Source organism: Monodelphis domestica, chromosome 6 (genome assembly GCF_027887165.1).
Source record: "Monodelphis domestica isolate mMonDom1 chromosome 6, mMonDom1.pri, whole genome shotgun sequence".
Lineage (NCBI taxonomy): Eukaryota > Metazoa > Chordata > Mammalia > Didelphimorphia > Didelphidae > Monodelphis > Monodelphis domestica.
Window position 1 is genome coordinate 278,674,394 of NC_077232.1, and position 144,179 is coordinate 278,818,572.

At 38.0% G+C, this 144,179-nt stretch overlaps 2 protein-coding genes and 2 long non-coding RNA genes across 23 annotated transcripts in view; 1 reads left to right on the forward strand and 3 right to left on the reverse strand.

The window, feature by feature from the left end:
* Window positions 1-2,127: 2,127 nt before the first annotated feature.
* LOC130455119 (uncharacterized) lies at window positions 2,128-6,449 on the reverse strand. The gene is made up of 2 exons (XR_008913028.1): window positions 6,192-6,449; window positions 2,128-2,295 (listed from the first exon to the last, which is right to left on the reverse strand). It is a non-coding gene; the product is annotated as an uncharacterized LOC130455119 (long non-coding RNA).
* A 32-nt stretch (window positions 6,450-6,481) lies between these two features.
* CCDC158 (coiled-coil domain containing 158) lies at window positions 6,482-121,292 on the forward strand. Of its 19 annotated transcripts, none has more exons than XM_016422980.2 (27): window positions 6,482-6,620; window positions 14,357-14,396; window positions 21,578-21,704; window positions 25,510-25,599; window positions 29,604-29,824; window positions 30,780-30,910; window positions 40,543-40,870; window positions 41,251-41,327; window positions 42,609-42,719; window positions 43,151-43,265; window positions 54,996-55,115; window positions 56,875-57,072; window positions 59,106-59,588; window positions 60,950-61,139; window positions 61,410-61,472; window positions 62,242-62,394; window positions 65,102-65,214; window positions 79,916-80,074; window positions 85,631-85,723; window positions 89,087-89,215; window positions 90,814-90,977; window positions 93,239-93,298; window positions 103,036-103,092; window positions 109,413-109,480; window positions 113,272-113,460; window positions 119,420-119,527; window positions 121,091-121,292. In XM_016422980.2, the coding sequence occupies exons 3-27, from the start codon at window positions 21,638-21,640 to the stop codon at window positions 121,165-121,167; spliced, it is 3,564 nt and encodes a 1,187-aa protein (XP_016278466.1). In that variant the 5' UTR covers window positions 6,482-6,620; window positions 14,357-14,396; window positions 21,578-21,637; the 3' UTR covers window positions 121,168-121,292. The 19 variants fall into 19 exon arrangements, with proteins under 19 accessions (XP_016278466.1, XP_016278471.1, XP_016278472.1 ...); XM_016422985.2 differs by having other exon boundaries at window positions 113,272-113,454; XM_016422986.2 differs by having other exon boundaries at window positions 30,801-30,910.
* On the reverse strand, window positions 51,996-55,125 carry LOC103104696 (uncharacterized). The gene is made up of 2 exons (XR_468407.3): window positions 54,989-55,125; window positions 51,996-52,294 (listed from the first exon to the last, which is right to left on the reverse strand). It is a non-coding gene; the product is annotated as an uncharacterized LOC103104696 (long non-coding RNA).
* A 16,827-nt stretch (window positions 121,293-138,119) lies between the features above and the next one.
* Window positions 138,120-144,179, reverse strand: part of STBD1 (starch binding domain 1) — an 8,346-nt gene continuing 2,286 nt past the window's right edge. Inside the window, exon 2 of one of the 2 annotated variants that reach the window (XM_007495749.3) lies at window positions 138,120-139,913. In XM_007495749.3, the coding sequence (XP_007495811.1) occupies window positions 139,108-139,913 (806 nt within the window). In that variant the 3' untranslated portion in view covers window positions 138,120-139,107. Of the gene's footprint in view, window positions 139,938-144,179 lie in introns of both variants that reach the window. The other variant, XM_007495748.3, reaches the window with a different exon arrangement.

Sequence of the window (144,179 nt, forward strand, 5' to 3'; positions counted from 1 at the left end):
ACATCACTCTTAGAGCTCAAGACAACTTGGTGGAGAAGTGGATAGAGGGCCAGGCATGGAATCAAGAAGTCTTCCAGAGGTCAAATCTGACCTCAAACCCTTCTAAGCTATGTGACTTTGAACAAATATAAATGGCAAACATTACAGTATCTGGCAAGAAAGTCCCAAATGGGATCAGGAATAGTTGGATACAACTAAGCAACTTCTAGCTCAAGCTTTAATTTGCTGAGGGTTTCTCAGTAGGAAGGGAAAAGAGTTGGGAGGTTCGAGAGAATCTGGAACTGAAAATAAGATGAACAGAAAGGGAAAAAGTAAACTGGAAAAAAATTTGCTGAGGGCTGCAAATATTTACTACAGGGAGGATGTAAGGAATTCCCTGTTCCAAATAGGAACAGATTAGTTACTCAGAACCTCATTTGTGTAAAGATCTGGCAAAAATCAACACAGGAAGACAGTCTCTCAGATAAAATATTGAGAAGAGATACAGACCAGCTATAAAACTTCCTCTTAGATGAATATACTGATGGAACCTATTTGATGGCAGGGAAATGCCATTAGGGTCCAGCAACTCACTTGTGTCAACATGGAAATAGAGCAGTCCCCAGTATATTTAGTTTGAGGGTAGAAACCCCAGGTTTTGATCTTGTCACAGGAGAGGTTTCCCCCTGAGGGAAGGTCCCACTTCACCAGACAATAGACATCCACTTCAGGTGGGGAGGTAAATCCCATCCGAAGTCAAGTAGCTCTTTTGTCTCCAGAAGCCTTTCCCAGTATATCACACCCTGGAACTGGGGACCTTCAGCTTGCTAGACTGACAGGCTTACCTACCCTGCCAAAGCTAAAGTGGATGTCCATTGTCTGGTGAAGTGGGGCCTTCCCTCAGGGGGAAACCTCTCCAGTGACAAGGTCAAAACCTGGGGTTTCTACCCTCAAACTAAACAAACTGGGTGTTTCTATATTTCCATGTTGACACTTGCATGGGACCATTTATTGAGTTTTACATAACACAATTAAAAATTGAATGCCTGAAGTCTCAGGGAAGATTATAAAAGGACAGTTGGGTGTATATCTTACAGAAAGTCAATCAGTCAGCAAGCATTTATTGAGCACTATGCCAAGTTCTGGGGATACAGAACATGATTTTTCCCAGAAGGAACTCACATTCTAAAGGAGTCAATATGCAAAGTGACTCGCCAAGGTCATAGAGCTGTTAAAGGGGGGAAAGAAACAAATTTTTGTGTTCAGCACTTTATAATTACCTCATTTGATCCTACTCCTGCCCTAGGAAGCAGGTGCTGTTATCATCCCCATTTTACAGTTGAGGAAACAAACAAAAAGAGATTAAGTGGCTTACCTTGGGTCACACAGCTAGTAAGTATCTGAGGCTCAATTTGAACTCAGATCTTCTGACTCTAGGCTCAGCATTCTATCCATTGCATCATCTTTATAACATAAAATGAACTTAGTCAAAGTAATAAAAACTTACTCCTGAACCATGGTTTCTTCTATTAACTGGGCCTCCTCCTCCCTCTTGCTTGCTTCTATAAGTAAGGGGTAGTGGGTCACCATCTTCTTTTCTTCCCACTGGAATCTTGACCAGGAACTTTCTTCTATCTCCTGTCCTCCAAGTCCTTTTCCAGGATAAGCAAGGCACTCTAGCATCCTGATTAGGCTCTCAAACTTCCATGTCCTATTACTGTGAGATGGACCACCGTGGATCTCAAAGGACACAAAATTCTATCTGCTAGGAGGCTGAACATTAAGGGATGTCTAATTTTTTTAACCCATATCTTCTGTCTTAGAATCAATATCAAGTATTGCTTCCAAGGCAGAGGAGCAGTAAGGACTAGGCAATGAGGGTTAAAGGACTTGCCCAGGGTCACACAGCTAGGAAGTGTTTGAGACTGGATTTTAAGGGAAGGCTTTGATCAGTTTAATCCTTTCCCTCCCTTATAGGATTTCTAACTACTGAAACTCTGCCTGGACCATGTGCTCAATGATTAGCACATTTTAGTCCCTTTATACCCCATTCCCATCCTTGACTTGATGGTTTTTCACCTCAGCCCTATCCCTAATGTCCCAATCCAGATAGTCAATTTATGATATAATTTTGAAGACAAATCTGTCTTGAAATCAGAAGGATTTATTGAGAGAAATAGTTAAGCATGAATGCAGGGCCAAGTCTCTCCCTAGTGCAGAAAACACCCTCCAGAGGAGACTGTGGGCAGGGCTTTCAAAGGTTAAAACTCCAAGCAAGAAAGGGATGATGGATTTGTGTTCAACCAGTAAAGAGTTCTGTTGGCCAAGTAGAGAAGAGATTAGGGACTCCTTTGCACATCAACTCCAAATACTATTTGCATATCAGCTGTTGGAGGGAAGGTTAAGGGTTTCTTCATTAGGATATCTGTTTGGGCTTTGTCTGTTCTACTAATCTACTAATGGGGCAGCCAGGGAATTCTGGGATGGAAGCCAGGGTGGGTTTCTGAGGTTGGATTTAGCAGATATTTCTGATAGATATCAGTACAGTAGTACCCCAGCTTGACTCTTGCCCTGACAACCCATCTTCAAGAAACTCCAAACTGACCTTTGTCTCAGACTAAACAAGCTGAGCTGGCTAAGAAAGGTTTCATCTAGTTCCTGGAATTTGGACTTCTGCCCTGAAGTACTTAATTTGCAAAAAGGTACTTAACCTTCAAGTATTTCTGATCACCCAAGACTGGATTAGCTGACTGAGTCAAACCTTAAGTATCCTTCTTGTCTACTTAGTTTCTCTCCTTGTATCTAGGCCACTCCCTGGGATACCGAAGCCTCCTACTACATTCTGTCTCCCAAGCCTTTATGGTAACTAGTGGCTTGTCCTTCCTTTCCTATACTAGTAAAGTATGTACTGGACCCCAAATTCTTCAGTAAGGTGGAAATTCCCAGTAATTAGATTACTGTGGGTCTTTCCTGAGACAGTGGTCATCCCAGTGCAGTTGGCTCTGTATGGCGGCGCCGACCTGTGTCTCCCTCATCCTAAAGACTTGATTTTAAAACTGTTCGTTTGATTATTTTTCAGTTTGACACTATTCAATTTTATCACCTTTTTTAGATCCTGATGGCTGTTACTCTCTCCCCAAGCCATTTTTACTTCTTCAGGGAGTTTCTGCTTGACGCATATATCTTCTCTCCACTTCCTACCCTTCTATGTAAGGGGACTTTAATATACATTCCAATATTCACTCTAAAACTCCAATTTCAAGTTCTTTAATCTATTCAGTGTCGATGTGGAATCCAGAAACCACCAAATTTATAGCTGAGTAAGATCTGATGAACCCCAAGTTTTAGGGTTAGTTTGTATACTGGAGACCCCAAGTTTGCCCCTAGGAGTTTCAGACTTATCTAGTCTCATACTGAATAATAGATCTTAAAGTAAATGACAATATTAGTTTAGGTAGAGCTGTCAGGCCCAAGTATATATTAAAATATTCTTTTATATTAGAAGTTTTCCCCTTTGTATCAGGTCCAGAGACCAACACCTGGTTCAGGACTATCCTTTTAGTGTCTATTGTAATTAGGTCACACCCTGATACCCCAGCCTCTGGCTATGATTCCTTTCCCAAGCTTGATTGTATACTCCCATTTCCTAGAAGCTATGTTAATGTTAATCCTTCATTCCTGGTCCCAGGATCCCAGACGGTATATAGGATCCCCAAATTCTTTCCTTTCTTGGAATTGTCAATCTATCCTGCTTGGCTTTCCCAGGGGTCAGTGATCAGAGCAACGCAGCTCTGTGTGGAGGCCTTGAAAGCAATGATCTCCTTTCTTTAATTAAAGTGTAGTTTTTCTGACTATTTAATAGTTCCTGGTTTTTTTCCCCCCAGTTATCAATGAAGCAGATACATGGGACAGTAAATAAAGCATAGGGTTTTGGAGTCAAGAAGACCTGAGTTCAAATTCACATTACCACCGGCTGTGACACTGGGCAAGTAAGTCACTTAAGCTGTTGGCAAACCACTCCAGTATCTTTGCCAAGGAAGCTCCATGGACAGGAACACAGAGTTGGACAAGACAGAAAACAAATAGAATAGATATTACATTCCCAAGACTTACTCTTCCACTTCATCTCAGCTATACACAAAGACTGTCATATTTCACTTCTACCTACGTATTACTAAATTCCTTTATCTGAAGATTTTTTATTGCTCCATCTTTCCCTCTACATTTTATCCCCTAATATTTTTCATCATCCTCATCTTGACCTCCAATCCCTCCCTCCCTAAATTCTTTCCTATATCAACATCCCTGAAAAGTCTTTTCTCTCCTCTCTTCCTTACCCCTCCCTATCTTGACTTCTTGATGAGATAATTTAATTCTATATTATTGTCCTACACCCTAGTTCCTCTTGCCCTATCAGCTTTTTAAGCCTTGCCAAGTATCCAATCCTTGATTACTCCCACTATCTGTCTCCTTTACCTCCATTTTCCTTGTAGCTGAATAAGGTTGGATAAAATAATAAAATCTTATGACTGAGCCTATTACAAATTTCCTTTCTCTGCTCCTCACAAAGGGTACACTATCATCATTTCAATGCTTCAATGCAATCTTTGCTTAAGTGTACTTCATTTTACCTTATTTATTAAAAAATGAAAGCAAAAACCCTCACCTTCTTAGAATCAATACTAAGTATCAGAAGAGTGAAAAGGGCTTGACAATTGAGATTAAGTGACTTACTCAGGGTCACACAGCTACTGTCAGGTTAAATTTGACCTCAGAACTTCCCATCTTCAGGCCACCTAGATGCTCCCTTACCTTGTCTTTATGAAAAATTTCCAGATCTCCTAACTGTGCTTTCCTATCCTATATTACATTATATTTTAATAATAATAATAATAGTAATAATAATCACAGTGTTGTTCAGTTGTGTCTGACTCTTCATGATCCCATGAGGGGTTTTCTTGGCAATGATACTGGAGTGTTTTGCCATTTTCTTCTCCAGCTCATTTGAGAGATGAGAAAAACTGAGGCAAATGGTATTAAGCATCTGATGCTAGATTTGAACTCAGGTCTCCCCTAGGCCAAGCCTGGCACTCTATCCACTGGGTCACTTAGCTACCAATAATCACAGTAGTATTTACATTGAGACTACTATGTTCTAGACCCTTTATCTAGCTAACCCTGAGAGGCAGGTGCTATTATTATCCTCATTTTATAGTTGAGGAAACTGGGGCAAAAGGAGGTTAAGTGATTTAGCCAAAGTCACATAGCTAGTAAAAAGTCTGGGGCTGAATTTGAATTTAGGTCTTCCTAATTCTAGGTTCACTTCTACTCAGCTCAGGTCAGTTCCCAGTGGGTAGCCATCCAAACACCAAAATCTGATAGCTTAATATTTATGGATGGATTGTGGTTGGATATGCCTGGATTCAAAGCCTGTCACAGTGCTTCTTTAAGTGGCCATGAGTAGGACCATAGAGGAAGTTGAACTAAATGGCTTCCAAGGTCCATTCCAGCCCTTGCAACAACACAGACCCCCAAACTCCTGCCCATCCAGCTCCTATTCTGCTCTCCTCTCCAGTTAATCTGCCATTATCAATCACTGTAGAAACTGATTCTACCCAGGCTTAAGTTCCATTTTTCTTTCTTCCATGAAATGCCAAAGCCAGAGGATTCACTTTCCAGGAGAGAGGATCCTTTCTGTACTTATAGTGCCTTCTCTCTTCCTTAAATGGAGACTGTTTTTTCTTTCTAAACAGAACACTAAAGTAGTCAGAGCTGGAATCAGCTCCCTCAAGGGACCACAGGGTCCTAGATTGAAAGCTTAGACTAACATGGTAAATAGGGATTAAAATCCACATTAAATAAAAAGGAGCTCTTTGGGGTAAAGAGTGTGAAGGGGTCCAAAGAACAAAAAAGTTGCCAGCCCTGCCTCATTTCAGAGAAGGAAACTGAGGCTCAAAGTAAGATACTTCATGGAGGCTGCACGGGTAAAGGGCTGAGGAGGGATTCGAATCCAGGTCCTCTCATGGTGCCAGAGTGCCCCGGCCGGCCCTGGCAGCTCGTGGGGCTGGAGCGGTTAGTTGGGGGTCTCTTGGGCACACGAGATGAGTATGGGGAGGAATAGGGGCCTGTACAGTGAACCTTTAAGTCTTCTCCTCCTCAGGTCTAGGGGTTGGGCAATTTCTAAAGCACCGCCTTCTCGGAGCGATCCGCACCTCTTATTGGCTCCTGCTCTCCAGTTCTTACTTCCGCACCTCATTCGCCCCGCCTCGTTGCCCTGGGTTACGGCGGCGTCGGGAGGCGGGACTGAGTAGGATAGGCAGGCGGTTGAGCGCCCCGCCCCCGTCTCCCGCCTGCAAACGGTCGCTGAGGCGGGCTCGAGGGCGAGGCCAGGGTCCCGCGCGGGGGCTCGAGTGCGCGGGTCGGGGTGCGGCAGGGTCAAGGGGTGGGGGGCGGGGGGGGAGGAAAGCCAGAGCCACCTGTCCTCATTACCAACGAGGAGCCTCCATCGCCGGGGTCGGGGGAAAGAGAACGGGGACCATCCCCACCCCCCGCCGCACAATCGCTCCAGGTGCGGCTGCCGAGCCCTCCTGAGCTACCCCGGTGATGCTGCAGGTCTCCTGGGATGGGTTGGATTTTTTCAGGTAAAAAGGAGGAGGCGCGGGACGGGGCGGAGCGAGAGCAGTCATTAAGGCGCTTGGGGGAGGGGCCGTTGTTAGCCGGATAGGGGGAGCCCCCTGGCGGCCGCCTCGGCTGGCGGGCCGAGGGCACGGGGAGCGGGGCGGCAGCCGTCTCCGCTGCTTCGGGACTTCAGGGGGCGCTCTGCTGCACCTGGCGCAAACAGCGATTGAAGGGGAGATGGGGCTGCGCTCCAGCTCTCCCCCTCCCCCAATGGAATCCAGAGCCTCTCCTGCGCGTGCGCCGCAGTGGGCGGTGACTCGACGGGGATCCAGGGCTTGGAGACCCCCGCTTCCAATGGGGCGGAAGCGGGATAAGGGTAAAATCTCCGCTATGCTTTTCAGGTGGGATCTCAGGGGAACGAAGCCAAGCTTGGGCAAAAGGGATTTCTCCCCGCGACACCCTCCCCCCAGATACAGAGGGTTTTATTGCCGAAGTCACTACCCTGTGCTGTTTTTTGTAAATGTCTGTACATTGAATTCCTTTCAGCATTTTCCAGTTCCCCTTACCCAGTTTGCCTTCTCTCCTCAAAAAAAGAAAATGTCTGTAGCAGAAACCCATTTTCCATCTCATCCCCACCGTATGGAAGGGGAAAAATCTTTGTAACAAACATGTAGGGTCAAACAAGATGACTCTGCAATATCGCATCTCTAGATGACTACAGACATCTCAGTTAAACAGCTTAGATCTGGGAAGGGTCTTAAGAGGTCATCTGCTCTATAGATGTCGAAGTTCTGGCCAAAGAGATTGGGCTGTTGTATATATGGTCTCCATACCTCCTGATCTGACGATTTTGAGGTCTGGGACAGTGCCTATACATTTGCTGTCTCCCATCACAGCACTGACCACAATGCTTTTTGCACTGTGAGGATCTGTTAGTAGGCACAGACCTCTAACCTCTGAGTAAGGACGATCTGAATTTTATCCTAGTCTCCACCATGTATGGGATAAGCCACTGTTAATCTCTCATCATCCTGATATATTTTTTTTTATCAGATCGTAAATGACACCCGACTTGTCAGTCAGTGGAAACACCAAATTTCCTCATCTGGAGTTTGTTTCCTTAGTGAAATCACAGGTTCTGAACTTTCTCACTTCTTTTAGCTATACAACATAACTCATTTCAAAATTCTGTTTTGAGGCTTGAATGGATCTCCTGATTTGGGTACTCCTTCCACCATGCTGAATTTATACTTGCCTTATTCTGGGTAACTTTTGCCCCTAAAGCTACCCTTCTTTCTTTGTGGCATTATTCCAGATTTCTTGACATTAAGAAGCTATTACTGTAAATAGAGGAAGCAATTAAAATCTGTTGAATACCTTTTATGTGCAAGGCCAGGAACTAGGTCTCTGAAGGTAGAAAGAAGCCCACACAAGAGTTTACATACCCAGGAGGGAGAATACACAATATACAGGGTATCTCAGAAGTCTTTTGAGACATGATGTCAATTTGAGAGAACTGAAAAAATTAACTAGTATATTGCAAGGAAAATTGCGGACAGAAAAGGCACAATAGAGGGAAAAGTTCAGGGAAGACTTATAGAGGTGTCATCCTACCTCAACCCTGAAAGAAGAAATGGTTTCTGAGAAGTGGCAGTGAGGAGGATATGCATTTCAGATATAGGAGATGACTTGTGTAAATATACAGATATGGGAGATAGAGGATCATGTGGGGAATGGTTTCTCTTGAATTCGAAATGGGAAGCAGATTGTTTAGGATCTTAACAAGATACAATTTGTATCTTACAGGAAGTGGTAAGGCACAGGATTTTTTTTTCCACAGAAGTTTTTTGACCTGAGTTCCAGAAGACACGTCTGGCAAGTTTTGACAAATCTGACTTTAGGAAGAGCAAGTACAGTGGCCCTTGGTTATTTTTGCTACTTGACTGACCCACTTCCTTCTCTAGTTATTTGCTATTCAGATCCCAAATTTTAAGCCCACTTAGAAGTTCTACCACTTTTTAGATAGAACCTGGCTGAAACTACTTGTGCCAAGTCTTAGTGGCTTCAGATTTGATCACCCTCGGGAACTTAAGTTTAGATACCATTCCTTTTGAGAGATGACTTTCTGTAGGCTTCCTTTTTGAAATGACTTTTGTTCTAGGGATTGTGGAAGTCCTGACAGAATAGTTTGGTTAGGTTAGTTGGTAAATGAAGAAAGATCAGTTACATAGGAGAGAATTATTTTTGCACATGAAGACCTTTGTTCCACATCCAAATCCTTTGTATTTACATCAGGACCTCAGACATTTATTAATTAATATTTAGTAGAACTGGTATATACCAGGTACTGCAGAAAATGACCTAGTCCTGTTGAACATGGACACATTGCAAAATCATTTATGGATCTCTTGCTAACATTTGTGTATTTTCAGATTTCTGGAGGTCAGGTCTAGAGCTCTGAAAAGGCCACAATCCTTGAGGTTGAAAGGACCTCTTAGACCATTTACTCTTGATGGGTAACAATTCCCTTTGTAAAAGGTTGATTCACATTTTTGAAGACCTCTAGTGAAAGAGGACCTTTGAGGCAGCCTGTTTCACTTTTGGACAGTGTTTCCAGGTATCAAAGCTAAATCTGCCTCTGTAACTTCTACCTATGAACCCCCAACTTTTGCTTGTTGGTAAAAACAGAAAAAAAATCAACTCCCTATTCCATCTGATAACCCTTCAAAGACTATTTGGTCAGGTAGAGGGCTCTGTTCAAATGTAGTCTCTAGATACCCTGGACAAGTCATTTGACCCCCATTGCCTAGCCCTTACCACTCTTCTGCCTTGGAGCCAATACACTGTATTGACTCCAAGATGGAAGGTAAGGGTTTAAAAATAAATAAATAAAAATAGATAATGACTATATCCCACCTGGGGTTTCTCTTTGTTAAATATTTTTCATTCACATCCTCAAACGGCATGATCTTGGGACTCTTGCTGTCTTCTGGACAGTTTCTAAGTCATCAATATCCAGATGGGACCCCACCCTGGACAGAATATTCTAGAGGCAGTGTGATGGGGGGGGGGGCGGAAAAATAGAGCAAAGTGATAATCACCTCTATCTTGAATCCTGTTCTTGCCTTAATGTAAGATTCCAATTAAGATGGAATCTGGTTTGGGGCTGCTATATCACATTGTTGACTCATTAAATTTGTATGGCCTGAAATATCTGCATCTTTGTTCAAGATAAACTACCTGGCCACATTGAGTTTTGGAACATTTGGAACATTTATCCTCACTATCAAAATTGATATTTGAATAGTGCTTAAAAGATTACCAAATGCTTTACGTATATTTCATTTGATCCTTATAACAAACCTATAGAGTAAAAGCTGTGGCTATTTTAATCCCATTTTACAAATGAAGAAATGGGAAGAGAGGGGCTCAGTGCCTTGTTTGCCCAAGGTCATAGAGCTGGTGTCTGAGATATGATTTAAAGCTATTCTTCCTACCTTGGAGTTCTGTATTCTACTCACTGAGTCACCCAGTGTTGCCCAGTGAAGCCCAGTATTGGGTCTGGTAAGATTTTTTAAATGTTGCCTCAGTAGTCCAATATTTAATTTATCCTCCTAATTTGGTGTTATTTGCACATTTGTTTGTTTTATTAATTTAAAAATTGTCCCCATGGTAACATGATTCTTTTTGTCTCCTCGTCTTCCCTCCTCTATTCTGGAGCTGACAAACAATTTCACTGGGATATATACCTATATTATCACTCAAAACCTATTTCCATATTATTCATTTTTGTAATAGGATAATCTTTTAAAACCAAAACCCCAACTCACATACCCATATAAACAAGTGATATTATTTGCACAATTGATAAGGATGCCATTTGTTCTTTTATTTAAGATCCCATTAGAAATAGGAGGCAGCTAGGTAGCTCAGTGGATAGAGTGCTGGGTGTGGAGTCAGGAAAACCCGAGTTCACATCTAACATCAAACACTAGTAACTAGCAGTATGACTCAGAGCAAGTCACTTAACCACTGTTTGCTTTCAATCCACTGGAGAAGGGAATGGCAAACCACTCCATAATCTTTACCAAGAAAACCTCATGGTCAAGTATGGTCCAGGGGTTTAAGAAGAGTCAGACACAATTGAATAGCAGCAGTATTATTAGAAATGTTTATTAGCATAGGTCCAAGTCCAAATTCCTGGAACACTCCTTTTACCTTGTCATTGAACCTTTATATCTGGCCATTAAGCTGTTCTGCATTTACCTCACTGGATTATCAACTATCCCAGTGGTCACAAAATACTTTTTGAGCATGTACTCGTCATTAAGAACATTTTGAGCAGCAAACCCCATTATAGCTATATCAATCTATTTACAAATTATGCTATTCCAATATATTCACAATTAAAAGGATATGACAAAGGATAAGTTTAATTAAAATTTTTTTATTTTACATCCCTTTTTTGCTCTCATTACAATATAATACTTTTTTTTTGTTGGAGTGAAGTGATTGAATATACGGAATTATTTTTTGAAAGTCTTTTATTCACCACTCTATTACAGCAATTTAAATGCCCAGTTCTGGTTTCATTTATTTCAATTCTTGGTTTTAGCGACTGTCATTGTAGAAAATAACCTGAGATGTAGCTCTCTTTGGAAGAAGTGTATCATTGGAAGTACTTACTAAATCATGATATCAATTTTTCAGACCCATCTACTACTATGTAAATGTTTTTGATCAGATTTGGTTAGTATATTTTCATCTTTTCTGATATCAGTAAGTTGTTTTTGCGGGTCTCTCAGAATCTGTTATATTTTTATATTTTTAACAAATGGATTCTTAATCCACTGAAGCTCATTTTGAAGATTTTAAAATAGCAAATTCTGTTTTCAGGCTGCTTCCCTGTCATTTTCATTGAATTCATTCTCTTGAATTCCAGAACTACCTCCAACTGGCATTCTGGGCTCTTGGACTTCTGATTGGTGATCAATCATCATAATTAGTGGGTTATTAGGTGACATGGTTGACAAAGTGCTGGCTTTGGATTTAGGAGGATCTGAGTTCAAATCCTATTTCAGCTATTTACTAGCTTTGTGACCCCAGACAGGTCACTTAATGCTGTTTACCTCAGTTCCATCATCTATAAAATGATCTGGAAAATGAAATGTCAAACCATTCCAAAATCTTTGCCATTAGAAAACTCTAAATGAGAGCACAGCGTCAGACACAACTAAACTGACTAAATAAGCAACATCATAATTAATCTTTCCCCAATTTACCACATTAACCATCCTCATGGTCTTATTTTAGCCTCTCCCTCCAATCAGGCACTCCTGTTGTGTGCCTTCAGCTTCTGATTTACTGATCATGATGTCAATTATATTCTTTGAAAGCAAAGAACAAACAAGAAGTTGTCATGCATCACATCTAGACCAGCATAGACTCCCTACACTGCTGCTGCCCTCTGACCATCTTTATGGCTCTCAGCTGTGCTCCAGCCTCAACTAAGGTCTCATAACTTAAGGCTCTCCTGGGTAGTTCTCCAGCCACCTTTCTCACCCCCTTCTACTCCTGGGTCATTCCCAGAACCACACTGTCAGGCCTGGAAATTACAGTTCAATCAGTTATGGTCCCTGGGGCATTCCTGACCATAATACTCATTAGTAACTCACCACTCACCTGTTTGTATTGTCTTCCTGCTTTACATTGTAAGCTCCTTGAGGGTAAGGGCTTGTTTTTCTGGTTTTGCATGTCTAGTGCTTAGCACAGTGCATAATACTAAATAAATACTTTTAATTCATATTAAATGTTCAGATATTGTTTTTAAAGGGGCACACATTTTTGGCAACAAAAAAAAAATACCTACTTTAAAAAATCTCATCATGATGGCTTTGTTGTAACCAACTAATATCACAGGATATGCCTGAGTGAATTCATTGATAAAGTCAATGGTCATACATTCATATTTAAAAATTCCCTTGCTCATTTTGAATTTTGTTTGATCTACTCAGATCTGATTAGGTTGTCATTGTTTTTACTTTGTAATTTGGCTAATGAGCCCATATCAGGAGTAGACTCCTTGACTCTCCCAATTTTTGTTGTTTACTTGTGAAACCATTATTGTAATATCAAGGCTTTTTGGCAGAAATCCTTTAAATATGGTTGTCCATTTAAAGACTCTTAGTTTAGTTAAAAGTAGGTAATCTGTAAATCTATTTAATTGGGCAAACTTAAATTGTGATAAGTGGAAATACAATGAAAACAAATGAACAAGAAGGGTCTATCCCTCCTCACTGTGGAATTCCAATTTCAGGATATTTTGAATACTATATGTGATAATGCCCTTCTGAGATATGGATTGAAAGCATCACTGTCAGTTGATCTACTAAATATTAATAAAGTTTAAATGTAAAAAATTCTTTCAGATAAAAAATAAATGTAAAAGTTTTAATTTTTTATCCTAAAGTATCCTCTTGCTAATACTTTGGAGACTACAGGCCTATCTAATGATTTCTGTCTCTCTTTTCCACTAGAATGGCATATGAGACTTTGCCAAATACCTTGTTAAAATCTAGGTGAATTGTACCTACAGAATTGCCTTGATTTAATAGTCTTCTAACCTTGAGAAACAAGAAATAATTTACTTGGACGTGTGATCACTTCTTTTTCTAGATACTAATTTACTATCCATCCTTTAAAATACATTCTAGAGGGGCAGGTAGGTGGCTCAGTGGATAGAGAGCCAGGAATAGAGACTGGAGGTCCTGGGTTCAAAAGTGATTTTAGATACTCCCTAGCTTTGTGACTCTGGGCAAGTCACTTGATCCCCATTGCCTAGCCATTACCATATGGTATTACCATTACCATACCATAATGGGTTTAAATAATAATAATATATTCTAGAGTCTTTAGTCAATAACTTGTAGACTGTGCTTTTCTCTTCTTCTTCTTTTTTTTTTAATTGAGGTGCCATTTGTCCTCCAATTACATGACACCTCTTCTGTTTTCCAATATCTTTCTAATCACTGATAGTGACTCAGTTATCATATCTGTCTCTTCCTTCCCTACCCTGGGATATAGTTTGTCTGGGTCTGGTGACTTGGATTTAGCTGGGCAGAAGGAGCTCCCTTGTTAACCTTTTATTTATACTAGCCTTCAATTCCCCCTTGGCCATCTTTCTTTTCTAGCCTAAAGATCCTTCTCTTAAGCAAAGAAAACAAGAAGAGGTAAAAGTGAAACAAATGAATTAGTGAAGATGAATCTGAGGAACCAGAAAATCCTTGGTTCATTCATGCAAATGAGTACTGGAACACCAGTTGCTACTTTGCATATGAAGAAAGGGATGTGGATGCACAGAAAGCCCACAAACCTACTTAGATAAGACAAGAACAGGTAATAAAGTTATAAAAAAGGTAGCACAAAGATTCCTGTTGGCCCCTTCAGTACTGTGTGAAGGGCTCCGGACTTGGGTCTGTATCTCACTCTGTAACCTTCAACAAGCCCCTTAAGCACACATTGTCTTCTGTCTTTTTATTTTTGCCACGGGGATGATAATACTTGGCCAGGCTTGTTGTGGAGTTGTAATGAGAAAATATATTTTGAAGATTTGAAAATCTTGAAGCAAATAAATGTAAGTAGTTTTTGTTATGAATGGAATTGTCTTCAGTATTGATTGACTCATTTCCAAAATAATGCTTATGACAGAATGAAGAAATCTTGATAAAAATGTTTTTAAAAATTTATTTTATTTTCACAGGTGTTACTAGAATAAATGAAAATAATCTCCAAGAATTAAGGTATTCTTATTGTACTAAGTCTCTCTCATAAATATATTTGTCTTACAGAATTTTGAAGTTACATAATTATAAAAATTATTTTTACCAAATGTGAAGTCATGTTGTAGAATTTGTCATTTTAAGGCTAAAGTACTTTTTATTCTCTAGCCTTATCTGTTTCTGAAACATTCTAGCTCCAGTTCTACTTGACTCTCATACTCCCCTGAATCTGGGACTCACTCTAGTGACCCAGACCACACAGTCCATCCTTGTCTGTCCATCCTGTGTGAATATCATTCATAACCTTTTGAAGATTGACCACATGGGGCCCACTCAGTACCCTAATAGGTCTAATTTGCATTCTTCTGGCATTTTATAGATACCAGCAGCATACACAGGTTGTCTGTCAATCACTAAAACCTACTTAAGAATCTCTGTGTGCCAAGTATCATGGTAGGTGCTAGGGCGATGAAGACTGAAACAATGCTGGTCCTCAAAGAGCTTATGTTCTATGGAAGAGACAGTACATTCCCATAAAAGTATACAGATGTGTAGAGGGCAGTTTGGAGGAAGGTGCTTCCAGCTGAGAGGATTGGACAATGTCTTAAATCAGAAATGGCACGTGAGTTGAATTCTGAAGGAAATTTTTAAGGGATTTTAAGAGAGAGAAGAAGAGGTAGAGCACTTTAGCCATGGTGGACAGTCTTGGAAGTCATGTGAGGAATAGCAAGAAGACAAATTTGGTCCAAAGAAAAATGTGAAGAGGAGACATGTATGAAAGGCTAGAAAAGTAGTTTGGAACATGATGGTAAGAGGCTTTAGAGGTGAAACAGAGGAGTTTTTGCTCTTTTCAGAGAGCCACTGGATCCTGTAGGGAGTCACTGGAGTTTTTGGAGCAAAGAACAATCACTGATTTGTGTTTTGGTAACTCCTGAGGATGTATTGGCTAGGAAAGAGACTGGAGGCAGGAAGGCCAATTAGTCCAGGTAAAAGGTATTGAGAGGACTGACTTTTCACCACATGACTATCCCATCTTATTTTCCAGATATACATTTATTTGATGACATCTAATTACTTCTGTGTAATTATTTTTCACATATGGCAGCCTGCTTTGGGGTTCTTCAATGTCAGTTCAATGGAGAAAGCTAGATTCTATGATTTTCAACCATAGACAATCTCTGGAAGAATATGTAATTAAAAGGTCTGTCATTTCATGGAGATGCTTGTTTGGGGTTATTAAAAATGCTAGATATTTTCCCAAATGCAGTCTAGCTTTTATCCCATTTGTTTATGAATTTAGCTTTAGCATTGTGTTTATATAAACAGAAGTATTTAGAGGATGAGAATCTCTCTTAGATTTGGGCTTTGCTCTGGAATTCTTTCACAGCAACTCTTAGCACAATCTGTGTGTGTATGTTTGTTGAACTCATCTTTGTGAGTTCAAATCTGCCTTCAGATACATACTAGCTGTGTGTGACCCTGGGCAAGTCCCTTGACCCTGCTTGCCTCCATTTTCTCATCTGTAAAATGGAAATGGCAGACAACTCCAGTGTTGTTGCCAAGAAGATCCTAAATGGGATTATGAAGGGCATTATGGAAAACTACTGAACAACAGCTTCAAATAACATATATCCCTTGATCTCTCAAAATATATGATTTTGACATACACCTTGCAGGAGAATCAAGTAACATTATCAAGTAAAATTCTTTTTTATAGTTATCAAATAATAAGCATAGAGGGATCTGGATATTTTCTGCATTTGTTAATCAATTTTGTGCCTGGCTTTAGGAAAATAACTTTTAATAGCTGAATGGAGAGTGAGATGAGACCATGAAGCAGACTGTTACACAATAGTGTAACCCTGAGGTGATGAAAGCAGGGTGGTAGCAATATCAGAGAAAGAAGGGGACATGGAGGAGAAAAGTTATGAAAGTAAACTTTGGAAATATGGAGATGGAGAAAGTAAGGACTGGGAGCATGGTGTTGCCTTCGACAGTAATGAAAAAAAGGAGGGTTTGGGTAATTGTAATAATCATCATTTAGATAATAATTATCTTTGGATGATAAGTTCTATTTTGGACTTGTTGAGTTTAAGATGACTATAGGACATCCAGTTTGAGATGTTTAATAGGCAGTCAGAAATGTAAGACTGGAGGTCATCAGAGTTGGGGGCTAAAGAAATATTTGAGAATCTTCATCATGGGAATAAAAATTTGAGCTGATGAGATCACTAAGTGAAATTATATAGAGGGAGAAGAAGGTCCAGGAAAGAGCCCAGTGGGATGCCCCCAACACTTAGTGGGTATGATGTAGGTGAAGATCCAACAAAGGAGACTAAGGAGTGGCCCAAGTGGTAAAAGGACAGAGGATAAAGTAATGTCATGAAAACCTAAAGAGAGAAGAAAATATCAAGGAGAAGAAGGTGATTGTCAAGAACCGGGGTCTCTTTAGGGATGGGGGCAGGATTAGGCGAAGGGCAAAAAGGCAGACATGCTGGTAGGTTTAGCACTTCATGATTTATTCCACACTTCTCTACCCAGCAGCTTTAGCAGCAGATGTATATACTCCAGGCTAGTAGCTAGTGTGAGAATCAAGCGATAAACAAAGATGGAGTTTGTAACATTCTGGAAACTTTTTTTCCTTTAAGATAGTAGGAACTGTTTCTCTTCTGGCTGAGACATCTGGAGCAAGGGAGTTAGTTACCTACTATAGTGTCTGTATCTCAAGCCTGCTTTTCTCTGTGGTTGTACCCCCTACAGGCCCTCCTAACATATCGGGGGAAGTAACTCCTGAGTTCCCTAGGGGGGTTGACAATATCAGAAGCTGCAGAGAGTTTAAGAAGGATGAAGATAGAGAAAGTTCCATTAGATTTCAGCAATTAGGAGATATTTAGTAACTTGTAAATGAAAAAAATTGTTACGCATTTACTGTGTGTTTGTGGTACAATGCAAAAGAGATAGTTCCTGTTCTCAGGGTACTAATATTTTACTGGGAAGGGAGAGAAATATACCATGTATACCACATATACATACTATATATATTTATGTATATACATATGTAGAGGGAGTAGATAAGGAAAAGCCTTATTTAAAAGGGGCTACCTCAGTTGAACTTTGGGAAGCTTAGAAAGATTCTGAAAAGTGAAGTTTAAGTGGGAGAGCACTTCAGACATGGAGGTCATAAATGCTGACTTAATTCTAAGTCATACTAAGTTTTGCATAACATTTCTTTAACTCATCCTATCTCATGGATGTTGACATATAAGCTTCAATTTATTTTCATATTGATAATTTTGAAAATGCTTTTCATGAGCCATTTTAGTACAAGATGATTATCTCGTGAAATAAAGTTTCTTGTTGCCTTTGGATTCATGATAAAACCAATTCCATCAACTCCTTTATTTGCCCTCTAAGGAGAACCTGGGTGTCCTCTTTCATTTTTGCTGTGACTTTTGCCTTTGGATTTCATAAAAAGAATGTTAATATTGCTACAATTCAGTTCCTCTAGAAGTATATTCTCCAGTAGTATTGATCACTAAACAAGAATCTCACATTTAGAGTGCCAATAACTCATTTAACATTTATAGGTAGTCTAAAAGCTGTATGATTCTTAACAGCCTCCCCCCCCCCCGCCCCCTTCCCCTTCCCCTTGCCCCTCACCCTGCCTCCCCTGCCCAATCCTCCTTGCTATGCTACTATTGCAGAATGAAATCATACAGGACCCTTTGAAGATGATTTTTTTTAAACCCTTACCTTCCATCTTAGAATAAATACTATGTATTGGTTCCAAAGTAGAAGAGGGGTAAGGGCTAGGCAATGGGGGTCAAGTGACTTGCCCAGGGTCACACAGCTAGGAAGTGTCTGAGGCCAGATTTGAACCTAGGACCTCCCGTCTAATCCTGGTTCTCAATCCAGTGAGCCACCCAGCTGTCCCCTGAAGGTGATTTGATATTTTTCTTTCATAGATTGCCTTGACCAAAGAATTCATTACCTAGTGGCCAGGCTAGTGATGAAGAACCTATCAGTGCTTTACTATTCTGGTTTCAGAGAGCAGATAGTCTCTTGCGAAAACCAGTTTGATAATACCTGCCAAAACCTTACTCTAGGCCCATGATGGTGAACTGATCCTAAGTCAAAGATGGCATGCCAAGACCTCTCTGTGGGCACATGCTATTCTGGCAGTTAGTTACTAGAAAGGTGGAGAGACTGGTGGAACTGCTCCTCTTCCTCTCTCTACTTTGCTTACTCCCTCCCCTGAGCAGAGCTCTTGGGCCACTCACTCCCCTCCCTTTCTCTTTCCCCTGTCTGGGATGGAGGGGACAGAGCAAATGGTCTCTAAAAGGTTCACCATTACTGCTTTAGATTTTTGAGCACTAGGCTTTACCTCCATTATAAGGCATCAGAAAAAGGCTTTGTGTTACTAGAACAAGGAATTTAATAAACTTTTTGGAATAAAATATCTATAAGCCCATCATTGCCTAGCAACTTATTTAAATTCTGCATTTCATTATAGTCTACGAATTAGAATTAAACTGAAGACATCATCTACATGGCACATTTTCTAGGTTCACATCAATTACTGTATGGAACCTCCCTTCACACTTGCCCAGAGGGACAACTGTTAACAGGTTTCTAGTCTTTGTCTTGTGGTACCTCCTTTTTAAAACCATCACTTGTGAGCTTCCACTGATGTGCTTTCCATTAACAATCATCATGTGATCAAAGAAAAGGTATTTACTCAGATTTACTCAGCTAGAATAGCGTTAAAAAACATCCCATAAATCTGGGGCACCTTCTCATACTGTTTGCATGGAAATGATACCTTCTATATGTTGTTGCCCTCTTTCCAAATGATTACCTCTTCCCCCTATATGGTACTGTAATGAAGAGACAGCAAAGCCATATTGGACTTACATCCTGAATTCTAGTTAGGCCCTGATCTGACATGTGTGTGTTAATCATATAACTTAGTGCTTGTGATAATTTCAGAACTTGAGTTTTTAATCTATAAAATCATAAACTACCTCTCATGGTGGTTGTTATAATTTTTTTTATAAATACAAAATAATGTTGCCAATTTCCATTCAGTAGAACTGAATAAGGGACATTTTGCTGAATTCCTAGTTTCATAGCAAATCAAATATGCCTTGGACTGAGGTTGTTCTCAGTCTTCTCATTTTTCCTACCTTCTTCCAGAATCAGGTCCAGTTCTGTTTACATTGCTGTCAAGCTTCTGTTTCTGTTAACTTGTTCATTTCACAGACCAATTTAAGAGAAGGGAACCTAGAGAGGGCTAATATTTGTTTTACTCACCAGTTTTTGACTATGTCTTTTGCAATGGACCAAATCTTTATGGTTATGGTGGTAAATAGGTACCACAATAATTCTTAGGTTTAATAGGTTTTGGAACCTGAAGAAGAAGGTTTAATAGATTTTGGAACCTGAAGGTCATACATATAATGGACAAGAGCCTGATCAGAGGTTCAACCTCCTGATTTTACAAATAAGAAAACCCAGGTCTAGAGAGATTAAGTAATTTGATGGAGTTCACAGGTAGTAAAGGGGGCAAATCTGGGTTTTGATTCCAAATCCATTGTTTTTAACTTGTACCATAAAGATCACAAAGCACCTAATTTGATAAAGAATTCAAGCCAGTTTTGTATACCATGATATAGTATGTTACTGTTTAATTGAAAAGTTTTTCATGATAGTCTCTTCCATTAGAACACTGAAGTTGCCTAGCAATGCCAGCAAACATACCACTTCTTAGAATTCTTAATGAAATGTCCTTGCTTGCTGTTTATTTCCCAAAATGAAAACTCCAACCTTATTAAGGTAGAATTTGTTGAATTTAAGTTTTGATAGACTACACTTCAGTGGACAAAAGTGAAAATTGGTGAGTGAAATAAAGACAAATTTTTCTCAGTAACAATAGTTATAGTTGATAGGCTAGCTAGTTAAATCACTTTTAGTATTTTGAGTATTGGAGGCCCCACTAACAATTAACTTAATTTAAAATTTAACCTCAGCTCCTATGTAAAGCATTTTGAGTGCTTGAAGTCTCAGCTGGCCTTCAGCTGAAAATTTGATAATTATTACTGGGTGTTTAAGATAAGCTCCTTTAGGTTAAACTGTTTGGATGGAATAATCTTTAGCATGTCCTTTGTATTTTAATTTTGTCAAAGCCCAAGCTTATCTGACATATGACCCCAAACTAACTGTCTATTGCAGATATGTATCAGTTTTTCTTCATTAAGTAAAGCTTTAAATTGTTTATGCAGTGTGATTGGTTATGCAATGATAGTAAAACTTCTTGATCAGGCCTGAACTCATTGAGTTAGGGGATATTTTAGGCAAAGGCAGATTTTTTTGTTCATAAGTTTGTTTTCATTTTTATTTTGCCTAAATTAGTCATGTAATTTTCAGAGTTCTTCCTTTTTTTAGAGTAGATACAAGTGATTGTTTTCACAGGCCCTTATTATTGTTTAAGTCCTGAATGTTGCACCTAGATTGAATCTTGGCCTCTCTGTTCTTTAGATACCCTGGCATGTGTTATCTATAACTTATGAGTTAGTTATTTAGTTATTCTTTTATTAATTCCTAGTTTACTGATCATTTTTTAAAACCCTTACCTTCTGTCTTAGAATCAATACTGTGTATTGGTTCCTAGGCAGAAGCCTGATAAGGGCTAGGCGGGGGTTAAGTGACTTGCCCAGGGTCACACAGCTAGGAAGTTTCTGAGGTCAGATTTGAACCCAGGACTTCCCATCTCTGGGCCTGGCTCTCAATCCACTGAGCCACCTAAATCTTGACTTTTTAAGGAGTTTTTCTTTTCACTGTTTGAAAAATGTGACCTTATAATAGATAAAGATTCAAAAATGAAGCCAGTCACTTATTACTACTAGTCCTCAGAGTACTTAGTGCTCCCTCTTGTGGATTGCATTGGGAAAAATGACTGGGTAAAATTTATCTTTATTTTTTGTTGTTGACCCCTGGGTAAAATTTATTTTTATTAGGGTTGCTAAGAATATATATCCTGAACAAAAAATTTCATTTTCTTAATCCTAAAATCCTAAATAATAATAATAGTACAGAAATAACCTAAATAAAGACTGAATTTAGCATAATAAAGTAATTTTAAGTCTGAACAAAGGCAGTCACCTTCACAAATAAAGCTTATATATAACCCTTGCCTTTCCTAGGTTAGAGCTAATAAGGCAAACTCATAAGACACTCCAACTCCAGGAAGAGCTTTTGTCAGCATGGAAGCTAAAGGGCATGATGCAAATCAGGAAGATGTATCACTGAGTGCTGTCAGATCCAGTGGAAGTAAGTAACCTTTAAAGATAATATTCAAAATCATTGTCAGAATCCAACTGCTGTTAGATTAAATAACATGGTTATAATGCTGGGTTAAGCTATAGACATATGTGCTGACCATTTTGCCTAGTTATTTTCTTTTTTAAACTCTTACCTTCTGTCTTAGAAAAGACACTAAGTATTGGTTCCAAGGCAAAAGAGGGGTAAGGCCTAGACAATTGGGGTTAAGTGACTTGCCCAGGGTCACACAGAGAGGAAGTGTCTGAGGTGAGATTCAAACCTAGGACTGCTCATCTCCAGGCCTTATGATTATGTTTTCAAAAGAAAAACATTTCTTTTTGCATTCCAAACCCCATGCCAGTTCTTGTAGTACTTTTCTCACTTTTTTTAGGTTTTAAATTTAAAACCCAAGCAGCAAATATTTAATAAGTGCCTACTATGTGCTAGGAACTATGATACACAATGGAATTATAAAGAAATGGAAAAACACAGGCCCTGCCCTTGAGGAGCTAATGCACTTAATGGGGGAGACAATAAGCAAAAGCCTAACTACATATGGGACAAATTGTAAATAATTATCAGTGAGAAGACATTAGAATTCAAGGGATTGGGAAGGACTTCCTGGAATTTAGTTGGGGAATCCATGAGGTGGAGATGAAGAGGGAAAGAATTCCAGGCCTGAGGGACAGCCAGAGAAAGTGCCTGGAGTCAGGAGATAGAGAGTGGCTTGTGAGAGAAAGGCATCAGATGAATGGCAAGGTAGAAGGGAGCCAGGTATTTTATGCCAAAGGATTTCATATTTAATCCTGGAGGTGAGAGGAGGCTACTGAAACTTTTTGAGTGGGGGTAAGGAGGGTGTTGACTTCTTCTGACTTGCATTTTGGGAATATCACTATAACACCATAGAGGGGAGAGACAAATTGAGACCAGACAGTACTATTATAATCAGGGTGGTGGCAAAGTCACAGGAGACAAGGGAGCATATTTGAGACATGTTACAAAGGTAAATTCAATAAGCCCTGGCAACAGATTGGATAATGGGGATAATAAGAGAGAATGAGGAGTTAAGGATGACAGCTTGTGAGCCTGGGGCACATGGGAAGATGATGGTACCCTTAACAGTAATAGGGAAGTTAGGAATAAGAGGGAAGATTTAAAGAGAAAGATAATGAATTAGAGAGAAAAATAATGAATTAGTTTTGGGTCTTATTGACTTTAAGATGCCTATAGGACTATTCAGTTCAAATTGTACAAAAGGCAAGGGTTGAACAAGTAGATTTGAGAATCCCCTACATAAAAATGATAATTGAATCCATGGGAGCTGATGAGATCACTAAATGAAATAGTATAGAGGGAGAAGAAAAGAGGACCCAGGACAGAACCTTGTGGGATCCCTCACAGTTTGTGGGTGGAGATTTAGCAAAGGAAGCTTGAGGAGTGGGCATATACTAAGGAGAACCAGGAGAGAGCAGTGTCCTGCAAACCTGGATATAGGAGAAGATGGAAATTTTTTTTCAGATAAAAATCTTCAATAATTATTTTATTTAATAATTTTAATATTTCAGATATGATTTATTAACTTTATCCAATGTTTATTAAGCACGGATTATGTGCCATGCACAGTGCTAAGCACTGAATTCTACTGCAGATACTCATAAGAATAAGAAAGACATTTCCTGCCCTCAAGATTACAATTTAAAAGGGAAAGGCAACCCTCAAAAGGAAGCTTGAAAATTGGAGTGTAGAAGGCCTAGGTTCATTTTCAGATATTTCCTAGCTGTGTGACCTTGGGCAGATCACTTAACCTCCATTGCCTAGTCCTTAAAACTCTTCTGCCTTAGAATCAATGCCAAGACAGAAAGTAAGGGGCTTTTTTGTTTTTGTTTTTAAGAAAGTGGAGGTGTATAGATCTGAAAGTATCTTGTTCTATAGCATCAAACCCAAATAAAGCTGCAGATGGAGGGGGGAGAATGCACTGGAAAGTTATGAATCCAGTCCTCTATAAAGGGAAGCTATAAGAATTTAGTGCTCCATTCTCTAGGTTTCTAATCAGAGCAGAGGGGAATGGGTAGGTGTTGAGTATCTAAGGCTGGGTCAGCAGTATGGTGATAAGGCTTCAAGTATTTAGCTTCTGCAGCTGAAAACATGCAAAACTGCAGATGTAAAGTAGACAAATTTTCCAGGGTTTTCCTCCTCTTCAACCTCATATAGGGAAGTTTGTACCTAGTCTTTGGCAAAGAGTCTGATTTTGAGTGACATTTTTTTCCAAGAGTAAATTAAATTTTATTTCATTTACAGAGATTTGGGGATGGGGGTGGGGGAGGACAAGTCCATGTACAAATGAGATCCATGAGATACAGTGAAGCTTGACATAAACCTATGTGTGCCCTGTGATGGGGAAGTGGTTAAGCAAGGCCTCCTCCATCAGAGAAAGGCATCGCTGGTCTCCGGTCAGGTCTGCTTCCCACTGGGTCACAGCCCTGATGTAGTAGCATAGTGGCAGCTCTTCCCTCTTTGGCAAAGACAAGAAAGCGCCAGGGTGGTCATGGAACCCTGCCTTGGAAGGGTGATGGCTTCTCAGGTGCTCCGGCAGGAAAGTGATTCTTCTGCACCTCATCTCAGGGGATGGACAGCTGGTTCATAAACTGCTCCTCCCCTTACTGCATGAGGAAGGGTAACTTAAAACACTTAAAATTCTATCTTATTCTTTGTTCTTTGTGTTTAGGGCTGTTGGTTTTTTAAAAATTTATTTAATTAATTTAAAATATTTTTCTTTTTTTAATTGAAAAATTTTATTTAATTAATTGACAGAATATTTTTCCATGGTTACATGATTCATGTTCTTTCCCTTCCCTCCTCCAGAAGATGGAAGTTTTAAAAAGTTTTTAAAGAGTCTTTCTAAACTGAAGATGAGTAAGAAAACTGTGATGGTAATAGTGACAGTGCTTTAGGAGTTAAAGATATGAAGAAATTTAAAACAATATTTGCTCTAGAAGGGCAAAAGTTTTTAGATGATAGAAGGTTGACCAAGAAAGAAATGAAATGTGAAAACTTTGAAAAAGATTTTTCTTCAAAGTAAAGGGGAAAATATACCCCACCCTATCACTACTTTACTACCCTTATACTGAAAAGTACCAATTTCTTAATGATTCTTAAGGATTCTTTTGTTTTCATTGGTATTTACGGTTGTAGTTGTTTGTTTTGCATTCTGCTCCATTTATTTCTCTTGTAAGATTTGTCCAATTAGTTTTGCTTGCACACATTTCATAGTTGCCTTTTATGTAGCACCTTCCCCTCCCATTTCCCAAGTTATTAAAATTTAAGTGGTAGTTTTTTGGTGTTATAGATTTAGAACTAAAAGGAACTTTAGAGGCCATTGAGTTGACCCCTTCATTTTACAGATGAGGAGTTACTTGTTATTTTCCTCACTCCTTTTACCTCTCCCTACCCAGATAAGAATGAAACAACCCTTACCCCTCAGCCCATGCCTTTGTTTTTATTTTCTTAACGTGAGTAATATCCATTTGTAGTAACTTTTTTCAACAAATTTATTTACTTTGGCCTCTTTTCTTATTTCATCTGTTCTGAATTTGATTTTCCTATTTATGGGCTCTAGATTTACATGTTCATTCCTTATTCTCTCTGTCCCTCATGAAAGTTAGGGTTTCTGAAGGGCAAAAATTGATCTCTTTGTTTTATCCCATTCCAAGTTAGTACATTTATAGATATTAACTTTATCCTCCTTTTCCCTTGTTTTTCTTTGTTTTTTGTTTTTGTGTGGCTTTCTGTTGTGTCTTACTCCTGGAAATTCCAGTACATGAAGGAGAAAGTATGGCGTGGTGGGAGTCTCTCTGTATCCTGAGTCATGAGGCCCAGCCCTACCCCCAGTCTTTACCATCAACAGGCCAGTATATACTACTTCTGGATCTATCTTTCCCTTTCAACCCCAGATTTTGAGAACCCATAGGGCTCTTCTTGGAGACAGAATTCATTTATAGGAAGCATGACCCTTGCTTGGAGAATGTGGTCTCCTAATGTGCTCATCTCTCAAATGAAACCTGCTAGGAGAGATCTCTCATCTTTCTCCTGCCAGATCTTGGGAATGTGCTTCAGTGGAACCCATTGTTTTTTCCCTTCTAGCATGAGCCCCGCTTTCCATAACGCTTCATTTTGTTCCTTCCTTGTGCTTATCCCACTCTCCAGCAGGTTTCCATGCTTGTTGGGAAACCAAAAAGATTACTGTCCCCTTTTCTGTTCATGTTGGTCTAGGCAGAACTGTATCTTTACCTCTTCCTTCCCATGTCCTGATGAACTTCTCTTTGTATGATCTTTTTCCCCCTCTTTCTTAACATATATTGATTTCCTTATAAGCAAATATAAGTTTTAGTTTATAAAATATTAATTAAAGCCTTTTTCCTTCCCTTCTCCTGTCTCTTCAGAGTTCTCCTTAGATTCTTGTGTCCTTTGATGATCCCTTTTTTAAACCATTGATTAAAAAAAGTTTTAATAGCAAAAATATTTTTTATTGTTACTTTTGTCTTATCTAAGGAACAGGAGAAAATTAATTACATTGCTTAGATTTTTCTTTCTAAATCCTTACCTTCTGTCTTAGAATCGATACTAAGTAAGAGTGGTAAGGGCTTGGCAGTTGAAGTAAAGTGACCTATCCAGGGTCATACAGCTAGGAAGTGTCCAAAGCTGGATTTGAACCCAGGACCTCCCATATTTACTCCTGGGTCGCTCTCCACTGAGCTCCCTAACTGCCCTAAGATTATTGTTGATAATTGTGCTTGCTTACTTTCCATGTGTTTTTCATGTTTTAAGTGTTTGTAGATTGAATATTATGCACACCTCTGGTTTCCTTTTGGAGGAATGTATCTTAGATGTTCCTCTTTTGTTGAAAATTCCCCTTTCTTTATGATTAGGTTCAGTTTTACAGACCGTTATTTTGTGCTGTCTTCCAGTTCCTTTCCAGTCCTTTTCCAGTATCACTTTCTAATCTTTTTGATTTCAATAAATGTGGAATTGATTTGCCTTCCTGTTTGAAAAATCTGTTATTATGGAAATTCTGAACTTTAATTATATTTAACCTTGGAGTTTTAACTTTTCTCTGTTGGTGGTTTGTTTATTCTATCAATTAATACTAGGTATCTGTTTTCTAAACCAATGGGTAATTTGCTTTAATGATTTCCTGCAGTTTGGTAATAAGGCATTTAAAATTACAGCGTTTTCCTGAGAGAGCTAGAGAGATATTATCTCTATATATTTTATCTTTAAGGTCAGTAACCTTTATTTGCATTCTACATATAAATATATGTTCTTTGAAACTTGTAGCTTCTTCTGTTCAGTCAAATTTTCTTCCATTTAAGTATGTTTGATTCTTAAATCTGTTCTTTTTTTTTTTCCAGAAGCTCTCTTATTTTGGGGTTCTTGTCTATTGTTTTCTCTCAAATTATTTACTCTTTTATTTGTATTGCTTTTTTTTTTCTTTTCAGATTTCTGATTTCTTGACCTAATCCTGATTTCTTCATTTAAAAGTATTATTTCTCTTCAAGAGCAATTTAGAATTATGCCTAAGGAGTTAGAAAGCTATGTATTTGACCCAGCACTACCACTTTAAGTCTGTTTCCCAAGGTGATCAGGGAAAAGAATTTATGTGTTCTTAAAATATTTATAGCAGCTTTCTTTGTGGTGGCAAAAAATGGAAAATTGAGGGGATGCCCATCAATTGAGGATTGGCTGAATAAGTTGTGGTATATAATTGTGATGGCATACTACCACATTATAAGAAATGATGAGCAGTTTGGTTTTAGAAAAACATGGAAAGACAGTAAAATGAACAGAACCAAGAGAACATTTTTTAAAGTTACAGCAATACTGTTTAATGAGTAACTATGTATATCTAAGCTATTCTGAGTTATATGATTGTTCAGGACAACTATGAAGGACTTATGAAGGAAAATGCTATCTACTTCCAGAGAAAGAATGGATGTATGGTAGTATCAAATATTAGCAGTTTCTAATTTGAGATTGGGAGGAAGGGAAGGAAGGAGATAATTTGGAATTTAAAATGTAATAAAAAATTTAAGTGTTGCTTCTCTTTTAAACAATTCTGAAATTTCTTCTTGTTTCATTATCTCAAGAAGGGAATTTATGAATTTGTGGTATTTATTGTTTTATTCCCTTTTTCTTTGGTAGGTTTTGTTTTGATTTCCATTAAAGCATAACATTTCATTGCATTTGAGGACTTTTCTGGAATATTTACTAATTTTTCCTTTTTTTTTTTTTGGCAGCTGGGTTTATACACAGTGTTTTTCTCTTAGCATTTTTGTCTCAGCTTTTTTTCCCCCCTCTTTTTTTTGTAATTGGCTTCTCTCCTCAACTATTTGGCTCCTCTATTACTGTTGGGGCCTGTTTTCTACTGTGCAGACTACTGAGGATGGGGAGCTTCAGCTTCCCCAATTTGGGGGTGTGTAGGACCCATCCCAACCTTTATAAAATCTAACAGTGATTTGGAGGCTCCATATTCTCAGTGAAGTAAAAGGCTTGGCCATGTGCTCTTTGTGGAAGAGAAAAAAAATTTTTGGAATAACGACTGCACAAAATGAGATCTGTTTATCTAATATGGAGAGTGTAGCAAGATTATTAAACAGTTCTAGGGTCCATGTCTAGGGGACAGAGGATTCTAGGATAGTAACTCATGGAATATTAAAGTAGTAAACCTAAAACCATGTAGGAAGATGGATTGGGAGAATTAGGAATGTGTGAAAGCTAAATAGTAAGTTATATGTAAGAGGAAAATGGGAGACACAAGGTGTGGTAATAAAAGAGAAAAACTTTAAAATTCTAAATCTCAGGGGTACCTTAATTCTAGAGCCCTTGAAGTCCCAAATATGATCATATTAGTGTGTAGCTGAAGTAAAATGGAAAAGGAAGTCACTAGAGTTCAGGAAAGTGATGAATTGTGTAGTTAGACTGGGGGGAAAGCTAATAGGACTGTTCTCAAGGATAATGGCAGGAAGCAACAGGTGGAGAGGAAGGCTGAGAGCTTAATGTCAAAGTTATTATGAGAAATGACCTGGAAGTCTGTATATGATAGTAATAAGGATAGAGACATGATAATGAAATCAGATGTCATAATTCACAAAAACAGGTCATTAAGGAGAGGAATCATCTAATCAGCAGAGGGTAGCACATCTAAGATTGTCATCTTCCTTCCTGGTCCCATAAAGTACTTCTAAATTTTTTTTTTCTGATTCCCACCCTCACTCCAGCATTTAGTGTACCTCCTGCCCTCCCCTTGCATTTATTTTATATTAATCAGCATATACATTATTTCCCTTAGTAGAACTTTAGGTTGCAGAGGGCAGAGACTTTAATTTTTGTCTTTGTATCCCCAGTGCCTAGTACAATGACTGGAAATAGTTGACATTTCATAAATGCTTGCTTGCTTGTTGGATGAATGAATGGTTGGGGAAATTTGTTACCAGTGGAGAAGGTGATAAAGGATTCTTGGAGAAGAGCCAGATTTTCATTAAAGTTGAGAGGGAATTCTAGAATGTAATGGGATAGGCTGTGATTTCTAAAGGCAAAATAGAATGGGTGGAGTGGGCCTGTGGAATAGGAATGAAGTTTGAGCAGCAGGCATTGTGAGTGTGCCAAAGGCCAGTGTGCTAGTGGGAATGATATGCCAGACTTGGGGACCCACTAGAATAGGAAGCACGAGAGCATGACCTTCTATCTCAGCAGAATTCAAGTCCATCTGTTGCAAGGTAAACTAGCCTTTGGGAACATGTGGGCTCTCAGCTCATGGGGGAGAGAATGGCATCACAGAGCTGCATCCTAAGGGCAGTTGTATGAAGCTGGAGAGAGATGAAAGTGTGCAGTGATGGTCTTCTTGTTTTCCAGGTTCTGCCAGTCCGTTTTTAGTGTCAACTTGTCTTCGTGGTGCAGTGAATGAAAACCCTTCCACACCGGTGGCTTTAACACAGAACCCTTTATTCACTAAATATGAAATGGAACTTGAAACCCAGCGAAAAGTTATCCCTTACCCTGGAAAAGAACATATTGAGCGGGTTTTAGAAGAGTATTCTCATCAGGTGAAAGATTTACAGAGAAGACTGAATGAAGTGAGTTCCCCTCTTGCTTCTTGATTCACACTCAGAACTTAGTGTGAGAAAAGTACACTTGTAAATTGCTTCAGATGCATTTGATCTTTTAATACCTAGAATTAGTTTGATGAAAATTAATCAAAACAATCCTGAGTAAGAATATGGATTGGAAAACTATCACATATAATCCAGGGTCTCCCACATTGTTCCTACTTAGAAGATCAGTCACACTTGGTGGCCATAAGGATGAATGGCCCTTCTGTGATATACTCTTTTTTTTTTAACTCTTTACCTTCATTCTTAGAATCAATACTAAATATTACTTCCAAGGTAGGAGAATGATAAGGGTTAGGCAATAAGTGACTTGCTCAGGGTCATACAGCTAGGAAGTATCTGATACCAGATTTGAACCCAGAACCTCCCATCTCCAGGACAATCTTTCTAGCTTATTTGTCCTCTTCTTCCCCTATTCTTAATGTTTTTGATGAGAATAGACTAGGAATCAATTCAAGTAGTGCACTAAAACTTTTAACATGTTCACTAACTTGTAAGAATAGTTTAAGAATATCACGTTCTCTCCACAAATTCCCTAGTAATAAAAAAAAAATCCTCAGGACAATTGGAGGTAAGCAAAAAACCATGTTAATTGGTCTGTGAAAATCCACAGATGTAGCAGCTTAAGAGAGCTGAGTAATCAGAAGTAGGTTTACCAGGTAACATTCACAGAAGGATATAAAGGGCAGATGCTACATCCATGTTTTAGAGGGGAGTTTCAATATAGTATAGATGAACAACAATGTTATGACCTGCCCCATGCCAGGCCTCCCTGCCCAAAGAGCTGCAGGCAAAGTAACATGGGAGAATGTGACATAGCTTCAAGCTTGGGGATTGGCTTAGATGATTTAACAACATTGTACAGGAATGTTGATTACTGCCCTAGATGGATGAAAATGAGAAAAATAATGGTATACAGTCTGACATTGAACTCTTTCAGAGTGCTGAGATGCATGAAAAACAGAAATTCCATCTGAGACAGTCAGTCATCGACTTGCAGACCAAGCTCCAAGAGATGCAGATGGAGAGAGACGCCTTGGTTGACATCAGGTCGGTGTGTGAGAGACTAGTGAGAGTGTGGCTAGTGTTTCATACTAAAGACTAAAGGTCACAGATTTTAGAGTTGGAAGTGATAATCCACTAGCTGGGGGACCTTGTTCCAAGTTACACTGAGGTTTCTCGTTTGTAACTGCTAGCATTCATAGAGTACTGTAAGATTTATAAACCTGTTCCATTGATTCCTTGGTCCTCAAAACAATCTTGCCAGGGAGGTGCTCTTATTCTCCCCATTTGAGGGCATGGAGGTCAGATGAGGGGCAGTGACTTGCTTAGAGTCCCACCTCTAGTAAGTGACTGAGGCTAGGTTTGAACTTCCTGACTTCTAAATCTAGTGCTTTCCACTCTGAGCTCCCTAGGAGAGTGAATGAAGCGATATTTGTGGCCCATCCCTACATTAGGTCCTTTAATTATTTAATACATTGCTCTGCCAATGAAAACACCAAATTGATTTTTTTCTAAATATTTGAATTATTCAATCCTTTCATTCTTTTGTAGTAGTTGAATATATTTAATTCTACATTCCCTGTTCTTGTTGGGAAACTACATCAAGTGAGACATTAGTATTGATCTTGAACACCTATGAAGGCATTTATGCCATTTTTTCCAAGCCTTTACCTTCTGTATTATAATTGTTTCTGAGTTTTGATTCTAAGGCAGAAGAGCAGCAAGGGACTAGGCATTTGGGGTTAAATGACTTGCATAGGGTCACATTGCTAGGAAGTGATTGAAGTCACATTTGAACCCAGGACTTCCCACCTTCAGGCCTGGCTTTCTCTCCACTGAGCCACCTAGCTGCCCCTATGCTATCCACTCCTACCATTGAGATAGTAGTTTGGTAAATGGAACAAACCTGATCTCATGTGAGTTTGGAATCTTGGTTTCCCATTCTAGGTCTTACTAATGAATTGAACAGATTATTTGGTTTCTTGATGTTCTTCTTTCCATCTACTTGAGAAAGCTCTTTTGGGATAATTTAGGGAATATCTGGAAAATATTTAGGGCCTTAGAATTTAGAACAAGAAGAGAATGTAGAGGTCATAGATGACTGACCCCTTCCTTTTACAGATGAGGAAGCTGAGGCAGAAGGAGGTAAAGTGACTTACTCAATGCTACACTGAGAGTAAGGGGCAGAGTTGGGACTTGAATCTAGGGTCTCAGCATCCCAAAATCCCAGCCTTTTTCTTCACTGAATCACAAAGTTTTCTAGACTAAATCCCCCATTTTACCAAGGAGGAAACCAAGGACCATAGAAGAGTCAATGCCTTGCACAAGATTGGAATACAATGGGAAGCTTGTTACATAAATTGAAGGTATTGATTGGCAGTGTTTTGCCTTTCCTATTACTTGGGCTAAAGAGAATGCACCTTGAATGGGACCTAATGCCAAATGAGTCTTTTCAGATGTAGAGTAATTCCAACAAGCATAAAGATTCTTCTGGGAAACTTAGTTTTCTTTTCTCTTTTCCATATTTTAGTCTCTACCCATCTTAACTATAATGATGATAGATTATCTAGTACTTCACAACTTATAAAAAATGTTTTCCTCACTACCCTGAGAAGTAGTTAGTACAAATATGATACTCTATTTTACAGATGAGGAAACTGAGGCCCAGAGTCACTTGTCCACAATTACCTGACTGCTCTGTAGTGTGACCGCAAAAATATGGGTTTCAAGAGTGTGAATTGCCAAACTATAAATATAATTTTTAGTGTCTTGATTTAAACAAAAAATAAGTGGTCGCCATGGGAAAAATTCCCAAATATGAAATACCCAAGTCAGCTGGGTTTTATGTAGATTTTAATTAATACGAATGAAGAAATTAAAGAAAGGGAGAGAGAGAGAGAGAGAGAGAGACAGAGACAGAGAGACAGAGAGAGAGAGAGAGAGAGAGAGGCAGAGGAAATAGTAGGAAAGGGCCTAGGCCTGAGCTTTAAGAGAGACTAGTCAGTCCTTAATCACTCACTACAAGATTTTGTCCCAGGCAAAACTTTAGTGTTCAGAGAGACCCTCCAGTTCAGTTCCTGAGCTCAACTAAGTTCAGCCACTGAGAGACCTCCAATTCAGCTTCCTAAGCTGAACTACCTCCAGAGGCCTCTGACCTTCTTTTAAAGAGATGTCCTATGTCACCTTCCCTAAATTTTCACATCTACCAAACACAGTAGATGTTTTCCAAAGGACTGACCATTCTTAATTCACATCTTGTTATCACCTTCTTAATTCACATCTTGTTATCACCTTCTCTGGGTAGACTAAAACTTCTGAGTATTTCACACCTTTGCTAAGGTTGTCCCTTGCAAGTTGCCTGACCTTTTAGTGATTAATTTGACCTTCATAGGTACTTAGCATCCTTTTGTATTAGATCTAAAAATAGACCTAGCTTAAGGGCTTTTGGCCTCATTATAAGTATGGGTTGGGGACTTTTTCATTGTTCAGTAAGGAGTTTTACAACTTTATCTTCTCCTAAAGTATGCCTAAGTATGGGTGGAGTAATGTTAGAGTTCCCAATACATTCCTGATCAAGTACCTTCATTGTTTAAAATGGGGAATAGCTTTAACCAAATGTTTTAAGGTAGAGTCTGAAAAGTTTTAAGATTCTCAGTAGCCTAATTATAACTTGATCTCAGGGCTTTTGCCTCAAAGTCCAGTTCTCTTACCATCTTACTCTATTGTCTTTCACCATACAATTTTGCTTCTCATTTAATCCATAGGTTCTCAAAATGTGTTACTTATAGTCAGTCAGCAAATATTAAGCACTTATGTGCTCCAGTCTTTTGATATAAAGAAAGGCAAACTCATGACCCTTACATTTCATGGAGCTCACAGTCTAATGGGATTCATAGTTCATAAACAGTTTTGTACAAAAAATCAACACATATATGGAATAAAGTGGGCTAACCTCAGAGGGAAAGCACAAAGGGGATAAGGAGGATGGGGAAAGACTTTTTTTTTTAACATTATTTTATTTGGTCATTTCCAAACATTATTCATTGGAAACAAAGATCATTTTCTTTACTTCCCCCCCCCCCCCCCCAACCTCTCCCATAGCCCACGAGCGATTCCACTGGGTATCACATGTGTTCTTGATTCGAACCAATTTCCATGTTGTTGGTATTTGCATTAGAGTGTTCATTTAGAGTCTCTCCTCAGTCATATTCCCTCAACCCCTGTAGTCAAGCAGTTGCTTTTCATCGGTGTTTTTATTCCCACAGTTTATCCTCTGCTTGTGGATAGTGTTTTTTAGATCCCTGCAGATTGTTCAGGGACATTGCATTGATCCTAATGGAAAAGTCCATTACCTTCGATTGTACCACAGTGTATCAGTCTCTTTGTATAATTATTTCCTGGTTCTGCTCCTTTCGCTCTGCATCACTTCCTGGAGGTTGTTCCAGTCTCCATGGAATTCCTCCACTTTATTATTCCTTTTAGCACAATAGTATTCCATCACCAACATATATACCACAATTTGTTCAGCCATTCCCCAATTGAAGGACATCCCCTCATTTTCCAATTTTTACAGAACACAGGACTTAGCTAAAACTTGAAGGAAACTGGTAAGTCTTTAAACATCCTCCAGTGATCTTTAGGGTGAACTCATAGTTAGTGTAATGCTTATATTTTGTTGAATTAGTAATTACTATTTTACTGAAATATTAATAATAATAATTAATAAAAACACACCTAATTCACAGAGAAATAAATGTTCTACTTAATAATTCTGGTGAGGTTTAGTGATAATTACAAAAGGGAACAAGGGAAATTGGTACATGTGGTCTTTTATATTATTTTACCAAATAATTCATTGACTAAGACTAACATCACTCTTGAAGATCGTTTCTTTTCCACTCTATCTTTTCCCAAACCTCCCAACCCTTCATGCTGACTTGTGTGACTCCTCCTTTGTAATTGCTTCTGCTTATTCTTTATGTTGAGAGAAAGGGCTCTCCATTGATGCCTCTCTGAGCATGGAGGGTTGTGAGTAAGTAAAGAATTAAAAAGCTTTTAGGAAATATTTCTTATGTGCCAAGTGCTGAGCCAGAGTCAGCAAACATTTATTAAGGGCCTACTATACCTCTGGATAAGTAAAAAAGGTACAAGAGTCCCTGCTCTCAGAGAGCTCACAATTAAAGGGGGAGAGAGCACAGAGAAAGCTGAAAAGGAAAGAGGCAGTTATCCAGTGTGTGGGCAAACTCATATAGGTAGGATTGGAAAATGTTATTGTCATTATGCAAAAAGAAGACTCTCTGGAGTTGACAAAGTCCAGGAAAGGAGCTGGTGAGAAATGATGAAGAGAATTTCCTGGATGTCCTCTGTAAAGCATGGAGGATCTGGGCAGAGCAATTGTATGCTGGGAATACAACTGAAAAGTCAGACCCAGTTCCCACACCCAAGGAGCTCAATTCTAATGGGGAACACGATTCATAAAAGAAGTTTTAACTTCTAGATGATGGCCCTCAGGGTATGATGGCAAGGCAGAGGATGACCCTGCATCTTCTTTAATGTCTTTCCATTGCCAACACCACATCAGTTTTTAATGTTGAACTATTTGACAGTGCCAAGAACTTTCTTTTCTGAGTCTTCAGTAGCCATGGGGCCTGTAGCATCTACAGGAGCCATTCCTAGCTCACATCTTCACTAGGCTTGCTTCCCTGAATTACATCTGTAGGGACTAGGCCATGGAAGCAAGGCCAGTGGCCTGGAGGGTGCTGCTGTTTCCAGGCTTCTTGGGATAACTTGCCTATCAGTGACAGTTGGTGGTTGGCATTGTTGGTGGAGGGGTTGTTAGTCCCTTCTATGGGTGCCCTCCCTTGTAGTAACGTAGGCCCACAAAACAAGTGTTCACCTGTAGGCAGCTGTGCTGAGTGAGCTCAGAGATAATGAACATCATTTTGAAGGTTTGGGGGGATTTTTAAAATAATCTTTGGATTCTGGATGTCCTAGGCCAGTGATGGCAAACCTTTTAGAGACTGAGTATCCAAACTGCAACCCTTAGGCTACATGTGAGCCCCCCACCTTACCCCAAACAGGGGAGGGAGGAAGTGCTCCCATTGGGCTGTTGGCCAGAGGGGCAGGTGTTGAGAGGAATGTCCTCAGGTGCGTGGAAAAGGGGAAGGGAGCAGCCTCTCCAGTATGCATGCCATAGGTTCACCAATACCGTCCTAGACCATAGAGATGCTGAAACTGCTTTCTCTTTGGTACATAATTTTTGTGGCAAAGTGGTTTGCCAGGCATAGGGAAAATGTCTAGTCTGCTCTCTTGTTGCTCACATGACCCAGAAGTCTTCTTTGGCTCTTTTTTATGGCATCACTATAATCAGCCCTCACTCCACTCCCATTAAAAACTGAGATGGGAAAAAAAAAAGCTTATTGAAAAATAAGTATAATTGGGACAGCTAGTTTGCTCAGTGGTTTGAGAGCCAGGCTTCTCATGTACCCGCTTTGAGGGAATAATTAGAAATAGCAAGCCTACCTCCTTCCTACTGTACTAACATAATTTTTGTCTCCATTCCTTAGCATGGAACTGACCTTCCCCTAGGCCCACCTAACAACAACAACAAACAACAGCAACCACTCTTTTAATACCCTTTGAAGATACTGAAGTTCTGCAGGGTCACTTGTATTTTTCCCCTCTTTAGAATGTCAGTAATACATCATCATATATAGTTTCTTCCAATTGCTTAAATAAATATATCTTTCTTGGTATCTCTTCAGTCTTGTGTTTCAGAGATCCTACTTAGCTCTGGCCTTTTTGTCAGAAATTAATTACTCCATTCTTTTGGCTTATTGTATTCTAAGATCTCTTCTTGTTTATAGAAGAAGCTTCCAGAGCTTGTGTAATTCTGATTGTGCTTCTTTGGTGTTTTAGATGATTGCAGTATTTTTTCTTTGATGTAGGAACTCTGGATTTTTGCTATGACATTCCTGGGACTTTTCCTTTTAGGGATTCTTTTAGGAGGTAATAATTCTTTCTATCCCTACTCATTCCTCTGGTTTTAATTGACCTGAGCAGTTTTTATTTATGATTTCTTTAAGTATGATGTACAGGGCCTTTAAAAATAGATTTTAGTGAGTCCAGAGATAATTTTTTAAAATGTACTTATTATAAACTTATACTTATTATATTCCATCTTGGAATCAATATTTTGTATTGGTTCCAAGGCAGAAGATCAGTAAGGGCCAAGCAATGGGGCTTCAGTGACTTGCCCAGGGTCACAAAGCTAGGAAGTGTCTGAGGACAGATTTGAAACCAGGACCTCCTGTCTCTAGGCCTGGCTTTCAAACCATTGAGCTACCTAGCTGCCTCCAAGTTCAGTGATTCTTAAATTATTTTTCTTTGACCTGTTTTTCAGATTGTTTTAAAAACTTATATATAACATCTTTTGTTCTTTCAGTTAAAACATTTTTTGGCCTCATATCTCTTACTATCTTTTAGAGTCGCTGATTTCTGTTTCTTCTAATTTTCAGAAAGTCCATTACTTGGCTAAACTTTAATGCTTTTTATTATAAGCTATTTCTTCTAGTTCCATTGTTTGCTTCTTTTTGTCTCTTTTTTTATTCCTTGTTTCATTTTTTTCTGGATAGTCATATGTCTTTGGAGAAAATCCATTTTTCAGAGGCTGCTCTGGCTTAGCTTCGTGATCCTGGGCAAGTCACTTAATCCCATTGCCTAGCCTGTACTGTTGCTTTGCTTTGGAATCAATACAGGATAATGATTCTAAGTCAGAAGGTAAGGATTAAAGAAAAAAAAAGAAAATTCATTTTTCTTAGGATCTCTGTTTGTAATTATTAGGTAGTTACACTTTCAGGTGAGATTTTTTTGGGGGATTCCTAGACTTAGAGAAAACTTTTTTATATTGATTGGGGTCTTCTTTTATCTTCAACGTTAATTCCTGCATTCAAGCTTTGTGCTAGGTTCAGGCTTTACCTCTTGGCTATACTTTTGGATGGGGATAGTTGACCCTGTTGTTTTAACCCTGGATCATTCCAGGTCCTGTGATGATCTCTTTTTATTTCACTAGTTTAGATCTCCCTGGATCCTTGAGGCTCAGAGTTTTGGGTCTTCATGGACCTCTATGGTATCTCAGGGAAGCATCTGAGAGGCCTCAGAGTCCATGTGCTTTAGACTTTCCTTGACTGAGCACTCCTAGGCCTCACTGGTTGCTGCTACTCCCTGGGGTTCTTCTAAGTTCTCTAGGGTTTTTTTTTTTACCCCCTCTAGATTTTCTAGAGCCTTCCATTCTTACTGCTTCCAGACACAGATCCCTACACAATGTTTGTCTCTAGATGGCCTTTGTTGCACTGAGATGCTTTGTCTGCCCCAGGGCTTTGCTGGTGGCCTCCTGGGCTATTGGCTTTCATTTTTTGAGTTCAATTCTAGAGTCAGAGAATTCACTTACAGTTACTTCCCATTGAGTTTTTTAATCATGGTTCATTCTGCTGTGAGTTAACGGGTTTTTGTTGGAGTAAGTGTATGGGAGCTGACTGTTCTTTAGGCTCCTTGCCCACAGTATTGTTCTCTTCAATACTGCTATGCTAGAAGCTGGCTGATGGTCTGGGGGATGCAGCTAGTTCCTGCGCTTTTTTACCCACGGTATTAGACTATCTTCACTAGGGCATGAAGGGAAGTGGTAGCTTGTAGTCGAGGCTATGGTTCATGGTTTAATCTGCCTCACACATCTTGTGTCACCTTGTTTTTCCCTCTGAGTACTCCATTATTTCATCTAGGGTGATTTTATTGCCTCAGGGGTGCCCGCTGGTTGGCAGGAACAGGTATTGGTAGAAGGGATGGTAGGCCCTTTCTCTACAAGTGTTTTTCCCTTTGATGATGGCTTTAGGGCTGGCCTGGAAGCAGAACTGATGGTCTGGAAGGGCACTGTTGTTCCCAGGACTATTATAAGCGGGAAAGGAAAAATAGAAGGTTAGCAACTTCTGCAGATCTTAACTAAACCTAGGTGATGTAACGAATAGAGCACTGGTAGTGGAGACAGCAAGACCTGATTTCAAATCCTGCCTCAGATACTTTCTAGCTGTGTGGCCCTGGGCAAATCTCATTATCTATAGCTGCCTCAGTTTTCTCATTTAAAAAAGGAAGCAATTGGCCTGGATGTCCTCTGCTGCTCTAGGTCTAAGATCTATGTTTGTGAGCTAAAGTTTTAGAGGGAAAAACTGCCCAGTCTTTGACATCAGAAGCAGAATTGTTTAGTCTGTGATTCACCTGTTTCCTGTATTGACTCTTCATATCCAGTAGTCCATCCTTTGTTCCTGTTTCCATGTGAGAGACATGTAGGATGAAAGAGAGCATTGTCTGAGCTCTGAATAAGTCAGTATTGGAGTTCACCCTTGGACTCTTGAATTTCAATGGGACAATCATATATTTCTTAGATTGGCATCTTTGCCCTTCTTATCAACTTGGCTAGTCTCTTCAGTGAAAGATCCAAGAGCTCTTATAAAGGGAGAGATAAATGTCTGTTTAGCTTTGCAATTTCTTCCTGTTAAGTCAGTTTTCTTCCCAAAACAGAAAATAATTCTAAGTGAGTATAAATGTCACATGTCTGAAGAAATTATGTCCGAGGAACAAGTCTCTCCATTGTCATTCATGAAGCTCTGTTAATGATTATTTTTTAATCCACTGTGCAATTCCACCTCAAGAACAGAGCATCATATTTTTTTCCAAGAAGAAACAATACATATTAACTTTTTACAGGAGAAAATGTATATTATACTTTTAATTTTTGAGTCATCCAAATTCAACTTTGAATAAATAATCAGCCAATGCTGGGAGCCGTCAAAGACCACGCTGCTTGACATGGTCCATGTGGAAACTGGGGACTGCAAAGCAGTCCCCAGGAAGGATAGAAACACCCACTGGAACCCCTCTAAGTGACTTTCCTTATTAACATCCCTTTATTATTGGAATTGCTATGATTATTATTCTTACTTAGCCCCAGGAAAAATAAATGAGAGCAACATGCTTGCAGGGTTAATACAGTTGTCCCACTCTGTCCCCCTGGGATATTACCAGGAGAGCCCACTTACAAAATTAAATCTAAGGATTCTTATATACTCACTTAGGTAGGCCCATCTTGTCTAGGCATAAAAACTTCTAGTAAATCTGTGCTCTGAATTCCCTGACCTATATCTGGGTCATATTAATTCTACCCTCTGATCCTACCCTTAGCAACAATGTTTCATTGACTACCTCCCTAAGCTTCCTGTCTGTTGTTAAGTTCTATGGAAACAAGTATGTTGAGAATGAAACTGTGTGCCAAGTAGATGTGTGATCATGAGGGTATAAAATAAAGCCAGGCCTCAGCCAACGTGGAGCAGTTTATCCTCTGAAACCTGTGCTGTGGGTTGAATGTGAAAGCAGTGTCCCATCCATCATTTCGCCAACACTCTCCCACCTCCAAGACTCCATCCCTGTGGGAGGCTAGCCCACCCCACACAAACCAAGGCAATATTCTAACTGAAGCAAGATTTAAATGTCCAAAGTAATACATTTTTCTAATATATTTTTAGTTCCACATTCATAAAAAAAAATTTTAATGACATATTTGCAAGATAAAGCCTCCTTTGAACTAGAGTTTAAGTATGTTTTGTTTTCTTCTATTTAACTTTGTTTCCTAGACGAAGGGAGACCCATTCTCAGGATGATCTGAGGAACCAGCTCCAAAATACAGTTCATGAACTTGAAACTGCTAAGCGCCTTCAGGAAGATATGCTGAGGGAGAGCAATAGCCAGACAGAGCAGCTCAGAAAGATAATGCTCAGCCATGAAGGTGTGCTTCAGGAAATCCGGTCCATTCTGATGGACTATGAAGAGACCACAGGCAAGAGAATATATGAGCATGAGACCATCTCTTCTCTCCACGTCCGCAACTTGGGCACAGCTATTAGTAAACTTCTAAGAGAATTAGACACGGAAGTGTCTTATCTTAAAGGGAGGATTTTTCCAGTAAGTGGTGAGAACACTACTTTTTTTTTCTTACCATCTAGTTTTAGAAGTTTCTGTGTACAGAGTATATTAAAATTCATTAATTAATATCACTTCTTGGAGGGTTGTTTTTAACACGTGCTCATGATGGAGTAAGCTCCCATCTTATATGCTAATAAAGTTCTTGCCAGAGTGGCTTCCTTCCAGGCTCAGCATCCTCACTGGCATCACTTAACTTGCATTATCTTGGGGTGGGGTATAGAGAAAGTCAAGGATCTAGAAGAGAAGTCCTATAAGGTCCTTGGTTTTCAATATTATCTGTCATTTGAGTATTACAGGAGTGAAGGCTTGGATGTGCTGCTCACTACCTCATCACAATCTTTTAAAAAAAATTCCACCAGGTAGAAGACCAACTTGAATCATTGAAAACTGAATCACAGAACAAAATAGAGCTGCTTCTTCAACAGCATCAAGACAGGTACATCCTTTTCTTTGTTTATTTTAAGACACCAACACCACTGGGGGGTGCAGTGGACAGAGGGCTGGGCCTGGAGTCAGGAAGACCTGAATTCAGATGTGACCACTTATATCTACTTTGTAACTGGTAAGTCATTTTACCTCAGCTTGCCTCCGTTTCCTTCACCTGCAAAATGAGGATAATAATGGCATCCACCTACTATCAAATGACTTAAGATTTGTAAAGCACTTTACTGACTTTAATAAGTGCTCAATAAATGCTAGTTGTTATCATCATCATTTTAGAATTTCTATATTTCTAGGAAAATTAACAAAAACAAACAAAAAAAGCTTTAAGCTGTTCAGCTAATAATGTTTGGTAAGTACTAACTATGGGTTATATGCTTTGGATACAAGTATAAAAGAGAGACCTTGCTTTCATGAGACCGGTTCTATTAGGGAAAATAAGGGGAATACATACAAGTAAATATAAAATGTATCCTCAGCAAAAGCAGTAAAGGTAATTTCTAGCAGGAGGCTGAGTGTGTATACCTGGGAGACATTGTTAGATGAGAGGGATTAGCAGTTAGCAATCTAGCTGGGCTTTGAAGAGAGCTAAGGATTTTAAGAGGCAGAGGTGAGGAAGAAGAGCATGCCAGGCATGGAAGACAGACTGGGCAAAGGCATAGAGATAGGAGATGAGGGTTATGGATGCAGAATGATAAGTCAATTTGGTGTAAGGTCAGAGTGAGTCCAGAAAGGTAGGCTGGAGCCAGACTGTGAAGGGCTTTAAATGCTAAAGAGAAAACTTTGTATTTGATCTTGAAGGTGACAGGGAGTCATTAGAACTTTTTGAGCAAGGGAGTTGATGGGCTCAGCATCTTGTTGATATCTCTGGGGAGGGTAGACTGAGGCACAGAAAAGGGTAGGTAAGAGAAGGGCGCAATAATCCAGGGAGGAAATGATAGAGACCTGACTAGTGTGGTAGCCAGTGAATTCATTATTTCTAATAAGCCAAGTGATGTCTTCAATCCAAAGTGAAATTAAAGTTCACAGTTTGAGCTACCCAAAAGTGGAATGAACTGCTTGGAGAGCAGGTGAGATCCCCATTCAGGGAGTCTTGAAGCCCAGGCGGGGCGATGACATGCTAGGTATTTTTTAGTGTGTATTCCTCTCATGTATGGCCCTTCCAACTCTCTCATTCTGTGCTTCTAACGTTTATAACATTTACAAATTATTTTGCAACAGTTTATAATTTGGTGAACTCTATTTCCCAACTCTGATCATTTCTCTTTCTCTATAGGATCGAGCAATTAATGAATGAGCATGAGCTTGAAGTAACAGGCCTGACAGAGAAAGCTAGCAGTGCCCGAAGCCAAGCAAATAGTATCCAGAGCCAAATGGAAATCATTCAGTATGTGTCCTAGTTGTTTGATTCAAATATGCATTTAGCTTTTTTCTTGAGAGAGATTTCAAGTTGTGTCCTGCTCACCCTTTTTTTAAAGGGTGTGACAATGTCAATACATTAAAAAAAATTTTTTAAAAATAGAAAATACACTTTTATAGCTAGATAAAATTACATATGTAGTATTTTGTTCTGAGTAGATTGTTGTTAGCTAAATCCTAGAGCCTTTTAAATAATAAAATGTAAGTAAGGTTTATATTCCTGACCATAGAATAAAAACCAAAACATGCAAATGTTGGTAATTTGAACAGAAATTTTAGTAATCGTCTTGGAACAGATTATATCGGGTTAAGAATTTTAGTTTATAATGATTGTGGTCCCCTTAGGTGTCATTGTTATTCTTAGGTGGTGGTTTGCTTTTTATTTTTCTAAACTCTTAGAGAACAAGCAAGGAATCAAAATTCAATGTATATGCGTCAGCTCAGTGAACTGGAATCTACTGTTTCTCAGCTGCGTTCTGAATTAAGAGAGGCCAAAAGGATGTATGAAGACAAGGTGAGTTTAGATTTGGGCCTTATACTTGAGGAAATGATTTCATATTGAATACAATCCTTCCTATTCCAAGAACAAGGTCACTCTGATACAGTAACATTGTAATTCAAAATTAAAAATAACCTGAGATTAGAAGATACATTTTGTTCACTTAGAAATGAGGGATACCAAATATTTAATTGAACTTTCTATGCAAGGTAACTGAACTCTTAGGATAGAAGACTTCCTAGCTTTACATTATGAAGGAAGCTTCAAAAATGGGAAATGAATGAAAGCCTAGGGCCCTCTCCATAAGCCTTTGGAGAATCTCTCTAGTAAGTTATTATAAGGTACTATAGCAAGGGAAGGAAAAGTAGCAACAGGATTATTGACAGGCCTTTCAGTGTAGAACCTGACCCAGTGGCTCTTGGAATCCAGGCCTGTCAATCATCCTCTTGCTACTTTTGCTGCCCTTGCTATAGTGCCCATCTCTGTTTTTTTTCTCTTCCCACCAATTGTTAGGCTGTACCTAAATGGGCAAGTCAAACTTTGTGTTCCTGACATGCCCAAGTGTATCACAACTCCTCTGAGACTTTTTATCCTATACAATTTTGTGATTCTTTTTCTTTTTTTAAAAAAGTAATGTGTTCATGAGATTATTTTGTACATACATGTTTATGCCTTCTCATAAATCCTCCATAAACTAGCTACTCTAATATTTTAGACATAAATTTCTGATTAGTAAAAGATAATTAAAAGTAAAGTTAATAATTATTAAATAGCAAAACCATTGAATGATGCATTCCAAAGTCAACTATAAACTCTTCAAAGATTTTAATCTCTTCTTAAAAAAAAATCTTTAAAATGTTATAGGTTTAGACATTTGAAATAAGAAACTTAGCAGGAGTCTGGGGACAAAAGGTGTTAATTACCAGAGGATTACTGGCTGAGACAGAAGATCCTTTATTAGAGGTTTTTAATCTTGGGTTTGTGAATTATTTTTTTAAAATTACATTTTGCAGGCCTAGAGATGAGAGATCCTGGGTTCAAATCTGGCCTCAGACTCTTCCTAGCTGTGTGACCCTGGGCAAGTCACTTGACCCCCATTGCCTAGCCCTTACTGCTCTTCTTCTGTCTTGGAACCAATATACAGTATTGATTCTAAGATGGAAGGTAAGGGTTTAAAAATAAATTAAAATTAAAATTACATTTTGGTAATTGCCTTCCAAAAAATTCTTTATATAGCAAGCTTTTATTAATTGATGTACTTGATTAGGTATTGGCTTAATTAGAAGTCAGGCTTCTGGCAACCTCAATCATTTGGAACTATGCAGAAAATCTGAAAATGATAGGGGTGGGTGGGAAAGGAGGAACAAGATACGTCATTTCTTTTTTATAGGGGGTGGGAAGGGGTCTTATTATAGAAACTGCATAAGAAGCAAAGGATAGAGAGAGAGGCACATATGAACAAATATAGGCAACACAAAATACTCAGATTACCTATTACATACATATCCTCCTCTGAAAAGAATGCACCTTGGACCTTTACTGTCTTAAGTGACATTGGGATTATCCTGTAGAGTTGGCCTTGATTTCCTGGCCGGCCAAGGAATGGCTTCCTGAAAGTAGGCCCTTTTTACCTTAGAAGTGTGCTCTTACAGAAGTCACCACCTCTTGTAGTGATGTCCAAAATTTGTACTTAGGAACTTTCAATCTGCTAACCACCAAGGTTGGTAACATTCTTTTCTTAGAATCACTAGCACTAATATACTGAGAAGAGATGAACTGAAAAAACAAAGAGATCAGCTAGTACTGAGAGGTTTGAGAGTAAACACATGTCTCTCATTGCTAGATCATGATTTTACTCACTAAGAGAACTCTCAGCCAGGTAGTCAGAATTTACTGATATTTTACAGATAATTCCAATGACCTTGATGACCTAATTTCTTTGACCACAGCAAATTTAATAGCATCATAGAAGATAGACAAAAGGGGTCAGGGGAGACCAACAGGGGTCGGGGGAGACCAAATAACAATCTTACTTTAATAGAGCTCATGTGCAGAGCTAATGTACTTAATAGTCCCCCTAAATCAGTAGACTGTATATAAAAAAAGCAGAGAAAAATGAACTTTATCTTATAAAAATTTCCAGAAAATTATTTAAACAAAGAAATAGTTTAGTTCTTGAAGGAATAAGTGTTAATGATCTAAGAAGTTTTCACATTGGTGAAGACTCCATAAATGAGCATCACTGTTATATAAGTTAAACTTCTACTTTTCACTGTATATTTGCATAAATTAATAATTTGTCCTCATAAAAACACCGTGGTTCAAGCTGTTAAAATTCTCAAATACATATATGCCATTAATGACCTTCTTTTTGCTTAAAAACCCATTCATATGCTCTTGTGTACATACTTATAGGGTATTAGTAGCTACCTGAATACTCCTATACTCCACAGTATTTACTTATCACAACTTTTAGCTGCTATTCCTTTCCCTGATAATATTTGGAAAAGCTACCTATGTATTAAAAAGCATTACTGATGATTTTCTAATGATTGCATTTATAGTTTTAACTATAGAATAGTATTTTGATCTTTCAAACACATAAAAAGCCCTATGCCTTATGGGAAACAGACCGTCACATTATATACCTTGCACTAGGTATATTCTGATAAACCAAATCTCTTAGAAGAACAAAGTATTCATTATTCAAACAACTTTGGGGGTGTGGATGGACCAGAACAATGTCTTAGAGTCTGGAAATATGTGACATTCTATTGGCAAAACAGACAAATGAATAACTGCATTTTTCACTTATCGTCTGAAGAGTTCGGCATCATATAGACACAATGATAATCAAACCCATATTCTTTCTGGTTTTGATGTGGTTCCACTGATCACCAATAATTCGGTTACCAAAGGAAGTTGGTGTATGCTTGGTGGGTGGCTGTTAGATGGTAGAAGATCATTATCTGTTTAGGGTTCTGACCACTTCAGGGTGGGCTAAGCCCTCAGAAGAATGGATATCAGAGGTTACTGACCAGGGAACTCCTTTCTTAGCAAGACCCTGACTCAGTTGGGGTATGTTTCTTTTGAAATAAAAACAAGGTTTTCCTATTGGTCAGAGAATAAGTTGTGTATGAAACAACATTTTAGATGTAGCTTATTACTTATAAAAATATCTTACTGTAATGCTTTTTCCATTCTTTTCTTTTTATTTTAGGAGAACCTCCAGATCCCCTTTACGAATTCGGACCAGTAGAAGCTGTCACTATTGGCTCTGTAGTTTTGGCTTTACTCTTAACTTTCGCTTTTTGAAAACAAAAATAAATCATGGTCTTGATCCTTAGTTTTTTTTTCCTTCTTTAAAAGAAAATTGGGACTGCATTTGGTACTCACAAAGTGAGGATTTAGTAGCACTGGCTAGAGGTATGGCAGTAACAGAAGACACTGTTCAAGCCTCCTGGCATGCTTGTGCCCAAGTACCTGATTTGGCCTGCAGCATCCCTTCCTGCTCTAGGCCTGTGGGCTTTTTAATCCCAGACTTTATCAAGAAAAGAAAAAAAAAAGATAATACAATTTGGTCTGATTGGCCTTGTTATTCTGAAATGTAGGATTATTATGGCGTCCCAGACTCATTTATTCAGCGATCCAAACCAAAACATGCCCAGACATATACATATCCCCAAACACTCCCACATGCACATGTGCACAAAAACCACCTCCATGGTGAAAGGGAAAACCAGTGCTGCTATTTAAAAACAAAGAAAACCAAACACTTTAAGAGGTCTCAGCTATCAACATTTGGTCTGAACATTTTAAAAGGCTTTTCTTTACAGTGTTTCGACAGCTGTCAGTATCAGCTCAGCTGCTATTTCAGTGGTTTTCCCTTTCACTCTCCATTAATTACCTTTTTTTAATCAAGTCAGAAAAAAATTGTAATTACCACCAAAAAAGTGAAAGGTAAAAGCAAAGCTATAGCAGTTGAGTCCAGGTTTGACAGCTACAAAACAAACATTCCTACAGGGGTCTGGAGGAACTTCTTGGCCCTAACTATGCTGAGACAGAAAGCTAAAATGAGGTTGTGTCCCTCATCTGCCCAGCAGGCATACAGAAAGCCATGGTTACCGTCATCTAAAATGTATTTTGAAATGAAAATGATCAGTAGAATATCCCGCCATAGGTTACTTCTTTCTCATAGTCAAATGGCCACTTGGCTGAGGGCAGTGATAATTTCTACCAGTTTAGTAGCAGACAATGTTCATCTTATTAACTTCATTAACAGTAAATGAAAGGTGATGCTTAGGAGAGAAAGGGAAGGGGAAAGAAACCTAGGAAAAAACCAATTTTAACTCTCTTGTTATTTGAACATATGTTTTTCCAAAACCAAAAATCTTCAAATTAGGGAAATCTGAACAGATTCCTTACTATTGTTATTTCTCCACCAAAAGACAGAGGCTTGCTTAACTGAATATTCCTGCTTCCTTTTTGAAAATTTACCTAAAATTAACTATAAATAGGACTTTCTGTGAGAGTGCTAATCAGAATTGAAACATTCCTATCTGTTGACAGAGTTAATCCATGTTGATGTCCCAGGAGGACTTTGAGCCACAGAGTTTGAATTGCTGTATTTTTTAAAAACCCCTATCTTCTATCTTGGTATCAGTTCTAAGGCAGAAGAGTAGGAAGGGCTAGGCAATCAAGGTTAAGTGACTTGCCCAGAGTCACACAACTAGAATGTGTCTGAGGTCACATCTGAACCTAGGTCCTCTCTACTCCAAGCCTGGAACTCTATATACTGTGCTACTTGACTGCCTGTGAATTGCTATATTTATGCACCAAGATGAGAAGCTGACTTGAGAAAAATTTCATTTTTGGTAGCTCTGGGAGTAGCAACATGGAACAGTAAAAAGAGTTCATGAACTCTATGACCAGGAGCCCTAGGTTCCAGTACAGACTCTGACTACCAGTTTGTGGGCAAATCACTTGCTTTTCTTTTTTTTTCATCTCTAAAATGCATTTCAGAGGACCTGTGTTCACATCACAAGGTTGAGTAGAAATTATTTTGAAAACCTTAAAGTACAATATAGGTGTGAGCTATTATTATCTGTTACATTTGTCTTTTCAATTACTCTATAAACATTTATCAAGGAAGGGCCCATTATGTGCCAGGCACCATGCTAATTTCTGGGTATATGAAAAGTGGCAGAAGATAGTCCCTGCCCTCAAGGAGCTTACAATCTAATGAGGGAGACAACATGCAAACAGATATGTACAAAACAAACTATATGCAGGACAAATGGCACTAGAATTAAGAGGGATTGGAGAAAGCTTCCTATAGGAGATAAGATTTTGATTGAAGCTTAAAAACCAGGGAAATGAGAAAGAAAAGCAGATGTATCTTTTCAAGCACCCTTCTTTATGTGAGATTAAATGAAAATGTGGTTTAAATATGAGGCACACGAAGTCTATGCTCTGGTAGTCTTGGAGTTATAATAAAAATAAATAAAATTTATAACATTTCGATATCAGCTGATGTCCCTGAAATTAAAATATTAGTGTTAAAATGTTTTAACATATTTTTATTTATTGTAAGGAATATTACAATAAATATTTTTTGTTTGTTTTGTGAGACTGACATCCCAGGCTGATGAAAAATCACAGGCTTGAATGAGATTTGAATTCTCCTTCTGTCTTACTTCTGTCTTAAGTTTGGGCAAAACAGTAACAATGTGGATTTCAGAGCTAATTTACAGAAAGATAAGCTGCTAGACTAATTGTGATTTAGAGGAGTCAGGTAACTCATTTCCTACGTGTCAGAAAATGTGGTACTTAATGAAGATGAATTAAAAAAACTGTTCAACTCTTTATAGGAAGTATCTTGTCAAAAGGATAGTGTGTTAGATATCATAGAAGTCTAAAACTATTTTTTTAACTATTAGAGTTAATTCCAGTTTATGCTAGTGTTTTTCATTCTAAAATCTATTGTAGGAAAATAAAATATGTAAATTATTTGTTTAAAATTGTTCCCCAGACTCTATCCCAAACATAGTTGTTTGTGGCAACTTTCTCTGAGCAGAGGAAGAGAGACCAGCATCCTGGCAGAAGAAGGTAGTGGGAGTAAGGATGAACAGGTCACAAAGAGACAGGAAGTGGTGTTGTTTTTATGTCAATAGGTTTTGAGTATTAAGGAGGTTTGCTGTTAAAAAGATTTTTGGAGCAGTAAAAATTAACAGCATGATATAGTGGTATAGAGTCAGGAAGACCTGAGTTCAAAACCTGCTTCTGATACATGATGTCTCTGTGGCCATCAAACAAGGCCCTGGGAGATTTCTCAGACTAGATAGAGGCCTTTGATACACTATAGTTCTGACTCTGGAATCCAAAGATTTGAGTGTTACACAGACACATTTTTAATATACATATTTATATATGTGTATACATATGTATTCATATAATTTAAATTCAATAATTTTTTATTAAATGCCCCATGGTATGGTATACAAAAGCCTTGTGCTGCTGAGGATTCAAAGACCAAAATGAAATAGTCCCAGTCGTCTGTAAGGAGAGGTATCAATTCCATGGCTAGGCCCACAGCCTTTCCAGTGCTACAGCCCCAGATGAAAATATAAAGGTAAAATATTAACAAAACAAAAATGCAATCAAACATAGAGATTATATTTTAAAGCTAAGCCAAATACTTTATGTACTAACATACAAATTAGTGGCACCTATTTCCATTTTAACTTGATACCACTGCTCTATAGTCTATTGGTGTATATGAGTGGGATTATCCCTCTCCATGCATCAGAGAAGTCCTCATGTTGGAAATAGCAACTGGACTGAGCCTTGAAGGAAGGCAGACAAGGATTCAGAAAGACAGATTTGAGGAAGGATAGTTTTTTTGGCATGATGAATGATTTGTGCTTATTGAATGAATGAATGTTTTATAAAATGCATGTTGGTGTGAGATGGGGTATCAGGTTCAACACCAAGGAGCTCTGTTTTTCTGTAAAAGAGGAGTTAGAAGGTTGAAAAGGTAGGTTGGAACCAGATTGTGGTGGACCTTAAATGTCAGGCTCAGGAATTTGCCCATTTCTCCATGAGACAATGGACAATCATAGAAGGTTTGTAGACAGGAGAGTAATAGAGACCTGTGCTTTAGGAAGAATTTTATTTTTATTTTTTTTATTTGGAATATTTTTCCATGGTTACATGATTCATGATTTTTCCCACCCCCTATTCCTCCCCCCATCCTGGAGCTGACAAGCAGTTCCATTGGGTTATACACGTATTATTCATTATTCAAAACCCATTTCCATGTTATTCATATTTGCAATAGAGTGATCTTTTAACATGAAAACCCTAATCATATCCCCACCGAACCACGTGATCCATCATGTTTTTCTTCTGTGTTTCTGCTCCCACAGTTCTTTCTCTGGATGTGGATAGTGTTTTTTCTCATAAGTTCCTCAGAATTGTCCTGGGTCATTGCATTGCTGCTAGTAGAGAAGTCCATTACATTTGATTGTACCACAGTGTATCAGTCTCTGTGTATAAGGTTCTCCTGGTTCTGCTCCTCTCACTCTGCATCACTTCCTGGAGGTCATTTCAGTTCACATGGAATTCCTCCAGTTCCTTATTCCTTTCAGCACAATAATATTCCATCACCAATAGATACCATAATTTGTTCAGCCATTCCCCAATTGATGGACGCTCCTTCATTTTCCGATTTTTTGCTAGCACAAAGAGTGCGGCTATAAATATTTTCATACAAGTATTTTCCCCTACTACATGTTTGGGGCACAAACCCAGCAGTGGTATGGCTGGATCAAAGGGCAAGCATTTTTAAAAATCTCTTTGCGCATAATTCCAAATTGCCTTCCAGTATTGTTGGTCCAATTCACAATTCTACCAGCAGAGTTTTGGTGTTCCAATTTTGTCACATCCTCTCCAACATTTATCACTTTCCTTTGCTGCCATATTGGCCAGTCTGCTAGATGTAAGATGGTACCTCAGAGTTGTTTTAATTTGCATTTCTCTAATCAGGAGGGATTTAGAACACTTTTTCATGTGCTTATTGGTAGTTTTGATTCCTTCATGTGAAAACTGCCAATTCATGTCCCTTGACCATTTGTAGATTGGGGAATGGCTTGATTTTTTTGTAAATTTGACTTAGTTCCTTATATATTTGGGAAATTAAACCTTTGTCATAGAGTTTTGCTATAAAAGTTTTAGGAAGAATATTATGGCAGCATTACTTTGACATCATTCGCCCTAACAAGGAGAGACAGAATGAATAGATACCAAAATAAGATCTGAGCTCATGAAATAATTCCTCCTTCTTGCATTAAGTTTGAATGGTTTACTGATTTGAATCAGAGAATCCTGGGCTTTGTCATTATTCAAGTGACCTGGGAAAAGCCACTTCTCCAGGTACCTTTGTTTGTAAAATGAAGGTATTGGACTAAAGCCAACTTTCCAATGACAGTTGGGTTCATATGACTAGTGAGTGGCAGATTATTTGAATGTTGTCATTCAGGAATCTCTTCTCATTCCACCTTTAGACATAGTTAGCTCAGCTGAATATTGTTCTGCCCTTCCCCTCTGATTAATTCAGGGTGCTGTAATAGGTTAGGATTAGGTTTCCTGGTAGGACACTTTCCACAAGCACCTACAAGGACATGGTCTTGGTCCATGTGGAACTAACTTGGAAAGACTCTGAGGGAAGTTAGTCAGCCTGAAAGCTTTGACAGTTAACAGGTTATCTTTTATTTTGGTGAGGAGGTAGGGCAAGTGAATGGTATAGGTATTATTGTGATGTAGTACATATGGACATCACTCCTAGACTGACTCCCAAAGACTGTTAGACGTGAAGAAGCCTTTTGGGACTTTAAATCCAAGCCCCAATCAAACATATGTGTATATATGGTAGTGGTAGTATTCTCTGCAGAGCCATAACTAGACATTTTTGTGACTGGGATGAGTGGTACATAGCACACCCTCAGAGAAGGGCCAAGGTGGATAGTGGCTGGTGGGATATTATCCTGTGGTAAGGGGAATAAGAGAGAAAAAATACCATAAACCATTAACACAAAGTCAGAACAAAGCTGTTGAAAAAGAGGTAACCCCAGTGTCCATCTAGTAGCTGCTAATTTTTTTTTTAACCTTTACCTTCTATCTTAGAATCAGTAGTATGTATTGGCACCAAGGAAAAAGAATGGTAAATGCTAGGCAATTGGGTATTAACCAATTAACCAATAGCCTTCTCCAGGGTCACACAGGTAGGAAGTGTCTGAGGTCAGATTTGAACCCAGGACCTCCTGTTTCTAGGTCTCCTCAATCCACGGAGTCACCTAACTGCCTCCTGCTGATTTTAATTATTCTACATGCTAAGCTCGGTTGTTTCCATATTGCTGAAGGACTAATGCTGTCAGCACCTTCTAAATTTGGCACCCTGGGGCAAAAACTCAGACACAGTTATACAGTTACAGCTTTGATTCAATGATCTAATGATCAACCTCTTCTATTGTCAGAGATAATTTTAATCGCAGAGCTTTTTTGCCTGACTATGTGGTGCTACATAATTGAACCTAGGTATTTACTTGGAAATAAAATATGGCTTAATTAAATGCTTCTTATTCCTTTGTCCAAAGTACTCCTGTAGTCATACCCATAAGGGTAAATTTAAACATATTTGCTAGTAAGTATTACTGATTTTAGTGAAGGCAGAACGTCTTAGATTGTGTACATATTGAGTGAATAAATCCTTAGGCATTGACAGAAATATAAACAGACCCTTTAACTGATGATCTTGCTCATTGTTTATCTTAACTAGGGATATTAATTTGCATTTATGAGAAACACAGTCAATTTTGGATTACTCCTTATCTGTTTATTCAGTTTGTAGATTATCCAATGGTTTTGTTTCATCTACTGTCTTTGATTGCCTACCTTTTCCATTTTTAAGAATTCTGCAAAGGCCAAAGAATGGAAAGAAAGCTGAACAAACCTGATATTTGTCAGTCTGTGTAAAAAAACAAAACAAAGAAACCAAAAAATACACCAAAACTTAGAGAAAAAATAAATGCTGGCAAAAAGAATCCTGTGGATTTAATTTGTCCATGTTATCATAGTTACCTGCTACCACAGATACATAAGATGTTTCTATATAATAGTTAGCAAAAATAATTCCATCATCATTAAAAGTTGAAGGAAACTTTAAGGGTCACTTGTTCCAATTTCCTGGTTGGAAAACAAAATCCTCATTGATATTTTTAGAATCTAAGAGCATCAGAAAATTCTTTTAGCATCAACGTGGGCAAGAAACAGCTAAACAAAGTTTTAAAATCATTATATGTTTGTTTCTAAGTTTACTTTTCTCCATGGAAAGGAAAAATAAAGTTAATGACCCAAAATGGCATTAACCAAGTGAATGATGGTTTTGTGTATTTATCATACATCATAATTGGAAGCCAGGGAACAACACATACTACCAAAAATGCAGGTTTACAAATCTAGTTCAATGATAAATTCCATTGTTATAATATATACAGCTATACATAGAAACAAAGATCACTGGGATCAAGGATAAAGGATATGATTGCTTTCCTTGTTCCAATACTCTTAATCCAAAGAGAAATCACTAAAAAGTGGCTGCTAATAAATGTGTAAACTGACAGTCATAGCAAATAATACAAAAAGCAGTATTAATACATATCAAGGCTGTGTCCAAATTTGTCAATAAGCTTATATTGAAGCCTATTGACTAATTATAATTAGCCTAATAATTAGGAAAATGTTGATATTTACAAAGAAGTAATATCTTCAGGTATTTCTAATATTGTAGACAAACTACTAGGTGGAATTTAAAATAATAGCTATCAGAAAAATGAAACCTAAAAAGAAGACAAAAGTGGAAAAAACATTATTTAGATGAATTTAAATAGCACAGGAGTTGAAGAAAAGATTTTTTAATCTTTTGCTATTTACTCATAAAACAAAAACTTTTTCAAAGCATAATACAATTCAAGTCTATGCCTTACAAGGATTGACTCATCATCATCATCATCATTATTATTATTAATATTATTTGTCAAAAGAGATTTTCTAAGGGTCCTCCAGAATTAGAACCTCTATATTGTCAGTCAATGACTATGATGAAGATCTATTTTTGACTTTCATTAGTAGTCATTGTGACCAATGTTGAAAGTGCATAGCTATTTTCTTCTTTAAAAAGAAAAAACAACCCTTCTGCTTTAGAATCAATACTGTGTGTTGGTTCTAGCGTAGAAGAGCAATAAGGGCTAGACAATGTGTGACTTGTCCAGGTTTACACAGCAAGGGAGTGTCTCAGACCAGATTTGAACCCAGAATATCCCCTCTCTAGGTCTGGCTCTCAATTCACTGAGCCAACTAGCTGCTCCTTGCACAGCAGTTTTCAGATCTGGCTCTGACATTTTTCATCTTGCTGACATGCTCTTTATTTCCCCTTTGAAACTGCTAGCTGTAGGAATCTGATGTTCTTTCCTGAAACACTAGGGATGTGGATGAAACATTTATCATCTAAGTTGTGAGTCAACAATTGTATGTTATGTTACTAAACCTAAAGGAAAACTTTCCAAGGAGTTTAACATTTTGTTCTAGCATTTTCATCTCAATCAAAGAACAAATGATTTATGAGTGTATATTTTTCCCTATCACTCACAGAGGCAATATGATTCTAATTCTTTTGTGCTTACCCTTTAGATAGAAGATCTTGAGAAACAGTTAGTCCTGGCCAACTCAGAATTGAATGAGGCCCGCACCGAGCGTGATCAGTTCAGTCAGGAATCTGGAAACCTGGATGACCAACTTCAGAAGCTGCTGGTAGGTAGTTGCTGATGTGTTTAAGATCCAAACGGTGAGAAAAGATTTGAAGGAATTTTTTTTTTAAATTAGTGAAATTTCCTATAGAACTATATTCACATTAAAAAACTTTTAAATAGCAACGTTTAATGTGTTGAGCCCTTTGTTGATGTGACAATGGGCTTTTCCCAGGTGCTGATTCTGATTTTAGTGATTTTAAGTGAATAAAATGTCAAATTGCATCTATTTGTTATCCTCACACTTTTGGCATAGTTTGGGGAGGGTTTAGGAAAAGAAAGTCTTTCATTTTGCTAAATTGGAGCAAAAAACAGTGCTTCAGTATAAAGTCACACTGTCCCAAACAGCAAATATATAGGTCAGCTATGCACTTGATGACACTGAATGAAAATGCTGGCATAAATATAAAAGAAACAAATACTGTCATGTATGAGAAACTCGGCCTCTGCCTGCCTTTGAGTAGAGGCTGCAATTGAGGCTTAACTGTGATAGTCACACAGCCCTGCAGGGGACATGGATGGGAGGTGAGGCAAAGTGGTGTACACAAGAAAGAACAGAACCTCCCCACCCTCACACTTGACAAGGCAGTGAGCTAATATTAATACACCTTTTTTTTTTTTAATCCTTACCTTCCGTCTTGGAGTCAATACTGTTTATTGGCTCCAAGGCAGAAGAGTGGTAAGGGCTAGGCAATGGGGGTCAAGTGACTTGTCCAGGGTCACACAGCTGGGAAGTGTCTGAGGTCACATTTGAACCTAGGACTTCCCGTCTCCAGGCCTGACTCTCAATCCACTGAGCCACCTAGCTGCCCCCCACCTTTTTTTTTTTTTTAAACCTTTACCTTCTGTCTTAGTATCAATTCTAAGTCAGAAGAACTGGAAGGACTAGGCAGTTAGGTAGGGTTAAGGGACCTGCCCAAGGTCACACAGCTAGGAAGTGTCTGAGGCCACATTTGAACCGACATGCTCCTGGCTCTAGTTCTGGCTCTCTCAATATGCCTTTAAACTGGTGTTCCTTTTTACAATTCTAGGGGAGGTTTAATGTGAAAAATGTTTTTAGTAAATACAAAGTTGGGTATGATCTTTAGTTTTCAGTACCCAAGATACAAAATAGTCAGGCTTCTAAAAGCCCCCCAAACTTGCAAAAGGCTGCCTGGCGGTTAGAAAATAGTACTTTTGCACTTGAGTTAACAAGACCTAAGAACATGATATTGTCACATCAGCCTTGTTGCTATATGTTCTTCGTCCCTTAAAAACAACAGTAACAATGTGCTAGTCTTATTTTAGGGGACTTTTTTATTTATGAAGTTCAGGGTTTTTTTTCTTTTTCTTTTTCTCAATTATGTGTTAGAAAAGATTTCCACATGTCTTCCTAAATTATATGATCAAAATTATCTCCTTCCCTCCTTTCCCTTCCCTCTCCTAGTTCTGGCAGGCAATTCAATCTGAGTTATACATGTATCACACAAAACATAATTCCACATTGTTCATTTTTGTGAGTAATCTTATAAAACTCAAAACATAAATAGAAATAAAGAATAGAAAATCGTATGCTTCCTTCTACAATTCCGACTCCAACAGTTCTTTCTCTGGAGGTGAATAGCATCCTTTGCCAATTCCTCAGAATTGTCAAAGGGTTTTTTTTTTTTGAGTTTCATAAAAATTTCTGTGGGATGGTATAGGAGCTACTCAAAGGCAAATCTAAGGGCAAATTTGTTTAATTTGATTATGGGATAAAATAAGACATTCCTCCCTCCTTGTAGGCTGATTTACATAAAAGGGAAAAGGAGCTAAGTTTGGAAAAGGAGCAGAACAAGAGGCTTTGGGACAGAGATACTGGCAATAGCATCACCATTGACCACCTGCGCCGGGAGTTAGATGACAGGAACATGGAAGTGCAACGACTGGAAACACTAGTGAAAACCATGAAGACTGAGTGCCAAGGGCAGATGGAGCGCCAGGTGAGGGCATTGAACCATGGGTACCTGACTTTCCTTTAAGGGTTCCTGGAAAAGAGGTGACAACTTGATTTGTTTTTGGTTTGACATTGCTGGAAATACTTTTAAATGATAGATAATCATGCATTTCTATGTGGGAGCTCTTTCTCCTCTGTAAAAAGAACTCAGGGCCTTTTATTTATTGACTATTTTTTTGGCCCATTATTATGGTGATAGGAGCAAGGATGACCAACAGATTTTCCTTAGTAGATTGCTTCTTTTCTGGAAAGGTTATGGTTGTGCCCTTTGATCTCCAAAGCCCTTCTTTCTCTCCTCTGACTACCAAATTCACACAGTGATTACCCCCCATATCACAGAGAATGTCAGAGTTGGACAGAACTTTGGAGCCAATCTATTTCGAGTCTTTCTGGAACAGGAATCTATTCTATAAAACATGTACCACCAAGTGGTAACTGAGCCTTTTCTTGAAGACCTCTAGGGAGGCAGCCCACTCTATTTTTATAAAGCTCTAAAAGTTAGGAAAATTTTCCTTATGATGAACTAAATTTTACCAATCTGCAACTTTTCCTCATTATTCTTAGTTCTGTTCTCTGGAGCCAAGCAAAAGAAATCATAGCCCTTTAAGTACATGAAGATGGTATAATGTTCCCCTCTTCTCCTCAATCCCCATGTCTTCTCTAATCTAAACATTCCTAGTTCCATCAGTGAATCCCCCATAGATCTAGTCTTGAGACCCTTTGCTGTTCTAGTCATCTTTCTGCTGGACATTCTCTAGCTCTTCAATGTGGTACAAGACTCCACAAATAGTCCAAACCAGGAAAGAATACAGTAGGGCTATGGATGCCCCCCCCCTTAAAAAAACACAAAAAACTCTTACCTTATGACTTAGACTCAATACTGTGTATTGGTTCCAAGGCAGAAGAGTGGTAAGGGCTAGGCAATGGAGGTTAAGTGACTTGCCCAGGGTCACACAGCTAGGAAGTGTCTGAGTCTAGATTTGAATTCAGGACCTGATTCTCAGCCCACTGAGTCACCTAGCTGCCCTCTATGGATGCCCCTCTTTATGCAATTGAAAAAAAAATTTGTTGTTGTTGTTGTTGTTGCTGTCTTTATCCTATTGATTCCTATTGAGCTTGTAGTCTAATGGAAAATCCCAGATCTCTTTTTCACATGGACTTCCACCTAGCCATATCTCGCATATTTATACTTGTTATGCTGATTTTCTGAATCAGAGGATGAAATTTATTGAATTCTGTGTTTAGATCTATTTATTTAGATTTTAGCCTATTGAATTCTTTTTATCATCCACTGTATTAGCTATCCTTCTTAAAATTTGTTATCTGCAAATATGGGAAGCATTCCATCTCAGCTTTTGTCCCAGTCATTGGTAAAAATATTAAACAGCATAGATACCTGGGGCATGACTCTGGAGATCTCCTTCCAAGTTGACATGGAGCTAATAAAGACTGCTATTTGAGCAGGACTATTTACTCTAACTGTACTGCCATATTTTCCACAAAATACTTTGCTACAAACCCCAGATAAACTATCTATACCATTCCTCTGTTCTCTGAGACTGGTAGCCCTTTAAGAATAGGAAATGGGGCTATTTCATCTGGCAAGATCTGTTAATGGGAAGCCAAGAGGACTCTTTGTGATCACTGCTTCTTTTTCTAGAAGTTAATTCCATACTCATTTAACAACACATTCTAGAATTTTGCCTGAGGTTCCAATTGACCTCCACAACTTCTTCAGAGGAAAGGAACCTTTCCAGCTTTCCATCTTGGAACAACATCACATGCTCTTCCAACCTCCTTGCTGACACCTTGCCAAACTGACTTGAAATTCACTTATGCCAGATTTCCCTTCCATTTTAATTAAGCCTTCAAAGTGAATTTCATTTGATTGTTTCATACTTTAGCCAGTTCGTTAGTTTGCCCACATGGAGTAAGTGATCCGTGCACCTTTACCATGGTGACTGCATCTGCTAGTAATTCTTCCCAATCCATGAAGCTCTCTTTTCTGTCAACCTTCAGATGGCAGCAATTCAAGGAAAGAATGAAAGTCTAGAGAAAGTGTCTTCCTTGACAGCTCAATTGGAATCCACCAAAGAGATGCTCCGCAAAGTTGTGGAAGAGCTGACTGCTAAGAAGATGACCCTGGAAAGTTCTGAGAGAACCGTGTCTGACCTGACACAGTCTCTACAAGAGAAAGAGCGAGCCATTGAGGCTACTAATGCGGAGATCACCAAGCTCCGCTCCAGGGTTGACTTAAAGTTACAGGAACTTCAACACCTAAAGAACGAAGGAGACCATCTCCGGAATGTGCAGTCAGAGTGTGAGGCCCTCAAGCTGCAGATGGTGGAGAAGGACAAGGTGATTGAGATTTTGCGTCAACAGATTGAAAACATGACTCAGCTGGTTGGTCAGCATGGGCGTACAGCTGGGGCTATGCAAGTGGAAAAAACTCAACTTGAAAAAGAGATCAATGATCGGAAGCTAGAACTACAGGAATTCAAGGTATGTGAAGGTCTTCAGGGGATGAGCTTCTGAAAACCTATCTATTTTCTTCCACTGGAATGTTCTCTTTGGTCACTTTTTTTTTTAAACCCTTACCTTCCATCTTGGAGTCAATACGGTGTATTGGCTCCAAGGCAGAAGAGTGGTAAGGGCTAGGCAATGGGGGTCAAGTGACTTGCCCAGGGTCACACAGCTGGGAATGTCTGAGACCAGATTTGAACCTAGGACCTCCCATCTGTAGGCCTGGCTCTCAATCCACTGAGCTACCCAGTTGCCCCCTTGAGTCACTTTTTGAGCAGCAGACATGTTAAAAGTAATTGTAATACACCACCTGGGGCCTCTGAACTTAAAAACACTTTTTCTTTGATAACTGTATTTCGACCTAAGTGGTTTCCTTTGTAACTCTATGTATTTTATTTTATGCATTTAAGAATGATTCTGAGAGGTGGTTCATAGTTTTCACCAGACTGCCAAAGGGGCCAGGACCCACAAAAACGGTGAAGAAGCCCTGCCTTCAACTATAGAGTACTATTGAAAATTCTCAGGCAGGGTATGGTATGATGAAGTTTCATAAAAATTAAATCTGATGGTAGGATGGAGTAGCAGGGAGACAAGCTTAGGAGATAGCTATACCAATCCCAGAATGATTCAGGCCTGAAATGGGGTGATGATGGCAGTGGGGGATGGAAAGGAGCAGGCCACCACAAGGCTTCTGAGGTAGGTAGATCAGAGTTTGACTTCTAATTGATATAAGCGTTGAGGGGCAAGGAAAGGGAAGCCAAAGAGCACTCTGAGGTCTTGAGCATAGGAAACTGAGAAAAGGATGATTCTACTAAAACAAATTAGGAAATGGGGAAGGATTAGACCATAAGGTTAGTTTAGGCATCTATTGGTAGCTTTCAGGAGAACTCTACAGCTCTCTATAGGTCCTGCATGCAATTCACACATTTGTGGGACTGTAAGTAGAGAGCTTGGAGAGTCCTCAGAGGTCATCTGGAGATAGACTGATCCTTTCATTTTACCAGTAAACAAACTGAGACCCAGGACACTCAAGGGCATTTTCTTAGCGAGCATCAAAGGTGGGATCGGGAATGAGGTCCTCTGCCTCCAGCCCTAGTGTTCTTTTCATGGCACAATGCCATTTTCTCACATCTGCTACCTTTTTCCTGAAGTAGTTAGAAGAGGCAAGACTGGTTTTGAGCTGATTCATATCCTCTGCAGCAGTTTGTTAAGGGTTAATTAAGGTTACCTTCTCTTCTAATTTTATCCATTCTGTTAATACTTAAAAAAAGGAAATTATATAACTATATGGATGTGTGGGTATGTGTTTCTGAACCCATTGTTTTGATTCACGCAATCAGATTATAAAAGACAAGAAAGATTCAAAAATACGTGAGCTCGAAGCCCGGCTAAGTGACTTGGAACTTGAAAAGGTGAAGCTGGTGAATGCTGGATCTGAACGGCTCCGTGCAGTAAAGGACATGAAACAAGAGAGAGACCAACTACTAGCTGAGGTGAAAAATAGTCGGAATGAGCTCTCCAGTCTTTCAGGTATGAGGTCCCCAGAGCTTGCCTGCTAAACTGAGCCAAGATAAAAGTAGTTGGGCTCTATCTCCTGACACCTAATGCACTCTAGGGGCAGGGCCAACATAATAAATAACTAGTTTTCAGCTTTGGCAAAAATATCAATATCAATAGTCATGCTGTTACAATGGGGTCATGACTTGGATTTCTGATATGTAGGACTAAGCTTATGAAGTGAACCTGATATGTTCTACATGCATAATTGTCTTATACTCACCACATTTTAACTTCATTCAGAGGCCTCAGCCAATAAAATTCAGCACTCGGTTGACAAGAATGAGGAAAAAACCCTCATGCCCAGTGAGTCCTACAATTTCATTAACGGTTTATTAATAATGAAGCAACAAGTGTGAACAAGTCTTTTGGAAATTTCTTGGAAGGAAAGCCCTAGGATCCTTAATTGGTAGGAGAAAAATAACCCACTCCATGATTAACATGATATAGGTATCCCTTATGTTTCTTAAAATGTACATGTAAACTAAATCATATTTAGGGGAACCTATAGTTTCAAACCTCTTTATAAAGCCAAGAAATCTTTTGTAAAGTTTCTAGTCTCGCTCACTAGTCTCATTCCCTAACCTGTGTGTATATGGGGTAATTCCAGATTTTCATTTCTAATCCCCTTTTCACTTCTTCATCTTTCCTCCCCTCATTTGACACTTTGTAATGAGGCCTAGACTTCCCTTATCACATTCACTGAATGATTTCTGCCAATCAGTGTCTTACCAGACAGGCTAAATCTCAATTCATTAGGGTTTTTTGACTTCTAGTGATCCTTACCTTAAGAGAGGATCTCCAGAAATACATTGTGTCTGAGAGCATGGAACTAATAGCTTTACTGGATTTGCCTCAGTACCAAATTCAAGTTCAATCAATAATTAGAATAACTAGAGAATTGTTAGCAATTTTTTGTTCCGAGCCATCAGTTACAAAAAAATTTTTCTTCTTAATCTACTAATATGCAAGCAAATAAATGTGATAGATCTTTTCATTAGCCACTATAAAGCTATGTTTACAACAGTGGAAAAAGAATAGGTAAGTTTCAGTTAATTGGTATTATATTGTGCAGAGGACTACGAAGTTTTGAAAAGAAATTATCGGAACAAAAGTGAAGAGATGGAATGTACCACGAACAAGCTGAAAATGCAATTGAAATCTGCCCAGACTGAACTGGAACAAACAAGAAATACTTTAAAGACAATGGAAGGCTCTGATGGCCATGGTATGCTATAGAAAACAGACTTTTCTTTCCTTTTTTCTGTTTTTTTGACTTCACTGGTCTAGATTTGAAAATAAGAAATGACTCACCTTCTCTGCCATTGCTTCCAGGCATCAGACACATAGGAATTGGTGAGCCCCAGTAAGGGGCACAGGGGTGAAGGGTGGGTGTCCTTACAGATCCGGGCTTCCATTTGGTCTTAGCATGTAGCAGTCACTCCTAAAGTAGTGTGGCACCTTCCTTCTCATGATATTGGGTAAACAAAACCAAACCCATTCCCAAATACTGAGCCCAGAGTCCATAGGCCTGAGTCTGAATATGGCAATGCCCATTGTTATTGGCACCTTGGGTGTATCTGAGTCTTAGCTTTCTCATCTGTAAAATAGGGAGAAGAAGAGCACTTTCATTATGCAACATAACCTACCTCACAGTGAGAGGAGATTTAAAGGACTTTGTAAATCTTGAAGTCAGCTACAGTTATTATCATGGCTATGTTAGTCACTTTTGACTGGCTCTGATGTCTCCAAATTCTAATTTTTTATATAGAAAAGCTCTAGACATGATTATAACAAGTTAAAAAGAATGTCTAGTAACTTTCTGATTACCCAGATGTGGATTATACCCACTGTGAGATCCATGTATCTGCCTACTAGAAGAACAGCTGTCCTAACCATCAGTCAGGTATTTATTTATTAAATATTAGGCTTTCGGGATACAAATCCAAAGGAGGAAAATCCAGAGAAGCAAGAAGGATGAGGTGGGAAACATGAGGGCCCTTTTCCAGAGGGCATCTCTTTCCAGACTCATCTATTTCTCACCCCAATTCAGTTTGATCTGTCCAAATTAATGGATTTGCCTTGAGAGTTATCTTAAGGTTTACATAACCACATTATGACCTGTAAGTTGAAAAAGTACAAATGAGGGTCAAATTATACCTGGCTAAATCAAATATATGTTTTCTATTTCTCACTTCTGGTAATTATATAAATCAAGAGGTCATGTATAAAATTCTCATTGAAAGAGGCATACCATTCACATACCATCTATTGAATAGAACAGAACCAAGCAGTTAGTAGTTATCTTGCTGAAGATTTTGACTAATTACATTTATTATGAATACCTTTTTTTTTTTATCAAGCAAACAGTATTTAATGAACCACAAGCCAGGACTTTTCTTTTTAAAGGATCATATATTTTCCTTGTTTTTTTTTTCCTTACCTCTCAGCTGGAATTATACCTAAGTTTTCTTCTAAGCAAAAAAGTGCTATTTTAAAGGCCTTTGGCTACCATAATGGTTCAGGCTACTTACTAGATATGGAGCAGCTAGATGGTACAGTGGAGAGAGCATTGGGCCTGGAGTCAAGAAGACCTGACTGAGTTCAAATCCCACCTCAGACACTTCTTAGCTCTGTGATCCTGAGCAAGTCACTTAACCCTGTTTGTCTCAGTTTCCTCATCTGTAAAATAAGCTGGCGAAGGAAATGGCAAACCACTCTAGTGGTTGTTTTTTGCCAAGAAAACCCCAAATGGAGTCATGAAGAATTGGATATCACTGAAATGACTGAACAACAACAACTTACAAATATAATGATGCTTCCAGAACTCATCTGTTTAAATTATCTCTTGTATTAGGTCCGGGAAAGGTCCTATCTACCCTTTCTACCTCTTCAAGGCCCTAGTGTATGAAAAGGTTCAGCCCAATTCTTGTCCCTCCACTCGCCATTTTACACTAAGAGTCATATGCATCTTACACTAGTAATTGATATTAATTGTACTCTCATGCCTGCAGAGAGTGCCAATCATGTCCCAGTAACCAGGAGAGTGAAAATTGGATGGTTTATGATGTCATGAGGACCTTAAGTATATACAAAACAAAGTCATGGATTTCTAATTTGTAGTAGTATCACTGTGATCCATCATTATTTTGGTGAATAATTATAGGTTATCCCTTTTATCTAAGTGCCTTTATGTATATATGTCCATATATATGTATATGGACACATCTATGAGTCTAATCATTTTCTTACCCCAATTCTATCAAGAGAACTAATACCCACCCCTCCTCAAAAAAGTTTAAAACACTGTATAGTTTAAAATCTATGTAAATATAATCTATTTACTATGATCCATTGGAATGAAGAATTTTATTCCTTTGGTTAAAAGAAAACCACAAAGAATGGTTATTGGATTTCCCTTATCCACAGCCATGGAAACCAATGCCATAATGTCTTCCTAGAGGCATCTATGTGGTCCTGAGTTTGGAGTCAGAAAGATGTTATTTAAAATCTGGCACTTACTAACATACTGCTGATCTCAGGGAAATAATTTAACCTGCACTTGCCTCAGTTTCTGCATCTATAAAATGGGAATAATTGTACCAACATCCCAGGGTTTTTGTTTGGATCAATTGAGATGATTTTTGTAAAACACTTAGCATAATAGCTGGCACATGGTAGATGTTTAATAAATGCTTGTTTCCTTCCCTTTTTTTGGCTTCCTGCCCTGTAAGTAGAAAGTAATTGCTGGAGACTGATAGACTTATAACCTCCAAGGCACTGCCTGGGATCCATACCCTTGTGGACTTTGCATTGTTTCCTTTCTTTATAAAGTTTAGTTTAGTTTTCAATTTAGAGTAGATTTAAAGAAAACATATAGTTGCCTAACTTGAGATATTCATAAATAAGTAACCAAGAGGCACTTTCTTTTACAGCCATGAAAGTTGCAATGGGAATGCAGAAGCAAATCACTGCCAAACGAGGACAGATTGATGCCCTGCAGAGCAAGATTCAGTTCTTGGAGGAAGCAATGACAAATGCATCTAAGGTGAAGAAAGCTCAGAGTAGAATGGTCAGATTCACCCTAAAAACTGCTTTTTACTGTGGGGGGGGAGGGAGAGGAGAAGTATCTTTTTATATTCTAGAAATGATTTTTCTTTTGAAACTAAATCATTATAAGTATTTCCTGATCTCAGTTCAGAAAATTAAAGCCCAGTTTGTAGTAACTGGTGATCCATTTTCTAGGGGTGAAAGCAATATGGGTTATACTGCATTTAGAAATTTGAATGTTCCCATAAATACTCCTTTGGTTGTTGTCTCATTTTTTTTTGCCGTTATCTTTGATGAAATTATTGATGGTTTCTCTGGTTTATTCTTTAACCCACTCATTCTTTTGGATTAAGTTATTTATTCACAATTAATTTTAAAGCTATGCTTTCAAGGCCCTTTATTGAATGCAATTTTATGGCATTATTATCTAAAAAGGGTATATCTAATGTTTGTTTCTGCTTTCCTAGATTTGTTTGTGAGGTTTTTATGACCTAACACGTGGTCAGTTTTTTTTTTTTTATGAAAGTGCCATGTTTAATTTATCTGAGATTAATACATTGAGGGCCTCTGCTAGTATAGTTTTGCTATTTCTTCTTGAAATTTATTTAAGTGTATTTTGCTTCAGACCACTGTATCCCTTAATCTTTTCATTTGGGAATGTAGACAGCTTAACCTCATTAAATTTCTTATGATTTCTCACTTATGTTTACTTTTATATGTTTCTCTCAGGAGTTTTGAATTTTCTATTCAGCACTTGTCTTTTCATCAGTAATGCTTGAAAGTCTTTTATTATTTTTCAGTTTGATTAAAAAAAAAACCCACCTTGCCTTCCATCTTAGAAACATACCCTAGGCTGTGTATTGGTTCCAAGGCAAAAGAGTGGTTAAGCCTAGGCAATGGGGGTTAAGTGACTTGCCCAGGGTCATACAGCTAGGAAGTATCTGAGTCCAAATTTGAACCTAGGACCTCTCATCTCTAGGTCTGGCTTTCAATCCAATGAGCCACCCAACTGCCCTCCTCTATTATTTTTAAGGCCCATTCCCCCTTTCCACCCAAAGCATTATATTAATTTTTTTTGGGTAGATTATTCTTTGTTATAACCCTAGCTCCTTTACTTCCAAGATGGTAATATTCTGAGCCCTCTCTTCCTTTAATGTGGAAACTGCTAAATCTTGTGTGCTTGTGACTATGGTTCTGTGGCATTTGAATAATCTTTTTCTGGCTGCATGGAGAATTTTCTCTTTGACCTGGGAACTCTGGAATTTGGCTATAATATTCTTAAGAGTTTTCATATTGGAATATTTTTTAGGAGATGATTAGTGGATTCTTTCAATTTCTATTCTACCTTTCAGTCTTAAAATATCAGGGAAGTTTTCCATGATAATTCCTTAAAATATGATGTCTAGGCTCTTTTTTTGATGATGGTTTTCAGGTAATTCAATAATTCTTAGATCACCTCTCCTGCATTTCTTTTCTAGGTCACTTATTTTTCTGATGAGATAGTTCTTATTTTCTTCCATTTTTTTCATTCTTTTGACTGTTTTATTGATTCTTTGAAAAAAAACAAACAAACCCTTACTTTCTGTCTTAGTATCAATTCTAAGATAGAAGAGCAGTAAGAGCTGCAATTGGGGTTAAGTTACTTGTCCAGGGTCACACAGCTAGGAAGTATCTGAGGCCAGATTTGAATCAATACCCTCCTGACCCCAGGACTGATGCTCCATCTATTCTGCTACCTAGCTGCCCCTGTTTTATTGATTTTTGATGTCTCCTGGAATCATCAAGTTTCCATTTGACCAATTCTTATTTAAGGAATTTTGTTCTTCAGTTAGTTTTTGTCTTTTTTTACCTATTTGAAAGTATTTTATTTTCCCAATTACACGTAATAATAATTTTCAACATTTTCCAAAATTATATGATCCAAATTGTCTCTCTCTTTCCCCTCTGTTGGAGATGGTAAGCAATTTTATCTGGAGTATACATGTGTTATCATATAAAACATACTTCCATGTTGATTATTGTTGTAAGAGAATACTCAAATAAAATCAAAACTCCCAAAAAGAAGCATAAATAAACTAAAGTAAAAATTAGTATGCTTTTATCTGCATTCTGACTCCAATAGTTTTTTTCTCTGGAGATTGAGAACATTCTCTGTCATAAATCCTTTAGAATTGTCCTGGATCCTTTTGTTGCTAAGAATAGCTAAGTCTCTCACAGTTGATCATTGTTCAATATTGCTATTTACTGTGTACAGTGTTCTCTTGCTTATTTTGCTCGGCATCAGTTCATGTAGGCCTTTCCAACTTTTTCTGAAATCATCTTTCTCATTCTTTCTTATACCACAGTAATATTCCATCATCATCATATGCCACAATTTTTTCAGCCATTCCCCAATTGATTCACCAAGCATTTTAAAAGAACCTCTTGAATAGCAAGCACTGGGGTACAAAGACAAAAGCCAAAGTCATTACACTCAAGGAGCTTACATTCTAAAGGGGAGAACACAAGCACAGAACAATTATGGAATATAAGAAAATACCTAAGGGGATACACCATTTGGTTAGAGGACAGGAGCGACAGTGAAGAAAGGTTTCTTATAGAAGGTGCCAACCGATTAGAGGTTTGAAGAAAATCAGGGATTATAAGAATCAGGAAATAATGAGGGAAGTGCTTCCCAAGAGGAGGAAATGGTTAGTATAGAGGTGTAAAGACACCAGATGGAATATCCTGTGCGTGAGAATGAGCCAGAAGATGGGTTTGGCTGTAATACAGAATTGCAAGAAGAGGGAGGAATATATGATTACTAGAAATGTAGGTTGGGGCCAGATTTTCATCTGTCTTCATCTGTCTTGACCTCTCTTTTATATTTGACACTATTAGCCTACCTATCAAAATTTTGGATCCTCTCTTTCTTGGGCTTTATAATTCTCCTTTCTTCTGATTCTCACCTTCTTAGTCTTCTATGCTGACCCCTAACCTATACCCTGTTCCTTTGCCATAAGGGTCACCCAATTTTCCTGACCCTTGTTCCTGTCTACACCCTTAATCCCATGGGTTTAATGATCATCTAGATCTACACAGGTGATTAGCAGATCTATACTTCCAGTCCAACAGCCTCTCCTGAGCTCCTAGCAACATTGCTAATTGCCTATTAGACATTTCAAACTGGATGTCCAGAACATCCTGAGTAAACATGTCTAAAACAGAGCTCATTATTTATTCCTTGCCAATCTTCCTCTCTCTAAAATCTGCTTCCTTTCTATTGAAGACACTTCTGAGCTTCTTGTCTCTCCAGTTTGTAACTGGGCTGTTATCTTCAACTCCTCCCTCTCCTGGATCCCAAATATCTGTTCAGTTACCCAGTGTTTCCTCCTTCTCCTCAACATATGCCCAAAACATTGGACCTCTTCTCTCCACTCATGTAGCCATGCCCTCTTCACCTCTTGCCTCGATTACTGTAATAGACTCCTAACTGGACTCCCTGCCTCCAGTCCATCCTCCCCACAGACTGTAGGGATTTTCTTCAAGTGCAGATCCTGCCGTGTGACTCCCTACTCAAACACAATAATGTCAGTGGCTTCTAGTTACTCTAGGATCAAACAGAAACTTCCCTACTTAGCTTTTTGGCCCTTCATAGATTTGGCCCAACACTATCTTTCTAGCCTTCTTATGCTTTTTTGATGCCCTCTTTTAGATATTACGATCTAGCCACTGACTTTGGTCCAATCTCCATGGCTTTGCATTTGGCTATCTCCATACCTGAATACAATCCCTCCTTCCTTTGGCCTAGTAGAGCCCCTTTCTTCCTTTAAGATGCAGTTTAGGCACTTCTTGTACATTCTTGAAGCCTTGCCAGATTACCTCCACTGCCAGTGACCTCTTCTTGATCCCAAGACACCCCCTTTGCCCCCCCCCCCCCATTTTTACTGCTTTATGTTTATTTGTACTTACTTTGTGTTTATGTTGAAGTTATTACTCTCACTGTAATCGAAGCTCCAGGAGAACAGGGCTGACTTCATTCATTGCTCAGTGCCATGGGACCTGGCAGTCAGCAGGAACTAAAGAAATGCTTATTGATTAATTAATGGACTTCTTGCTTAAGGGCCTAGACTCTAAGGGGGACTGCTATGTGAGTTTCTAAGAGTCAGAGGTCAGGAGGAGTGGGATTCTAGACTTCTGGGACCCACATGTAGGAAGGTCTGGATGGGAAACAGGAAATAGTCAGTTTGGTTTACCTGGAACCTAGAGTTCATGTCAGAGAGTTCTGAGATCAGTGGGGCCAGATACCGAAAGACTTTCTGTGCCAAATGGAGGAGTTTGTCTCTTATCCAGGAGGAATTGGGAAACTACTGAAGCCTGTTAAGCAACAAAGGATATGTTCAGAGCCATGCATTAGAACTATTGTCCTTTAGAAGTTGTGTGGAGGACAGAGTAGAGAGGGGAGAACCCTGGATGCAGGAAGAACAGTTAGAAAGTTCTGATGGATGCAAAAGAGAATATATTTAGGAACAAACTCAAAATGTACTGGGATTAACTGGCCAACTCTTTGCTATGACAAAAACTTGAAAGTGTTATCTGTATGTCTTTTAGATTTGTACCCTTCTGGCAGGCAATGAAGAGAAAGAGAGGTTGAGAACAGAGTATGAAAGTGTTGTTAGCACCAAGCAAATAGAGTATTATATTAGAAATCACATTGGAGTGTATTTGCTTTACAAAATATTAACATTTTCTTGTACCATCTTTAACTGAAGCTTTAAATATATGTAAAATATAATATACAAAAGTGAACCTTATGGAAAAGTAGAAAATGTGACTTCTCTCAATTACATGGAACTGAATTGGAAAAATATTTATTAATAGTTAATTGAAAGGGGGACTTCCTATAAATTAAAGCTACACTTGTGTCAACTGCAGGAACTGACCCACAGGTTCTGGTAAGAAGAATGAAAGCAGAATCAGGAGGGTTAAGGTGCTCATGGTATCCAAAAGCAACTTTATTGAAAATTACATTTACTTTTATAGGGGGAAAAAGCAAGCTGGGGCTCCAGCACAATCTTTTTACATACATAGTAAAAGGTAGTGATTAATAGAGTGGCTTTAAGGTTATAATGCATTCTGTATACCTCATTGAGCTTTAGACAAAGATAATAAATCATATATCAGTGACTTTGCAGGGCAAGGGATGGGGAGATGTCTCAGGATGAGGGTGAGCAATGTGACCAACTTCAGCTGCATTATGGCCTAGAGCTATGCTCAACAGGCCTCAGGCTTTGCCTTCTACATCTGCTCCCTTTTTATTTAAATTTGACAAGCTCTATGAATAGAATCTATATAGTGATGAAGATGACAATTAATACACTTGATGTCATACAAGCCCTTATTATATAAACTTGCGAATCATCATTACATATGGAGCAAAACCACAAGCCTTTACATAGTTACAGGTTACATTTTCCAAAGTGGAACAATAGTATGTTGGATGAAGCCTGGGAATAGCTGGGCTGGGGTTAAAACAAAGGGTGAGGCAGCCACTTATTAACATAAGAGAAGTGACTTAGGTAAAATTGATCAGTCCTGGGGAGGCTTGCCACCTCCAGGAATTGCTGTGCCATTTTAACTGGTCTTTTGGCTTGTCCCCAAGTCATGGGTTTCTCGGCTTGGGTCCTCAGGGTGGTCATTTGTTTTCTCCATACTTCATTGTTCCCAAGACTCCTCTGTTACATCTGTCTGCTGCTTTGGCTTGGTGCGCTGGGTGTGTATTCAGGCTTGTTCATTTCCTGTGTAAATAAAAGCAAAACCTCGACCTTCATGATATTTCTGTTAAAAATTGATAGTTTTGGGTTAGGTGATGTTCCTTTAAAATATTGTATTGTATTCCCCTTTTTTGTTTTTAAGTTGTTTTGTTCTAGTTATTTTATTTTATACCACAGTGAACTGTCCAAGTGAATTTTTTTTTTTTTTGAGAGAAGGCCATGAGTTTAAGGGGATGTGGGTGATGTTCTTGGCTCATTAGACTGCTTCCTGCTGAGAGGGCATGTTGTAGGTCATTGATGATTCTCTCATCTATCTACCTATAAGGGATTGGTATTGATGTCGAAAAGACTTCAATTGGAGAAAATTATGGACAGCTGAACTAGCTCATGAGGTACAATGTAGGAATTGGGTGAAGAGTTTAAGACATTTTTCAAACTCATGTTCAGTGATTAAATAAATGAATTAACTTAAAAGAGATTCATTGTAACTATACTAACTGAAATAAAAACTTTGGGTGGGGTACAGTTTCTTAGGTAAGTAGTGGAACATATTTGATTGCTATGCACATTCAAATTTCAGGGGCTTTAATTACCAGCTCACTTTGCTTTGATTTTAGAAATTTGCTTTGAAAGGAAAAGGCAAGAGAAGGATTATAACACTATTTGATTTCAGGTAAGAGTCAGGGTTATTAATCAGTCATGCAGTAACAATTGTACTTCACAGTACCTTGTCTTTCCTCTTGAATGGTGGATTATCAACATACTGTTCAATGATCCATCAGACAACTATACCTGAATTCAAAACTCAAAAATAATATTAGTTGCAATTTCAAAAGCTTTTACCTTAAACAGCAAATCTCACCAATTGCAGCATGTATCTGGAAATTTTCCAGGATTTACATACACAATGAAGAGATGTGATTTCACAGCTTTTAATTGATTCTCTTCTCTTCTCCTTAAGCTATAACTTATCCTAGTATAAAGACCAATTATTAGAAATCATTGCCATATTATAAACATATTTATGCATTCTCAGTAACCCAGTTAGAAAGTCTATAACTCGAATAAGCTTTTTGTTTTGCAGAGCTATTGACTGCTCACACAAACCAAAAGTTATAGATAAGGGAAAGTATGCAAGAGAACTAATATTATTCTCATACATAACATAATATCTTTTGTATGTTGTCATAACCAATTCACCCCAAACTTTTAGTTTATAGTATTTAGAGTACAAATATCCATTTCTAACATATTGCTTCTAAATATATGTTTACATTTAAACATATATTTTCAATTTTAGTAGAGTAATGCTTGTACAAAGTACATGTTTTGGTCTAATTAATATATCACAATTGTGTAAAAAAATCCAGAAATTCTTAACAATATTCCAAACCCTGAGTGCAAGTTCCATTTTGATTTTACAATTTTTTTTACCTCAAATGAATGTAAGAAATCTGTGCTTCTCTTATTAACTTTTCTGCATGTCTGTATAGAAACTTTATTTATATTCACATCACTATGGTTGTTAAAAAACTGTTTTATCCTATCTTAAATTCTGTTTAAAGTTAAATTGGGCATCAGCTATGGGAAGGGGTTGGGGAGGGAAGGGAAAGAATATGATTCTTGTAACCAAGGAATAATGTTCTAAATTGACTAATTAAATAAAATTTTAAAAAAAGTTAGTATATACTTACTTATTACATTGTGTTCAGTGCTCTCTGAGAATACTCAGGGTTTCCTAGCTTGCCCCTCCATTGTGGCAGGAGCAGAGAGTAATGAAACATGTTTGTTCTCCAAAAAAATCTTCAGTAGTATAGAATCATGTGTTTAAAATCATAGGGATTCTGTTTTCAAAAAAAAGTTTTTTTAAGCCCTTACCTTCTGTTTTAGAATCAATATTGTGTATTGTAAGGGTTAGGTAATGGGGGTTAAGTGACTTGCCCAGGGTCACACAGCTGGGAAGTGTCTGAGGCCAGATTTGAACCAAGACCTTCCATCTCTAGGCCTGGTTCTCAATTCACTGAGCCACCCAGCTGCCCTCCTATTTTCAAAATTGTATGGATTCTCATACATAAAGGTCAATAATGGAATCCTTTTCCCAATAAACAATGGGATTGATTTCTGGTCTTTTATATAGTGAGGCTTTGAGAAGGGGAGGGGGAGCTGGGCATGGAAAAATGGGAAGTGGGGGAGGGGAATGTTCTAATCTCCAAGTTTTTGCTCAGAGAATTTATCAGTGGGTAAGTCATCAGGTTTGTTTTCTGTCAGTTCTGGCTTTAGCAGAGTAGCAGACAATTTCTTTTGAGACATTCTAAAAGGTTTTCCTTATACTTTTCACTCGACATTCCCAATTCTTTTGTGGGCTAGTATAATTAGCTTTTCATATTATAATCGTTAATTTGTAACATAAAGGTGTCATGGTCTGCCATGAGTATCTACCTGAAAGATTGGCATGTTAATATTGAAAGACACATCCTAGATTTTCTCCCATAAAAGTTATCCTAACTATCTTAATCATAAATCTTTCATTTCTGATACTTTCGTATAGGTAGTTTATTTAAAATTTTCTCTTTTATACATATACCATTTAAACATTTTCTGTTTACCCTTGGCTTTGGTTTATCTTTATATTGGATCAAAATTTAATGAAGCTGCTAACATCTTAGTTTTTAAATTTCTGTTTACTGTGAGGAAGGGGTTAATAAGTTTGTAGAAAGTTCTAAGTCTTAAGCAATATTATCTAAAAGCTGTCCTGCTTGTGATTTATCTTTGTCTCATATCCTAGTCGGGTTTTAATCTTGATATTAAGTTTCTCTCAATGGATATTGGATTTAAAATTTCAGAACTTTCAAATGGATACCTCAAAATATTTCTACATAATTGATTAAATTGCACCAATAATGTTCTGATCTAACATTTGTTGTATCTATTTTTTTTTTTTATATTAAAACCCTTACCTTCTGTCTTGGAGCCAACACACAGTATTGGCTCCAAGGCAGAAGAGTGGTGGTAAGGGCTAGGCAATGGGGGTCAAGTGACTTGCCCAGGGTCACACAGCTAGGAAGTGGCTGAGGCCAGATTTGAACCTAGGACCTCCCATCTCTAGGTCTGGCTCTCAATCCACTGAGCTACCCAGCTGCCCCCTTTGTTGTATCTATTTTGCACTAGATTTCTCAGTCCTTATCAACTTCTTTATTATTCCTACCTCAGCTGGCTTCTCCTATTTATCCTTGTACAAAAAGAGGAGAGGTAAGGACACTTAATTCCATCTAATCAATAGTTCTGTTCCAAGTCCTATTTGATTTCTGGACTGGTCAAATTTTTTTTGTCAATTGCATTATTCACATACACAGTTTGCTTATCACATTTGTACATCTAGCCTTATCCAATTCAGATGAAAAATAAATTTTCTTTACAGTATAACTTTATACACTCCTTGTTTTTACACACAATTACATTCTAACAAATTGTGTTTAAATGCATGTTAATCCCTAGATTGTAAATTTCTTCTTATGCACTGTACATAGTTTGAAAGCAATTCATGTATCTTAATAAAATACAGTGTTGTTTAAAAGTTTCATTTTTGTAATATTTCAAATTCTGAATACATATTTCATTTCAAATTTCCAATTTTTCCTTCCCCAAGTATTCATTATATTTTTACTTATTTGATTTTATAGTACATATATCAAAATACCAATTTTACACGTTCATGTCTATCTAAATTTAGATCATGCAAAATCTTCACATTATATCACATCTAATAAGTTGATATTAAATTCTTATACACTTGATACTCATTTTATGAAACCCTAATATTTATTTATTTTTTTACATTTAAATAATATTTTATTTGATCATTTCCAAGCATTATTCATTAAAGACAAAGATCATTTTCTTTTCCTCCCCCCCACTCTCTATAGCTGACGCGTGATTCCACTGGGTATCACATGTGTTCTTGATTCAAACCCATTGCCATGTTGTTAGTATTTGCATTAGAGTGTTCATTTAGAGTCTCTCCTCTGTCATGTCCCCTCAACCGCTGTAGTCAGGCAGTTGCTTTTCCTCGGTGTTTCTACTCCCACAGTTTGTCCTCTGCTTATGGATAGTGTTTTTTCTCCTAGATCCCTGCAGATTGTTCAGGGACATTACACCGCCACTAATGGAGAAATCCATTATGTTCGATTATACCACAGTGTATTAGTCTCTGTGTACAATGAAACCCTAATATTTATTAAGCAGCCAACATAGTACTTATCAGGAGTTTGCTGCTCATCAGCTTCTTTTTTTTTTCCACAGAGAAATTGAATATATTTTTTTAAATTTTTAAAAATTTTATTTGGTCATTTCCAAACATTATTCATTGGAAACAAAGATCATTTTCTTTTCTTCCCTCCCCCCTCCCATCACCTCTCCCATAGCCCATGCACGATTCCACTGGGTATCACATGTGTTCTTGATTCAAACCCATTTCCATGTTGTTGGTATCTGCATTAGAGTGTTCATTTAGAGTCTCTCCTCAGTCATATCCCCTCAACCCCTGTAGTCAAGCAGTTGCTTTTCATCGGTGTTTTTACTCCCACAGTTTATCTTCTGCATGTGGATAGTGTTTTTTAGATCCCTGCAGAAGTCCATTACCTTCGATTGTTCCACAATGTATCAGTCTCTGTGTACAATGTTTTCCTGGTTCTGCTCCTTTCGCTCTGCATCACTTCCTGGAGGTTGTTCCAGTCTCCATGGAATTCCTCCACTTTATTATTCCTTTTAGCACAATAGTATTCCATCACCAACATATACCACAATTTGTTCAGCCATTCCCCAATTGAAGGGCATCCCCTCATTTTCCAATTTTTGGCCACCACAAAGAGCACAGCTATGACTATTCTTGTACAAGTCTTTTCCCTTATTATCTCTTTGGGGTACAAACCTCATCAGCTTCTTTAAGACAAAATCCCTTTCTGCACCAGGCTGGCTATTGAATACATTCAGTCAATTCTCAAATTCAGTTTAACAATCATTTTTGGTAAGTCTAATCATTCAAATCTGTAATCATTATACATTGCAAGTTCTAATGAGAATAAACAATTCTCTCACTATAAGTTTTGTACATTCTTAAATTTAGCTAAAATTGTTCTTTTTAATTAATCAATTATCACAATGAATGAAATTACACTGTACCATCAGTACATATCCGAATCATTAGCAATTCTCCAAAGTTATATATATCAACTTTTAAAATTAAGTCTAAGTGAAAATCAAATCAAATTGTGGGATCAAATTATCCCTTTCCTATCTTTATCATTTCTACCCTTTTCTCCCCATGGCCAGCAAGGAATGGAAGGAAGAAATGTCTGAAGATCTGTTTAATAGGAGCAGAGAATAAGAATCAATTGAATGATCTCAAAGTTTAGGAGACTCAAAAACCTATTAAAAAATGTTGTTTTTTAATTTCCCAAATAGTTTCTGGTCTGTCTTCTTCATTCTTCTGAAACAATGAAGGAGAGAGAAGAGGATGCCTCTTTTATCTGAGGCTTGTTTTCCCAAAAATTAAAACTTCCCAGTGTGCACAGACAAATAGCATAGAACTTAGACTTACAACACAGACATATCACAATTATCTTCCTGGGTATTTCATACACTTTTTTCTCCTCTAAGGAGGGGGAGGGTATAATTTCATTTCTTAAATTCCCTCCTGATTTTGCAAACGATTAATGGAATGTTCTCATTTCTGTTTGTAACTACTTCTCTGTTTTCACTAAATCTACTTGTGAGTTACATGCTGCACAAGTAAAGAAATATGTACAAAAAGGGATTACCTTAATCAGGCTTTCACATTGCAGGAGCTCCTTAGTCAGAAAAAGGATTAACTTTTGCAAGGATTTAAGGTTGACATTGACCAATCTCAGTTCTGAATTGCTTCTTCTTTTTTTTTTTTTAATCCTTACCTTCCATCTTGGAATTAATACTGTGTATTGGTTCTAAGGCAGAAGAGTGGTAAGGGCTAGGCAATGGGGGTTAAGTGACTTGCCCAGGGTCACACAGCTGGAAAGTGTCTGAGGCCACATTTGAACTCAGGACCTCCCATCTCTAGGCCTGGCTCTCAATCCACTGAGCTACCCAGCTGCCCCCTTGAATTGCTTCTTTTTGTGCTCTAATGGTCACAGGTATTTGCAAACTGACTAACGTTATATTCAGAGCCTGAAAGCTTTCTAAGTTTACTTTCCTAAACAATATACACACTTTCTTCTGAGAAACTGAGAGGGTTTTGAGGTGGGGGAGACAGATTGGGTGGAGCATCAGTGGAAAGGGGAAGACGAGGTAAAGCAAAAAAAGAAAGACAAATTTGTGGCCTGCAGAACCATTTTTTCTGGATGAGCAAAAGAATGTGGAATAGCTAGCTGCTTCTGGGTGTGTGTGTGTGTGTGTGTGTGTGTGTGTGTGTGTGTGTGTGTGTGTGTGTAAGGAAAGGGTTTTCTCCTTTTAAACTAGATGTCTGAAAGAAGGACAACAGACTTAACTTTAGATTTAAGAACTGACTTGTCCCCTGTTTTACTCCTTTATGAATCCTCCCTGTGCCTTACTTAATTTTTATCTCCCTGATGGGTGCGGGGGAGGTTCTTCTTACCTGTCTTTTCTTTTCATGGGCACCACCAATGTCTCTTCTGATTGGGATCAGTTTTGTTTGCCTGCAATTCCTCAATGCTCCTCTGGGAGTTCTCATATTCAGGAACCATTTGTCAGCTGCAGTAACTGACCTGGAGGTCCTGTTTGACAATAGTCTGGGGTCTGAAGGGATAAAAAGAATGAAAGTGGAATCAGGAGGGTTAAGGTGCTGATGGCAACCAAAAGCAACTTTATTGAAAGTTACATCTACTTTTATAGGGGGAGAAAGCAAGCTGGGGCTCCAGCACAAGCTTTTCACACATAGTAAAAGGTAATGATTAGCAGAGTAGCCTTAAGGTTACAATGCATTCTATATACCTCATTTAGCTTTAGACAAAGATTCTATAAGATAATAAATCAACATGTGAGACAGCTTAAACAGTCCCAAGGAAATGCATACATTAGTGATTTTGCAGGGCAAGAGATGGGGAGATGTCTCAGGATGAAGGTGAGCTATGAGACCAACTTCAGCTGCATTATGGCCTAGAGCTATGCTCAACAGGCCTCAGGCTTTGCCTTCTACACAGTGGAGTAAAAAATAGGTTGGTGCCAGGGTTGGTGATAGATTTTCCTTTAATGGAGGGCATTGAGTCCAGGCTGTGAGGAATGTGGAGAGGGGATTACTACTCTCAGGTGCAAATCAGGCAAGAAGAGCTCTGAGCTCCCAGTTCCCAGTCTGAGATTCTGAGTTCACCTTAGGCTCATCCTGCTGAGAGGAAGGATGGGCAGTCTGCTACAGAACTGGTGCCACTAATACCACTTGGCACAGTGGTTGGCATCATTCTCAAGTTTCTTGACATGTTTATTTTGTTTTCAGTTCTTCAGCCTTTCTTCTCTCTTATCCAGATCCTTTTCTTTTTTCTCTGTCTGTGCCAGTAGAATCTACTTTTCTTACCACCACTGAGTACTTGCTAGAGGCTTTTAACAAGGTCACTGACACTGCCTATCCCAGCTATGGGAGTGGAGTCACAAAAGCAAGAAGGCTTTCCTGTCAAACAAGAAGGAAAGAATCTATACATTGATTCTTAACCCCAATGTAAGGCCAGTCTGCCCTATCTCATCAGAAAAGGCAAAATACTTTAAGTGATACCTATAGAAAGAGGGTTTTTACTCTATTTTTCATATACCTCTCCTCTCCTCTGTCAACTGAAATTTGAAGTACATTGTATTTAAATAAACAACCCTTCTTCTGACTTAGTATTGATTTTAAGTCAGGAGAGCTAAGGCAAGGCATTGGGCTTAAGTGACTTGCCCAGGGGCATACAGGTCAGAAGTATCTGAGGCCACATTTGAACTGAGGTCCTCTGGTCTCCAGGCCTGGTGTTCTATCCACTGAGCCACTTAGTTGCACCAAGTACATTGTACTAATTGACTTATTGATTGATGTTGAAGTCCCTGTATGAATGATTTAGAGGAATAAAAACGATTGAAGTCAAGAATACTTGGGCACAAATTCTGACTCTACTATATACTATTGTGGATTTAATTGCTTTGGGCTCAGTTTTTGGATCTCTGACTTTTAATACACTGTTTTTTTGCCAGGAACTAGATGATCTCTTCTCTGGGTCCCTTTCAACTTTAAAATGTGCTCAGTATTTTGTGTGTCTCTGTGAGGTATATTAAATTCTGATGCTGAGTGATTTGAATGCAAGTTAGTTCCTTAACAATGGATGAGTTTTGAACAGTCTAAAAGTAGTAATTGGAAAAAGATGTCCAATGGGCATATCTTCTGTAGTAATAATTGTATTTCTTCTTTGTTTTTTTAAACCCTACCTTCCATCTTGGAATCAATATTGATTCCAAGGCAGAAGAGTGATAAGAGCTAGGCAATGGAGGTTAAGTGACTTGCCCAGGGTCACACAGCTGGGAAGTGGCTGAGTTCATATTTGAACCCAGGACCTCCCATCTCTAGTAATAATTTGTATTTCAACAAAATTTGGTGTGATGGAGGAAAGGATGCATGGATGCTATTATGCAATTCTGAGAAACATCAGTTCTTTTTTTAGAAAACACGAAGTTACATTAATACCTTTTTAGTAGAAATTCATTATTTTGCTTACCCTATTCCCCTATTTCCTAGAGCTAATTAGCAGTGAGTAAACTAAGAATTAATACATAGTAACATGGTCTTTTTCCTCTCAACCCCACCAATAACTAAGTAATTGAATAATATAACATAATTTACATTAAAGTTAGGTTTCATTGAGTCAATAGCTTACATTTCTATCACTGAGTGACAGCAGTCAGATTATCCCAGAGATGCTTTATTCTCTATAATCATAGGAGAAGCGTTTCTTAAAAGAAGAGAAAAATAAACTAAGTCAAGAATTGAGCCTTGTTGCAACGGAAAAAAATAAAATGGCAGGGGAGCTGGAGATCCTGAGATCCCAAGAGCGGCGCTTGAAAGAAAAAGTTGCTAACATGGAAATTGCTCTTGATAAGGTAATTGTTTTTTGAACTGACCATTTAGCTTTTTCTTTATTTAAAAAAATTTGAATGAATGAACATTTCCATATGCATAGAAGGCACAAAAAAAAGAGGATTGCCAATGAAATCATGATTCTGTATTTCATTATGCTTATTTTAAAAAATTTTAATAAGTTCGATATGTTCTTTTCAAAACTAACCACTTGTTTTTGCTTTCTTCCAAACTTATGTTTTCTCCTGTATACTTTAAAAAATATTCCAATGGTTCCCTTTTTGTCCTCCTTTCCCTTTATTTATTTATTTATTTATGTATTTATTTGTTTATTTATTTAAAACCCTTACCTTCATCTTAGAATCAATACTTTGTATTGGTTCCAAGGCAGAAGAGCGGTAAGGGCTAGGCCATGGGGGTCAAATCACTTGCCAGGGGTCACCCAGCTAGGAAGTGTCTGAGGTCACATTTGAACCCAGGACCTCTCATCTCTGGGCCTGGCTCTCAATCTACTGAGCCATCCAGCTTTCCCTTTAAACTCTACTCCCCCAATTAAAAATGGGGAAAACCCCCAAAACCTTGTAACAAGTAGAGTTAACTGAAATGAATCCATATTATTACCATGTCTAAAAACATTTGACTCTGCACTTTGTGTTCATCTCTCTGTCAGGAGGTGAGTAATATGTTTCATCATAGGTCTTCTGGAGACATTGATCAAAATTGTTGACTTTCAATGTTGTTTTTATTATGTAAATTGTTCTCCTTTCTGTTCATTTTACTCTGAATTGATTCATACTTTTCTAGGATTTTCTGAAATTATACCTTTTATCATTTCTCATGGTACAATAAATATTTCATTACATTTATATACCACAGTTTGTCCAGCTGTTATCTAATTAATGGACACCCCTATAGTTTCTAGTTCTTTCCTTTTTGTCCCTTTAGAATCAGGAATTTTTTTTTTTGTTTGTTTAATATTCCCTTCCTGGTATGGTTATTTCTATAAACTCTATACTCCATCCTCTATCCTCCTAGGTTTACCTGTAGAGTTTGATGTATTTCTGTGCCAGGCATGTGTGTGTGTGTGTTTGTGTGTGCACACACAATCAATTCTCCTTAGTCCATTTTAGAGAAGATTCTTCCGTATTTGTAAGGTCTTCTCATACAGCTCAGTTATACAAAATGTCAACTTCTGACTTTTTCTTCCTCCTTTATATAGTAATGTATTCTTTTAATCCTCCTTATAGTTATCTTTTTGAAACCCTCAGAATTGAAAGAATCTACTTTCAGGTTTGGGGTTTTTTCTTATTTAACTTCTTCACTATCTTTTGAAGACATTAAGGTTCTAAAGGGACATTTTTTCTTCTTCATTGCTGTTAGATATCATCACAGAGCCCTTTCCTATTGTTCATACATGTTTGCTTTTCTAGGTATCTCTGGATTCTAATGTCAAAATTTCTATTCAGCTAGAATTGAGTTTTTCATCAGAAATACTTGAAATTCCTCTCTTCCATTAAAGGTTTATTCTCTCCCCTTTATAGTATTATATTAACTCAGTTTTTGTAGGGCAAGTTATTCTTAGGTTAAGCCCATATTTTTGCTTTTTAGAATATTGTACTCCAGTCTCTCCTTTCATTTAATGTAGAAACTGCCAGGTCTTGTGCAATCCTGACTAGATCCTTGGTATTTGAACTGATTCTTTCTGAGTGCTTGCAATTTTTGTATTTGATGTAGAAGCTCTAGATACGGGCTGTAACATTCCTGGGACTTTTTTGGGGGGAATGGATGAGGTTCTTCTAGAAAGTGATTGGGAGATTTAAAAAAATCTTCACTTTGCCCTTTGGTTCTAATGAATCTGGGCAGTTTTTATTCAAGATATATTTAAATATAATGTGGATGCTTTTTATATAATTTTCAATGATTCTTAGATTATCTCTCCTTAACCTGTTTCTAGGTCAGTTTGTTTTTTTAATATCTTCTATCTTATATTTTCTTCTATTTGCTAAGGCCAAGCTTTGCTGTCTTTTTCACTTTGGGGTGGGGTAATTGGCCCTTCTTGGTCTTGTCTTGAGTCACCTGGATTCTTGTGCTGATCTTTACCTCTCTTGGTTAGGGTTCTTTGAGTTTTAGTAGCTTGGATCTTCAAGGCTTTCTATAGTGTCTCAGGACACAATGCTCCTATTCCCAGGCTGTCTTGGTCTAAGCTGTGTCTTCCTGCAATGGTTCCTCCTGCTTCTGCTGACTTCCAAACTCCCCACAATGGGATTCTGACCACTTGGGGTTTCTTTGTGTGTAGAGAAGTGACTCTGTTCTGATGGCCTCTGGACACCTTTATGTGCCATCTTTGTGTCTGACTCTTCTCTGGTCATGATGGGAGGATAGTGGCTTATTTGATTGTGTTCATGCTGGTTTTTATTATAGTTTCTCATTGAATTTCATGTTTGCAATTTCTTTTGGTATAAATTTTAAGTTTTCATTGGAATAGATGTGGAGGAATGTGGGATGTCTGCCACCTTTCAGGAAGTCATCTTGACTGAAAGTATCCATCATTTCATTTTCTATTCAAAATATTTCTCTGCATAATTTCTAAAATCATAGAACTTCAGAGTTAAAAAGGACCTTCTCATTGGCCAGCAAGCTCAGCCTATCCCTGAACAAAAATTCTCTTTAATAACATACCTGACAAATGGTCATCAGACTTCTTCAATGTGTGAAGGGAATTGGAGTACTTCCTGAGGTAGCCCATTCCTTTTTTGGCCAGCTCTTATTTTTAGAAAGTTTTCTCTGCCTTGAAGCTTCACTTTGTGTCTTTGTACCTTACAGCTTTTGCTCCCAGCTCTGTCCTGTGGGGCTAAGTAGAAAAAAGATAATTCTATTCCCTCGCCTATCACATGGCCCTTGAGATGCTGGAAGGCAGCATCTTAGACCTTTCAGGTCTCTTAGTAGATCTTCCTATGGAATAAATTCAAGGCCCTTTGCTGTTCTGCTTGCCCTCCTCCTAATGCTATCTTACTTATCAATGTCTTTCCTAAAATGGCATTTCTATAACTGTCATTTGCATCAGGACAGTTTACATAAGAATACATGACTTATGGAGCTCTGCCCCATGTCAGTACAGTCCACGGTCTCATTTTGGGGCATTTACCTCTCACTCTCAGCTGTTCATATTGAGCTTGTCTCCTCTAGCGGACTGAACTCAAGTGTCTCCACATATATTTAATTAGGATTTCTAAGCATATGGACTTTACGAAAAATTTCTGGCTCAATGAAAACATGCAAATCATCAAAATCAACCTCTATAAATGGAAACTATTAATTTTAACAATAGTCCTAAATAACAATAGCTCATATTTATATTGTTTGCTAAGGCTTGCAAGGTAATTTACATTCATTATCTCACTTGCTTTTTACAAGGGCTTTATAAGATGAGCACTATCCCGGTTTTACAGATTAGGAAATTTAGTCTCAGAGAAACTAAGTGACTCATCCATTTTCAGAGAACTTTTTTTTTTGTCTTTTTAAACCCTTACCTCCCATCTTAGAATCAATACTGCATATTGGTTCCAGGGCAAAAATGTGGTAAGGGCTAGGCAATGGGAGTTAAGTGACTTGCCCAGGGTCATACAGCTAGGAAGTATCTGGGGTCACATTTGAACTTAGGACCTCCTGTCTCTAGACTTGGCTCTCAATCTACTGTGCTACTTTCATATAACTTCTAAATGTCTGAGTTGGGATTTGAACCTTCATCTCTCCTGTCTTCAAGTCCTAGAAAATAGTCCAAGTGCCCTTTCCATGGTGCCATGCTGTCAAGCATACCAACATTCCTCTAAATACAATGGAATTCTGTTAGTCCTCCCACAAAGCCAGTTGGCCTTATATTGTACAAGGCCATGCAAGTCAGCCACTGTTCCACACACTAGGAAGATCCAGAGAAAATGTAAAATATCTTGGATGCTGGTCTTTGGTCTAGTTAGGTCATTATTATTGTTCTTTCCAGAGACTGCTCTTTTGCATTCCTTGAAGGCTAATGGTAGCTGTGCCTCCTGCATTCCAAGTTTGATGCCAAATCTGAGGGTCAAGAATGTGTGCCACCACTGTGCCCCTCTCTATTTTTTTTTAAAGACAAGTTGGTTCTAGATTAAGGCAGTACATTACTATTCATTTAATTGTCTTTTTAGTTTAATTGTAAATTAGAAAATTGTCCCTTTAGTCTAGTCAATCTAGTTGTTTGTTGTTTTTCAATTATGCTTGACACTAGTGACCCATTTTTGGGGTTTTTTTGGCTGATACTGGAATGGCTTGCCATTTCCTTCTCTAGCTTATTTTACAGATGACGAAACTGAGGCAAACAGGGTTAAATGAATTACACCAGATCAAACAGGTAGTAACTAGAGCTGAGCCTGAATTTGAACCCAAGTTTTCCTGATTCCAGGCCTGGTACTCTATGCACTGCGCCACCTGGCTTCCCTCAATCACTTTTACTGCCCAAGCCTATTATTCTAACTGGAACTAAGCCAAGGAATAATGAGTGTTTCTGCCTCCTATTCCAAATAGCTAGAAGGCAGCAAGATAACAATAACAAGATAATTATAATAGTGCCAAAGATGACCACACATATTAATATATTTTTCTTAAAAAAATTTTTTTCCAAAGGAAAAAATTATATTGTTTCTAGATCTAAAACCTTAAAAAAAACTATGAAATGAAAAAACTATGAAGTATCATCAGCTTTCTAAAATTATTTCAGGATACTAAAGTCATATGCCACGCATTACTTTAGTTGTGAGGGCATACTAGAAAAGGCATACGATTAAGCAGAGTCTTAGAAACCTGAGTTCATTTGCTCCATTATATAAACATCTATTATAAAAGAATGTTAAACATTGGATAAAAGAACCTCCATTAAGTAAGACTAGCATGATAAATGAGGTAATACTCACAAGCATTAGGTCCCTTTGAGGGTTATCTGCAACCAGAGACATATTATTTTACTTATACTGTTTAGTGTCATGAAACTATTTAAAGGGGCAAAATAGCATTGGTTCCTTTTGCCTATAGGTATCCAGGATTTCTTTATATGCCTTCTTCTAAGTGATCCAAATGAATGCGTTTTCTCTCTGCATTATTGTTCCTCTAATGAGAGTGACTCCTTTAATGGATTTTCCTGGTCATTCTTTATACTTGACCTCGTGTATTTTATTTGGTGGTTATTCAGTTGTTTCAGTTGTGTCTAACTCTTTGTGACCCCTTTGGGTTTTCGTGGCAAAGACAGTAGAGTAGTTTGCCATTTCCTTCTCCAGCTCATTATACAGATGAGACAACTGAGGCAACCAGGGTTAAGTGACTTGCCCAAAGTCACACAGCTAGTAAGTGTCTGAGGCCAGATTTGAACTCAGGAAGAAGGTAAGTCTTCTAGACTTCAGGCCCGGTGCTCTATCTATTGTGCCACCTAGCTTCCCATATGTATTTTAGTCTAACTCTAACTCCCATGTCTTTTTCAAGACCTTTCAACATTTGTTCAGATGATAGAGAGACTTTCTGAAAAGCTAATTGGCTAAATGTGATTATTTGATTGTTAGGCATCTTTGCAGTTTGCAGAATGTCAGGACATAATCCAGCGTCAGGAGCAAGAATCCGTACGCTTGAAACTGCAGCACACAATGGATGTAAAGGTAAGATCTTTATCCTAATTAACAGCTTCACTAAATAACTGACGTTCTCTCCCAGTCATTTTTATACATTTATAGGCCAGAGACAATTTTTTTTGTTGTTTAGGAATTTTTTTTTCTCCTCAGCACATTATACTTCTTTCAAAACAAGTGCAACTTAGCAGAAAGTATACACATGCAATATTGATCAAATGTTAACCTTTACTATATTTTGTGAAATGTCAAAACAATTTCCCGTTGCAAAAAAAATCTTAAACTCTAACAGCTGAGTTGTTTTTACAAATGTGCTAGCAAAGTCTGAAATTAAATACTCAGAAAAATACTCATTTTTTAAAAGTTTGATCAACTTTTATTTCTGTGATTTATGTATATACACACTATTTTTTTCTATAAGAACAGAAGTTCCAACTTATATTAAGCATAATGAAAGGCAAAATCTAGCTGCCTTTTAGAATGCAATCTCGATATTATAGGAATGATGGAATCAGAAAATATTCTGTGTAGCAGTTGATTTGAAAAACATTCAGCATAACACATTTTCTGGAATAAATTTAGATATTCCAGTTGGTCCCTGGGTACCAAGTTCCAAGTTCTCCTTAGAAACAAAAGCTTCAGGGCAATTTGTCTTAGTGCTTAATTGTGGTGAATTTCCTTCTTTTGGCAGTGGTGCAGTAGGATTACAGAGAGAACTGAATCCCTAGGATTTATATTTCAGATCAGCCTAGAAATTTAATCAAATGAACCACAGATCTATATGTAAAAAAAAAAAGGCTCATTTGTGGTCAATTACTACAATAAAAAGATGCAATTAGCTATTTTATACTTCTATAATTTGACAGATCATTGCATAGCAATGACTGAAGCATGATTCAGTCACATGAGAATTTTTGAATAACTTAATTATGTGAAAAACTCAAGATACAAACACTTGTTAGTCAGAATTTTAGGATGCTCTTAAATTCAGGTAATAATTACTATTTTTCTGGTACTTTTTCAAATTTAAAAGTAAACTTGAAAAACCCTTAATTCAATATTCTAAATCATAAACACTTCTGAAAGTGCAAGATCAAGTGTCATTATATCTATGTTAAATCACAAAATTTAGGGAAATCCATAAATAAGTGACTTTTAAATAGAAGGCTATTTCTGTGCTAAGAAGTTTATGGCCATGAAATTTTCCAGTGGATTTTATACTCCTATCTACACATCAGCTCTAGCTTTACACTTGGATTCATTGGATTTGGAGATTTGTGTCCAGCAGCTCTAGAAATTAGTTTCTATAGGTAGCTGATAATGGGTTACATCATCTACCAGGTGAAAGAAGAAATGTCTGAGGAAACAAAAGTCTCATCTTTTGAACTTATCAGTTTATTAAGCATTGCTTGGCAATTGCCCAGTAAATTGAGATCTAGCTCCTTCCTCACCTTAATGCTGAACTGAACCCTCAGTATAGAAGGAGATAGACTTTTATACATTGAATATAATTAATCAAATAAACCCAATTAGGTAAGAGGAAGCAATACAACATTAGGTAATCTGATTTCTAATTGGATGAAATATTAGGGACTTTCCAAGTTGGGAAGGGGAAAGCAAACAGGTGCAGTGTCCTAAATTTAGAAAAAGAGGTGTCCCACTTCTCCCCAAGAGTCTATAAATAATTACAGGACCATGGAGAAAATAAGAAAATAAATGATCAGTATCAGGCCAGTTTTCAGATGAGAGATAGGGGTTGCTTGAGATGTACAATTATGGAAAAACTTCTTACATCAGTTTTAGTATCTGCATTTCTTTTTTTTTTAATTGTAAATTGTTTATTTATTTAATTAATTAATTTAGAATATTTTTTCCATGGTTACATGATTCCTGTTCTTTCTCTTCCCTCCTCCCACCCCTCTCCTGGAGTCAAAAGAGCAATTCTACCGGGTTTGCATTTCTTGTTAGCATAACCCAGGACTTTAGTTAAGAGTCTCTAAATAGCAGGTACAATTGGTCCAGTTTCCCAGCCATGAAGACCTAGGTTCAAATAATGCAGTTAGTTTTTTTCCCAATTCCCACAATTGAATAAAGTTTTTGCAAAAGAAAGCAATTGAACCAGACCCATAATTGAATAGAAAGGGAATTGAGCTAGATTCAGAAGTGCATCACAAGATGGAGTCAGTGGTTCACTCAATTACCATTATTACTTTTTTTTATCTCCCCAATTCCTTCAACTTTCCTCAGACATCTACATTTTCATGATGCCAACAACCAGCAATAACAATATCCAGGTGGTATAAAGGAAAAAAAGAGTTAATACTACCCCTCTTCTACTTGTTGACAACCTGGAAATAATTTTGATTCTAATACTACCTTATGTTAATCAATATGACAGCATTATAATTAGATGATGCATTTTTTAAATAATGAAAAATTTCCATATCTAGCAAAGCTCAAGTAGGAGACATTTTTTTCCCCATGATATACAGTACCTGCCTTAAGCCTTTTGCTTCATACATATAAATCTTTGGAACAACAAACTAAACTTTTTTTCTTTTGATTCATAGAATTTTTAAATGATAGAATCTCAGATTAGTAATATTCCTGACAATTGGTCATTCATCTTCCAGGGAGAGGAAACTTATTGCCTACCCAGTTATTTCCTAATTAGTAATTTTTCACCTCAAATCTAACCAAATCAACAAATCCTACACTCTTGTTCCTAGTTTGATGCTCTGTAAAAGTTTTCTGTCTCCTGGCTGAGTATGTCTCAGCCGACTAGGTTAGATAATATCTCTACTAGGATGTTGCTTTATAGCATTATTTCTTTTCAGATACAGTATAAAGCTCTAAAGATAAGCAGGACAAGACAGCAATACTTTCTTTTGGCCATATTAGGCCCAACTCTCATACTTCTTGCAGTTATCTGCTGCCATCTTGAGTCTGTAGAATTTATTTCATATCAACTCTAGAGTTTTTTCATGACCCAAGTATCCAAAATTGATTTGTATTGATTTCATGACCATAAGAAGGCCTTGGGTAGCACCATGTAAGTTTATACCTTGTTTGAGTCTCATATAGAACTATGTTACAGAGCAGTTTGAGTCTCATATAGAACTATGTTGCAGAGCAGAATCCATCTTCTTCCATTTTCTCAAAAATAGAGTATCCTTTGGAGAATGGAATTGGGACCATATCACTATTTTTTTTTTTACTTGTGTCACTTCTCCTAAATCATAAATTTGTTTCCAGGTAATTAAAAAAACAATGAAGACACACATTTATGCACCTGCACTTGGGTTTCAGAATTCTTTGGTTTTTAAAAGGCCAGAAATTAATCAGAATCTTTTGTCTGTTTATATTTATGTATTTATCTATATTAATATATAGGAACTTCAGACTCCAGGCTACTCCCCAAGCCCTTCAGTGAAACAGCGTATTATAACATCATTGCCTTCTTCCAGACCCCACTCTGCCAATTTACCATCTTCCCAGTCTTCTATCAGCTATGTAAGTCATGTAAGTACCTTTTCTAACCCCTGTGGTAAATGAGGAAATGCATATATACAACTTTATCTCAACAAATTTTCCATTAAAGACAAAAGGGTATGTATGTATATATATATATATATATATATATATGAAAATTGCTTATTTTAATTGCTAGATTGTAGCTGTAGTTGCTAGTTGTAAAGCTAGATTTTGTTTCCAAAAAATTTTGCAAAAATAAATTATGTAGTACATGGTATCTTGGTAATGCTTTTATTATTTCTAATAAGGAGATAGCATTGTTACTACTTCTCAAGTTATCCATTTCTTCATTGACATCATTTGTCCACTTTCTGATAATACAGTGAAGCCTTCCCATGCCCATCACACTCCTCTGTATTGATCTTTGGGCAAGCCACAGAATCATCTTCAGAGGCTATGGTATTCTTGAAGTCACTTAGCATCACCAGGAGAATTCTGTTGTTAAAAATACAGGCAGTTGTTTCAGGGAGAAACTTTGGCATCATTAAAATCATGATGCCCTTTGCCAAAAGCAATCTTGACTACCTTTCTCCTTTTCAGATCTACTGAAATTAACGCCATTACTGTTCAACCCTAGTGGATGATTCATGCATAGACAGATAGTGTTTATCCAAGGTGTAGACAGAATGGTGGGTGAGCTTCAAGAGTTGTGTAATTGAAGCATTCTTCATGTGTTTGATTTTTTTTTCCTTTTGTGCATAGTTGGACTAAATTCTTTTAAGTGATTGTGAATCTCCTTTAGGAAGCTCTGCAATGATTCAGGATTTGAGACAATCACACTATCAGTCAGTCTCTCATCAGACATTTATTAAGTGCTCACTACATATATGCCAGGCACTGTGCTAAGCATTATGCTAGAGAGGCAGGTAAAAGCCTGTCCCCTGTCCCCGAGGAGCTCATAGTCTAAAGGGGAACACAACATCTACATAGCTATGAATATACAAGACATAAATGGGAGTAAGAGGAGGTGATCTCAGAAAGGAGGGACCTGTGGGGTAAGAGGATCTAGGATTGATGAAGGTTTTGGGTAGATACAAGACATATCAAAAAGTATAAAACAATGCAGAATAGAATTCACCTCAAAAGCGCTAGTAAGATATTGTTTCTTTTGTTGTTCAGTTGTATCTGACTCTTCATGACCCCATTTGGGATTTTCTTGGCAAAGATAGTGGAGTGGTTTGCCATTTTTTTCTTCAGATCATTTTACAGATGGGGAAACTAAGGGAAACAAGGGTAAGTGACTTTCCCAGGGGCACACAGGTAGAAAGATTTGACTTCAGGGCCAGCACTCTATTCACTGTGTCACCTAGCTGCTCTTGTGTTTTATAATCTTGAAGAATATAGGGCTGATTTTGAAAAAAAATTATCTTTCATCATCTATGAAATTAGATGGGCAGGCTAAATTTCTGAGATTTCTACTATCTCTAAAAATCTATAATTTCTACTTTAAATGCTTAAATCCTTTAGAAAATGTTGAATATGTTTAGAATGATAGTTAATAACATCTTTACAGATGGGGATACATCTATCTGGAAAGCACAATGTTAACTGGTTACACTGTTGTGTAAACAATTGTTATAATTCAGGTACCTCCCAAAGTTTCTGCTTTGAAGGAAGACCCAACAAGGGATTTAAAACAACTTCTTCATGAGCTGAGAAGTGTCATCAACGAGGAACCCTCTGTGTCAGTGCCTAAGAATGATGGTGACATTGGGAGACCACCCCCTGGAGGAGGCATTCACATGGGAGTGTAAGACAAACCTGCTTTTCACTCTTCCAAAAGTCACTTTGGGTTTTGCTGGGTTGACAGGCTGCCCTGTGGAGGGTTGGGTCAGGGATTGATATCTGGGAATTACAGAGGGAAGGAGGAGGAGAGAAAGGGGAGCATGAATATAAGAAACATCCCCCTTAAAAAAGAAGCTAAATTGTGTTGGTCAAAAAACATTTTAGGCTTTGAAGACTCACTTCAATAGAGTGCTTTACAAAGCTGGTCTTAAAATATCAAAAGTGTGAGATTGGTAGTAAAAGTAATATATAGCTGTTTGACAGATGAAGGAAATTGAAGCTTAGAGGTTAGGTGACTTGCCATGTCATACATCTAGTAAGTGAATGTCAGAGCTAGAATTTTGCTCACTGTTCCCAGAGCGTTCGAGCATTCTCTTGAGTACCTACCATAATCTAACTTGTATAGTAATTACTTATGCATGTGTCTTAAATCCTTTCTTTGTCTCATTTTAGCATCTTCCTCCGTGTTTTGCACACAGCAGGAACTTAATGTTTGCTTGATTAATGAATGAGGCAATATGTATCCTATTTTGACAGTCAAGAGAGTTGAAGAACAGAATGGCTTCAGTGGGTTGTGTAATAATTAAAATGGTGGAGGCCTTAAACTGTAGTGAGTTAAAATAGTGGAAGATATAAATTGTAGTAGATATAAGAGTGGATGAGTAAGTTGTGACCGCAGGAAATATGTTTTCACTACAGTGTTTTGTTTTTAAATCAAATATAAGGTGGTCGGCAGGGAAATATTCCCAATTATTCAAATATACTCAAGTCAGCTGGGTTTTATAGAGATTTTAATTAATACAAATGAGGAATTAAAGAAAAGGAGAGAAAGAGAGAAAAAGGGGAATAATGAGAAAAGGATAGGCCAGCCCAGGGCAGCCCTGGCCAACCCAGGCCTAAGTCCTTAAGAGAAAGATCAGTCAGTCCTTAATCACTCACCACAAGATCTGTCCAAGCAAGGATTCTAGTAACACCAGGCCTGCATCATTTCAGCTGCCTCCACCAGCTCAATCCTCAATATGAATGCCCTTCTGAATGAATCTGAGCTCCTATTTAAAGGGCATTTTCTCCTATGTCACCTCCCCTAAGTCCTTATATCTACTAATCACAGTAGATGTTTTTCAAAGGACAGACCATTCTTAGTTCACACCTGAGTAGACTAATCTATTTGAGTAATTCACACCAGGAAAGCTCTGAGTAAGTTTCTCACCTCTTTGTTCCTTGTAAATTCACAGGTTGCTTGATCTTTATAGGTTCTTAGCACCCTTTTGTATTAGTCCTAAAATAGGCATGGCTTAAGAACTTTTTGTCCCACTATAAGTATGGGTTTAAGTACTTTTCTTTGTTCAGAGAAGAGTTTACAACTTTATCTTCCCCTAAGGCATGCTTAAGTATGGTGAAGTAGAGTTCTCACTTTCACTGCCCAAATGGAGAATGGTCCCAATGGGGAATTTTTAAGGTTCACAATCCAACCTTATGAAGTAGGGTCTGAGAATTTTTAAGGTTCACAATTGCTGTTTAACACAATTGTGTTAAACAACCAGTTTTCCAAATACACACATATCCTACACAACACACGTTTGCAGTTTAATCTACGTGATTAAGCTTAGACAATTAACAAGTCAATTAAACCCAGTTTTATAGTGTTTACAGATTTCGGAGATGTAAATGCTCAGGCTGAAAATTCAACTGTCTCGAGGGAGCCAATGTGAATAGGTCCCAACCTACTCTAGACTTAGACTACTAGTCAGAAGGAGAGCTGGGTGTGTGAAGTGACTCTCAGCCTTGTGTCCATTCCTTAATACTATTCTAGCTACTCTCCTCCGGTTTATAGCACTCTAACTTCTAATCTATACATGACAAAATTGAACTCAGTAGTCCTTAAAGCAATATAGTAAGCATGGACAGAGTTGGCAGTTGGAGAACTTGGAAAAAGATTTAGCTTCTTCCCTGAAGGAGCCTGTTATTAATTCCCTGTAATTCTCCTGATATTGCTGTAACTAGTATTCACTCAAAGGCTTTTGGAAGCCTAGGAAAAGAAAGTTTATTTAAAAGTTTGGAGGCTCTCTTTGCCACTTTGCTTTGGAAACTCACTTTATGCCTATAGGAAGGTTGAATTTGTAGGAAAAATCATTTATTGCAAAATGTACTGGGGATTGAAAAGTTATAATGAAAACATCTGCTCCTCTTTATACCGTTAACTGTGGGGTATGTTTATCCATATAGAGATGATGCAGTCAGAGACCCACTTACTGAATCTAAACTGAGAACAGAGTTGTTCAACAGGTAAGAAAACTGGAGTTTCCAAGTGTAGTTAATAAGGGAAACATTGAGGTGATGTTTTCCTCCCTTTGGATATTAAATTTTTTTTGTTCTTTTTGTTTTTTAGCATTTTAATTTATAATTTATTTTTAATATTCTTTTCTTTTTAAATTTTGAGTTCCAAATCCTCCCCCTCTCTCCTATCCCTTCTCAGATCCACTGAGAAGCGAAGGCAAGCAATATATCAATTATAAATGTGAAATCATGCAAAAGAAATGTCCATCTTGACCATATTTCCCAAAAAAAGTGATAAAATTATATTTCAGCTTGTAGTCTGAGTTCCTCAGTTCTTTCTCTATAGATGGATAGCATTTTTTCCTCTTGAGTCATTGGATCATTATATTGAGCAGAGTATTTTCCAAATCTTACACAACTGATCATAATTACAACACTGCTCTTACTTTGCCCAATGATCTGGTTTTTCTCACTTTACTTTATATTAGTTCGTATAGTTTTTTGGGTAATATTTTTCAATGAACAGTTTATAAGGTATCTGTCAAGCAAATCTGGTTCATTGAAAGAAAAATTGTATTAAAATGGAAAGGAGACAATTTGCACTGAAATCTATAAAAATTATAATTTGCTTTCATTTTATTGGAATCAACTTGCTAGAAAAGTAGTTGTCTGATGTTAGTACAGTTGTCTGCTAATGATTGCCTTACTTTGTGCAGATAACTGGGTTAAACCCTGGGAGGGGGGGAACCATTGAATAAGACACATTTTAGGACCAGATTTTGTGTCAGAAAATTTCAGTTCATGCCCCAGGTATGATACTACTCCTATTACTGGTCAAGGCTTTTGGCCTAGGTTTGTCTCATATGTAAAACAAATAGAATCTTTCAGTCTGATATAAAGAGTTTTATAAATCATTAAGTACTAAATACATGTGAAGTATTATACCATTGGGGGAGATAAGACAAGATGTATTAATAACTAGAATACAAATTAGAATGTGATCATCTAAGAGATTCAAGCAGTATATTAGGAGGAAGGAAGATTTGTGGAGGAAGTCACACAGAGAGAAACAATTTAAATATCATGGAGCTACAATCAGGATTAACACAAGATCTAGCAGCTTCTACATTAAGAGACCAAAGAGCACAGAACACAGTATTTTGAAAAACAAAGGAACTGGGTTGACAACCAAGAATAACCTACCCAGAAAAGCTGAGTATAATCCTACAAATAAAAAAAATTATTAAAAAAAAAGTAAAGAACACTTAGGTATTAAGGAAAAGATAAGAATTGAATGGAAAATTTGACCTATAAGAATCAGGAAAACCATAAGGAGAAACATGAAAGATCAATGATAAAGTACTGATCTTATGGTCAAACTCTTTACCTCTTATATGAGAAAGCATTATCTGTAACCATAAGGGTAGTTTGAAAGAACATACATGTAAAGAGAAGGCATGGGGTTAAATTAAGTGTAATGGAATTATCCTAAAAAATAAAATTTGATAGGAATAAATTAAGTGGAACAATTTTCTCATATAAAAGAGATGTTAATGGAAGAACTGTTATTGTGAATGGGATGAAGGGTGGAGGACTGTAATGCTAGAACTTTTTTCTCATCAGTTCTGTGTCAAAGAGGTAATAACATACATCTAGAAGGGTAAAAGTCTTCTTCATAGAGAAATATGAAGGTAAGGGGATTGGAGAAGGGAGAGACAAAGAAAGGTGGACAGGTGAAGCACTAGGAAAGAAAGGGGAGAGGACAAGAGAAGAACTTTTAGAAGGGATGCAGATTAGGGAGTTGGTGGTCAAAAGTAAATTAGACCCGAAGAGGACAAAAAGAAAGAAAACAACATATTGTCAGATTCTGGTTTTTGATCCATTCTGCTATCCATTTCCATTTTGTGGGTGAGTTCATCCCATTCACATTCAGAGTTATAATTACTAGTTGTATATTTCCCTCTATCCTATTGTTTCTCACTGTTTTCCCTTCTCTAACCCTCTAAATTTTTAAAGAAAAAGCTAAATGAATTATAGGTGGAAATAGGTAGAAAAATTATAATAGTGGGGGAGTTCAACTTTCTCTCAGAACTAGATGCCTAACCAAAAAAATAAATAAGAAAGAAGTCAAGGAGATGAATCGAGTCTTAGATAAGCTAAATATGATAGCTATCTGGAGAGAAATGAATAGGAATAGAAAGGAATAATATCTTTTCTCAGTAGTACAGGTACCTTTACAAAAACTGACCATATATTAGAGCATAAAAACTTCAAAGGTAAATGCAGAAAGGCAGAAATATTAAATACATCCTTTTCAGATCACAATGCAGTAACATTACAGTAAGTACATAGTAAGGGACCATGGAAACACAAATTAAAAATTAATTGGAACAAGTCATGGAAAAAATAACTTTATAAAAGAGAATGATGATAATGAGACAACATACTAAAACCTATGGTGTACAGAAAAAGCAGTAATTAGAGGAAATTTTATATCTTAAAATGCTTATACTGTTAGATGGTTGGACTGAATATATATTTTTAGTTGGTTGCCAGGGATATAAATTCTAAATCTCAAGTCAGAATGGAAATACTCAAGTCAGAATGGAATTATATGGTGGTTTATTTACAATAGAAGGAAGAAATTAAGAATGAGAGAGAAAGAGAGGAAAAAGGGAAGGATAGCTTCCCTGGCCTGGTCTGAACCTGGCAGGAATTCAGAGGCCTCAGCCAAGGGGCCTTTATGGAGGCTGTTACCTCCAGAAAAGCCAAGAAAGGGGAGTAAGCCTTCAACTCACCACATGACAGTCTGCGGTCTCACTCTCAAGCTCCTCCACATTCAAGTTTCACTGCCACGTCCCTCTCACAGGAAGTGACACGAAATGTAAAGGCAGTTCTTTATATCACTTCCTGTGGTTAAACTTGGCTTTGGACAGCCCAGGGGGTCAGTCAGTTGTTTCTGATTTGTCACTTGCTAGCACACATGGGTCACAGACTTTCCTCCCCCACTCTTAATCCTTAAGTAGGGGTGTATACATTCCTGGTTGCTAAAATTCTATAGGCTAAGCAGGGTGGAGTAAATCTAAAATTCACAATATTAATAAAGTAGAGAAATAATAGATCAATCAACTGGATATATAATTTTTTAAAACTAAGGAAAGAACAAATTTAAAATCCCCAATTAAACACCAAACTGGAAAGCCTAAAAATTAAAAGTGATTAATGAAATCAAATTTAAGGAAATGATCAAATTAATAAGTAAAGTTAGGAGTTAGTTTTATGAAAAATCCAACAAAATAGATAAACCACTGGTTAATATTTTTTAAAAAGAAGCAAACCAAATTACCAGCTTCAAAAATGAAAAGGGCAAATATATCACTAATGAAGAGAAAATCAAAGCAGTTATTAAGAGTTATTGGGGGGGGGCAGCTGGCTCAGTGGATTGAGAGCCAGGCCTTGACACAGGCAATCTTGGATTCAAATTGGGCCTCAGACAGTTTATAGATGTGTGACCCTTGGCAAGTCACTTAACTCCCATTGCCTAGCCCTTCCTGTCAGTATTAATTCTGAGACAGAAGGTAAGATGGGCGGAGTCAAGATGGCAGCTTAGAAGCAGCAAAAATTGAGTCCTTTGTGAAAACCCTTCCATATGTGGGAGAGGCATGCATACAAAGGACAGAAGTTGGAGATGAGTCAACTGTCAATCAAAGGAAAATTACATTTGGAATGTGACCGAAAAAGCAGTTTGGAGCCAAGGCAACAGGGACTGTTTTGATGGCTTTTGGCTGATGGTGGTGACTGAAGGAAGAAGCTGGGTTTATCTCTGGGACTTGGGATAATCAAGTTGGAGGTGGCCTGGCTGATTTGAAGGCAGAAGAAGAAGAAAGACAATAGTCCATATATCTCTCTCTAACTGGCTCTGTTTCATGCTAGTGACTGAATTGCCATTTCTCTCAATATCTTCCAACCTAACACTCATTGTAGATAATAGGGAAATCCCATCCCTCTTACTTTATCCTCCATCTTTCCTGTTTTCCCCAATAAACCTTTATTTGAGATAAAGAAGAGAAAAGAGTATTTCCTATGAAACATCATAGCTCACCCTGAGTGACTTAGAAGGAAGCTGAAGAAGGGGGAAAGGGAAACTGAAGGGAAGAAGAGGGGAGGAAGAGAGATTGGAAGAGGGAGGAGGAAGGGAAGTATAAAAGGGAGGAGGGTAGGAAAAAGAAGATAACTACCCTGATCCATTAGTTATCTAGTATACCATCAAATATACCCTCCAAATATCATCTATTACAGTTTGGCACCCCTAAAAGACTGAACTTTACAATCCCTAAGAAACAGCAGAAAAAATGTTTAAGCAAGTGCTCTGTGGAGCTGTTGTGCCTGCAGCCATTACTGGATTTTGGGTCTATAACATCCTCTATAGTAAAATGACCAGTATGATAGTTGATTCAGTGGAATACCTGAGCAACACCATGATGCTCATACTACAATGGCCATTCCAAAAAGAAACTGTCATTTGGCACAGTATGACTCAAGTTTATATTATCTCCATGGCAGCCATTCAGACACTGACCTATTTGAAGAACATCTATAGATTTGTAATTCCCCAAAAGGCAGCAAAGATGGTGTTGGTAGATACTAACTTGGAAAACGTTATTAAGAACATATTTGAAGATTAAGGACAAGAACAATGGCCAGACTGATAGTGCACCCAAAGAGAAAGAAAGAAAGGCAAAGAAAACAAAGGCTAATGCAAAGGGAAATGACAGTGACAAGGATACTAAGTCTGATAGTGAACCTGAAAAAATTTTTCCACTAACGGATTTCACTAAATTATCAAGTACAGCTGGTGTGTTACATTCAAAAGTGCATAGACAGTTTACAACCCAGGAGCTTGATTTACTGAAGAAATGGGTTCTAAAATTTATTGATCAGTCCTATAAGATGCAGAAAGAACTCAAACATGCTTTCTGGATCTTTGATCCAGATTTCCAAGATGTAGAATTTATCTTGTCTGAACTGTTTAACCCCCATGAGCATGGCCAATTCATTGAGAAGACCAGGTCAGAAAGCAATCTGACTAGTTGGCCCACAGAGGAGCAAAGGGAAGACCTTGATTTTGCAAATCCCACAAGCATGACCTACTTGAGGAAATGTAGGGAAGATTTGCTCCAAGCTATTAAGTTCTATTGCTCAAAGCCTACTGCATGGGTAATATTTGATAAACTCATGCAAAATACAGGGGAACATCCAGCTTCATTTATAGATCATCTCTCTGACATGGCTGAATCAATTATGGCTTTAGAGGCAAATAGCGAGGAATCTACTAGTCACTAGTCATGTGAGGAGACAGTTTTTGAAAGGGTGCACACCTCACTTGAAAAATTTTTTTAAACATGATTTCCCAAAGTATGAAAGCCAAAAGCCTCAAAAAACAGTCCTCGTTGGCTTGGCTCCAAACTGCTTTTTCAGTTACATTCCAAATGGAATTTTCCTTTGATTGACAGCTGATCCATCTCCAGCTTCTGTCCTTTGCATGCATGCCTCTTCCACATACCAATCAAAAACAAAGCACTTTGAGGGTGACACAAAACCAAATACAACAACAGGATAAAGCTGGGGTACCTTCCTGCTTGACTAAATTTAAAAGGCATACAGAGAAGGTTGAATTCTTGGGTTGAAGGAAAATAAAGAAGGAAGGTCCCAGGACCTTTCCTCTACCTACTCTGCTGAGACTTGGGTGGTTACTAGGATCTCCAGGCCAGGGCTCCAGCCTGACGTGGGGGAGTGCTTTACTACCACAGCTAGGTGTGTGGGGCTCAGGGCTCTAACCACAGCTGGCAGGAAGGCAGCTGGAGGAGAGGGGCAGACTCCTCCATCTTGGGCCTCTGCCTCTATAGGTTTTGGCCTCAGGGCACATCCTACTCTGCAGATAAACTCAACTAAATTAATCCAGTCTAGCAATAGTGCAGATAAGAAGCTTTCAGAGGGCAAAGAAACTTAATCTCCAACTCCTCCCCCACCTACTGCACTGAGACCTGTGGTAAGAATCTGGCTGACTAGGATCCCAGGGTGAAGGCTGCATGTGACAGAGTATCTGGGCTCTGACCAGGTAGCTGGGAGGGAGGTGGCTGGTATAAAGGAAGAGAGGAGGAGGAGGGTAACTACCTTCAGCCTCCCCACCTTTACCTTCAGCTTCAGCTTCTGCTGGAAGCTGGGGATGATATGGCCTGAGGGCTCATTTATATAACAGGTCAGCTCCATCAGCCTAATCCAGTTAATCAGCAGAGGAGAGAAGAAGCCCCTTCAGGACTGAATAGCCCAAACCCACAGATCCAGCAAATAAACAGAGGAGCAAGAATATAGTCAATTAAGGTGGAAAAAGGGAAAAAATATGAGTAAACAACAGAAAAATAAAACAAATTATAATTGATGGCTTCTATCCAGGTAATGAACAAAGAACAAATAGAACAGAGGAGAACCAAAGGAACACCAAACAAAACTCAGGAACTCCTGCAAATTGGGCATAGGTTTTGGAAGAACTGAAAACACAATTCAAAAAATGAGATACTGAAGAAAATTGGTAAAAGAACTTAAAAAGCAAAATAGGTCATCTGGAAACAGAGGCACATGAACTAAAACAAGAAAATAGTTTCTTGAAAGCCAGAATTGACCAGATTGAAAATGAGGCAAAGAAACTGAAAGATGATCTACAAAGAAAAACAGATCTAAAGGAAAAGGATAATCAAAAAGTCAGGGATGAAATTCAGTCTTTAAAAATTAGAATCCAACAACTAGAAACAAATAACTTTACAAGGCAGCAAGAATCTATAAGATAGAAGATAAGGGTTTAAAATAAAATATTTTGAGTCATTTTGCCCAATCATATACCAACAAATTGAACAATTTAAGTGAAATGGAAGAATATTTACAAAAAATATAAACTGCCTAGACTAATAGAAGACAAAATAGAATATTTAAATAAACCTGTTTTACAAAAAGTAATTGAACAGGCCATGAGTGAACTTCCAAAAGAAAAAAACATCAGGACCAGAAGGATTTACAAGTAAATTATCCAAACATTTAAAGATCAACTAATTCTAACATTAATACATATTATTTAAATTATTTAAAAACATAAATATTATTTGGAACAATATGTAAGGAAGAGTCCTATCAAACTCCTTTTATTAAACATATGTTGCTGATACCTAAACCAGGAAGAGAGAAAACAGAGAAAGAAAATTATAGCCCAATTTCAGTAATGAATATGGATTTAAAAATCCTAAATAAATAAAATACTAGGTAGGAGACTACAACATTATATCACAAAGATTATACATTTTGAAAAAGAAGATTTATACCAGGAATGCAGGGATGGTTTAATATCAGGAAAACTATTAATATAATTGACTATATCAATAACAGAAGCAACAAAATCATATAACATTAACATATGCAGAAAAAGCTTTTGCCAAAATACATTTCTATTAAAAACACTTGAAAGGATAGGTATCAATGGACTTTTCCTTAAAATTACAAGAGGCATCTACCTAACATGATCAGCAGACATCTGTAGTAAGGTTAAGCTAGAAACCTATAAATCATAAAACATCAGCACTTTTAGATGTCACCAACAAAGCCCATTTAAAATAATTATAGACAGAATAAAATACCTGAGAGAATACCTGCCAAAACAAATCCAGGAACTAAATGAACATAATTATAAAACACTTTCTACAAATGAAGTCTGATTTAAATAATTGGAGAAATGTTAACTATTCATGGGTGAGCAGATCCAAAATAACAAAACTATTCGGTACCATTCCAGTTAAATTATCAAAAATTTATTTATTGAACTAGAAAAAATAAAATTCATATGGAAAAACCAAAGGGTAAGAATGTCAAAGGAATTAATTTTAAAAATGGAAGAGAAAGGAAGTCTAGTACTAGATTTTAAGTTGTATTATAAGGCAGTAATTATCAAAACTAGCTAGTACTGGCTAAGAAATAGAAAAACGGATCAGTAGAACCAAACAGACATACACCCATAGTAGTAAAAGATAATAGTAACCTTGTATTTAACAAATGTAAAGATCTATTTTGAGGATAAGAATTCACTATTTGGTTTAAAAAAAATGTTGGGAAAACTGGAGAGCAGTTTGGCAGAAATTAGGTATAAATAGATCAATATCTTATACCATTTACCAAGATATAGTCAAAATGTATGTAAGACCTAGACATAAAGGAAGCTATCATAAACAAATAAGAAGAACATGGAACATATACTATCAGATTTATGGATAAGAGAAAAATTTATAAATAAATAGATAGCATTATGAAGTATAAAATGAATAATTTTAATTAAATTAAAAAGATTTTATATAAATAAAACTAATGTAGCCAAGATTAGAAGGAAAGCAGAAAAATGGGGGTGGGGAGTGATTCAGACAGTTTCTCAGGTAAAGGTCTCATATCTCAACTATAAAGAACACTTTGTCAAATTTGTAATCATATGAGCCATACCTCAGTTGATCAAAGGGTATGAACAGGAAGTTTTTTGGATGAAGAAATCAAAGCTATATCTAGTCATGTGAAAAAAAATGCTCCAAATCATTTATTGATTAGAGAAATGCAAATTAAAACAACTCTGAGATATCTTTTCAAATCTCATACTTATGAGATTGGCTAAAATGATAAAAAGGGAAAATGACAGATGTTGGAGAGGATGAGGAAGAGTTATAGATGCCTACCCTTTGACCCAACTATTAAGTCTGTTTCCCAATGTGATCAGGGAGAAAGGAAAAGAACCTATATGTTCTAAAATATTTATAGCTGCTCTCTTTGTGGTGGCAAAGAGCTGGAAATTGAAGCGATGCCCATCAATTGGAGAATGGTAAAACAAGTTGTGGCATATGATTGCAATGGAATACTACTACATGGTAAGAAATGACGAGCAGGCTAATTAAAAAACCAACAACATAGGTAAACTTACATGAAATTATTAAGTGAAACAAAGAGAACATTGTATACAACAATAGCAATATTATTTGAAGAATAATTGTGAATGTCCACTCCAGAGAAAGAACTGATGAGAAGGTACATGCATAACATGGTTTTATACACACACACACACACAGACACACACACACACACACACACACACACATACACTTTTTTTTCATCAAATGATGTCTTCTCTATTGTGGGGTAAGTAGAAAGGGAGGGAGAGAGACACCTCAGAACTTAAAAATAATAACCATAAATACATTTTTAAGAATTATATGAAGAATTATCATAGTAAATGAGAGACTAGGTTTGTTTTGCTTGGTCTTAGAGGGCAGAACCAGGAGTAACTAGATGGAAAAAAGGGAAAATTTAGGTTTAATGATTGGTCAAATTTCCTAACTACTAGATATCTTCCAAAGTGAATGGGCTGCCTGCAGCACTTGTGTGTTTCTTCTCATTAGAGGTCTTCCAGAAGAGACTGGATAACCATTTGTCAGGTATATTATAGTAGGAATTCCTCTGCTGCTGAAGTTCCTTCCAATTCTGAAATTCTATGATTTTGTTGATTGGACATGGGGAGTAATAAAGGAAAGAGTCCAAGATGACTCCAAGATTTTGAATTTGGGTAAATGAGAATTTCAGTAAGATGAACAGAAGGAGGAAAATTGGGAGGATATGATTTATGCTACAGTGAAGGTAGAGATTATAAACTTATTTTCACATGTGTTTAGCTTGAGGTTCCAGCAGGACATGAAGAGGAACCGTCTCAAGAAATACCAGACTGAGAGGTCAGAGTTGTAGATATAAATTTGGGGGGAAGCATTTATGTAGTATTGATGATTGAAACTACAGAGAATGAAATCCTCCAAGAATGCATATAGAGAGAAAAGAGAAACTGAATGCAGAACCTTGGAAATACCCAGTCCATGCCACTTTTTGGATGCAACTAGGTCCTGATTGGTGCAAATAATGAATTCCATGAAGTGATCTGACTAAATTGTTCAAATTTATACTGTATGTTTCCATTGGGTTGGACCCAATGTTCATAGTTTAAATAATTATAACTGTAAAGAGTATGAATTTGGTATATATACAACTACCTTGTGGGATTTGTTATTCCCATTAATTGGAACTTAGTTTTTCTTATTGTTATGAAGTTTTCCCTTATGGGAATCCAAAATAATTTCCATGTTTCCTCAATAGCTACAAGAAATAATAGGTAGATAACCATTAAGAAATGAGAAATTATTCCAAATGAATATCCTACAAGTTTATGGCAACTGACTTTTGTTAAAGAGAGAAGAGACTGAATACAGACTGAATGTGATGTTCTTCTAAATCAGTGGTTCTCAACCTTTCTAATGCCGTGACCCCGCTATAATACAGTTCCTCATGTTGCAGTGACCCCAAACCAAAAAATTATTTTGGTGGCTACTTCAAAACTGTAATTTTGCTACAGTTATGATTCGGAATGTAAATACCTGATATGCATTATGTATTCTCATTGCTACAAATTGAGAGATTGAGAACCGCTGTTCTAAATGGATGTTTTCTCTTCCCAGTGACAATGTTTCATTGTACTCCACTCAATCTTATTTGAGTGAATTGTTTCACAGATCTTCTTTGGTGAAAATGCTTGGTTTCATTCATTGTCTTTCATCCCTTCTGGCCCCTCTATTGACAGAAACAGTTCATTTAGAAAAACCACCAAAAACTATAGGTCAAGTGAAACTTATAGCAGGCAAGAAGTGCTTGTACTTGGCATGTTCTTGAATTTCAAAATACTTTATTTTGCTAAAATATTCCTTGACTCCTGTAGTATGCCTCTGGGTGCTAGGCTGGGGGGTGGGGGTGGCTGCTATTGCGGCTGGCAGACAGGATTTCTTTTTAGGCTTCTACAGGTATATTTCTCGTTACCAGTCAGCCAGGTTTCCAACAGCTTTTAGAAAATTTACTTACTGAGAAGATATAGTTAAACATCTCTAGTTAAGACACAGAACCAAGAGAAAGAATGGGCTTAAATTTAAGCTACAGTGGCAGCATAGAGAACTTGTACAACCAAAAAAGTTAATTCACAACTTCTGGTCATTAGAAGTCATTTCTCAAGTCCCTTGAAGTAATTTTGATTTTTAACAAAAATTTTTTAAACCCTTACCTTCCATCTTGGAGTCAATACTGTGTATTGGCTCCAAGGCAGAAGAATGGTAAGGGCTAGGAAATGGGGGTCAAGTGACTTGCCCAGGGTCACACAGCTGGGAAGTGTCTGAGGCCACATTTGAACCTAGGACCTTCTATCTCTAGGTCTGGCTCTCAATCCACTGAGCTACCCAACTTCCCCCTGAGAAACTCTTTTCTTGTCCCTCTTTCCTTCTTCCTTACCACTCCCCAGTGATTACTTCTTAGGCATTTTAGCTGGCACCCTCCAGCCAGAAACCGTCTACCTTTGAACAGGTTTCCTGCTTGTCTGAGCTACAGCTGGATTTTCTTCCCCTGATTGAAGCCCACGGGGGGCATAGTTTGCTTGTTTGGCTAACTATATCAGTAGTTCCTTTAGTGACACAATTAGAGAAGAGTTTACACTTGATAAGTGATTGCTGGATCTTGTTTACACATTAAGAACACACAGTTATGGGGAGGGACATTGAGGTGTTTCAGTGGGTTGCAGGCCTAGAGACAGGAGGCCCTAGATTAAAATTTGGCCTCAGACACTTCCTAGCTGTGTGACCCTGGGTAAATTACTTAACTCTCATTGCCCAGTCCTCACTGTTCTTCCTTCTTGGAATCAATACACATTCTTTAATTCCAAACCAAACCAAAGACAGCCCAATTATGTCTGTTGATTGATTTCTGTGCTTCAGCCTCCTTTTGCAGACATACTTTTTTCATAGTGAGTAGCAGATGAAGGCAATTAGTAATTAGTAAGTGGATTTTTGTTGTTGCTAGAATCATCCTGATGGCAACTCTACTATTTACTTTGTATGTAGAGACCCATCTTATCTTTCTATCTTATTACTCTATTGATTTTTTTAAACCCTTACCTTCCATCTTGGAGTCAATACTGTGTATTGGTTCCAAGGCAGAAGAGTGGTAAGGGCTAGGCAATGGGGGTCAAGTGACTTGCCCAGGGTCACACAGCTGGGAAGTATCTGAGACAAGATTTGAACCCAAGACCTCCTGTCTCTAGGCCTGGCTGTCAATTTACTGAGCCACCTAGCTGCCCTCTTTTTACTCTCTTTAGAAGCAGTGGAGATCATTGTAAAATATGCCATGGAAATGGGTAAGTCTAGAAAGGGAGCAGTTTAACCTTAAGAAACCATCCACATTTAGAGAAAAGGTAATGCCATTTTTAATAAACTATGTAATCTTCTCTGAGTCAGTGACAGTTAATGATCAGTAATTTTGGCAATAGCTAATTAAAAAAAAACCCCTTTACTTTCTATCTTAGACTCAATACTAAATATTGATTCCAAAGCAGAAGAGTAGTAAGGTCGAGGCAATGAGGGTTAAATGACTTGCCCAAGGTCACAGCTAGGAAGCATTTGAGGGATATTTGAACCCAGGACCTCCTGCTTCCAGACCTGATTATCCACTGAGCCACTTAGTTGCCCCTGGTGATAACAAAATTAGAAAAACACACACACATATTATTACATGTCAGATTTAGAGATCCTTCATCTCTATGTGGAAGAAACCTCTACTATAACATGTCTGAGAAGTGGTTGTCCAGCTCAATTTTAAGACATCCTTGCCACTACTCTGATGCCTCATTATGGTGCCGAGATTGCCCAGAGCATTCAGAGGCTGTGCTATTGTACATAAGTGCTGGCAGGTGCTGCCATGCTGGAAGAATGGGATCTAGTGGATTGGTGTGTGAGTGACAGAGGCAGAGAGAAATAGGCAGAGAGATCTGAGGACTGGCCTGGCTACATATGGAAGAGCTTTTTTTTTTACCAGAATGAGGACTCCTAGGTGAGGAAATTGTTTTGATCACTTTAACTCATAGAATCTCATCATTACTAAGATGTGAAAGGATGAAATTATAGATCTATATATCAAATCTATCTATATGTCAAAGATCTATATCTTTGAAGTCACTTGAAAGATCTATGATAACATTTAGCAAAGTTTCAGGATATAAAAAATGCATAAAAAATAACTTCATTCCTCTAAGTGATACAGCCTGAAAATACAATGGAAATTGGGCTACTCATGAGAGTAGCTCCCAAAATACCCTGTATTAATTAAGTATAGGATTTAGCCAAAGAAAACTCTAAACTATTAACTGAGAAATAAAGGCAAGGAATAATATTCTCTAAGTTCATATCTGGATTAAATTCAATGTCATGTTAATTCCTCAAGATATTTTATACAACTTGACAAACTGATAATAAAAGAATCTGGAAAAATAAGTGGGCAAAAATATCAATGATAAACAAAATATGCCAGACTTTAAAATGCACAACAAAGCAACTGAGGGTTTTAAATACATAATAGCACTGGATTTAAAATCAATAGAATCTAATAGCAAATCTATACATATATTCAGACTAATATCAGAAATGACATATAACTAACCATAATTAACAGAATAATGTAGATAAACATTATTTTAAAAATATCATTAGGCATTAGGAATTAACATGGATTCATACCTTATTGTATTAAATATTGCCAAGAACTTCACGTAAGTCAAAGCATTAAACATAAAGGAAGCAATATGCCATCATACTTAAGGTGTACGCATTTGATTTGGCCAGTGTATGTATTAATTCCTCCATATAAACTGATCACAATTCCTTTGTGCCTTAGTAGAAGATTTTGGGGAGTTGCTATGTCCAAAAAAATCTATCTCCTGCATCCAAACCAGTGATGACTCTTTCTAAAGTTAGTGAGGCTGGTCTATCAGTGATCAGTATAAAATCTATCATTGGGTCCAAATTTATTTACAGACACACTCAACATGAAAAACACACTCATGGATCATTTGGACACACTGATCACAATTTTATAATACTTACACATATGAATGGATAAATTGCCCATCTGTCAAATGCTCTTTTCACACCAAATCTGTGTAAGTATCATCCCCATTTGACTGAGAGATGCGATGTTGTCTTATCCCTTATCACCCTTATGGTGACATGGGTAGGAGGTGGGATTAGAAGTGCTGATCTAACTTAAGCCCAGAGCACATTCCACTTGTACATTAGCAAAAATTGGAAGAGAATTTGGAATGTGAGTAAAATAGGCTTGAATGTTCAGGGTTTCTTTTGGTTATTGTTGTAAAGTTGATTAGTTTCATATTAGTCATTTAAAAAATTATATGCTAGGCAATTGAATGAAATTACAATTAATTCATAGCCATTAAGGATAATTCAGCAGTGAATTAAATGAATACAATTGGAAATTATCTGTCAAATCTATTATTTTCATTGAATGTACTTGCAGTGGTGAATCTGACTTTTAAAACCTATTTATCATTTATTTTTCATCCATACATACTCAAAATCTTAAAAATAAAAACCTTGTGAAATACTGAGTAGATTTAAAGGACTTTATGATTTAACTGTTTGTATTATCTAAGTCTCTTAATTAATGGTCATAGATCTTTGGCGTTTCTATTTACTTTTTTTTTTTGCTTTTTTGTTCTTTTATTTCTTTACATTAAATTATGCCTCCTAACCTAAATCACTAAAATCCCCCATAGAAACATATAAAGATGATTGTACTGAGACAACTCTTTCCCCATAAGAATATATGTTGTCCAGGTTTTACAATATCATTCTTTTCCTTTCATAAAAATGATCTGTGACTTGAGTCCTAGGAAAAGTTTACAGAGATGGCTTTCCCAGGCAGCTGGGACCTGATCACTTTGGTGACATCTGACATTTCTCAGTTCCACTATCACCAATCATTTTGATTCTTTTGGACTTTTTTTTTTTGAGACGTTACAGCAATTTTTTATTTTTTTAATTTATTAAAATTTTTTTTTACATTTGAATAAGTTTATTTAGTCAATTTAGAACATTATTCCTTCCCCTCCACCCACTTTTCCCGTAGCCAACACACAATTTCATTGGGTATCACATGTGTCCTTGATCAGAACCCATTTCCATGTTGTTGTTTACACTAGGATGTTCATTTAGAGTCTACATCCCCAACAATTTGCCTTCAATCCATGGATTCAAGCAGTTGTTTTTCTTTGGTGTTTTTACTCCCACAATGTTTCCTCTGAATGTGGATAGTGGTTTTTCTTGTAGGTTCCTCTGGGTTGTTCAGGATCACTGCATTGCCACTAATGGAGAAGTTCATTACATTCGATTGTACCACAGTGTATCAGTTTCTGTGTACAATGTTTTCCTGGTTCTGCTCCTCTCACTCTGCATCAGTTCCTGGAGGTTGTTCCAATCCCCATGGAATTCCTCCACTTTATTATTCCTTTTAGCACAATAGTATTCCATCACCAATATATACCACAATTTATTCAGCCATTCCCTAATTGAAGGGCATCCCCTCATTTTCCAATTTTTTGCCACTACAAAGAGTGCAGCTATGAATATTCTTGTACATGTCTTTTTCCTTATTATCTCTTTGGGGTACAAACCTAGCAGTGCTATGGCTGGATCAAAGGGCAGACAATCTTTTATCACCCTTTGGGCATAGTTCCAAATTGCCCTCCAGAATGGTTGGATCAAGTCACAACTCCACCAGCAATGAATTAATGTCCCGACTTTGCCACATCCCCTCCAACATTCATTACTTTCCTTTGCTGTCATGAGGTAGCCAATCTGCTAGGTATGAGGTGATACCTCAGAGTTGTTTTGATTTGCATTTCTCTGATTATAAGAGATTTAGAGCACTTTTTCATGTTTTCATTAATAGTTTTGATTTCTTTAACTGAAAATTGCCTATTCATGTCCCTTGCCCATTTTTCAATTGGAGAATGGCTTGATTTTTTTGTACAGCTGGTTTAGCTCCTTATAGATTTGAGTAATTAGACCTTTGTCAGATGTTTTTGTAATGACGATTGTTTCCCAATTTGTTGCTTCCTTTTGGACTTATTTTTAATCTTAATAATGTGCTAGAATGATGATTCTTTTGTTTCCAGAGATCCTACAACTCTTCATGCTGGAGACCTGGAGGACACATCTAATACCTTCAGTTTTCCATCCAGTGGTGAGTTTTTAATGGATGCTTATCAAACATGGAAAGGAACTGAGGAAATGTATTTTTTCTTTTAAAATTTAGGCCATTTGTATTAACTTAATCTAGTTCCATGAATTATATGGTGTAAACCTCAAAATTCCTTAGACTTATAAATGTTGGAAATTTCACCATTGGGATATTTCATACTTGGAAAATTTCTTACTGATAGTCTATTGGAATGGGAACCCCATTGGCATGGGAGGTTCCTTCTCTTCCCTTCTTCAGATTACTTTAGGACAGAAACCTTTCGCTGAACAATGGAAAGGACTTTGACCTATGCTTAAGCATAGAACAGGAATTTCTTTGAATCATGATTGATTTTAGAATTGATACAATGGAGATACTTGGAATAAATCTCCACCTTATTCAGTCCTAACAGGATTGAGTAAGGGCTGCAGCCTAGATCAAAGATTTAATCATTTGAAAATATGACCTTCAACAGACATGTGCAAAAGCCAGAAACCTCTGGGCGGTCCTGGGTTAAGCTAGAGCCTCCATTGGCACAGGGAAATTGATGAACAGTGATTGGTAGATGGGAGAACTGAGAGGAGGAACTTGGAGTTTTTCCTGAAAGAGAGGAGGGTCTGGAGACTGGAGGGTGGTGGAGGAGTTTGGTCGGGGTAATTGCAGTGGACTCGGAGAAGCTTGCGCTGAAGGAAGCTGAAGGTGGGGGCCTCTGAGACTGTTTCTCCATTTTGGTCACGTGAGTGATAGGGACTGATCTCTTTTCTTTGCCCCAGCTATCTAAGGGCTTGGGCCTTTTGGCCCAGCCTAAACAGAAGGGGTATTTAAGCCCTATTCCCTTCTCTCCCTTTTTCTCTCTCTCTATCTCTAATTCCTTTCTTGCTCCTATTGTAATTAAACTCCAAAAAAGGCTGACGGCTGACTTGAGTTTTTCATTTAGGAATTACATAGCTGAATTCCTTGGCGACCTTAAATTAATATATATCAGTCTTTTAAAGTGATTCCCTTGTCACAATGGTCTTATATGTTACTTTTTATGGGAATATTTTATAAAAGTATGATCTACACAGGCCAGCTGACCCAGTTATTTTGTTTCTCTGGGAGCAGTTTCTCTTGGGAACAGTTTCTTTGCTCCCAAGTTACTTACAACATGGTAAGACAGATTCTAAGGTTCAGTTTAAGGATTCAGTCACATGTTCTGTTACCCAGGCATTTTCTAGGGTAGGGACACACATTGACCCTTCAGATCACAGTCTAGGACAGTGATGGGGAACCAATGGCACAGGAGCCAAAGAAGGCATGCAGAGTACTCTTTGTGGGCATGCGACCTTCCCCCCCCCCCCCACCATCTCTCCACCACACCTGATGACATTTTTTCTCATCTTCCACCCCTTTGCCCAACAGCTCAATGAGAGTGCACAGGGAGTAAGGTGGGCAGCTCATAGGTGGTAGAGCTCTTTCTACACTTGTTGAGGACATTCCTCACTTCCCCTGCCCCTCCAACCCAGAAGCCCAATGGGAGCACTTCCTTCTTCCCCTGTGTGGGATGGGAAGGAGGGGCATGGCACTTGGTCTGGGAGGTGGGGCCTGGCACTCCATCTCTAAAAGCTTCACCATCACTGGTCTAGGACCTTCTTATATTGTACAAAGCAGGGGAGAGAAGACTCTATCCAGTTCCCTTCAGTATGAGCCAATCAATTAAAACTAGCATTAAGCACTCAGATGCTGACTGACATCTTAGCCAAAGTTTGTGGTACAAAGAAAAAGGGAGAGATTTTCCTCTTTACTTTGTGCATTTTTATGTGCCCCATAAATATTTAGAGGTCCTTTAATACAAAATTTTAGACGAAAGACTTGGAGAGAGAATAAAAAACAAGGTGATACAAAAGAAATAAGTAACAGTATCTTTAAAAAATTATAATTGGCTAATAGAATTCATGATTTTGAGGAAACAAATACTAGAAAATCAAAATATTGAAAAAAGTGTAAATTTCTTATTTTAAAAAATAACCTAAAATAGTGGGAGAAGATATAAGAATCATCCAACTACTTAAAAAAAGGACCTTCCCCCAAAACCTGGATAATATTTCAAGAAAGTATGAATGAAAACTATCTAGACCCATTAGAACCAGAAGGCAAAGTGACAATAGAACATATCCATCAGTGATCTCCTGAAACTCCAAAATGAAAACTCATAGAAATATCATAGTCAAAATCAATTTCTTTTCTTGAGACTGAGCTATGTGAATTATTCTGTTTTTTTTTTCTACTGGGTTTGATATTTTATATTTTTTTAAAAATTCCTTTCACATGCACAACCAACATTGTTGGCACATGGTTTGGCAAAATTGTTTCTAAGAATTTTCTTAATTTCTTCTTCATCTAATTGTAAATTGAAGAAGCCATGAAAATTCCAGGCCTAGGTGAACTTACTTTGAAAAAGTATAGAGACAGAAGGAATCCTATCTGTGAGACAATTATGGCTTTGCTACCTACATCAGGAGGAGACAAAGCAGAGAAAACACTCTACAGATGGAAAAATATCCTGATTCCAGGTCCAGCACTCTATCCACTGTACCACAAAACAGCCCCATTTTTTCACTTAGTGTTTATCAAATCAAAAGTAATATTGTCATTCTTTCATTGCTGAGCTTGAAGAGTTGTATGAAAATCATTTTTAAGCCAATAAATTCTATATTAATGAGTAATGATTAAGGCTATCTGCTATGTGAACTGTGCAGAGTTCTCAGCTACAAGTAAGCTAGTCTTTTCTCAGTCTGCCAGGAGCATACCAGAGAAAAGAAGAAACCAGTGCTGCTTTCTAGGTATTCTATGACTGAGGATTGTGTAAGAATTTAAAAATTTAGGTTTTATGCTAAATATGAGAATTCTATAGTAATATTGTGGTTGCTGATTTAAAAAGAGATTATAACAAGTCAAAAGGACTTTTAGTAGCTTCATTTACAAAGAGGTGGGAAGAGTATAAAAATGAGAAAATATAAGAAGAGGGTAGAGAATTATCTTCTGGCCTATCACCCTAAGCGTTGCTCTGATGTGGGGCTCAGTCCCAATGGGGCTCAATAATCTTTAGGCAGAGGACCAGATGGTGTCTTCAGCAAGGGTTCCACCAATGTAGTCTCCTCCAGGAAAGGAAGGCCTCTCTGGAACCAATCTCTCCAGAAACCAGGAAAGGAAAGTCTCTCTGGAACTGATCTCTCCAAAAGCCAGGAAATGAAGGCCAGCTACTCACCCAGCTCTCTGATGCAGGATCCAGGGAGAAGTCCAAAAAGAGAAGTCACAAGGTGAAGTCCTTCTCCAAAGAAGCAGTCCAAAGGAGAAGATCCTAAGGTGAAGTCTCAGGAGCAGTCCCAAGGAGAAGAGCCAAGCTGAAGGTCCCCTGGACAGGAAGTGCAGGACTTTTTATAGTCCTTTTTCTATACCACTTCCTTTCCCTTCCCTCCATTTTATGGGAACCAATTGCAGTCTTTCAATTTGCCTAGTACTGCCCAAGGGGTGGTCAGAGGCCTCTGGAGTTGTCACCCACTTTAGCAAGGGACTTTCAAATTTTCTTAGTGTTAAGTAGGGGTGCTTAAGTTTTTGATTGACCAATTTAAACATTGCTGATTGGTAGGCAAAATTTGATTCACTCTTCACAATAGTGAATGAGTCTGAGAAATGGAATATGGATGAAAGGGAAAGGCCATCCTTTTGATATATCAAAGATGATAAAGACTTGATTGTAAAGTCAGTATAGTGTTTCACTGAGCCCATGTATTCCTATTTTGCTTATGTTCTAGTAAGTCCTTCAATTGCAGTTGGTGGAAACCGATATGGCACTTCTCCTAAAAAGTTCTCCCAAGAGCCAAAGGCCACAGAAAGGCCTCCAGCACACCCCATCTTGTCCAGCTCAACTGAGGATTCTCTGTCTTCCAAATCAGACTACAGAGCTGTCAAACATACCCATCCATCTGATGTTAAAGGTACAGGTGGGTGCCCATGGGAGTTGAATGACCTTGTTGATTTCAACCCAATATAAATGTTTGTATTAATATTTTCACATAGAGATTCCATATGGTCTTAGACTTAAAAGAACACATATAAAACAAACTCTGATAGTCTAGGGTTTGATGAGACCTATTTTTTTCTTTTTTTTTCCCAAGGCAGGATGGTTTATAATTTACCTATGTTAATAAATTGATATTTTCCCCAAGAGTCAATAGTTTATACTTTTTTTTTTACACTAAAATTTTTATTTTTGACATCCTTTTAAATTCAGTGACTTTCAGACCTAGGCTTTCCAAGTACAATTTACTATCATATAGACATTTTGTAAATCTTAGCACATAGTGTCAATATGTAATATCACACAACTTTGTCAGAAGTTCTCACTCTTTAATTACCAATTCATTTGTTAAATCCCAAAGTAAAAGAATGCCAAAATCAAGATCTAGTCTCTATTTCTTCACCACTCTCAATGTTTTCCTGGTTCTTTTTTGCTTTTTCTCATTAACACTTTTCAGATCTATTTATCTAGCCTTAACCTCTCTCTTGAGGCTTATATCTTTCATCTGTAGCTGCCAGTGGAACATTGTGAACTGGATATCCTATTTTCAACATGTGTAAAACTGAACTCATTATCCACCCCACTTGCAGTTCTTCCCTTTTCCTAACTTTCCTATTACTATTGAGAGTATCACCACCATTTGACATCCACCATGTGACATCTCGGTATCATCCTCAACTCCTCGATCCTTCTCTCATCTCCTTATATCTAATTGCAAGCATACTTTGGAAATAATTCAGATTTGGTTTCAGGTTATTACAATAAAGTGAGTCACAAGAATTTTGGAGTTTTCCAGTATATATAAAAGTTATATTAACACTATACTAATAATCTATTTAAGCATTCAATAGTATTATGTCTAAAAAAGAATTCTGAAAAAACAATTTATAGGTAAAAATGCTAACCATTGTCTGAGCCATCAGGAAGTGATAATCTTTTTGATTGTTGAAGGGTCTTGTTTCAGTGTTGATGGTTGCTTCTTTTTTTTTTTAAGTTTCTGAAACTGATTTATTAAATAGGGAATAGATTAGAGTGGAGATTGCTAAATGTTATGGCAGCTATGGCAATTTCTTTTTTCCCTTTATTAAAAACTCTTCCCTTATATCTTAGAATCAGTACTGTATATTGGTTCCAAGGCAGAAGAGTGATAAGGGCTAGGTAATGAGGGTTAAGTGACTTTCCAAGGGTCACATGGCCAGACAGTGTTTGAGACCAGATTAACCCAAGACATCCAATCCCTAGGCCTGGTTACCAATCAGTTGCTACCATGGCAATTTCTTAAAATAAGACATTGAAGTTTGCTACATTGATTGACTCTTCCTTTCATGAAAGATTTCTTTGAATATGCAATGATATTTGATAGCATTTTACCCACAGTAGAACTTCATTCACAACTGGAGTTAATCCTCTCAAATGTTGCTGCTACTTTATCAATGAAGTTTATGTCATATTCTTCAATACTGTTTTGTCTCAGGGAATAGGAAGGTCCAAAAAGAGGGAGTGAGACAAGGGAACAAGGCTTGTCAGTAGAGCAGTGAGAACACACACAACATTTGTTAAGTTCATTGTCTCATATGGAAGTGATTTATGGCTCCCCAAAACAATTATGGTAGTAACAACAAAGGTCATTGATCACAGATCATCTTAACAGATAAAATAATAGTGGAAAATTTGAAATATTGTGAGAATTACCAAAATGTGACACAGAGACACAATGGTAAACACATACTGTTGGAAAAATGTCACCAATAGACTCATTCAATGCAGGACTGCCATAAGCCTTCAGTTTATTTTTTTAAAAAATCAGTGTCTGTGAAACACAATAAAGCAAAGTGCAATAAAATTAAATAGGCTTGTGGTTGCCAATTCCTACTGACTCTGCCTTTGTGACATTTCTTATATGTGCTTTCTCATTTCCTCTGATGCTACCACCACCTGAGCCCTCATCACCTCACATTTGCTGGCTACTTTGACTCCTTGCCACAAGTCTCTCCTGCCTCTATCCTCTACTTGGCCGTCAGATTGATCTTTCTAAAGCACAGGTCCCCCCCCAGGGATCCTCCCTTCAGTATACTCCAGTGATTCTTTACTACCATCAAGATTGAATATAAAGTTTTTTTGGTTTTTAAAGATTATCATTAACTGACCCCTTTCTACCTTTCCAGTCTTCTTATACCTTTCTGCCCTCTATGTACTCTGATCCAGTGACATAAGCATCCTAGAGATTCCCAGAAATAGAAACTTCATCTCCTGACTCTGGACATGTTTTCTGGATGTTCCCCCATGCCTGAAATCTCTTCTTATCTCCACCTCCTAGCTTCTCTGACTTTCTTGAATTCTTAGCTAAAATTCTACCTACTACAAGAAACCTTTCTTAATAATGCAGCCTTAGCTCTGTGCTTATCTCTAATTTATCCTGTATGCATCTTATTTGGTCTGCCCTGGATTCCCTGGGGTCTTGCTCTGACCTCTCCTTCCCAGGGTTGTTGGATATTTAGGGCCCTTTCTATCTTCTCAAGACAGAGTGTGAGGAACCTCAGAAAGCTTGGGTCTGGGCTCTCTAGTCTGAACACTGTGGCTCTGTGCCAGGTGCTTTCTGCTGCCACTGCCAGGACTTCAGTATTCCCCATGCCAGGTCTTTCTCAGAGTAGCCATCCTGACTTCCCACTACAAAGGCCCCGTAACTGGTCACCCTGGCGCTCGCTTTGCAGGAGGGACCCTTTTCTCATTGATCCTGGACTGAATTTTTGAATTTTGGAGTAGAAGTCACCAATAGTAGTTGGCCATTCTATTTCCTGGTCATTATTTTGCCTGTTGTGAGCTTTCAGGGATTTGCTGGAGCAGGTATGTGGGAGCTGGTCAGTCCATCCCCTCAGGCCACCCTCTCAGCAGGAAGTCTCCTGAAGCAAGAGTCCCTCTACTATCCGAGTTGCTCTCCTCTGGATGACTTATTACTATCCCTTCTTAACATACTTCAAGCATGGTCTGAACCTGGCACAATACAAAGGGATTTTCACCTCCAAGCTGTTAGAGGTGATGCTTGTTTTATTATCACTTAAGTACAAATTAGTTTCCTTGGCTGTAGTATTGTTGATTCTTTTTGCGCTCTCAGGTCATTGAATTATCCAAATCTTTTTCAGGCAAATTGCTATCTTTCCATGCATCCCTCCTTTTGTGTTTGCAAAACTGATTATTTGAACCCCAGAAAAAGATTTCACATTTATCCCTATTAAATTTCATCTTCTTTGATTCAGTTCAATGTTTTCATCTGTAGCTATCTTTTTGGATTCTGGTTCTGCCATCCAGCGGTCCTTCCTAGCTGCCTGTTATCCACCAATCTGTACATTCCTTTCTCTAGTTCACTGATAACAGTAGTGGATAGGACAGTGCCAAGGCACAGATCCCTGGGGCCCTCTATTGGGGACCTCTTGCCAACCTGACTTTAAGCAGTGATTAAACTCTTTGTGTTTAACCATTCAGCCAATTTTGAATCTATCAAACTCTTACACTGTGTAGAGCATTGCTTGTCACCTTTGACATGAGAGACTTTGTCAAAAACTAGTTAATAACATCTAAAGCATCCCTCTTATTCACCAGTGAAGAAATTGTGTAGAAAGAAAAGAAGGAAAGGGAGAGAAATGAAGGAAGAAAGCAAAAAGAAATAGAGGAAATAGAGAATGAAAGGAAGAAAAATAAAACAAAATTGGACTAGTATAGTTCTTAGCAGCAGTGTGGAGGATGGACTAGAGGGGGAAGAGACCTTGGGAGTGGGAGTTGAGGTTTGACTTGGAGGCTATTGCAATAATCCATGTGAACTGGGATGAGGGCTTGAATGAAGGTCATAGCTATGTAAGGAGAGGGAATGGGGTATATGTGAAAGATGCTGTGGAGATAGAAACAAGATTGGATAATCTGTTAGATTTGTAGTTAAGTTGGGGCACCTAGGTGGTTCAGTGTATTGAGAGCCAGGCCTAGAGATGGGGGAGGTCCTAGGTTCAAATATAACCTCAAATACTTCCTAGCTATGTGACCCTGGGCAAGTCACACTTAACTCCCATTGCCTAGCATTTGCTGCTCTTCTGCTTTGAAGCCAATACTTAGTATTGACTCTAAGACAGAAGGTAAGAGTTTAAAAAGAAGATATGTAGGTGAGTGCGAGTGAGGGATTAATAATTAAGAATGACACCAAGGTTGCAAACCTGGGGGACCAGAAGGATGGTTTCCTCAATAACAATAGAGAAGTTTGGAAGAGGGGTACATTCTGGGAAAATTCTATTTTTGAAATGTTGAGTTTGATATACCTACTATTAGGAATGTCCAATAGACAGGTGGTAAGAATTCTGAGTACAAAAGAACTAGGGAATGGAAGGATTCCAAAGGCCACAATGAAGATGAAAAACGGGCTTAGGAAAAATATAGCACAGAGAGAAATGGAATGATAGGAGATGATGATCTGATAAAGAAGGAGCATTGAAGGTGACTACTTGCATCGATGGCACGATCGAGCATGTGATCTTCCCTGTATAGGGCTTAAGTAGCATGGAGCAGTGTGTTTTTGGAGTAGACTGAGGAACTTGGAAGCTAGAAGATTGGAGGGAACATCAAAATAGATATTTAAGTAGGCAGGAATTGGTGTGAAGAAGAGTGGGAGCCAGGCATTCATCTTTTTGAGGAAGGGAGAGGAAGAAAAAGACAAAGAATGTCCTAAGGGCTAGTAGAAAACAGTCACCAGGAACATCTAGTATGTTAGTTATCAGCTTTTTAGAGCTGCCACACATTTTATACATACATAGTATCTCTGTTTTTATTTATAAAAATGTTAACAGCTCAGGGCCAGGCATAGACTAGAAAAGTCCTTGTCAAATCCCTTCCCAATATCTCTGCAAATTATAGCATCAACATCCCCCTGTTCTTGCTTAGTCATCCTGTCAAAAAAGAAAGTGAGTTCTTATGGAATGGGAGCTATCCTTGAGGAAGCCCAGCCAGCTCTTATCTGTCATCTCCTTTTCTAATTTTTTCTGAACAATCACTTTAATTATCAAGTAGTTTGTTAGGAGTTAATGAAGCTTGGCATCCATGCCTAAGGGGGCTACACTAGGCCCAGGCCTTCACTGCTTTTTGCCATGACTGTCACATAGTAGGTTGTACTTGCCATTCTAGCATCCCTCTAACTTTCTGCCACTCAGCACTGTCTCCATTTATGCGCATCACCACCAGGCCTCTAGCACTATCATGTACCACTCACCTCCTGGCCCTAAGCCTGTCACACAACACATAGGTGTTAATGATGCCTGCATTCAGTTATGCCAGTCCATCTCTCATCAAGGAAGTGAGTAGCTCACTTGGGTTTGATAAGAAAAACTTTTAGTTGCAATGAGGAATCTTATTAAATTGTGAGCATTTAAAAATTTTTTTGAAACACCACAAAACCTATTACTTTGGTTTTATTTCTATCCTTTGTATTTGAAAGACTCATTTTTTTGTTTTGTTTTTTTTTAAACTGTGTCTTCCATTCTCACACAGACCGGAAGTTCAGTGTCTATTAATAGACCTACTACTGATAAATATGGGAACTTTAGCTTACTTGTTTACAACCCTAGTCAGTTTGATACTTCTTAGACAGCCTGGTAGTCTCCCCCTCCCAGTAGTTCACCACTTCCATGACAGACTTAGTGCAGACATCTGATTGGCTTAGCCCACTGAAGTTCAGAACTTCAAAGCAACCTCATCTTTCTCAGGAACTGGTGTCATAGGCACGCCCCACCATGTACCTTACAGGAGGTGTCTGGCTCCTGATACTTCCCAAGGAAAACAGTTGATTATGACTGGATTTTTTTGTAATCACTTCTAATTTTATGCCTTTATTTTGTTGTCATTGTTAGCTTCTCAGAATCAACCAGTAGAAACAACTGGAAAAACATGTAGGAAGCTACAGAACAGACTGGAGAGTTTGCAAAATCTGGTAGAAGACTTACAAATGAAAAACCAAGGTACTATATATGCTGTTGGGGAGGCCCTCCTGGATCTTAAGAAAATTTTCATTTTCCTCTACCCAAAAGTCATTCTAATGGATATTCATTCCCAAGAGATGGGGAAGATATGAAAACAATTCAGAAACCCAAATATAATGTGATTAAGACCTTTACTCCCTCTGTTTCCCTAATTGCAACACAAGAAAGTCATTAGTAAAAAAATTGGGAGAAAAAAATAAAATTATTAGAGAAAACAATTTTAAGTCTTTCCAAAACAAAAATTCTTCTACTGACCAGCCATCAGTAGACTGTCTTTTAGAACTCTCTGCTCTGCTCTTCTTTGGGTCTGACTGAGGGCATAGTCAAATTTGAAATTGTTTCATTCTTGGTCTTTGTATCCCCAGTACCTAACACAGGAAGTCCTTGTTGGCTGATAGATTGATTTTGGGCATTTTCAATATGCAATTGGTCAATTCAGTTCAATTCAACTTTTCTTAATGGCTCATTAATGGTAGACATCAAATGCCAGGCTAGCAACTGGGGATACAAAGACCAAATGGAAACAGTCCCTGCCTTCCTAGGTTTATATTCTATTGAAGAAGTGTGACAAATATTCAAATCAGTAGAATACAAGAGAAAACAAGAAAGGAGCTAGCACTGAGGAGGGATTGTAAAGAAATAACCAGATGGTAAGATTCAAAGGCCTTTACAAGTGGGGGAATTTTCATTAGTAAATCAAAGGCTTAACTGGTCCCTTTGATTTGAAAACTATGATTATGTCACAAGATCATAGATCTAGAACTCAATTAGAACTCTGAATCAGCAGTCTAGTCCAGCCTCCTCATTTTACAGAGGAAGAACCTGAAGTCGAAGGAGGGTTGACTTCCAGGAGATTACACCAAGAAAAATGCTGTATGATGAAGGGACCTCAGAGGCCCTCTAGTCCAACAAAAAGTAGACAGAGTGGGCAGAGAGAAGTCCAGGAAAGAGAAGGATGGTGCATGTCAGGGTTCAAGATGCTACACAGAGAACAGGAGGAAAGGCAATCAAACTGAACAATGAAGAACTGTTAATACCTATAGGGAGCAATTTTAGGAGGGTAGTGAAGCCTAATAGAATTTATTAAATTCAGAATACAATCCTATTTTTGAAGTAAAATGATTTTTTAAACAGGGTTGTAACTTGGAGAGGGTGAATGGTGCTTTGTACCAGGACATTGAAATTTAAAGGTCTCTTATAGGATTTGGACTCCATCAGAGGCATACAACTGAATTTTGCACCTTATTTGCAAGAATTAGTTTGACTATGATAGCTTCCTTCTGCCACTCCTTCAGGAATCCCAGAGGAGTTACTTCCCAACCTGGCTTGTCCTAGAGTCCCTGTGACTTACCTCTGCAATGGAAGCCTCATTCCCAATGACTTTGTCTTAAAAAGATGGTCCAAGGACAGGGTTATGTGGTTTGTTCTGTGTTCCTAAATGGCTGGCTACAGCTCTGCTTTTAAACATGTTATACAGCTTGAAACTTCATTTGCTTCTGCTCAGTTCAGACTTACTTGTGTTTTATGCCTTTTTTTTTTTAGCAATGTCTTCAATGATCAGAAATCAAGAAAAAAGGATACAAAAAGTCAAAGACCAAGAGAAGATGCTATTGAAATGAACCATCCCTTGCTTCATTTTTATACATGGACTATGCCTAATTAGCTGTCATGTTTAAACATACATATTATTCTGTGGAAGGTTTTTTTCTGTGAAAATTTAATAAAAGAGAGTCAGAGTCAATAAGCATTTATTAGATGCCTACTATTTGCAAAGCCACACTATGTTAAGTTCTGGGGATACAAAGAGAGGCAGTATCCCTGCCCTCCAGAACTCACAGTGTTTACAAAAGAGACAAAGGATGAAAAGAAGTTGGAAACTTGGGGGGTGGGGTGGAGGCAGATATTCCCTTGGGTGGGCATGGTGAAGTCTTGAAGCTAATGAGAAGTGATCTGAGGAGGGGGGAATTTCCAATTTGTCATCTAACTGAAGAATTTCTGGAGATGATGTTCAGAAATGTAGCTGGGTGGAAAATGGTAAAGAGAATTCCTTACATGTCCTTATGTGGAGAAGGGTGTGGAAAGAAGAATTTGGGAGATGATGAAGTCCAGAAAGCAGTTGGGTGGGGAATGATGAGCAGTCCCTGGGTGACATCTTTAAGTGGAGGAAGAAAAGAAAGAGCTCCCAGATGTTCACCTCAGTCTTATAATCTGAATTCGAAATAAAAGTCATGTAATAAATTAGCTGCCTAAGAGGAGGCCCAGTTGTCAGTTGGACTGACAAGCAAATTCCATCTAATATTTAAAGAACAATTCCAGTGCTACACAAATTATTTGAAAAAGTAGCTAAAAGAATCCTACCAAATCCCTTCTATGACACTAATATGGTCTTGATACATAAGTAGAGAGATTCAAAATAGAGAAAACTATAGACTAATTTCCCTAATGAATATTAATGTAAATGCTAGCAAGAAGATTACAACAACACATTACAAAGTTAATCAATGTACACAGGCTAGATTTATATCAGAAATGTAAAGCTGGTTCAGTGTTAGGAAAATTATAAGCATGATTGGCTGATAATTTTACCTAAATTTATTCAGTGTTAGACTAATCAAACTACTCAAAAATTATTTCACAGAGCTAGAAAAAACAAAATTTACCTGGAAGAAAAAAGGCCAAGAAGAGAATTAATGAAAAAAATATGAAGGAATATAGCTTAGCTATTCAAAACAATCTAGTATTGGCTGAAAAATAGAGTAGTAGATCAGTGGAATATATTAGGCACTCAACAAGCAATAATAAATGACCATAGTTACCTAGTGTTTGACAAACTCAAAAGATCTGAGTTTTTGGGAAAAGTACTCACTACTTGACATCTACTGGGAAAACTGGAAAATAGTAAGACAGAAACTAGGCAAAGGCCAACATTTCATACCAAGATAAAGTAAATATATATACATATATATATATAATTTAGAAATAGAGGGTAATACAATAAATTACAGGATCATAGAATAGTTTACCTGTCACATGTATGGATAAGGGAAGAATTGATGTCCCAATAAGACACAGAGAACATGTAATATTAACATTAAAAGGTTTTTCCACAAACAAAATGTAACCAAGATTAGAAGGGAAACAATAACCTGGGGAAAAATTTTTATAGCAAGTGTCTCTGACAAAGGTTTCATTTCTTAAATATGTATAGAACTGAGTCAAATTTCTAAGGATACAAAGTATTCCCCAATTGGCAAATAGTCAAAGGATATGAACAAGCAGTTCTCAAAATGTAGAAATTAAAACTATAGTAAGAAGTAAAAATGCTCCAAATTACTTTTAGAGAAATGCAAGTTAAAACAACTTTGAAGTACCACCTCACATCGATTAGATTGATGAATATGATGACAAGAAAAATGATAAATGTTGGAGGGAATGTGGAACAATTGGGATGCTAATGTTGGTGGAGCTGTGAAGTGATACAACCATTCTGGAGAGCAATTTAAAACCAGGCCCAAAGGATCATAAAAAAGTGCATCAGCAATACCACTGGTAGGTCTGTATCCCAAAGATAGGGGAAAAGGAAAAGGAAAAAAAATTGTGTAGCCCCATAATCCTTTGTGCGGAGCCTCATTCTCATCCAGTTACTCTCAGAACAAGGTGCCACACAAAGGATTATGTCACCGGAAGTAGTACTATACCTGAGTGATGCTGCACTTTGTGGTGGCTCCACATATAGTGCTCCTCTCACTGACCACCAATGAAAAAAGTGTCCCTTCCGGAAGTGTGGTGGGGGCCAGATAAATGACTTCTGGGGGATGCATGTGGCCTGCAGGCTGTGGTTTGGGGACCCCTGATCCAAGACAACTACAGGACTCATGACAAAGAACACTATCAACTGCCATTGAAAGAATTGATGGAGTTTGAATGCAGATTGAAGTGTACAATTTTATTTCCTTCATGAGTTTTTTCTTGTATAAATGATGTGTCTTCTTTTATAAGATGACAAACATGGAAATATGTATCACATGATAGCATGTGTATAAATATATCATACAACCTTCCGTTTTGGAGAGAAGGGAATAACGGGAAGGAAGAAGAGAGAAAATAAATCACAAAATCTCAGAACATGAATATTGTATCTATGTGTAATTGGGAAAAAATATTTTTAAAAAGAGTATAATCAGCCACATCAACAACAAAACAAACAAAAATAATATAATTTCAATAGTTGTGAAGAAAGGCTGTTGACAAAATATAATACCAACTTAAAAAGCACAAGAATAAATTGAATTTCTCTTAAAATAAGTAGAATCGATCTAAAACCAATAGAAACCAAGATCTGTAATGAGGATAACCCAGAAGTCATTCTGATAAAATTAGGAGTGAAGCAAGAGTGTCCATTAAATTAGGCATACAATAAATATACAGAAGCAATGAGCACAATAATCTAGTGTTTGATATATCCCCAAATTCCAGCTACTGGGATAAAACTCCTCCTCCTTCTCACCCTACTCAATTCAATTCCCATATCCTTCCTACCTCTGATCCTTCTGGCACTATGGGACAACAAAAAAACCCTCTCCCTCAGGGTGCCCAACCCTTCTCTTTCTCATACCTACCCCCATTGAGAATGGATTAAGAAGCTTAGAAACAGAAACAGGAGTACCAAATAATTCAGATCATTTATTTCCTTTAAGGGAAGTACTCACTTTTAATAAAGATGGAAACTTGGTATCTGTAAGACACCACACACCTTTTAACCCTGAAGATTTAAACAAATTTAAGGAAGATCTTCCATCATTTGAGGAAGAACCAATATTAATTATGAAAAAATTAGAGAACATATTCAGAACTTTTGACCCTACTTGGATGGATGTTGAAAATATATTAGAAACATTTTTTTTAAACCCTTACCTTCCGTCTTGGAGTCAATACTGGGTATTGGCTCCAAGGCAGAAGAGTGGTAAGGGCTAGGCAATGGGGGTCAAGTGACTTGCCCAGGGTCACACAGCTGAGAAGTGGCTGAGGCCAGATTTGAACCTAGGACCTCCCATCTCTAGGGCTGGCTCTCAATCCACTGAGCTACCCAGCTGCCCCCTAGTAGAAACATTTTTAACAAAAAGAGGGAAAAAAAATATCGTCTCTCTGGCTAATCAGAAGCGAGGTAGGAAAGGACATTATTGGCCAACTGAAGATCCACATTGGAACCCCAATATTAAGCTAAATCACACAAAAGTAAACCAGGCCAGAGAAGCATTATTGACAGCCATGCCATGCTCTGATAGACCTGAAAAATGGTAAAAATTTGAAAGAACCCAACAAGAAATTGATGAGATCCCCTCCCAGTTTATGGATAGACTTATTGACATAGGAAATACATATATGGACTTTGATTTATCCAGAGAAAGGGACATTAGGTAAATACATAGGCAATTCATTGAGAATTGTTGTTTAGTGGTAAAAGACTACTTTAGAACTAGCTGTCCTAATTGGGGCTCTATGGACCTCGAAGAATTGAGTAGAGTAGTAACCTATGTTTTTAAGGGTCGTGTAAAAAGACCTGAGGAACACCATACGTTAGTGGAAGACTTAAAGAAAGAAATTGAAATGTTAAAGAGACAATTGAAAAATAAGGGAGAGACCATAGCCCCTTTTCAGGAATCCACAAATAAGTCAGTAAACTGCCATTTCTATGGGAAGAAGGGCCACAGAATGATCGAATGTAGAACTTTTCTCATGATTATCGGAAGGAATATGCAGTTTAATAACAACTTTAGAAATAATAATTATAGAAATGAGTATGATTATAATCATAGAAACCACGATTAGAGAAATAACTATAATGATTATAGAAATAGAAATTTTAGAAACAAAAATTATAGAAATGGGAATTGGGAAAATAATGACAGTGTTTCAAATGAAGAAAATGATAATACCCAACACAATGCCCAACAACAATATATAAGAAATGATGCTCATCCAAAAAATACCCGAGGTGCTAATGCCCCTCAGGGGGGTGCCCAAGGAATTTCCCAAACACAATGAAGGTGTCTGGGGGGGGGGGCTGGGGCACAGGAATCAGAGGATACAACCTTTGATTTTCTGGACCCTGATGTCCTACTACCCATTGTCCCTATCCACTGCCCTCCCCATACTAATGAACCCCATATGACCTTAAAGGTGGGTAACACCTATTATGATTATTTCTTAGACACTGGAGCTACCAGGTCTGTATTAAAGAGTGTACCTGATTTAAATTGTTACTCCGTTGACTCACAAAGTATAGTGGGAGTATCAGGAATACCTCAAAGAGTTAAAAAACTTCCCCCTAGAATGGTGTCTGTAGGACCCCTAGAGGTACAACATTCCTTCCTTTTGATGCCTTACTCCCATTTAAATTTGCTGGGGAGGGACTTTCTATGCAAACTCAGATCCACAATAACTTGCTCCCCAGATGGTTCCTTATCATTGGAAATACCAGAGGAATCTTTAAATTTACTCCCTGTACTTCTCTCAGAGAGTCAGGAGGCAAAAGACTCTCCCACTTTTGTAATACCTGCAGATATACCGGAGTCTCTTTGGGCCACATCTTCTTCTGATATGGGTTTACTTAAATCTGCTGTTCCTGTGCAGATAAAAACTAAATCTAGCCCACCTCATTCCATTCCTCAGTATCCCCTCTCAAAGGAGGCAATTGAGGGTATTACCCCAGTAATTAACTCATTAATTGAACAGGGAATAATAATCCCTTGTAAATCTGAATACAACACACCCATCCTGCCTGTTAAAAAAACTCAAAAGGGGGCCCGATGGCAAGCACCTCTATAGATTCGTACAGGATCTGAGGGCAGTGAACAATCACGTTATAAAAAGACACTCTGTAGTTTCCAACATAAATACTATTATTTCCTCTATTCCTAGCACAGCTACATACTTTACTGTAGTAGACTTGTGCTCAGCTTTCTTTTCCATACCTATACATGAGAACTCCAGGCATATTTTTGCTTTCACCTGGAAGGGCTCACAATATACATGGAGTCATCTGCCCCAGGGTATGTGGAAAGCCTGAGTTTATTTACACAAATTTTGAGCCAAGACACAGATAATATAACATTTAAAAATAGTAAATTAATCAAATATGTAGATGATCTACTCTTGGCTTCAAAAGACACAGAAGCATGTCAGGAATATAGTAAATACATTCTTTTGGAATTACACAAAAGAGGACATAAAAGCTCAAAGGATAAGTTTCAGTGGTGTCTCCCTAAAGTAGAATATTTGGGGTTCATCCTGACTGCTGGTGCTTGCTATATTTCTCCAAAATGAATTTAAAATATTCAAAATTTAAGTGCTCCTAACACTAAGAAAAAGTTAAGAGCAATTTTAGGAGCAACAGGGTTGCAGACAATGGATTCCTTGCTATGGGGAAATTACTAAACCCCTTATAGCACTAACAAAGGATTCGGTCCCTGAACCCCTCAAATTAGAACCAGAACACTTGTCAGCTCTATCAGATCTAAAAAAGGCCATCCTATCTGCCCTTGCTCTAGGCATCCTAGATTACAACAAGCCATTTACTTTGTATGTACATGAGTGAAGAAGAGTAGCTTCAGGTGTTTTAACTCAGACTTTGGGGCCTTCTGAGTGCCCAATTGCTTATTATTCTGCCCAACTAGACCCAGTAGCATCAGGAGCACCACCATGTCTTAGAGGAATAGCTGCTACAGCCTTACTAGTGACAAAAACTGTTGATCTAGTATTGGGATGCCCATTAACAATTATGTGCTCACATGAGGTAGAAGCATTTTTGCTAAGGCATAGAACACAGGTATTCTCGGATTAGAGAATTATAAGGTATGAAATAACCTTGTTAAATAGTGAAAACATTACCTTGAAATGCTGTACAACCCTTAACCCTGCCACCTTGCTTCCAGATTTACCAACTTCAGTAGAACCATTACACAATTGTGAAACATTAGTGTCCGTGGCAGAAAAGCCTTGACATAATCTCTTGGACACTCCCTTAGATAATCCAGATCTGTTCTTATTTACTGATGGTTCCTCTTTTATGAGGGATGGCATACGCTACACTGGAGCTGCTGTAGTCACAGAATTTGCCACTGAGTGGTCAGCTTCACTACCCTCTAACATTAGCGCTCAAGGAGCAGAACTCATAGCTCTGAAGCATGCTTGTATAATTGCCAAAGATAAAAAGGCAACAATTTATATGGATTCTAGATATGCTTTTGGCATTTGTCACTCAGTCGGAACTATAGCTAATGCAGAAATTATTAATGAAGTTCTTTCTGCTCTCCAGCTGCCTGAAGCCCTAGCTATAGTTCATTGCTCTGCCCATACAGGTGGCACTGACCCTGTCTCTAGGGGAAATGATCGAGCAGATACTGCTGCAAAGCTAGCAGCCATAGAAGGGCCTGACAATTTTAACATTAACAACCACTGATGATTTAAATTTCTCACTTTCCTATAATGAAAAGGAAGTAGAAAAATGGAAGCAAAAATTCAAAGCAGAGGAGTATGGGTGTCATCTGAAGGAAAACCTCTGCTCCCTAGAAGTTTCTATCACCAAATTTGCCAATCTATTCATAAAAATGGTTACTTTGGTACTCAGGACATCGTGGACTCTGTTAAGAGAGTATGGATAGCCCCTGGTATAACTACTATATAGCCTCTAAAGTGTGTTCAGCCTGCTCTACCTGCCAAGCATATAACCAACATGCCTTTCGTGAAAAAGCCTTTAGTAGGCATCCTCTGGCTTACATACCTTTTGAGCATCTACAGATAGATTTCATAACAATGCCAAAGGCTGGACGTTATAAATTTTGTCTAGTCATAGTAGATCAACTGACAGATGGCCGGAAGCATTTCCTGTGACCTGAACCACAGAGGCTTTTGTTGCTAAAGTACTTTTAAAAGAAATTATTCCTTTCTTTGGCCTGCCAGCACGTATTGATTCAGATAGAGGAAGTCATTTTACTGATTCTGTCCATGGTGACTACTTATTTTTTATTTAAATCAAGACACTAAAACTTATCTTTACAGTTTGTCCGAAACCTTTACAGTTTTGGCAATTCACAGTCTTGAAACCCACATTTTTGTGGTTATAAGAGTAAGAAATGAAGGCTGCAAAGTTATTGAGAAAGAGATTGAGCACAAAGAAGAGACATAAGAAGACCCCTCCCCTCACTCCTTTGCAGGGGGCTCAGGGTACACGGTGTGGAATACCATATGTAATGTTAAACTTTTTTCTAATATATATATTTTTTTTTTTCTGCAATTTTAGACTCCCAAATTAGTTCTATTCATCCCAGGGTTCCCTTGGTAAGGAAATGGTGAACCTGAGCCCAAAATTCTTTCTTATTTGAGTTAGAGCCTACCTTCTTTTAAAAAAATTATTATTTGTAGTAGAATAGCAATATTATGGAATGATCAAGGGTTACTCTCAGCAATCCAAGGCTCCAGGACCATTCTGAGGGACTTATGACAAAGAATGCTCTCCACCTCCAGAGAAAGAACCATTGGAGTTGGAATGCAGATGAAAGCACACGATTTATTAGTTGTTTATCTGGGTTTTTGTTTTGCAGTTTGGGTTTTATAAGATCATTGACCTATGAAAATGAACAGTATGGAAATATGTTTTGCATAACCCAGACTGAGTTGCTTGCCAGCTCTAGGAGGGGGGAAGGAAGGAGGGAAGGGAGGCAATTTGGATCCTATAACTTCAGAAAACTTATGTTGACATTTGATATTACATGTAATTGGTAAAAAATAAATAAAATCATTATTTTTTAAATCTTTGCCTTCTGTCTCAGAATCAGCTGTTCCAAAGCAGAAGAATGATAAGGGTTAGGCCATGGAGGTTAAGTGAATTGCCCAGGATCACACAGTCTGAGGCCATATTTGGTGCCAGGATCTAAACCAGGTCTTTGGCCTGACTTTCAATCCATCGAGACACCTAGCTGCCCCGCTCCATCCTAAAGTCTTAATAGTACTTTGCACATAATTCTTAGTAAATGTTTGCTGAATGACTAGTGGGTTTTTTTTTAGCCCTGAACTACTGAGTCAGGTATAATTAAACTGCTCCCTAGTGTTTCCTAATCCTTCTCTTGGCTTGGCACTCTGACTCTGTCCAGACCAAATAGCAGTTGCCAGGTGTCTTTGATGACAGCTGTAGCCCTCCCTATAATAAACCAACAGCTGCCTAAGTTTCTGGCCGTTGTAGTTCTCAGTCTGGAAAGAAGCCGAACCATCATGAGATCTGGGCTAGGAGAGGCCATTCCAAGAGTCTGGCAAGTTTTCTTGTGCTGAAGGGACAGAAAGTAAGGGGCAGCAATGGAAAATATTTTTTCACAAGAGCTAATCTTGAATGGTGAATGGCTAGAAGCTTTGTTGGCAGCCCAGCTAATTTACTGAAAGCCTGGCTAAGAAAGGCAAATCATCCATCTCCTTTTTCCTTTTCCATTGGAAGGGACAGAGGTGTAAACCTTCAGTTCCTCTTTCCTTTTGGTTAAACTTTTCCTTATGGTTTCATTGAGATCCAGCTTTCTCTAATAAAAGATTGACCTGCATCATTATCTTCAGTTGGTTGGAAGAAGCCTTTGGCTGTTTCAATTCACAATATTTTTATAAGTTGGGGATCTTCGTTTTTGGCCAAAATTGCTACTGAATATTTTAACTAGAGGTTAATGAATTAACCTGAATTAGGAAACTCCTAAAAATAGCAATGGGAAAGGACACATGAAACTACAGATCATTGACCTGGGCTAAAAAAAAACCCTGGAAGCTTATCTGATATTCCCAGCAGCTTTGAACAAAGATGGCTTGGGCAATTGCCATTCCTCCCAGTCTTCAAAGAGAAAGAAAGGGAGAAAAGAGTGATTGATGTTAGAAAGAAGTCAACCCCCTAAAGCCAACACCCCTGGGCAAAGAGAGGTGGTCACAGATTTATTTCTGTTCCATACTGGAGAGAGGGAGAGAGTTCCCCTCAGGGAACTGCCCTTCACATTGACTGGGTATTACACAGCAATGCAATATAAAGATGGCCTCTCAGCAGTCTGTTAGATTGAAAATTATTTAACAAATTAGCCTTTGCCAAAAATGCATTATTTTATTTTTTTAAAATGCATTATTTTAACTGCCGAACAGCAAGCCTAGACTGCACAAATCCAGAAATAAAATTCTCCATTCAGAAATATATGCTATCCAAACTTTCCTGTCATCACTGTCCTCCCATATGGCCCAGAATTCCAGATTCAGGATGTGAATTTTAAAACTACTCCACCCTATTCAGACCGTACTTTAGAAGATCTGATTTAGCTATTTCCTGATGAGTAACAATGGAGATACTTGGTCTAACAGAATCAAGTCTTGGGAACTCTACATTTCTCCACCCTATTTAGTTTAACAAGGTCAGGAATGTCTGCACCATATTCAAGGATTAAGTATCTGAGAAAATGGCCTTCAACAGACATGTGCAGAAACAGCAGGCAGACCCCTGGGCTGTCCTAAGTCAAGCTAAGCTAACATTGGTACAGATCAGATGCAGGAAAGTGACGTAAAACCGTCTATATAGGGCACGTGACTTCCTCTCTTCGGCCTCTTTCCCTGGAGAGGCGTCTCTGGCTAGCAGTGTGCTAAGCCTTCCGATATCTTGGCATGGTGGCAGCTATTTGTCTGGGTTTTGGCGGTGAGTTTGCCCTTGAGCTAATTCAGGTTCAGGCATCTTGGCTGAGCCCTCTTGGAGTTCAGGCTGATTCCTTCCTCTTGTACTCTCCAAAACCTTACTTTCTAGATCCCCTAATCTTCCCGCCTGACACAAGCCAGGAAGGAGAAATCCTACACCCTTTTCTTCTCCCTTCTTAAATTTCTTTCCACTATGTTAATTAAATTACCATAAATTTCCAGACTGACTTGGGTAAATTTTTTTTTGTTATTTGGGATATCCATGGCAACCAATAATTAATATAGTTTAGGTCACAATGCTAAAATTATCCTTTACAAGGGTCATACTCAGCTCTAATCTGGTTTGTTTGTTTGTTTGTTTTTTTTAAAACCCTTTCCTTCCATCTTAGGACCAAGGCAAAGTGTTGTGTCCAAGGCAGAAGGGCAGTAAAGGTTAGGAAATGAAGGTTAAGTGACTTGCCCAGGGTCACACAGCTAGGAAGTAACTGAGGCCAGATTTGAATCCTGGACCTCCTGTCTCTAAGTCTGGCTCTCAATTCATTTAGCTACTTAAGCTACCCCCTTTCCCATTGATTTTAATTTCCCAAAATTTAATTAATTTCATGTACATAATTACTTACTTTTGTGTCCCTGCTCACTGAATAGAATGCCAGGCCTGAAATTAGGAGGTCGTGGGTTTAAATCTGGCCTCAGATACTTCCTAGCTGTATGACCCTAAGCAAGTCACTTAACCCCAATTACTTAGCCCTTACCCTTCTTCTGCAGTGGAACCAATACTCATATCAATTTTGAGACAGAAGATAGAAAGATAGAAAACAAACAACAAGGCAAAGTAAAAGAGAATTCTTGCTCTCAAGAAGTTTATAGTTTCATGGGGAAGACAACACAAGAGGAAGCTGAGAAAGGCTAGGGGAAGGGGTGGGAAAGGATGGTCAGGTGGGAAATGATGGGATGCCTACTTGGGAAGGATGCAGGAGGTCTCTGATGTCCTCCCTTCACTCTCTCCAATAAGTGGGGGCAAGGGGTCCTGGAAGTCGGGGGATACTGAGGAAGGGTGAGATTTAAGGCTGGTGTAATTTTATAAAGAAGGGTTCTTATTATTCAAAATGAATGTTAAAAGGTCTTTGGGATGATTAAGATTTTAAGTTTTACTATTAACATTTATTACATTAATATTACATTAATAACTGGTGATCCTGAGTGGAGTGTTGGAAAGGCCCTGGGATCACTCTTGGCCCTGGCAGATCTGATGCAGAGAGGTTGGCCACATCCATTCCCAACTTTAGGGTAACTATGTGCCTTGAGGCATTGAGAAGGATCTTTCTAAAGTTATTGATATTCATTAATCTTAGTCAGCTTTCTAAAAAATAGACATTTATTAAAATGGAACAAATAAAATGTTTTCTACTTCCTCCCAATAAAAAATTGGACACATTTCCCCACATATATATATGTATACATATATATATATATATGTATATATATTCAAGGAAAAAGTGAGCTGAAGCTTAGGGAGAACATGTGGCAAGAAGGGGAACTCACATGTTGTGGTTGCTGGTTGCCCTTTCCTCCCCTTTGTGGGATATCCATGAAGTTTCTTTCAAGTATGAAGTAGTTAGGTTTTTTTTTCTGGGTTCCTTATCTACTGACAGGGAAAGATTGACTATTGGAGACAGAATGAGAATGATTGTGGGGAATCAAGAAGAAATGAGGATGGGATCAGTGGTAAGTGGCCTTATTGAGGACATCTTTATTACAGAATAGGGGAATAATTTCAAGTGATCTTGAAATGTAGAGAAGAGAAGAGTCTCAATTTCCCTGTAAAATGTGAGACCACTTCCTGGAAGAGGAGGAGAAAGGTGGGAAACTCCTCTGTTTTCATCTATGTTGAAGTTTAAGGCCATCTCCACATACTACCTCATCTATGATCTCTTTCTTAATCTTCTAAGATAAAAGCACAATTTTCCTCTTCCAATATCTCCTGGCACTTTACTAGGTTCTCTTCTTTGGGCAAAAGTATTTTCTCATCTTTCTCTTTGAGGATGGGACCAAAATCACAGCTACCTCCTGTACACAGAAAATCTGAAATGTTTATGATGTCGAGTCCTAAGTCCTTACATATGAAATTAAAAAAAAAAATGTGTCCCTAAAACTCCTCTCTTCTGAGATTACAAGCAATTCTGTATCATTTTCTTATTGATCCTATTTACAAGGAATTGATTTTATCTGGAATTGCCCAAGTCATGGCCCCTGCAGAAGTTCAGCTGGTCTATAGTATGGATAGAAGTAGATATTCATTATATACTAAATTCTGCCATTCTAGTCTATATTTTAGATTTTATTTATACTCTCAGTAAGTGATTCTACTCTGTAACCATATTTTGCATTCCATGTAACAGGCCCAATTATTCTCTTTGTCTCTAAGCTATCAGAACATAAGTTCAAAAAGTTCAGTCTCCTCCTCTGTGGCTGGATGTAGAAGTTATCGCTTTCCAATGAATACTACTAATTAAAGAGAAATTATTATCCAAACAATACCTATAAATCAGTCCTGCCAAGGGAATTTTTTTTCAGTTTTTAAAACATTATTTTATTTGGTCATTTTCATACATTGTTCATTGGAAACAGATCATTTTCTTTTCCTCCCCCCCTCAACCCCCCGCCACCGCTTCCCTAGCCGACGCACGATTCGTCTGGGTATCACATGTGTCCTTGCTCTGAACCCATTTCCTTGTTGTTGGTATTTGCATTAGGGTGCTCATTTAGCATCTCTCATTGATCATGTCCCCTCAGCCTCTGTAGTCAAGCAATTGTTTTTCCTCGGTGTTTTTACTCCCTCAGTTTGTCCTCTGCTTGAGGATAGTTTTTTTTTTTTCTTGTAGATCGCTGCAGGTTGTTTAGGGACATTGTAAAGCCATTACTGGAGAAGTCCATTATGTTCTCTTGTACCACAATGTGTCAGTCTCTGTGTACAATGTTCTCCTGGTTCTGCTCCTCTCACTCTGCATCACTTCCTGGAGGTTGTTCCAGTCTCCATGGAATTCCTCCACTTTATTATTCCTTTTAGCACAATAGTATTCCACCACCAACATATACCACAATTTGTTCAGCCATTCTCCAATTGAAGGGCATCCCCCTCATTTTCCAATTCTTGGCCACCACAAAGAGTGCAGCTATGAATATTCTTGTACAGGTCTTTTTCCTTATTATCTCTTTGGGGTACAAGCCCAGCAGTGCTATGGCTGGATCAAAGGGCAGACATTCTTTTATCGCCCTTTGGGCATAGTTCCATATTGCTCTCCAGAATGGTTGGATCAATTCACAACTCCACCAGCAATGCATTAATGTCCCTACTTTGCACATCCCCTCCAGCATTCATTACTTTCCTTTGCTGTCATGTTGAACAATCTGCTAGGTGTGAGATGATACCTCAAAGTTGTTTTGATTTGCATCTCTCTGATTATAAGAGATATAGAACACTTTTTCATGTGCTTATTAATAGTGTTGATTTCTTTAACTGAAAATTGCCTATTCATGTCCCTTGTCCATTTTTCAATTGGAGAATGGCTTGATTTTTTGTACAACTGGTTTAGCTCTTTATAGATTTGAGTAATTAGACCTTTGTCAAAGGCTTTTGTTATGAAGATTGTTTCCCAATTTGTTGCTTTCCTTCTAATTTTAGTTACATTGGTTTTGTTTGTACAAAAACTTTTTAATTTGATGTAGTCAAAATTATTTATTTTGCATTTTGTGACTCTTTCTAAGTCTTGCTTGGTTTTAAAATCTTTCCCTTCCCAAAGTTCTGACATGTATACTATTCTGTGTTCACCTAATTTACTTATAGTTTCCTTCTTTATATTCAAGTCATTCGTCCATTCTGAGTTTATCTTGGTGTAGGGTGTGAGGTGTTGATCCAAACCTAATCTCTCCCACACTGTCTTCCAATTTTCCCAGCAGTTTTTATCAAATACTGGGTTTTTGTCCCCAAAGCTGGGGTCTTTGGGTTTGTCAAAGACTGTCTTACTGAGGTCATTTACCCCAAGTCTATTCCACTGATCCTCCTTTCTGTCTCTTAGCCAGTACCAAATTGTTTTGATGATCGCTGCTTTGTAATATAGTTTGAGATCTGGGACTGCAAGGTCATCTTCCTTTGTATTTTTTTTCATGATTTCCCTGGATATCCTTGATCCTTTATTCTTCCAAATGAACTTTGTTATGGTTTTCTCTAATTCAGTAAAATAGTTTTTTGGTAGTTCCATGGGTATGGCACTAAATAGATATATAAGTTTGGGTAGGATGGTCATTTTTATTATGTTAGCTCGTCCCACCCATGAGCAATCAATGTTTTTCCAATTGTTTAGATCTAGTTTTAATTGTGTGGAGAGTGTTTTGTAGTTGTGTTCATATAGTTCCTGTGTTTGTCTCCGCAGATAGATTCCTAAGTATTTTATATTGTCTCGGGTGACTTTAAATGGAATTTCTGTTTCTAATTCTTGCTGCTGAACTGGGTTGGAGATATATAGAAATGCTGATGACTTATGTGGTTTATTTTGTATCCTGCAACTTTGCTAAAGTTGTTGATTATTTTGATTAGCTTTTTGGTTGATTCCCTAGGATTCTTTAAGTAAATCATCATATCATCCGCAAAGAGTGACAGCTTGGTCTCCTCATTGCCAATTTTAATACCTTCAATTTCTTTTTCTTCTCTAATTGCTACTGCTAGTGTTTCTAGTACAATATTAAATAATAGAGGTGATAATGGGCATCCTTGTTTGACTCCTGATCTTATTGGGAAGGCTTTGAGTTTTTCCCCACTGCAGATGATGTTTGCTGATGGTTTTAGGTATACACTGTATTATTTTTAGGAAAGGCCCTTCTATTCCTATACTTTCTAGTGTTTTCAATAGGATTGGGTGTTGTATTTTGTCAAAGGCTTTTTCTGCATCTATTGAGATAATCATGTGATTTTTGTCAGTTTGCTTGTTTATATGGTCAATTATGTGGATGGTTTTCCTAATATTGAACCATCCTTGCATTCCTGGTATGAATCCTACCTGATCGTAGTGGATAACACTTGTGATGACTTGCTGGAGTCTTTTTGCTAGTATCCTATTTAAGATTTTTGCATCTATATTCATTAGGGAGATTGGCCTATAGTTTTCTTTCTCTGTTTTTAACCTACCTGGCTTTGGGATCAGTACCATGTTTGTGTCGTAAAAAGAATTTGGTAGTCTCTCAGAAGTTGAATGACATCTGTGTGCCACCCTGAGAACTGCACCAAGTTGATCTTGTACCATCCCAAGGCTGCCATCTTTGTAAATTTCAGGTGGCCTTGACTCCTGCCAGGGTACCTCAAAGTCTGATGCCTTTGATGCAGATTCATAAGGGCATTCCTTAGAGACAGAGGGGGGGAAATCTGGTCTTTTTAGTGCCTATGCCCACCTTCATTAATATAACCAATCATAATTTCCTATATCTATGATGTTACCAATATCCTAACCAATGAAGTGATTTTTTTTGTCCCAGTTTTTGTTCTGTTCTTACAAAAGTACATTGCTGGGGGCAACTAGGGAGCCCTGTGGATAAAAACGCCTGGAGTCAGGAGGACCTGGGTTCAAATCTGACCTCAGATATTTCCTGGCTATATGACCCTGGTCAAGCCATTTAACCCCTGTAGTCTAGCCCTTACCACTCTTCTGACTTACAACCATATAGTATTAATTCTAAGATGGAGGGTAAGGTGTTTTTTTAAGTATATCGCATCCCCAATTTAGGGTCTGTTGGCTACTCACAGGGCCAAGAGATCTGCTTTATTAGTGGGTAGTACCCCCATTTATAAAACATAACTTTGCTTGGAGAAGTTAGCCTTGACTTACCCATTTGGCCATAAATTCTACACTAACATCTCTCTGTGTAGTATTAGGAAAGACAGTATGGAATAATGGAAAAGGCCGGGAATTAGGGAACACTCTGACTCCAAAGTCGAAACTGTAGAAAGTCCTCACCTCAAGTCTTGGCCCCTCTCCTATTACTAACTAGCTATGTGACCTTAGGTAAATCACTTTATTTCTACTCTTAAAAAAATCTTCTCATACTCTCTTTTCTTCATCTATTATGCAAGAATGTCACAAGGTTCATGTGGGGGTCTGAAGAGAGAAACTCTATCTCACTATCAAAATGTTAATTTTCCATGAATACTTTAATGCTTGTAACATACTTGTGAAAATATGAATTTTAGGGAGTCCATCTTCCTAAAACTTGTTTTTGGTTGGTTTCAGGGTATTCTGGAAGTAAGCCAGATCCCCCCCCCCCCCAATAAACTATGTTTATTTCTACTTAAAGCAGGGAATATTTGAAAGTATTAAAAAACAAAACAAAACAATGCTTACCTTCTGTCTTAGAATCAATACTAAGTATTGGTTCCAAGGGTCACATAGCTAGGAAATATCTGAGGTCACATTTGAACTCAGGACCTCCTGACTCCAGGTCTGGCTCTCTATTCACTGAGCCATCTAGATGATCCCTAAAAATGTATTTTTTAGTCTATTTACTTTTGCTTTTTGTTATCAAAGTGTAAACAGATTGAATTTCCCTCTTAACAGCAGAATAAGAAAATTCAAAATTCTAACTTCCTTCTTGTGCCTTTCCCTTTCCCCACACTGCTATTACCAAGACACAGAGGGAAAAACAGACTATTCCAATGATATCAACTCTGATTTTTGCTTTCTGCTCTCCTATAGGAGTCCTTTCTTTCCTCCTTTCCTCCTCCCCCCTCCCTCTAGTTTTATAATTGGCCAGAAATTATTGGTATTTTCTTTTCCCAAAGTTATCCACATACTAATATTGAGACACAATTATTTGGACAAAGACATGAAAATAGCCAGCTTTATTGTATTCTTAGTTCCAATAACTCTAAGTGCATTTCCTCCACAATTTCCGGGATAGCAGTATTGTCCTAGGTCACCTACAACCTGTGATTACAAAACCCAGAACTGTGTTGACATAACATGTTGGGCAGGGCCTGTGGGGAAAGATGGAAAGAAAAAATATTGAATGTTCCAGGTTGGAAATGTCTCCCTTCTAGATTGGGGTGCCCAGAACGGCACGGTTTAAAGGCCTTGTTTGAATCCATGTAGTATCATAGCATTTCCTGATACTTTAGGAAATGCTATTGAGGTGACTCCCACTTGCATTTCCATCTTTTTCCCGTTATTCAGTCCCCAGAGGGAGCATACTCAACCCTTGAGAAAACTAAGCAAAAAATACACATTCTTCTTCCTACAAAAACACACAAACAAACAAAAAGCAATGCTCAAAATGTTGGCCTAAGCTTATGAACATATGGAAGGCCAGGTCTTTTCACTGCATTAATTTAAATTAATCATTAGGCACTGGTACCAGTCACTGGGGCTACAAAGGAAGGCAACAATATTATTCATCTACTCAAAGAATCCATAGGATGCCATCATTCTTAACTAAACTAACAAAGAGTCAGGTGACTTTGAAAGGAAATACTGGCACTCCATGGGTTTGAGACCTGCTACCCACCATGATCACTCAAGAGAATCCTTTAGCTCAGCTTCTTGTGCCAAGGCAACCGAGCAATGAAGTAGAAATAGACCAGCACAAGTTCATCAATGGGACATCAATGGGACATCCCAAAGTTTGATTGGGGGTAGGGGAGGCACATACAGCTTCTTCATATAAATGCTGTTAATAGCTCTTGATAAACTGCATGGGCTAAAAGAGCTACTGAGGATAATCCAGGAGTTAGCTCCTTTGTTCTCATGGAGTAATAAAAATCATTTGAGAAAAGGCACAATAGTCTTACAAGTTATTCTGATGCTTCTTGAAACCACTTAGTGACAGCCCCACCATTTATAAACTATCTTATCTTCATGCCCAGTCTCTAGGATTCGATTACAGCATTCTTCCCAACGGATAATACTCCCATTCTCCACGACCACAAATTTCCACTTCAATGTTGTATCTATCGGTAAGGGGACTGATCTAGACCAGAACCAATCCTTGCCACATTGAAGTGGTATATAACTGTGCCAGCCACCAAGGGTCTCATGGTCTCCGGTTACTGCGACCAGGCTGGCATCAGACATGGTGACATAATGAACCTGGAATTGGACATTGACTTGCTGAGACACTGCTGCCACTCTCTTTGTTTTCAACTGAACTTCTTGACCTTTGGCATCCTTGAGGGTGTCTCCTCCATAGTCTAGTTTCTGGGGTTCAAGTATGGAAACACCAGAATGGGAAGGCTCAGAGGTTTTGCCCTTATCAGCATCTCTCCATAGTGAATGCCTGGGCACCATTTCCCAGTGCTCATGATCAGCCAGAGCTGAGCTCTCCACCTGCAGAGCTCTCACCTGTTCTTCAGGTTTGTCCATGAATGAGTTGTCAGAAGGGAACTTTCCTGAAGAATGCACAGCTGTTGGTAGAGAAGGTTCTAGGCTTTCACTATTTAAGACTTCTGAATGGTTCATAGAGTTAGGAAATTCCATCTTCAGCATCTGTGAGGAATACACTTGTTCTCCTGGTCTCAGACAGTTCAAGTTTTGAGTAGAACTATTCTGTGGTTTCCATGTTGGACCCTCAAGGCTGCTACTCTTGGACTCAGACACCAAACATCCATTACTTTCCTGATGATGCTCTGAGAGACAAAAAAATGAGAACACTGCAAGAATTAGATAATTCATTTGGAAAAGGAGAAAACACTGTAAGTATAAATGATTAACAATTGTCTGAAAGTTCTTAAGTTCAGTCAGTCTGTCAGCTTAGATGATTGAATTTATTAGATGTCATGAAATCCCAATGAATACTATTTTTTGTTTTTAAACCCTTCCCTTCCATTTTAGAATCAATACCAAATGTTGGTTCCAAAGTAGAAGAGTGGTAAGGGCTAGGCAATGGGGGTTAAGTGACTTGCCCAGGGTCACACAGCTGGGAAGTGTCTGAGGCTACATTTGAATGCAGGATGAACCTCCTGGTCCTCAGCCTGATTCTCAATCCACTGAGTTACTTAGCTGTCCCAACTAAATATCTTACAAAAAAAGCCAGTAGAGTGGGGCACAGGGAAGAGCTTAATAATCAAAGATTCAGTTTAACTTTCCTGCAAAATCAGGAGTCCTACTAAAAAAAAAAGGCAAATAGTAATAAGGTAGCATAATATAGTGGAAAGACTTTAGAATCTGAGGACCTAATTTCACATCCTGCTTCTGGGAGATCTTGAACTTTCTTAGGTCCTATTTTAATCATTTAATTTGATCCAGTGGAGAAAATGTTCAGTCTGGAGTCAAGAAAACCTGGGTTTGGGGCACCTGGGTGGCCCACTGACTCTCAATCCACTGAGCCACCCAGCTGCCCCTCACATGCCAGTTTTTCATCTGTAAAATGAGGTTGGATTAGATCAGTTCTGATATCCCTAGATTTTATATTCCTTTGTGGACCACAAGATCTATTATTTAAAAAAGAAATTATTTAGGGGACTATTGTGCTCTCAACATCCAATATTATCAGTTCCTAGACAGGGATAGGCAATGAGGGTGAAGTGACTTGCCCAGGATCATACCACTGGGAAGCACCTCAGGTCACATTTGAACCCAGGACTTCTTGTCTCTAGGTCTTGTTTTCAATCCTAGTACTCAGCACAGTGGCTGGCACACAGTAGGGGCTTAGTAAAAGCTAGTTGACTGAGAACAAAGCTATAACCCTAACCTTAATCATTCCCTGTAACAAAGGAAGCTGTAGTGTGGTACAAGGTGAGGAGGGCAGAGCTATAAGGGCAGAGGTAACTGATTTCAGGGCCAAGGACCCATTAGCCTAGAAGTCAAACAGGGTTGGATGTTGTCCAGTCTGTGGGGCAAAGGACAGCAAACAAGACCAGAGTTTGCAAATACTGGTCATTTCTGCTAACTAGAGGCTAAAACATGGATAACCCCAAATAAAAAACAAGTTGCAAGTCATCCTTTATTGCTTCACAGGCAGTCAGAATAACAGTTAGAGATCAAGGTCAGGGAAGGATTGGATTGCCTGCTTTTAATGAAATTAAGACTTCAAAATGAGGATCTTCCTTATGTTTGCAGTAATCAATGTATTTTGTCATGTGAGGATAAAAAGGCATCTTTTTTTTTTTTTTAAATCCTTACCTTCTGTCTTGGAGTCAATACTGTGTATTGGCTCCAAGGCAGAAGAGTGGTAAGGACTAGGCAATGGAGGTCAAGTGACTTGCCCAGGGTCACACAGCTGAGAAGTGTCTCAGGCCAGATTTGAACTCAGGACCTCCCATCTCTGGGCCTGACTCTCAATCTACTGAGGCACTCAGCTGCCCCCATGGCATCTTCTTGAAGGCAGCTTCCTTCTGCACTTAAAAATCACATAATAGTATTTTTTTGTGTTGTTTTCTTGGGGGTAAGAATCTAGTATGAATATACACAAGTGCATAGGTTTAAACTTTTAACCTTGATTAAATCTGAGGACAAGGGAGGAAAGGGAAAAGTCATGATTCTAACAAAGTAAGTTTCCAAAAATATTAGGGTGACTTAAAAAATTATTTGGGGCAGCTAGGTGGCTCAGTGTATAGAGAGCTAGGCCTAAAGATAGGAGGTCAAAATTTGGCCTCAGCTGTATGACCTGGTGCGGTAAATCACTTAACCCCCGTTGTCCAGTCCTTGCCACTCTTCTGCCTTGGAACCAAGACTTAGTATTGATTCTAAGATAGAAGATAGGGGTTAAAAATTATCATTAATTTTTTAAACATTTAAAAAAATGTTTTGAGTTCCAAATTCTCTCCCCCACCTGGAACTGAGAAGACAAGTAGTATGATTTAGGATGATGTTCTAATTTAATTTGACTAGCATTTCTGAGGCATCTACTTAATGTGAAAGACAGTGCTAGATCCTAGAAATAGATAAAAATAATTACTGCCCTCAAGGAGCTTACATGGAATGGGAATGGGAGCAGAAAGATAAAAATGTCTATAAATTAGTATAAAGAAAATTGAGCAGAAAAGGAGCAGAGAATCAATGAAGATCTCACACAGGCAGCAGTCATTTGAATGTTGAAGGAAGCAAGGGTCTGAGGCAGCCATTAGGGGCTTTTGATCAGCAGAGCGGCACCCTCAGACTTGTGACTTTGGATGATTATTTTGGTATGGATTGAAACAGAGGTACCAGAAAAGACTGGGCCATGAAGGGGCTGTTGGAATAATCCAGATGAGATTTGATGAGGGTTGGAACCAGAATGGTAAGTGGGCAGAAGGGGGCTCCTACAAGAAATGTGCTGTCTATCTAGGTGCTTCATTGTTAAAACTTCCTAACTGATTGGCTACAGGAGATTGGGAAGGTGATAGAGGGGGAGAAAATAAAGGCAGGAGCTCTATCTATGCTCAAGCTAGCTCAAACCAACGGTTTGGAGAACCGATACTTATCAACCATCCTACAAATCAGGGCTTGATTGTCTAGACTGAAAGTGGAAATTAAATTAAGAAGAGCGCACACACACATTCCTTCCTACACAGCCCAGTTATACATTTACCTGCCACCCCTGTATTACTCTATCTGCTTGAGATCTCCAATACAGTAGAAGACAGCAAATCATCACCAGACTAGAGGTCAGCATCATTACTATAGTACTCTAAAGTTTGCAAAGTGCTTTACACCTATCATCCAGTTTAAGCATCTGGACACTCCTGAATAAAGGGGTTCATTTTAGATATGTGAATGTAACAAGCCTAAGGGGCATATAAGAAGGAAGTCAGGATTGTAGCTGAAGAAAGGGATTAGGACTGGAAATCTATATTTGCGATAACTTTGTATAAAAAATACTTGAACATGGGAAATTGATGAAGCTTCCAAGAGTGTATGTAGAGAGAGAGGAGTAAAAGGGTCCAAGGCCTCTGCCTGAGCAACAACTGGGAGGGCAAGAGATAACTAAAGTGAACAAGACAAGAAAGAGTAGCAGTGTCTTGGAAATCAAGAGGATGGCAAAAACTCCAGAGATGAGGGCTGAGGAAATGTTAAGAGTTAGCAGTCAAGAGGTTTGATACATGTAAAACCCAGGAGAATTTGCTCATTGGCTATGGGAGGGAAAGAACATGAATCATGTAACCATGGGGAAAAATTCTAAATTAATTAAATAAAATTTTTAAAAAGAGGCAATTGTTAACTTTGGAGTTTCAGTAGAATGAGTTAGAAAGTCAGGTTGTAAAAGGAATTGACAAGGGAGTTGGTAATAAAGAAGCAGGCACAGAAAATGTAAATGACTCTTTGATGGGGTTTAGAAGTAAAAGACTAGAAAGAAACAATCATAGTAAAGGGTCTGGGATAGGATAGAACTGAACATATTTACGGGAGATTATCCTCCTCTTTTTGAGGCTAAAGGCCAAGGTAGTAGATTGAGTTAGTTGGCTTTCAAGTCCTATTCTCTGGCACACATTGACTGTGTGACTCTGTCTTGTCTAACTTCTCCAAGCCCTAGGCAATTCTCCAAGACTGTAAATTGCTGAACAATTGTCAATTTGTATTGGGCAGAGGGCCTGTGCCTATATCAATAAAATCAAAGGTTCAGTTTAAAAAAATCCACATAGGAACAGAAGAGTTTAAAGTAACAGAGAAGAAAGCCCCATAGTCATATACACCACAGATGAGTCCCCTGGCAGTTCCTAGGTCCCAGCATCATGCTTTCAGAATAAAAAGGTGGAACTCAAGAGTGATTCATCCACTAAAAGGGATAGTCACTCAAGATTTGCAGTGGAAGGGGTCTCAAAAAACATTTTTAAAAATCTAACTTCCACAGTTTAGAGATTAAGATAGAGCCATCCAGAAAGTAGAAGTGACATAAGATTTGTAGGTGATAGAGATGGGTTTCAAACCTCTTTATTTTAACCACAATCTCTCTGCTTCCTGCCTCCACCCTCACA

What these genes read in the sequence shown, in the direction of transcription:
- CCDC158 (XM_016422980.2), top strand. Translation starts at nt 21,638, where the DNA reads ATGGAAGCTAAAGGGCATGATGCAAATCAGGAAGATGTATCACTGAGT. An exon ending in TGCTGTCAGATCCAGTGGAA is followed by an intron (nt 21,705 to 25,509) that starts GTAAGTAACCTT and finishes TGGAAATTCCAG; the next exon opens with TACATGAAGGAGAAAGTATG. An exon ending in AAAGGATGTATGAAGACAAG is followed by an intron (nt 43,266 to 54,995) that starts GTGAGTTTAGAT and finishes CTTACCCTTTAG; the next exon opens with ATAGAAGATCTTGAGAAACA.